Here is a 122,875-nt window from a genome sequence, read left to right as displayed (position 1 = left end):
TTTCTAAGCGGAGTCGCCCATCGGCACTGTTTGGCAAGCACTCCGATTGTATTGCTGCTATGGAAACTTCTCATTGAAAACTCATCTGCCTTGCAGATGCCGTTCGGAGTCGACATCAAACAAGTAGGTTCCGTCCCGCCAATTTCTAAAGAAAATTTCTAGGAAAAACTAAAAGGAGCACGACGCAAATTGGAAGAGAAGCTCGGCCTAAAATCTCTTGGGTGGTTATCACGCCTTTCATTTTATTTTTTTTTCATGTGGTCATATGAAATCGTTTCCGAGATGGGCGGGCGAGTACCTTTATCTTTATAACAACAACAACAAGGATTACATCGGGCTTCATGGCACACAATTGGAACACAAAAAACCCCCTCACAAAAATAAAAAACGGACATCTTGCAGTCTGTGCGGCAGGATAGTCATGGAAAGTTCTCTAGGGACAAAACATCAACATTCTCTGTGCGACCTAGCTAAGTTTCTAGGTTTTCAGGAGGTGAACAATGATGCTAGTCCAAACTATTGTTGTTGTAGCGAAGGCCTTGGGGAGTGTCATCGATGATAGTCCTTTGCAGGATGCAGATCCGGTACGTTCCTGTAACAAGAACCAGTAAGGTACTAACTCGACCATCTCGGGAACGATTTGGTATGACCACATGAAACCTGCTAGGCCACCCCACGCTCTTACCCTCTCGATCAGTGAGGAACTTGGGGTCGCCAGAGCCTCGGCTGTTAAAGAAACGGGATTCGCCATGGGTTGGTGAGGTTGAAAATTGGGTTGGAGAAGCTATATATTGCGCTGGCAATCCCTTTAAAAGGTTACGCTACATACACATTGATTCAATTTCGTATTTTAGTCGTTTTTCACGACAGGAATACCTGCCGTGGGTATATTCTAAGCCCCCTAACCCGCTGGGGGTCAGAAGGAACTCGGGCCTGTCGCTATTTATGATCCACGAAATGCACAACACCGTCATTCGACGTATACCAACATTTGGCGCTATGATCTGGTGGAAGGCGATCTGGAGGTCTGTAAGAAAGGCCTTAAGAAACAGCCTGGCTGGCTTATACATAGGCGCTATTGCACCGAAACTGTCAGGAAGAGGAAGAAGAGGAGTCGATTCATCACTTTGTGGAAGAGTGGGAAATTCTCATCCCGATTGATCGCTGCCTAATTTCAATTCCCATTTCACAATCCCTGCAAGCCCCCAAAATAAACAAACTTGAACTTGATTGTTTTCTCGAAACACAAAGCTAAACAATTCCTAGAGACGTACTATTCAAATTAAAAAAGCTCAATTGTTAGTGTAGTGCTACATACAAAGCGCCACATAAATGCTTTCCTTTTGCGACTTGTTTTTTTTTTAAATTTTTTGTTTTTGTTTGGTAAATTTTTTCCTAGACTTTATCACAATATTTTTTGTGGGTGCTGTTTTTGCATGCCGCTTCATTCAACCGTTAGAGCTGGCTGTTTGCGGCGCGGTATATGCGATAAGTCGGCCGATGGGTGTAAAAAGCTGGTTGACTGGTTGGTTTTGTAGAGGGGGATCACCTTCCACTTGCTCTGGTACGTACTGTAAAACTGGCTCTGTGGCGCGTGTATTAACGCTTGGCCTGTGAGTTCAATTTGCAACGTTGAAGTGATCGGTCGAAAAAAACGGAACGAAACGGACGGAAAGTTGGCTGCGCAAACGCAATTTCCGACTAAAATTAAGAGACGGTTGTGTGTGAGGCTTTTTTACATAAGTGAATACATACATACAAAGTTACAACGCTTAGCAAATCAGGTTGTTTAGTAAGTGCGCCCATAAACGCGTCAACTATTTCGCTTGAGACATTTTTTTTCTTATTTCTTTTATCGATTTTCGCTTCATGGTTTCTGTATTCGCGCGAAAAAATCTAAGTGAAATCTACACGACAAGTTTAAGAAAGCTCCTGTGTGAAGATTATTTATATTTTAAGCAAACAAAAATTTCGAAATTTTAGCATAGTAATAAAGAAAGATACATTGTTTATAACCGTTAAAAGCATCAACGGAAAAAATTGTGCCGCGTTGCAATATAACATCTTACGGCAACGCTATCATCAAGTCCTGGAGGTCTGCCAGGTATGTCGATAGTCTTTTCAAATCATCGCGAACGTAGTTTATTTGTATTTTTAAACGGTTTTGTTTAGCCGCCTGATTGGCGAATTTTGTAATTGAAATTTAAGTAACTTCCCGATAAGCTACAAGCTTGAAACTTGGAATATAGTTCAGAACCCGATGCAATAATAAGAAAAAAAATTCAGGTGGCGCATGGATCGAAATATTTCAAAAAATCGTACTTGTGGTCCGATTTGGTTCATATTTGGATCACATAATACATACATCAATAGAAAGCGACCTATGAAAAAAATCGCCGCTAGGTGACACAAGAATCGATATATTAAAAAAAATCGTATTTGAGGTTCGATTTGGTTTATATTTGGATCACATAATACATACACCAATAGAAAGCGCCCTATGAAAAAAATCGCCGCTAGGTGGCGCAAGGTTCGAAATATTAAAAAGAATCGTATTTGTGGTCCGATTTGGCTCATATTTGGAACACATAATACATTCATAAATAGAAAGCGGCTTATGAAAAACAATCGCCGCTAGGGGGCGCAAGAATCGAGATATTCAAAAAATCGTATTTGTGGTCCCATTTGTCTCATATTTGGAACACATAATACATACAATAATAGAAAGCGACCCAAGGCCTTCGGGGAGGGTTCTTATCGCTACAACAACAACAACAACCTACCTAATTATTTTCTAGCTTTTAGTACTATTTTTACTACATGTAATTATTGTTTTCAACAAAACCGTTTAACTTAAAACTTTTTTTAAATTATTTTTTACATACATATTTACATTCATACCAAGTTTGCTCATGGACTATCAAACGCTGTGAGTTATAAAATTTATTGAAAAATTGATTTGAATTATGTAAATGAGATTCAGAGAATATGAAAGTCGGTACTACAATGTCAAATGGGAATTTTTTACAGATACAACCAAACGTACGTACATATATAAAAACGAGATATTTTTTAGTTTTATTATAAAGACAACAAGTTGGCCAACTAAAGCAGGTGCCAAACTAGACTTAGTTATAGCACCTTAGACATAACCATACACTATAAATATAAGCCCTCCCCATGATTAACTTATTAGTATAAAACTATATGGTTTAAAGGACATGGTTTTAAACGAATTTCGTCTCCATGGACCAGAAATATTTACTTCAAAGCCTTTTGTTCCGGGAGTGGAATTCAAAATCGCCTTCCTGCAAACAGGCTCAACCAACGTCACGTCTTTTGGGTTCCTTAGCATATGGAAATGAAAAAAACGTATGAGTTAGATAAAAAAGGAACATTCCTTGAAGCTTGTACTACAGTAGACGTTCCTATCAGGTTGGCCGAGTTGAAAGAAGGCGGGCGTTGCACATGAGCAGAAAAGAGATAGAACTAAGCGTGAGGCGCAAAAAGTCAAAGTTCATGCGCAGTCTTACTACCTTAGACAAATAACGTTACTCCTATCATTGTAAATAGGGGAATGTAGGCTCATGATAGATATACTGACTGGAATCTGTTGATGCTGGAAGTGCGGGTTGCAGCAGGAAGTGTTCGAGGATGATCTGTGCTCGTGCCATGTGCTGGCCAGGTTGAGGCTCTAGCTTTTAGGAGTGATACTGCTATTAAATCTAGAAGCAAAAAGTATGTAGCATAGCTCCTAGAATGCGTCTAGAATTAGACAAGAAAATGGGGTTATCTTATGGCATAGGTCCCGGTTTTTCACAGAATTTTTCGGGTTGGTAGCTGAGCAAACTTCTGGTAACAGTCCTGTGAGGTTCTCACGGACCTGTCGATTTTGCATAACCTAACCTACGAGGGACATGCCCATTATAAAGAAAATATGTGCAATGAATTTTGTCTAGATATGTATATCGATTCTTTTCGATTTACGGCTCCCGAAACGCTGGGAAGTGCATGGTCAAAAAAGAGGCATAGCCACATCCGATAAGTAAAAGGCCTCGGATGAGATTTCTTTATTCTAAAAACAACCACGTCAAACGCTTTAAGGATAGATTCTGCCTTGGCGGAATGACAATAGGGCATTATGCCGTCAATGTTGTTGTAGGGATAAAGACTCTTGCCGAAGTTTGTCGGGGGTGTTATCGATGGTGATGGCCCTTTCATGGATATACATAGATCCGGTACGTTCCGGTAACAAGCACCTCAAACTTCTAGGCCATACCGCCCCATTGTTCCACGACGTCTATCGCAATTATCATTAGAAGGGAAGCTCAATTCAGAGCCACGATGTTGACTTTGGGGTTTTTGTTGTTGTTGTAGCGATAAGGACACTCCCCGAAGGCATTGGGGAGTGTTATCGATGTTGATGGTCCTTTGCCGGATGCAGATCCGGTACGTTGCGGTACCAATCCCGAACATCTCGTGAACGATTTGTTCTGTCTCATTGAGATACGTATCAAGGCGAGGTCATTCCATTTAATATTGGTTTGCACATAGCTCTCAAAAGCCGATGAGGAATATCACGCTGCATCTGATAAGAACAACACTGGACCCATTTGAGCAACAGAGTTGACTGCACTAATTTTTTTTTTGATTTCAGATTATAGTTAGAACTGGACCCATAGGATTCAAGGGATTGCAATACAAAAACTTATAGCTTACCCAATCGCAATGTCAACCTGACCTGCCCGAGGCGACCCCAAGCTTGTCATGTAACTAGTGGGTTGGAGGCGGGATGACCTTGAAGGTTCCTCGTGGCCATATGAAATCGTTCCCGATATGATCCGGCTAGTACTTCCACGTGCTTGTTACCAGATTTATATCCAGAAGAGGACTCCTAATTTTAATTGAACAAAATTTCACGTTACTAAACTGATAGTACCGCTGGGTATAAAGACCTAGCATAGCTGCGTGACAAAGGCAGCGAAAGAAATATGTAATAATAAGTTAAACAACAACAAACAAAACTTTTACCTGGTGTTTCTGCTTGTATTGTTTTTAGTTTTATTGGAAGAAAGTTCGATATCGTGTATTTTTGATGAACCTAATGACCGAAGGTGCTACCCGTGTGACGGTGTGTTACGTTAAGTTAGCATCTGTACTAGGGTAGCACACTTTCTTTTCGTACTTCGAAAATATGTTGACATTAGTTATATTAGATTTAGGACATTTGAAATGTAAATCTTTAGTGTTAATTTGGTATTAAGATTGTTCACAATTTTTGATAAGCTTTTGAACTTGCATCTGTCTTTTGAACAACCAAATGCTCGCATTCATGTCTACTTCACATTAATGCGTTCTTGATGGCTTCGTCGTTTTTGTGGCATCATGCCAGCACTGCCTTTAGTCCCTGAGGAGGATCAATGTTGGCTTAATCGCAATATTGAACGCGTGCTCACACATTGCAGTCTATTGAGTCTATACAGCCCGTTTCAAAACAGAGTCAAACTCTGACCTCTTTTGGCCAAGGCCGTGTTTGCGAACTTCACTTTCTCACGGAGGAGAATTTTTCAGTCTTCCCAGCTGTAGCGCGGTCATAGTGTAGCTCTTGGTAAAGAGAAGACTGACCAAGGGAACTAACTCTATCGCTCCCTGATTGTGAACATTTCGGCAAAACAAGACTTGGAGTTATTGTATGTGGGTTAACTCCTGATGCCAGATGGAGCTAAAGCCAACTTGCGGGCTTGCTGATAGATCAATTTATATGATACATGCCTGTGATGGTAACAACTTAATTGTCGTTCCTACCTTGAGTATGATAAATCTACCTTCAATTACTAGCATGGCGGTACCAGGAACAGGAAATCAGCTAAGCAGTACTTTTAATATGATATCGGTTTTGACATTAGCCCTTAGATTTACAAAGTGCATGGAATTTTTATTAATGTTTGTATGTATGTCACAGTGCTGAAACCTTGTATGGCTCCGCCAAGATTACTAGTAGAGCTCGTAAAGCTCACGAATCTCCTGAAATTCGGATTATTCGCTGCATTTACAGTATTATATAGAGCTTTCGATTTATTTCCGAACACATGTGATAAGCTCGCAAACTTTACGAGTACTCCTCGACTCGGTAATCACGTGAGAAGCCGAGTTTTCAGCCCCGATATTCTCGTTTATGTTTGAGAAAAAATCGTAAGCTCTAATTACAACTAAATCGGCAGAATCGGGGGACTCAAGTGGCCGATAAGCGGTAAAGCATCACAGCTTCCGAAAGCCAATTGTCAGCCTCACCGACGCGAAAGGGATTCTGTTACAAATATGAATGTATCATACACATACATATTTAGCAGGAGAGGATCTATGCAGATGATATTGTAGTAGTAGCGGTGGCCAAGAAACTTGATCTGCTCCAAGCATTATGTAATGACGCCGTGGGAAGAATAAAGGAATGGCTGACGAACATGGCGCTGGAAATGGCTAGCAATAATACAGAAGTGGTTCTGGTTAGCTCAAAGCGGACTGTGGATGAGTTGGTCCTAACCATAGGAGATTATCAAATAAATTCAAAGCCTTCCTTGAAATATCTAGGAGTAATCTTTGACTCAAAACTAACTTTTAAGGAGCACTTCACGGCGGTGGGGGAGAAAGTTTCTAGAGTTAGTGGAGCCCTAACGCAAATAATGCCCAACGTCGGCGACCCAGGCGAATCTACCCGCCAGCTATTATCCAACATAATCAGCTCTATAATATTATAGGCAGCACCAGTATGGCATGGATCTAAAATGATCCACCAAAAAGATATACTAGCAGCCTTCCGCAGTACTGCTATACGAATAGCATGTGCTTATCGGACGGTGTCCGCGAACGCGATCCATGTTTTATCCAGGAAAATCCCAGTAGATCTACTCTCGGGTGAAATGACCGATCTGTATGGCATTAGAATCAGCCAACCATCTGAATATGCTAAGAAAAGCGCAAGGTCACGAACAATAGTTAGGTGGCAAGAACGGTGGGAAGATTCGAGAAAAGGGCGCTGGACCTTCATGCTAGTTCCGAATATAGCGGAATGGTACGAGCGAAAACACGGCGAACTAAATTACCACCTCACACAGATATTGAGCGGGCACGGCGGCTTCAAGGAATATCTACATAAGCAGGGGATAGAGGACGATCCTTTCTGTCCACACTGTCCCCCCGAATTGGAAAGCGCAGAACATGTAATGTTTCACTGCCCTCGTTTTCACGGCGAAAGACTGTCTGTACACAGAGTTTTTGGAGAGGAGTCGTCCATTAGGAATTTAGTTCCACGAATGGGCGGACAAATAGATTGTTGGACTGCTGTGAGCAAGATGACCTTTATAGTAATGATGAAACTGACGCATGCTGAAAGGGCGGGCAGAGAAATGCGCATACGAAATAGTGGCGACTATATCGCCTTTCCCCCGTGACGGTATGCCTAACGGCGATCCCACGGGGTGCGGACACATGAACAGGATTAGCCTGGTCTTATTGGGCCACTTGAGGGTAGTGAGCTACCCCAACGTCCAATAAAAAGGAAAAAAAGAGGCTCTAGCAACCCTAAGTGCTTGTTACAGGAACGTACCAATCAAAATGGATAATACTCACCAAACCCTTCGGGAAATGTCTTTATCGCTACAACAACATCAACTAGTAAATCGAGCAGATTGAAAATGAATTCAAGTAAACGAGTACAGTACCAAGAACGGTATGTAGTCAGTGCAGTTTTTTCTTCGCTGTGTATGATGCCATGTCGGGCATCTTTCATTCATCAACGTAGTCTTGATTTAATTAATTTATTGCTCAATTTACTTAGATTTTTTTTACGAGGTGGAACAGTTATAAAGGCGAATGATAAGGACCAATGCTAATTGGCATTCAATAAAATTAGTTTCAGTATTCAGTATAAAGAATACAGTACAAGTGATATTGAGTACACCGTTAGAAATTTGAGCCTAAGTTTTAAAAATTTCATCAGTTTAAGCAATTTTTCAAACTCAGCTAAGGAGATCGTAGCAAAGATTCAAATAGGTTAATTAACATACAGTGGTTTGATAAGTAAGTTCTGGTTACTCCAAACTAGAAAAAGAAGCGAAAAAGATGGGTTGCATGGCGAATGACGATAAAACGAAGTATCTGTTGTCATAAAGCAAAGAGTCAGCGCATTTGCACTTTGCCAACCACGCCACTGTTGGCAGCCATAATTTCGAAATATTAAAAGACTTAGTTCATTTGGGAACCGGTATTAACACAAACAACAACACCAGCTGTGATATCCATCGCAGAAATACTCTTGCCAATAAACGCTACTTTGTACTAGGTTGAAAATTGAAAAGTTAAGTGCTCTCCCGGCAAACGAAAATCATGGTACCATGGACCATGATAACATCAAATGAGGCGGCGCTGTGAGTTTTCGAGAGAAAAATTCTTCGAAATATTTACGGAATTGTACGCGTTGGCGACGGCGAGTACCGAAGAAGATTTAATAATGAATTGTACGAGTTTTGTGCAGGCTTCCACATAGTCCAGCGAATTAAAACACAGTGGTTACGCTTGCCAGGCCATGCTATCCGAATGAAAGATAATGCTCCGGATAAGAAAGTATTTTTATCGGAAACCGCCTGTGGAAGCAGAGGAAGAGGGCAGCCCTCACTCCGCTTGAAGAACCAAGTGGAAAACGATTTAAATTCCATTACTGTTACCTTTGCCAACAGTTGGCCCAGCGAAGAAGTAGCTGGCGAAATTTTCTGGCCAGCGATAACCGTTCAAGCGGGTTGAACGTAAATTAGGTAAGTAAGTAAACTGATTGTGACGTCTACGGTACACGCTTCGAGGGATGCGCTCTTATGCTATCTTACACGCATAAATTTCTTCGCATATGGCCGGGGACACAATGAAGATGACATTGAATTCATAGCTGTAAAGCTCTTGTTCCCGAATTTTTTCTTATATATTTCTTGTTCCTACATACCGCCTCGGTCAGATTTGTACGTTTATGATTGCCATAAAGCAGTTATCCACAGCCTACATTCTCGTTTGCGTGATAACGATCGCCTAGTGGTTCTTGGGGACTTTAATTTACCATACGTTAGTTGGATTGGCAACGATGATTCAAACTTTTTGACTCCTGTTACTCACCATGATTTTATTGGTTCGCTTATGGAATTGCCGCTAGTTCAGATTAATAATGTGGTGAACTCTAAAAATAAGTTGTTAGATTTAGTTTTTGGTGATAGTTCAATATGTACTGGTCTCAGTCGAATCCCTGCCTTATCCCTGCCTGAAGATCCCTTGCACCCCACACTTGAGGTTACACTGGACAATTTACTGCCTACGATTAATTTCATGGTAGTGTCATGTCGTTCTCGTTCGAGATGTTTTAAAAAGGCTAACTTTGATTTGCTTAATCAACTGTTAGCTTCCTGGTCTGACCTTTATGGTTGTACTGATGTTGAGGCTTTTACGGGTTTGTTAATTCAAAGCGCAAATCTTCGGGATTTCCATCATCTTTGTCTTTGGGTGGCAAGAATGCTAGCCTTGACCATGATATTGCCGACTTATTCGCAGACTTTTTCAAATCGACCTATTCGTCAACCTGTACCCAAACCGGTAGTTATCCGTTCGAAATAGTTAGTTCATTGATAGTGCCACTGTACTTCAGAGTTTTTTAGCTCTGAAACCGATTTTTTCTCCAGGGCCCGATGGTATTCCTGGCTGTGTGCTTAAGTTCTGTGCTGTAAACTTAACAGAAACGATCGTAAAATTGTGAAATTTATCTTTGCAATCGGCGTCATTTCCATCAATTTGGAAACAGTCATTTATCATACCTCTGCACAAGAAAGGTAGTAGATCTAATATTGAGAACTATAGGGGAATTGCTAAGATTTCAGCTATTCCTAAAACCTTTGAACATATAATTACCTGTCAGCTTCAACATTCGTGTACTTCCATATTATCACCCTTTCAGCATGGGTTTGTGAGTTGTAGATCAACCACCACAAACCTACTTGAGTTGACCTCTTTAGTTCGGGATTGTTTTTTGGCTAGCAAGCAAACAGATGTGATTTATACGGATTTTAGTAAAGCTTTTGATTCAGTGAATGACGAACTTCTGATTCTGAAGCTTGATTTACTGGGCTTTCCGAAGAATCTGACTTCATGGCTCTCAAGCTATCTTTCTAATAGAACCCAAAAGGTGCTTTATAAAAATATTATTTCAAAATCAATTAATGTTACCTCTGGTGTACCTCAGGGCAGTCATTTAGGCCCATTGCTTTTTACTCTTTTTATTAATGATCTGCCACAGATTTTGAATCATTCACGAGCTCCAATGTATGCCGATGATGTAAAAATTTGCTATACATGCTTGCCTTCGGATTTAACTCGCTCAAATCTACTTCAGGTTGATTTGGACTCATTTCAACGTTGGTGTACAATAAATGCATTAGTTCTAAACTGTTCCAAATGTAAGTTCATGACATTTCAACGCGTGAAGCCAGTCCTGTCGTCTTATGTACTTTATGGCACTCTTATGGAGCGTATATCTTCGATAAACGATTTAGGGGTTCTGTTTGACTCGAAACTGAGCTCCAATTCACATATTTCAGCTATTACTAATAAAACAATGGGTACCCTTGGTTTTGTTAAACGCTGGGCTAAGGAGTTAAAGGATCCGTATCTGACCAAAGTCCTCTACACTTCGCTGGTCCGCTCAATACTTGAGTATTGCTCGTGTGTTTGGTGTCCATTATATATTACTCATATAAAGCGTATTGAGTCTTTTTTTTATTTTTTGCTCTACGGGCTTTTAACTGGGACTCAAATCTTTATCTTCCGTCTTATAGAAGTAGAATTCTTCTCATTAATTTGCCAACTCTGGAAAATCGTAAAATATTACTCGGGGTAATGTTCCTGCATAAGCTAATTCTAGGCGAGGTTGACTCCTCTGAGCTGCTAAGCCGATTGAACTTTGCAGTTCCTGTTAGGGTGTCCAGACACTACGAGCCCTTCCATTTACCCCTGTGTCGTATAAATTTTGGCAAAGATGATCCTATACGTGTTTGGTGCTCGTACTATAATGACTTGTATAATTGCATTAGTATCGAATGTTCGTTTGTTGCCTTACGCAATGCTATACTTTTCAGTCTCAACTGATATCTTAAAGTTTACTTGTTTAATTTGTAATGATAGTTTAATTTTAGTTCTTGTTCAATGTTAAACTAAATTGTAAATTTTTAATTAATTCCATTTTTAATTCTATACTTGTATATATTTTTACGCTATCTTTTTTTTTATGTTACTTTCCTTTGTATTTTGTTAGTCGACCACTCTTGTTAGTTGACTTTAAATAATTAAATAAATAAATAAATAAATAAATAAATAAATAAATAAATAAAAAAAAAATGTATGTCTCTCCCTATACCGATTCAATATGAATTTATGTTTCTCCCTACACCCCATTGCGGTAGGTTCTTTTGTGTGTGGCTATCTTGGTAGTCACGTCACTGTTAACGGATATAAATTCAAGGCTGTGAAGGGGTTCGTGTATCTGAGAACCAGCAATAACAGCGAAAACAATATCAGCTTAGAAATCAAACGAATAACTATTGCCAACAAATCCCACTTTGGACTAGGAGTCTCCATTACATAGCACAATTGTGTTCTCTCTGCATATGCGAAGGGGCAATCACTTTAGAGGTTTGGAGACCTATGCTTTGGACTGAGTAGGCAATTGAAAAGTAAGGTCCTCTCTCGACGAACAAAAATTACGCTCAACAAGTCGATCTGCAGACCTGTTCTCATGTGGGGCTCGCAATCATTGACGATGTCATGAGAAGATAAGATGGCCCTCGGATTGTTCGAGAGCATTGAAGGAAGTATATTGAGCAGCTGTATGAGATTTATGCAGATATAGAAGATAATAAAAAAATGCTGGGCGCAATAACCTCCGAAGAGATTTTTGGACGAGCTTTCGTCGTGCTCCTTTTAATTATTTTTGCAAATTAACGGGACGGGACGTACATGTTTTATGCCGACTCCGAACGGCATCTAAAAGGCGGATAAATTTTCACTGCTAAGCTTTTCATGACAGAAATACACTCGGAATGTTTGTCAAATCACTGCCGAGGCGCAAACCCGCTTGGAAACACTTTTTTCTAGTTTTCGATGTTGTTTTTACGGAACTTGAAGTCAGATTCGTATGTGTGGAACACGGAGCACGCTACAACCACTCCACGGGGCCGCCGTGCAGCGAATGAAAGCCCAAAGACTTTCCCGGCTAGGTCATATTATGCGAATGGACGAAGACGCTACGACCGAGGAATCCTTTCAATCGACACCGCAGTTTCGAAGCAGAGGAAGCGGGAGATCTCCACTGAGTTGGAAGAGGCAGTTGGTGGAAAACTTGACTTTCCTTGGTGCTCCCAATTTGCGCCAGTTAACGCGAAAGAGGGATAGCTGGCATTACTTGTTGGCTATGTACTGTATTAGGCAATCACCTCAAATTAGCTAACTTATATACCGTGTATTGATCCGTACCAATAATTAGGATTTATGAGAACGTAAGTGTTAACATTTTTTTTAAATTGTTGGTTGGTTATGAATATTGTTGGTAACTAGTTGCTTTTAATTTGAATAAAATCTAGGCTCCCTGAAGAAGATGCGGAATCATTGAAACGCGTAGGAGGGAGAAGGAAAGCTTTGGCTTAAAATTACCGGCCGTAAAGCTCCAACTCAGCATATATCGATACATAAATACGTATGTATGTACAAATTATTGACAAAAAATATGTAACAATTTAGTTAAAAGCGATAACAATGTTTAATTTTTATTATTGTTGCACTTGACTTGCTGATTTGTGAAGTTCAAGTGTTTTTTCTTACGCCATTTTGCCATAACATTTTTGTTTATCTGTATTTGAAGTTCAAGTACTCATTCGTACAGCTTTTTTATAGCTAAATTTAATTATCAGTTTTTATTTTTTTCATTAGCGCTTACTTTTTTTTGACTCAAGGCGCTCTTTTATGGAACGATTTTTTTCCGTCATTGTTTGATACGAAACGTGTACATACATGCATGCATACACAGTGGCGGATTTGAATATTTGCCGCCCCTAGGCAATACATAACCTGCCGCCCTTATGTTCACAATAATAATATTTAACAAATGATTGCGATTTTCAGTGCTTTATTACAGTGTAGTTCGTTATTAATGAAATACCATAACGAAATCAAGATAATCGACATTTGCATTAATGAAGTATTTAACCTTAACTTTTTTCCAAAAATTCCCCATTTACATTTCTTTGCATATTGATATTTCAGCTTCGAATTCGTAAATGATGTCATCACAATCAGTTTGTCTTCGCTCAATGAAAATCTTTAGTGGAATTCACTCACTTATTAAGATGCGTTTTGTAGAGATTTTATTAATTAACGATTTTGTCGCTTCCCTTATCGATTGTACTATTCACTAACTTAGTTTTAACGAATCGAAATAAATTACATTTAAATTTCGTTTTAATAGTATAAGGGTGGAAGCACAGCTTAACGAAACCTAAAAAATGCAAAAAGCACAAAAGGAGTGCCAAAAATAAATAAAATCCGCATACTAACTGCTTTTAAAAGTTTTTACATATTTTAACAAAAGGTAAGTAAATGCGGTATTCATTTTTTTTCTCTGTTGATATCGCAGTTATTCTTGTACCCCTTAATTGACCAAGTTGAGAAATAATATCATGAGCCAAGTCTAGGGTTATTAGTACGCCAAGTACTCAAATGCCATTTGATTTATAAATAAAGCAGCTTTTCGTGTTTGAAAGTATTTAATTAAAGTTCCGATTTTCTTTTTTAACTAAAATTGCCAGAAATATTAATACCGTGATTTTTAATGCAGCCAATTTACCTGCCGTTTATTTAACGACACAGCTGATCGTCGATAAACGAATATCGATACAAAATAGTTACTGAATAACGAAATCGTTATATTTATCGATTCGCAAATAAAGCGATGGCAAATGTCGTTAAAAAAGTTAGTGAATTCCACTGACTTATAACGATGCGATTTGTCGAGATTTTATTTAACGATTTTGTCGCTTGCCTTATCGATTGTGCTATTCACTAACTTAGTTTTAACGAATCGAAATAAATTACATTTAAATTTCGTTTTAATAGTATAAAGGTGGCAGCACAGCTTAACGAAACCTAAAAAATGCGAAAAGCACAAAAGGAGTGCCAAAAATAAATAAATTCCGCATACTAACTGCTTTTAAAAGTTTTTACATATTTTAACAAAAGTAAATGCGGTATTATTTTTTTTTCTCTGTTGACATCGCAGTTATTCTTGTACCCCTTAATTGACCATCAAGTTGAGAAATAATATCATGATCCAAGTCTAGGGTTAGTCGGTACAGCTTTAGAAACTCCGTTGCATTCAAGTGGAATGGGTCATCTACTTCTCTATGAACCACTGGCGATGGACTTAGTAATTCTTCATTTTGAGATAAAACGTACGCCAAGTACTCAAATGCCATTTGATTTATATATAAAGCAGCTTTTCGTGTTTGAAAGTATTTAATTAAAGTTCCGATTTTCTTTTTTAACTAAAATTGCCAGAAATTTTAATATCGTGATTTTTAACGCAGCCAATTTACTTTCCGTTTATTTAACGACACAGTTGATCGTCGATAAAAATAGTTACTGAATAAAGAAATCGTTATAGTTATCGATTCGCAAATAAAGCGATGGCAAATGTCGTTAAATAAGTTAGTGAATTCCACTACTGATGTAGTTTTTCGTGCGTTTTCAAACAGAAAACGATCTCCCTGCGCTAAAATTTGCAATAGGAATTGAAACAAACATTCGCAACGCAATGTCAACATTAGTGTAAGAGATCTGCAAATTATTCTGTCTCAACATTTTCAACAGTTCCAGCAGAGAATAATTTGAAATTTTCTTTTCTTGCAGTATGCCTTGAAAAAGACCATTTTATTTTCCTCACGATCTTGGTTGTAGTAATAGCTAAATATAGTGGATTTCTTACGTAATGCTTAGATGTTTCATATCAGTGATAAGAGAAAATTTAGAATAGATTTTTTGACATGCCTCACGTGTCAATTCTGCCAAAGTACGATCCAAGATAATGTTGAACGTGTTGACACGAAAGTTTTCACGGCCACTCAATTGAATACCAGATATCCATTTTTACCATATCGTACATTTGGATTTCTTCTACGCATCCTCAGTGGTTTGTATTCCTGAATCGTTGAAATAGAGAGAGCTTCCTCTTCATACAGATCGAATTCTTCACTAGTATCAGAAATAACTTTAATGAGTCCGTTGAACAAAATGATAACTTCGGAAATAGTCGTATTCACATTTTGTAATTTCTTGCTCACCGCATTGAATGACGTTAATAAGAAGCTCCATAAACCTTGCATGAATGCAGTCTCCAAAAGTTCCAGTTCAAGTGAATTAGAAGTTTTATGCCAATTTCTATGACTGCTATGCGGACAAATAATTTACAGCTTCATTTAAATTTCGAAATTCATAAAAAAGAATTAATTATTTATTATTATATACATACAAAAATACTATTTTAAGTGCAGAAAAATCCGAATGCAATTTTTTTTTGTTTTTTCAAAACTTAAATGACTCGAATTTTGCCGCCACTCAATTTTACCACACTAGGCTCTGGCCTATGTTGCCTATATGGTAAATCCGCCACTGTACATACATACTTACTCGTTCATCATAAAGTTAAATGCCTATCTATTCATAAATACATTCGAGTGCATTTAGTTTTATTACCTATGTATGTATGTGTTTTCGTAAATCATATTTGACAGATTTTATTCACTCTTGAATGAGTGAACAGATCACGTAATTTTGCATGTTTGTATTGATTGCCAAATCATGTGTACTCAAACTGTGCACCGCGATTGGGACACACTGCGAAAAAACTCATGCCAATGAAACGAACGGAACAACAAGCCTCGGATGAGATCTCGCTTTTCTGATCAACTAACATGCAGATAGTTTAGCAACTATGAGGGCATGTGCCAGATTCTTACTGGAAAATTAACCGATATCTAACTGGTTGTTGTAACTCTGTTTACATCTTTTCCCACAGCCAAGTTGCCATAAAATCCCTGCAATGTAGTGATACAGCATCAATAGTGGGGTTAAAGTGCAGGTAAGCTTTAAATGAGCTAGCTGATAAGTGCAACCGGGGTATAATATGGGTCACATGCCACCGTGCATCTCGAGAAACTGCGCTGCTGGTGAGCTAACAAGGGAAGGCACCAGCTGGCAAACAGTTACCTCTGTTGGCTGGGTGAATCCTCCTCTGAATACTTGCAAGCACTGGCTGCGATATTAGTTCACGGAGCAAGCTAATGCGAGATAGGCCATGTAATCAACATGTAGGCTGTCTAGGCAAATCTGGCCAAAGCTGGACGAAAAGAGATCACAATCGGTCATACTTCTGACTCGCCCCTCTATTAGCCAATTAGTGGGCATTCTAACAAGTCACTGTCTTATGGGCGCCCATGGGACTTATATGGGCCTGCAAACAATTGATTTCTGTTGCAGCGACAGGATAGAGATAGAAAGTGCAGAACATTATCTATGCCATTGTCCCCCATATCGAATACCAGGTATCGATGTCTCAACAGACACTTATTTGGGTGCATTGTAGAGCTAGAATCGGCAAAATAAACAAAATTCTGCACTACTACTTAGGCAAACGCACTGATTTATCTTTATACCCAGCCAGCAGAGGTATGAACCACATTCCACAGAAGGGAATCAAGGGCTCCTTCGTGGTATTACAACGAGCCACAATAGCCTACGTGAGTCTCCGTTTGGGGAGCGGAGGCGGCTACTTAAACCTAACCTAACCTAACTGGTTGTTGCCCTCTTGAATGCAAGGGCTGGCATCGCCCCCTAAATGTAAAGGGGTGGACTTTGCAAAATAAAAGCAAAATAGGACTTTGCGACGTGATCATAATAGAGTATGAGAAGCTAGAAAATTCATACGATCACCGCCCAGCCATGACATTAGCCTTTGGTCATAGATTTGATTAACTAATTTCGCTACGGCTCAAAATATGGTCATCTGCAGTACCAGGTTCCAACATAAAAAGGAATACGAAGCAACTTCACTGTATACTGATCCAAGAACATTAAACCAAACCGATCACAGATTGGCGACAGGCATAGCACTAGTGTCTTGGATATGCGGCCTCTTTAATATCTTAATATATACTGATAGCACTATCTCGTAGCAGTTCAAAAACACACACATGCTTTTTTGAAACGAAAAAGGTGCTCAAATTGACCCAAAGGAATTTTCTAGTCGAGCGTCTGCTCACGAAACATACGGACGATGATTTATACTCTTATGGCTCTCACTCCTGCAAACTGTAAACAATCTTCGACCTGACGATGTAACCGAGCGAAGCATATCTCTAACTCACTATTCACCGTGCGAGAGATCAACCCTTGCATAAGAAGAAATCACACTACAAGGGAGACACGAGTCACCCTGGCCCAAATTCGTTCTGGATACTGTGACAGGTTAAACTCTTACTTGTCCAGAATCAACCCAGACATACGCAATGTATATCCTGCATCCGATGTTCCCCACATGACGACACCAACCATCTTTCCGATGTAATACGGAACCTACGCCTCTAACACCAATCTCCCTATGGTCCGCCTCTGTTGCAACTGCCAGTTTTATTGGACTCCAGTTAGAGGACTTTGATGCCAATTTGTGAATGGTCATGCCCACTGAATGGGGCGAAGCACTGTACAACAACAACAAGAGATCAACCTGAAGAGAGACCGAAAATATATCGTTAAATACTGAAGCGGTATCAGATCTAGCATCAAACACTGAAGATGACCGAAGATAGGAGTGCCGACACGCACAACCCGTTGTAAATTTTAAATAAGTTTTTATTAGTACTAAAACAAACTGTCCGTTTGCAGTAGGCAACTAAAAAGAAAAGTCATCTCCAGGCAAACAAAAACACACTATATGAGTCCTTCATCATACACGTCCTGATTTATGACTCGAAATCAGACTGTGTCGAAGGAAGATGGTATTACCCATAGAGTATGGAAACGGATGAAGAAGGTAACAACTGACTTTGGACGCAGAGGAGCTAATTGGAAACATGCGTTCTTTATATCCCTTATTGCTTCCGATTGGTGAAGGCTATCGCAATGAATGAATGAATTACGCGTTTGATACAAGGCGGCCAAAATCCCGAGCTGTTGCTGCACGTGTACAATAAAAGTTTGGAAGTAAGAAACTTCTCCGCAAGAAGGAAGGTAGCACACCTCGTGCTGAGTCCGAATGACAAAAGAGACTTCGACTCCCCAACGTCTTTCTAGCCACTATGCATGTTCGGCACGGCCGTGAAAATGCTCGAAAGCCTTCTAAAACAGAGACTGGTAGCAGGCAACGATAATTGATGGGGCTTATCTCACCGACAGCATAGCTCCAACAGAAACCATTTCAAAGTAAAAATCACAGCCAAGATTGAAAATGCTGTAAGAAAAGGCAGCACAGTGTGCCATCAAGTAAAGCCATTAGTAATTGATATTAGAGAAAAATTGTATGTTTACAAACGGCGATGGTTACTAGGACATGTTTCTGAACTTCACTTCTTCATCAGTTAGCTTTTCGGGAGCTGAGCGTTGAACTCGAATCTCCAACATTCATATCAGTGCAAGCCTTTAGCTGCTAAGCCATATGAATGTCCCGTAACATGTCCTAGTAACCATCGCCGTTTGTAAACATACAATTTTTCTCTAATATCAATTACAAAAACCATTGTATAAAGCAATATGAGCAAAGCTCGCTAATTAAATAAATAAAGCCATTAGTATTATTCGTCATGCTTGACGTGAAACATGTCTTTAACCCCGTCAAAGCGGGCAATATGCTTAACGCGCAAAATCACTTTTTACAGGTACCCCCTATTTGCCATTTTTATAGACCAACTAAAAAAAATATTGGCTCACGTACGAAATAAATTCAGGCCAGAAAAATAATAGGATAATAGGCGGAGCAGCTCAGGCATCAACCTCTGGATTGCTACTTATGACAAATTTCATGCCAGACCGTACTTTTACCGTCTCTACTAAAAACGGAGATCGTGATCCTCACAAAGAGGAAAGTGCGCATCATCATAAATATAATTTCTGGGATCTAACAATTGGAAATACACAGCTTCCTGAAATACCTTAGAATAAGAAAAGATACCAAGCTCCCACTGCTACCAACAATTACCTCTCTGTGTTTATCTGTCTGCTACTCCCTTTCAACTGCTACTACTCTCACTTCCCGTTACTACCACTGCCATCCTACTCCCATTTTCACTGCCACTTCTATCACCACTCCCCACCCTTCGTTCTTCCACTATTATTACGATTCTCACTACCACTACCACTGCCACTTAAATTTTGCTTCCACTCCACTTCTCACTTACACTGCTACCATCACTTTCCACTCACTCCGGCCCACCCCTGTTGAAAGTGCAAATTTCCTTGGACTGCCGTTAGAGGATATTGATGACAATTTGTGATCGGTCGCAACTATTATATGGGACGAAGCACTGCTACAACATCAACTACGTGCATTTTTATTATAAGCTTTTATTTACTTTCACTTGGCTGTTTCCTGTAATCAAATCTTGCAAGTTAAATTTGATACACTTCCCGGTGTCCGATTGAGCTGAAATGTATAACTCCGATGACAATGCAATATTACTTTGCGAGAATTCGATAAATTAATCGATAACAGAACTATCGGTAAAGATTTGTATTCACAAGGGAATAAAAGCCTAAGTCCTCAAGAACGCAGGTAACTTCGCTTTGTTTGTGTATGCAACAAACGTAGAAGTTAGGCTGTTATCGCTAAATGTTGCATACTTTTTGTTGCATACTTTTCTGCGCACTTGATTTTGTTTTACAGATTTTTGGCGATGGAACAGAGCAGAGATCTGCAATGAGTAGTTGTAAACTGAAATCGACATAGGCAAAGTCACAATAAAATATGATTTTAAGTTAGTTAACACTCGAATAGAAGAACTTGACTGTTCAGAGTTGACTTCGAAGAAACCTTATAATTTTGATGCATTAAAAGAAATGGATAGGATGAGAAACGTTACAAATAACTAAGTAAAGATTACATAATTAATTTAAACAATAAATAAAAACCCTACTAAAAATTAAAAAAAAATCATATTTAAATTAAATTTAAGAAAAAAGCTTTTCTAAGAACAAGCTTTATTACTTGTTAATAAAACGAACTAAAAAGTAAAAAATTAAATTAAAGAAAAAAAAACGTTTTTAATGTTGTGATAGAAAGAAAAGGAGGTCCTAAATGTTCTTAATTATACAATAAAAATTTAACACGCTTTTATTAGAACAATTACGACTGTGATATAAACTGTAAGATTTAATAATTTAGGTGTAAAGTTTTAATGTTAAAAATATATAATTATGTACAAGATGGAATTTTTTTGTCGCAGACGAAGAATCCTAATTATCGTTAAAGGTTACAATGAACTTATAAAGTGTTACATTTCTTTACAGTCAATTTATTTTTTTCTTATTAACCAATAAAAAAAGCTTATTTTTAAAAAAGTTTTTTTTATACCTTTCATGAACATGGAATGGTATATTAATTTTGGTCCGATGTTTGTAACGTTGAGAAATATAGAAGATAGACTCACCATTAAGTATACCGAATTGATCAGGGCGATGAACTGAGTTGATATAGCCATGCCCGTATGTCCGTCCGTCCGTCCGTCTGTCTGTTTGAACGCAAACTAGTCCCTCAAATTTTGAGATAAAAAATTTAAAAAAATGTAAGGCGCGATAACCTCCGAAGAGATCTAAGGCCGAGCTTCTCTTCCAATTTGCGTCGTGCTCCTCTTGATTTTCCCTACAAATTGGCCGGATGGGACCTACATGATTTTATGCCGACTCCGACCGGGATCTGCAAGGCAGATGAGTTTTCACTGAGAGCTTTTCATGGCAGAAATACACCCGGAGCGCTTGCCAAACACTGCCGAGGGGCGGCCCCGCTTAGAACAATTTTCTTCTAATTGAAAAACCTTATTTCTAAAAATTTTGATGTTGCTTTATCCGGGGTTTGAACCCAGGGCATCCGGTGTGGTAGGCGGAGCACGCTACCATCACACCACGGTGAGATATCTCAATGAAATTTGGCACGAGGATGTATTTTTGTATTATATTATACATTTGTCGAATGCGGTAGGATCGGACCACATAACATATATCTCCCATACAACCGATCGCTCAGATAAGACGATTTTGGTCATTCCTGCCGCAATTTAGAAAGTATAAACGTGAAGCTCGGTGATATATATTCTAATATATCATAGAAGATATCCTGAAAAAATCACTTTGATCGGAGCTATATATAGTTATATCCCATACAACCGATCGTTCAGATAGAAAGATTTTTGGCCATTTCTCCCCTAATTTAGAAAGTATAAACGTGAAATTCGGTGATATATATTTTAATATATCATAGGAGATTTTCTGAAAAAAACACTTTGATCGGAGCTATATGTATATATTATATATGTACCTATCCCATACAACCGATCGTTCAGATAGAAAGATATATATATATAATATATATCCCATACAACCGATCGTTCAGATAAGGGGGCTTTTTTGCCATTTTTATACCTTTCATGAAAATGAAATGGTATATTAATTTCGTCACGAATCCCAAAATTGTAAGTCCTTAAAGGAAAATAGATAGACCCACCATTAAGTATACCGAAATAATCAGAATGAAGAGCTGAGTTGATTTAGCCATGTCCGTCTGTCTGTCTGTCCGTCTGTCCGTCTGTCTGTTTGTATGCAAACCAGTCCCTCAATTTTTGAGATATCTTGATAAAATTTGGTAAGCAGGTGTATTTGGGTGTCCGATTAGACATTTGTCGGAACCGGCCGGATCGGACCACTATAGCATATATCCTCCATACAACCGATTTTTCTGAAAAAGGGGATTTTTGTAATATCTTACTCAATTTAACAGATTGAAGCTTCAAACTTCACCATATACTTTCGTATATTGCACATATTGTTGCCTGAAAAAATTGATGAGATCGGTCGTATATATAGTATATATCCCCCACAACCGATTGTTCAGATAAGGAACTTTTCGTAATTACTGCCCCATTTTAAGAGCTAGAGGCTTCAAATTTCAACGAATGCTTAGGTATATAGCATATATTGTTGTCTGAAAAAATCATACAGGTCGGTGGTATATATAGTATATATATATAGTATATATATATATTTTCGCAATTTTAGCCCCATTTTAACAGCTAGAAGCTTCAAATTTCACCGAACGCTTACGTATATGGCATATATTGTTGTCTGAAAAAATCATAGAGATCGGTTGTATATATAGTATATATCGGTTGTATATATAGTATATATCTCATACAACCGATTGTTCAGATAAGAAATTTTTCGCAATTTCTACCCCATTTTAACAGCTATAAGCTTCAAATTTCACCGAGTGCTTACGTATATAGTGTATATTGTTGTGTCAAAAAATCATAGAGATCGGTGATATATATAATATATATATGATGGTATATATAGTATATATATATTTTTTTTGCGACTTAAGCCCCATTTTAACAGCTAGAAGCTTCAAATTTCACCAAATGCTTACGTGTATAGCATATATTGATGTCTGAAAAATCATTGAGATCGGTGGTATATATATTATATACTTCATACAAACTGTCATTTTTGCCCATTTTTTACGGATAGAAGCTTCAAAATTCATCAAGCTTTATCAAATAGCTACGTTTACTTCATATATTTTTGAAATACGTGATTCGTAGTCGTAGTTGTTACATGCAGACCACAAAAAACGTGAAGCTTTGCATCCTCACACAAAGTACCTACCTATTTTTTATTTTATATTTATCTTAAAAATCGTTTAGGTATGTAGATCTGTTCACTAGATATTTCTTATTTTATACATCCGATTATTCGGAGATTACGAACGGGATAACATTATTGTTGAGCCCCATTCATGAAAGGTATGAAGTCTTCGGCGCAGCCGAAGACAGTCCCGTCCTTACTTGTTTTCTTTAATTTTATTTACAGTTGTTGTTTTCCTTTACAAAAACTATCTGACAATCTATTATAATTTATTTCAAAACTTGTGTATATCCGCCTATGAAGCTAACCTCAAGAAACGTACAACTGGGTATATAATAATTGGTTTTACCTGTGCCTAGGTTGCTTTTTTTTTGTTTATTGTGGCTGTATTACCCATAACTTTGGTATAGTGACTGTGTTTTTGCGTTGTTGTAGCACTTTCGTCGCTTTTTTTAACAATGCGATAATAATTTTATGTATGTATGAGTGAACATTCATACATATGTATATGTTTGGGAGCTATAATAGGTACTGCTGCTATAAGTATTTATTGTTGTTATTGTTTTTACTATAAATATTTGTGTTGTTTGTTTTTTTTTGTTTTTTTGAAGCGCCTTACCGTTGTTATCGCGACGTATCAAATATTTGCTAAATACATAAAGACACATATATTTATTTTAGCCATTGGCAATTCTAATACCAATACACAGTCGCACATACACATATACATATATATGTATATACTCATAAGCTTTTTTCCTTTGATAAATATAATTTACTGCCAACTGTGTTAAGTTAGCGCAAATTTTTATCATAGATTGCTTTCAATTTCATTTATTTATACATATGTATGTGCATATGTGTATGTGTGTGTACTACAACAATGTGCATGTAGACGTAACTTTAATTTACGTTTGTCAACAGTCTACGCGCTCACAATGCTAACAAATATTTGTTGCTTGGCTTTTTGAGTCTTAACATTTTTCGTCTAACAAAAATCCAGTTAACTCTCAGCTGTGTGACGCGACGCTCGTTAAAATTCTCTTTGCGGTGCCTTTTTTGTATGGGAAAAAAGTGATAAATTTAATAACAAATTAACAGAAAAAATATAAAAAATGTAAAAGAAAAAAGTACTTTGAAAAAAATTAAGGAAAGTTTAAAAAAAAAAAAACACGCAAACGAATTTATTTATTTACATACAAAACGAAAAAGTGCAAGTGAAAATCGAGTTTCGCTTTGTGAAAATATATTCGTCTGTCTGACGTTGCATTCAAAGAATTGTCTGCTTAGCTAACACCAACCCGCAACTATAAGCGAGAGTTCGAACAAACAAAATGTTAGTGAAAATCAATTTATGTCTATTTAATATAATAATAAAAATAGTTATTTGCATGACTGTCTGTTCAAAACGGCCACCGTGGTGTGATGGTAGCGTGCTCCGCCTACCACACTGTATGACCTGGGTTCACACCCTGGGCAAAGCAACATCAAAATTTTAGAAATAAGGTTTTTCAATTAGAAGAAAATTTTTCTAAGCGGGGTCGCCCCTCGACAGTGTTTGGCAAGCGGTCCGTGTGTATTTCTGCCATGAAAAGCTCTCAGTGAAAACTTATCTGCCTAGCAGATGCCGTTCGGAATCGGCATAAAACATGTAGGTCCCGTCCGGCCAATTTGTAGGTAAAATCAAGAGGAGCACGACGCAAATTGGAAGAGAAGTTCGGCCTTAGATCACTTCGGAGGTTATCGCGCCTTACATTTTTTTGTTTTTATAGTCTGTTTAAAACGTGCACATATAAATATGTCTGACAAAGTATATATGTAACTTTAGTAAATAATGAAATAATACTTGTATGTGTTAGTAAATATTAAAATATGCATTTTAATATAATATTTATAAGTTTTTCTCATATCTCATTTAATTTTCAAACTTTTACGACGAGCTAGTAGGCCATCTCGTCTCGCCTATGAAATCAAACATCCGTACATTTCAATACAGACAAGACAGTCTTTATCGTTGTAATCGCTTATTTCCACCTCCTACGCTTTATGATAGTTCATAAATAGCATTCACACACAGCTAAATATGTATCTAACAGCTTTTTTTGCCTCTTCATTTACTTCTATGTAGTATTTAATAGAATGTTACTCATACGTCCTGTGGTACTCCTGCATTTAAGTTCGAATTTTCTGCTTTATGGCTGGTAGTTTTGTATTTTGCACATTCAACGTAGACTCTTGTGCAAAAAAACTACTGTTTTACAATACATACATACTATGTGTATGTGTATACTCCTCAAACATTATTGTAGCACCCATAATTAAGAGTCTGATAGCTCTTATTAGAATTTATCTCAGGGTTATTTTCTCATGGGGGTTAAACTCATGAATTTTTTGAGAAATTTTTAAATGAACTCTGAGTTAAAAAGGATCATGGTTTAATTATTAAAGGCTACCCATGTAGCCTTAGACCACCCTGTGCGTTTCACATTCCAAACTCCCAAGTCGCTCCTAGAAATGAAAAGTGTTATTTCTTTGCAAACTCCTTTCTGAATAATGAACAACACTTTAAAACAGTATTGAACGTTTTACTTTTTTAGTTTTGATAGTTTCTTTTGATAACATTCGTGAAAATTTAATAATTTTGCTGTAAATTTTTGGGTAAATTAATAATAACAAGTAAGGAAGGTTAAGTTCGGGTGTAACCGAACATTACATACTCAGTTGAGAGCTATGGTGAAAACATAAGGGAAAATAACCATGTAGGAAAATGAACCGAGGGCAACCCTGGAATGTGTTTGTATGACATGTGTATCAAATGAAAGATGTTAATGAGTATTTTAAAAGGGAGTGGGCCATAGTTCTATAGGTGGACGCCATTTAGGGATATTGCCATAAAGGTGGACCAGGGCTGACTCTAGAATTTGTTTGTACGATATGGGTATCAAATGAAAGGGGTTAATGAGTATTTTAAAAGGACGTGGGGCTTAGTTCTATAGGTGGACGCCTTTTCGAGATATCGCCATAAAGGTGGACCAGGGGTGACTCTATAATGTGTTTGTACGATATGGGTATCAAATTAAAGGTATTAATGAGGCTTTTAAAAGGGAGTGGTGGTAGTTGTATATGTGAAGGCGTTTTCCAGATATCGACCAAAATGTGGACCAGGGTGACCCAGAACATCATATGTCGGGTATCGCTAATTTATTTATATATGTAATCCCACGAACAGTATTCCTGCCAAGATTTCAAGGGTTTTTTATTTTGCCCTGCAGGACTTTTTCATTTTCTTCGACTTAATATGGTAGGTGTCACATCTATTTTACAAAGTTTTTTTCTAAAATTATATTTTGCATCAATAAACCAATCCAATTACCATGTTTAATCCCTTGTTTCGTATTTGGTATAGAATTATGGCATTTTTTTCATTTTTCGTAATTTTCGATATCGAAAAAGTGGGCGTGGTCATAGTCGGATTTCGGCCATTTTTTACACCAATTCAAAGTGAGTTCAGATAAGTACGTGAACTGAGTTTAGTAAAGAGATATCGATTTTTGCTCAAGTTATCGTGTTAACGGCCGAGCGGAAGGACAGACGATCGACTGTGTATAAAAACTGGACGTGGCTTCAACCGATTTCGCCCTTTTTCACAGAAATAAGTTATCGTCCTAGAATCTAAGCCCCTACCAAATTTCACAAGGATTGGTAAATTTTTGTTCGACTTATGGCATTAAAAGTATGCTAGACAAATTAAATGAAAAAGGGCGGAGCAACGCCCATTTTGAAATTTTCTTTTATTTTTGTATTTTGTTGCACCATATCATTACTGGAGTTGAATGTTGACATAATTTACTTATATACTGTAAAGATATTAACTTTTTTGTTAAAATTTTACTTAAAAAAAATTTTTTTTTTAAAGTGGGCGTGCTCGTCATCCGATTTTGCTAATTTTTATTTAGCACACATATAGTAATAGGAGAAACGTGCCTGCCCAATTTCATCATGATATCTTCAACGATTGCGAAATTACAGCTTGCAAAATTTTAAATTACCTTCTTTTAAAATTGGCGGTGCCACGCCCGTTGTCCAAAATTTTACTAATTTTCTATTCTGCGTCATAAGGTCAACTCACCTACCAAGTTTCATCGCTTTATCCGTCTTTGGTAATGAATTATCGCACTTTTTCGGTTTTTCGAAAAAGTGGGCGTGGTTATGGTCCGATATCGTTCATTTTAAATAGCGATCTGAGATGAGTGCTCAGGAACCTACATACCAAATTTCATCAAGATACCTCAAAATTTACTCAAGTTATCGTGTTAACGGTCGGACGGACGGACATGGCTCAATCCAATTATTTTTCGATCCTGATGATTTTGATATATGGAAGTCTATATCTATCTCGATTCCTTTATACCTGTACAACCAACCGTTATCCAATCAAAGTTAATATACTCTGTGAGCTCTGCTCAACTGAGTATAAAAACGCACTTTTGTAACAATGTTGAGTACTTGCACTTTGTAATTATTTTGCAGACGCCACAAATAAGTTTAAATCGTGGTTGCTGTGCTGCCCGTATGCTAAAAACCCGAAAGTACAGAACGTGGCGCTGTTTTGATGCACTTTCTTGCTGCTGGTCAAAAGGATGTTAGGCGCTATTTATAAAACGTTTGAACTTCCAGATCTCGTTTACGGAGTACTAAGCAACTTTTGTAAGTTCCGGCTGTGTTTAAGGGATTTAATTTTTCCCCTTTCTTCACTTCTTCTTAAAAACAACCATGAGTGCGGAGTGTCACATTTAAAAAAAGGCTACATGCGAAACCTCGTGTAATTGAATCATGAAAAGGATAAACTGCCGTCCTGCAACTGGCCTATGTATGTATAAGAGCTTTTTAATCGATTGTTCGGTTAATCGACTTGTCGATAAGGTAGTTCAGTAGCAACTTGTGCATTGGTTGCAAAGCGACTAGCTGGTATTCAAATTCAACATAGCATGCCATCGATTAACTTATTGGAAGAATACGGTTTTGTAAATGAAATTTTTGTCATTAGAATATAAATTTGTAAATTTTAATGAGTTTATGACGCCTTTCACATAAACCCTCTACAATAGCCAAGAGCAATGCGGCGGCCGCCGTGGTGCAATAGTAGCGTGCTCCTTCTACCACACCGAAGATCCTGTGTTCACGAACCGGGCAAAGCAACATCAAAATTTCAGAAACAAAGTTTTTCAATTAGTAGAACATTTCTCTAAGGAGGGTCGCCCCGGTAGGGTTTGGCCAGCACTCCGTGTGTATTTCTGCCATGAAAAGCTCTCAGTGAAAACTCATCCGCCTTGCAGATGCCGTTCTGAGTCGGCATAAAACAAGTAGGTCCCGTCTCGCCAATTTGCAGGAAAAGATAAAAAAAAGGAGCACGATGCAAATTGGAAGAGAAGATCGGCCTAAAATCTCTTCGAAGGTTATGGCGCCCTACATTTATATTTATTTTTTAATGCGCTCGGCGCTTTTTTACTATGTAAGAGGCTTCTATTTAAGACTAATCGGCACATTAACTTGTTTGTCTCCTTTCAATCACTTCCGCCATTGCGCTTAAGTCTTCTCTTTGCTCGGGGTATGATATATACCGGAGTTGCATCCTTTGCTTCCTTAAGGATCCTTAAGTATACCAGAGTCTCTTTGTTTCCTTGCATTACCTTGTCGATTGGTTCGTGGAAAGCTAAGGCCACCGCTACGTTAACTGCTCAAAGGTGCCTCGCCTAGCAAAAAGTGAAAAAGAAACTATGAGGTCTGTTTGCGGTGCGGTCAAATCCAGAATAACCGTTTTATGGAACGAGCAACATTCATTTCGGCAGTGTATGGTCTTAGGTTCGATACCAACCTGGAACAGCTTGTTAAACGCAAAAACTCGTCCCAAAAATAAATTCTTGTAAAAAAGCCTCCAGTCTTATGTAATAACTTTTCCTGTGCTTCATACAATTAATACATATATGGCCCAAATTGCAATTAAAACAGGGGTGGACCAGAGTGAGAGGGGTGTTAGAGGCGTTGGCTCCACATTGCAATTAAAGAGATGTTTCGTGTCATGAGGGGGGCACATTACAAACATTGTGTATGTCGGCGTTGATTCTGGATATGTAAAAGTTTAACCTGTTACAGTATCCAGATCGAAGCTGAGCTAGAGTGACGCGCGTCTCCCTAGGGAGAGTGCTTTCTCTTCTGTGAGTTCATGTATTTATTTTATTTATTTATGTTATCTTTATGAATGGGGAAATTCCTGGCATAGAGGTCCGACACCTTTCTGTGGATACCACTGTGTTTTTTTTTTTATACGGCTGTTTTCTCAGATGACGCATTTCCTCATAATGCTTAAGGAGATGACTTCTTAAGCCCCTGAGTGGTGGGGCCTCTTCAATCAGATGTCTGTTGGGATGCATATCATTTCTCTCCCTAATGGAGAGAACTCTCTCCCCAATGTGTAGGTGGTGTTCTGGGAAGAGACAGCCCGTAGTGATTCTGGAAACAGTGTTTTTGCAGGCCTGTATTTTCTTCTGGACTTAGATGCTACGCTCTTGAATTACACTTCTCTCTTTCCGGCACTAGCACACGTGTAGGTCAGGGAAACGTAATCTTATTCCCTACCACCTTGTGCACCCTATGCTTGCGAGTTCTGCCCAATGCAGTTCCTGCCTTGGAATGTGCCACTTTCCTCGATGTTCTGGTCTCAGCGATGGCAACCCCCCGACGGGTGTCATTGCGCCATGTTGCCAGGCCGTAAACTCAACTGCACCGGGTACTCCGATGCCTACCCAAAGACGCCCAGTCCCGGGCCCACAACAGCATTTGCGACCTAGCCTCCCTCAACCCAGGGGCAGTCACCCGTCACTTACCGCCAGAGTGATGACGTCTTCCCCCTTGCACTTCAGGTTTTGTAGTTGCCTCACATCAGTGAAAACCTCTACTTTATTAGCAATTTAATGGCAGTGAAGTCAAGCTTTAGGGTGTAAGTAATTGAGTAAATATCAAACACAACGAAACAATTTTTTTTAATTTCACAGAAGCATATAAGTTTGGACTGTTACGTTACACGTTACATGGACGACTTGGAAGTGAAATCGAACTTAGGAATAAGTTAATAGTTTTATTTTGCACAAATAACACTTAGTAGTAAATAGTATTGATAGTCACCGTGGTTTGGTGATAACGTGCTCCGCCTACCACACCGGGCTCAAGTCCCGGGCAAAGCAATATCAAAAACTTAGAAACAATTTTTAAAATTAGAAACAACGTTTTTTAAACGGGTAGTCCCCCTGCAGTGCTTTGGCAAATGCTTCAAGTGTATTTCTGCCATGAAAAATTTATCAGTGAAAATTGATCTGCCTAGAAGCTGCCGTTTAGAGTCGGCATAAAAGATGTAGATCCAGTCCGTCCTGTCAATTTGAAGGAAAACTAAAAAGGAGCACGACGCAAATTGGAAGAGAAGTTCGGCTTAAATCTCCTTGCAGATAAATTGCGCCAAGTATATATGTACAGTATACATTGAAAATGTTAGGGCAATTCTCTAAGCCTGGAATCCATAGATAGCGTAGAATATTTGCCACCTTTCTACACCTTTTCAAGTTTAAAAATATAAAATTACAATACAAGTTCAGAAAATTGCGATGCAAAAATACTTAAGATCCCACTCCCGGTTTCGGAATGGTATGGGGTAATTTTTCGAGATTTCGTGAAAATCCTTTGAATGTCGCACACTTTTTTTTCCAGCTATGGATTATTAATGCTGAGCTTAAAACGGATCTTTGTCAGCTCTCTCGATTTGGACGGGTATTTGCAGCCTACCTCTCTTCTAGTTAAGCGGTCGTTTTTTTTTTATTTCTTTATTATTTTGGTTTATGAAATTCCACATTGGAAATTATAAGATTTACTTAAAAAAATCCACTTCAACAAAAAATAGTTTAATATTTATGTATAAAATTTCAGTTACAGTGGGCAGTTTCGTGCGTGGAACATTTAAACGGCAAAGGAAGGTAGTAGCGAAAGAGAGGCAGATTACGATTTTTTTACGAGGAGTGCATAAATATAGTTGGACGATATAGATCAAATAGGTAAGTTTAACAAGTTCATTAAACATGAAAAAAAAAAGAAAAATGCATGAGTTCCGAAATCGGGAATGACCAACTCCTAATAGCCACAAATATAATGAAGTTCGATGAGAACCCTTGGCAGGGGAGAAATAGCTATGACAGCAGCCAATATACTTATCTCTGTTAAATTGTGATAATTTAATGAAATTGTTATAAAACCTTCTTAAAACTCATTATATTAACAATACTAAAGTTGGCTCAGTGCTTGAAATTCAACGACTACAGACGTCACTATGCCTTTGATTTCTTTCCCTTCTTTTCCATTCCTACTCTTTTTTTCTTCCATTTCTAATCTTTGGTATTCCTTGCTTTTCCTTACTTTTTATCTTTTCCTTCCTTTTTATCTTTTATCTTTTCCTTTCCTTTCCTTTCCTTTCCTGTCCTTCATTTTCCCTTCCTTTCCTTTCCTTTCCTTCATTTTCTTTTCCTTTCCCTTTATTTAATTTAATTTCATTTATTTTTTATGTAATGTATTTAATTTTATATTACTTTGCATGGCATTACGACGGGTCTGGGGAAAAAAGGGGGAAAAACTTCAGGTGCACATCCAGTTTCTGAATCTATGGGTTATAAAATTTTCTAACAAAATTAGAGAGGCTCGAAATTCATTTCAGACCTATGGTCCCATTGACAATATTACTCAGTATGACCCATAGATTCAGAAACTGGATGTGCCTTTTCAACAATAAATTTGACCCACCCTAATCGACATGTTCCTGATTTTCTCGGCAGCTGAGCTAGTTCATGAAGAAGTGAAAGAAACATGACCCAATAACCATCGCTGTTTGTAAACTTTGTAATTTTTCTCTAATATCAATAACAACAAGTAAGGAAGGCTAAGTTCGGGTGTAACCGAACATTACATACTCAGTTGAGAGCTATGGAGACAAAATAAGGGAAAATCACCATGTAGTAAAAAGAACCTAGGGTAACCCTGGAATGTGTTTGTATGACATGTGTATCAAATGGAAGCTATTAAAGACTATTTTAAGAGGGAGTGGGCCATATTTCTATGGATGGACGCCATTTTGGGATATCGCCATAAGGGTGGACCAAGCCTGACTCTAGAATTTGTTTGTACGATATGGGTATTAAATGAAATGTGTTAATGATAATTTTAAAAGGGAGTGGGCCTAAGTTCTATAGGTGGACGCCTTTTCGAGATATCGCCATAAAAGTGAACCAGGGGTGACTCTAGAATGCGTTTGTACGATATGGGTATCAAATGAAATGTGTTAATGATAATTTTAAAAGGGCATGGGCCTTAGTTCTATATGTGGACGCCTTTTCGAGATATCGCCATAAAGGTGACCCAGGGGTGACTCTAGAATTTGTTTGTACTATATGGGTATCAAATGAAAGGTGTTAATGAGTATTTTAAAAGGGAGTGGGCCTTAGTTCTATAGGTGGACGCCATTTCGGAATATCGTTATAAAAGTGGACCACGGTTGACTCTAGAATTTGTTTGTACGATATGGGTATCAAATTAAAGGTATTAATGAGGCTTTTAAAAGGGAGTGGTGGTAGTTGTATATGTGAAGGCGTTTTCCAGATATCGACCAAAATGTGGACCAGGGTGACCCAGAACATCATATGTCGGGTATCGCTAATTTATTTATATATGTAATACCACGAACAGTATTCCTTCCAAGATTCCAAGGGCTTTTGATTTCCCCCTGCAAAACTTTTTCATTTTCTTCTACTTAATATGGTAGGTGTCACACCCATTTTACCAAGTTTTTTTCTAAAGTTGTATTTTGCGTCAATAGATCAATACAACTACCATGTTTCATCACTTTTTTCGTATTTGGTATATAATTATGGCATTTTTTTCATTTTTCGTAATTTTCGATATCGAAAAAGTGGGCGTGGTCATAGTCGGATTTCGGCCATTTTTTACACCAATTCAAAGTGAGTTCAGATAAGTACGTGAACTGAGTTTAGTAAAGATATATCGATTTTTGCTCAAGTTATCGTGTTAACGGCCGAGCGGAAGGACAGACGGTCGACTGTGTATAAAAACTGGGCGTGGCTTCAACCGATTTCGCCCTTTTTCACAGAAAACAGTTATCGTCCTGGAATCTAAGCCTCTACCAAATTTCACAAGGATTGGTAAATTTTTGTTCGACTTATGGCATTAAAAGTATGCTAGACAAATTAAATGAAAAAGGGTGGAGCCACGCCCATTTTGAAATTTTCTTTTATTTTTGTATTTTGTTGCACCATATCATTACTGAAGTTGAATGTTGACATAATTTACTTATATACTGTAAAGATATTAACTTTTTTTTTAAAATTTGACTTTAAAAAAATTTTTTTTTGCTAATTTTTATTAAGCATACATATAGTAATAAGAGTAACGTTCCTGCCAAATTTTATCATGATAACTTCAAGTACTGCCAAATTACAGCTTGCAAAACTTCTAAGTTACCTTGTTTTAAAAGTGGGCGGTGCCACGCCCATTGTCCAAAATTTTACTAGTTTTCTATTCTGCGTCATAAGTTCAACTCACCTACCAAGTTTCATCGCTTAATCCGTATTTGGTAATGAATTATCGCACTTTTTCGATTTTTCGAAATTTTCGATATCGAAGAAGTAGGCGTGGTTATAGTCCGATATCGTTCATTTTAAATAGCGATCTGAGATGAGTGCCCAGGAATCTACATACCAAATTTCATCAAGATACCTCAAAATTTACTCAAGTTATCGTGTTAACGGACAGACGGACGGACGGACGGACATGGCTCAATAAAATTTTTTTTCGATACTGATGATTTTGATATATGGAAGTCTATATCTATCTCAATTCCTTTATACCTGTACAACCAACCGTTATCCAATCAACGTTAATATACTCTGTGAGCTCTGCTCAACTGAGTATAAAAATGTTGCATCATGATATAATTACTATGCCTCCAAATAAGGCTGGAGTTATTCTTCAACCAAACTGGCTCGGTCTCTAAATACATTTTCTGTGATCAGAAAATATCGTAGTACAATGTGATTTTTTTTTATTTTTTAGTTCTACTTTACCAAATATTCATTTCGTAACTTCAACTCATTAGCTGCATAAAATTGTGTTGTTAAATAAACTTCAACAAGTAGCGCAAATACGAAAGGAAAAAAATATGATCAAATTAAATAAGGAAAAACACTTAAAACGATCGACGAGGAACAACAACAACCAACACATTCAAAGTCTCATTAATATTGTTAAGTAAATGAGCTAACAATTGAAAATCAAATATAAATAAGCGACTAATATTCAACAATAAGTGTTGCGGCGACACTTAAAATTTGCGTAGCTGATAATGAAGCCTAAAAGGGCTAGAAATATATTTTTATATACTCGGCTGCTCGGTCTGAAAGGGTTGTGTCGGTCTGGGTATGAATTGTGTAAGTGAACTATACTTCTTAAAGGGCCAGTTAATGGTGATTTAACGATAACCAGATAAAACATCTGATCGAACCAACCTTATGGAAATTAATTTAATCGATTAATGGTGTCATACCATAACGCTAAAGCCATAACCATACCATGACCCATAGCCAACCAATTGGTTTTTGTTTTTTCGCCGTATCCATAATATAAAAATATTTGTGTTGGAGGATTTATTAACTTTTTTTAGATTTTATTTATTGTTTTGGGTAGGTTTTGGACTAAGAGTCAAATTTTTTGTGGTATGTATATGTTTGTAATTATTTGCGTTTTCTTAATTTGTATGAAGTTTTCACGATTTTTAGGTTAAGGCACCAATAACTGATGCCAATTTGATATGGATAAGTAAAAATATGATTATGACTATGGCGTTATGACTGTGTCAAATTTAACTCTTGCTTAAGTTAGTAGACTATGTGAAAATTTCATATCCAAAATGGTGTTACTCATTCATTCCATATGAAAAATTATTGATAAATCCTTTGCTTATTTTCCTGCGCATTTTATTTATTCATTGAACAGTGTCCGTCAAAACACTAATTAAGATAAATGAGTCTGCGCTGAACATCTGCCATCCACCTCTTGCCAGGGGTATCCCGCTAAGCTTCCTCGAAGTCCAGCTGTTCAAAAGCAGTCTTTAGGTGGCCATTGGAACTTCGTAGTTCCCATGGTGCTAGAAGTCCGCTTCACAAGTAGCGATAGTTGCACGAGTTTTTGCTTTGTTACAGCATCTACATGATTACTTTTCTTTGGAATTTTAAGACCAGCCTTTATCGCGCAAATGTTGGCCTCAGAGGTTCAAGAGGGTTGATAAGCGCGAATCTTTGTAGCTTTCCAACTTCCGCAACCCAGTTGTCAATCTTCTTTATGCTAGGGAAATCCTGTTACAAATTTAAATATATTTAGCAGGCGCGGCTCTGGCGATTCTGAGTTCCTCATCGAAATGAGGGATGGGAAGTGGGATGGTCTCGAGAGCTTAATGTGGTCTTATTAAATCGTTCCCGCGATGATCGGGCTAGTATCTTAATGGTGCAAAGGACCATAAAAGTCGATAACACCCCTTAAAACTTTCGGGGAGTGTCTTTATCGGTACAAAACCACAACTACAGTGTTGCATTAGATATCGCATTCCATTCCCCACATCTTTAAGCGCTGTGACTTCCGATTGAAATACACTACAGTGGTACCTCCTTTGCCACCCCTTCAACCTTAACTTTCAACTTCAAATCATCATTCATAAAAAATCTCATCACCTAATTGCTTCTGATATTCTATCGAGAGAACACAGTAATCTGTCCTCCCCAGATAGAGCTTAAGTTAGTTAGATTGCGGGATACTAATTGCCTGCAACCCTATAACCCACATCACGGAGGCTAATTAGTTTCAATGCGACAGCCACTTTGATCGCAATGGCCACCGAGGGTATATTCAGTATTCATTTCATTCATGCCCAGCACCCCCACAAGGTGATCAGGCCACAAATTAAGCACACCCGGTACGTCAGTAACCAGATAGTCATTTTTATTCTTTTTTTTGTAGAATTTTCGGGCACTATTCCGATCCCTAGGATCTAAAGCTATTCGCCTTACACGCCGTTCTGCCTCGTTTTCTTTCCTCCAATATACTGCGCGTTTCCGCGCCCGTATGCAGCTCGACTCGATAGGCAGCGTCCTGTTTTTCGAGGCCGCGCTACATTTCTCAGAGAGAGAAATGTGCTCCCACTGCTCGGTTACATCGCCAGTTGGAAGATTACTCTCAATGAGTAGGGATGAGAGCAGAGTGCAGCAATCATCAGCTGTCTGTTGCGTGAGCAGCTTTTTGGATGCAATCTTTTCTTGTGTCACTGTGTGCACTTTCCTCCCTGCAGAGAGACATGCAGCACGTATATTGGTTGTCACAAGGTAATGGTCCTAGTCGATATTGCCCAGGCAGAGAGAGATGGATATGGGGATAGAGTGAGGGATATGGGGAAAGAGAGAAGAAAGGAAGAGAAGATGGAGTATGCAAGAAAGGGGAAAAGGCGATAAAAAGTAGGAGATAGAATTCTTTTAATAAATAGTTCATACAGTACAATGACTCCAGAATATTTTTAATGCACATTAGCGTGTACCTCTAATATATGCCTACCAAAGATGGGATCAAATGAAAATGAATTTTCATATATTTTTTTTCATTGCATGACTTTATTGAACGTGAATTAACCCCATGTGCTTTTATTTTAGCGAAGTGAAAGTTCTTTACCACTTGAAGCCACGTAAGAATTTTTTTGTTGAGGGTGTTTCAAATTTGCTCCCATACAAAAATACAGGACGGTTCAAAAATTTTTATTTTGAAGTGCAAATCAAAATACATATCGTTAGCTTAATGTGAAAATGTGCTAAGTCACTTTTTTTGAAAAATTGGTTTTTAATGCAGTTTTAAAACTGAATTCAAAATACATCGATCACAAGAAAAAATAGTGCTAAGTTAACCAGTCAATAATATCAATCTGAATAACTAGCCATTTCTTTGTGCGCGCATTTTATTTACTTATTTAATTCATTCAGTCTAAAAGTATATGCTTTGTTGTTGTATTAACGATAAAGACACTCCCCGAAGGCTTTGGGTCGATGTTGATGGTCCTTTGCCGCATATAGATCCGATACGTTCTCGTAACAAAGTAATATTAAGGTACTAGTCTGACCATCTCGGGAACGCTTTATGTGACCACATTAAACCTTCTAGGTCATCTAGGTCTGTCAATGAAACAGAATTCGCCGCGGGTAGGTGAGGTTGGCAATTGGGTTGGAGAATCTATATATTGCGCTGGGAACCCCTTGAGAGGGTTGTCTACACAACTCCTTGAAATTGGATTCACCCAATTGAGACATACCTTTGGTGTTTGATAAATGCTTTGCGCTGACCATAATCTACTTCAATTCTTACATCTCGATAACTACATGCTTTCTTACAGACTAGTTCAAAATAGAAAATAATTCAAGCTTAAACTAATATAAGCTGTTATTAAAATAACGGATACTACTGAATCGATTTGCTAGATGTATAGTCCTAGTTATAACTAGGTTCATTCATAGCATAATTCGTTTTATGAGTTATTTCGATAAATAATCTATTATGCCGAAGATAGCGCATTGGAATATATGGAATGAACAAATTAGATAAATCAGAGCAATTCGTGCTAAAGTTTATTACATTATAGGCAAGCATGAGTGAGATAAAAGTTCTTCTGTCATGCAAAGCCTGAAGACCAAGCAATTTGTGCCTGCTGGTATATGATGGGAGGCCGTCTGGCCAGTGAAGCATACGTAAAGCAATTATTGTAAAAATTTTTTGAAATTTTTCAATTTTATAGGAGTTATATTCATAGAAAGGATTCCATATTATTGAGCAATATTCAAGACGACTTCTGACCAAGGATATATAAAGTGCATTGCGTCATAGGGTCCTTAAAATCACTGGTGTTACGTCTACTGAACCCAACCATAGCAACAAGTTTTGAAACAACGAAGTCAATGTGACTAGAAAAAGAGAGTTTGGAGTCAAACATTACACCCAAGTCTTTACTCTCTTTACAACGATTAAGAGATTTAGCATTTAGTTTGTAGATAAAGTATGTGTCAGTTGTCTTTATGGAATAAGACACAACACAGCATTTATTTGAATTTAAAAATAAGTTATTGTCTGCGCACCATCCGGCAAAAGAGTCCAGATCAGAGACGTTAGGAATTGTTTGACAAATGAATAGTATTTTTTGTGAAATATATAGTTTTAGTGTTATATTTCGATCATTAAAGGGGAGGAGTGATGGGGAAACATATTGAGTAAAAAGTGCTAAGTCAGGAGGAAAAATTAGTTTTGAGTGCGGAAATTGTGCTATATAATAATAAATAAAATCGCTGCTGGGTTGGCATACATGATTTTTATTTATCTTTTTCAAAGCTTCTACACTCAAAAGCATTGCAATTAAGGTATCTTCATTCACATTTTTGAAAAAAGATGGTTATTTAAAAAGTTATTCATTTTGTTTCGTCTCCTGTAAAATTCGTAAAAAGTGACTTAACACATTTTCACATTAAGCTAACGATATACAAAATTATATGTACACTGCAACTTTTTTAAATTGAAAAAAAAAAAAAAATAATTATATTAAATGTTTATGGAATTTTGATGGTCCCCTGAATGAATAATAACTAAAATTTTTAGTGCTACAATATTTTTGAAAAACTTTTTGTTGTCAATTTGTTTGTGTAAATTTGAATATCATACCGAAGTGCATTGGCTTCATATGGAAGTGCTTTTTCTTTGCACATTCATGTAAAATACAGGCACTTTCAAATGAATCCAAATTATATGTGAGGCCATATGAGAGTGCTGTGAAATTGTTTTTTTATATTCAAAGTGTGATTTTCTATCTGTGCCTATTTTTTAGGGCAAAACAAAAACAAAAGCGCTAAAAGTGTATAAGGTTTGAGCAGCTATCTAAAAATAGATTTTTTTCAGTCGTTGTATTCATACTGTGACGAATATTAGTATCACTAATTGATCTCACATCTCTAAGGTTATTAAATAAAGGCACAACAACATTAAAGCAAGCTACATAAACACATTAATCATCATTTACCCACAAGGTAACAGAGAGATACTCACCATCAGCCGAAGTAGTACTCACATATACACACGCATATGCCTATGCGAGAGGCTATAAACTACAAATACATGTACATATATGGCTGGTAACCAAGCATGAAATTTGCGAAGTTACTAAACCTTAGGAGAAATGGGTGGACAAGGCAACTGAGAGTATACAAGCAGCACAAACTGAGTAGTCAGTATACAGTTTGATTTAAACACGCTATCAGTTGCTAAGTGAAATATAATTGTACTACTCCCAACGAAGTCTAATAAAGACCATTTTGCAATATAGAATATTGTAGTGATTTATTCAACAGCTTAGCGAATCGAACGCTAGCAGAAAGTTGCGAATAAGCAGAATTTCCCTAAATTCGTTACAATTGGTGTCAGAGGAGAAATTGTTGAATAAATTCCGAAGATTGCGAATACAACTCGGACATGGCAAAGTTGGGTGAATTGAAGATCCAGCAACTGAAGGAGGAGTTGGAAGCCCGTGGATTGGCTACTACTGGCAATAAATCCCAGCTACAAAGACGACTAAGGGTAGCTATGGTATTTGAAGGAATCAATGCTGACGAGTATGTCTTTCATTCGATAGCGACAATACAACAACAAATATGGAAGAAAAAAACGAAACACCGCAGACAGTGACGAGCACAGATTTTAACATGATATCGGCTGCAATATCTGCACAAACATCGACAATGGCATCTCAGCTGGAGGCGCAGGAGGCACGCATTTCAGAAATGTCGTCGCAAATATCATCTCAATTGGAAGAACAGAAGACATATACATATGTCATCTCAACTGGAAGCGCAAGAGGCACGTATATCTGAAATGTCGACACAAATTTCGGAACAGGTATCATAGCAGCCCTTTGCGAAACTGGAAGAGCAGGATGCAACAATTTTACAACTCGAGGACAAAGTTGATGCCGAGATAGAAGCGTTGAAAGGTCTTATGCAGCAGTTACAACTAAATCGCCCAGCTGTTCCAGCGAGCAATCCGAAGGTAAAAACTCCACCTTTAGACGGCTCTGTTCCTTTCCAGGTATTCAAGCTTCAATTTGAGAAGACGTCAGCAGTGAACAACTGGAATGCGGAAGATAAAGTTGCTCCACTGTTCGTGGCATTGAAAGGGCCTGCAGCTGAAATTTTACAGACTACTCCAGAGTACGAGCGGAACAGTTACGAAGCATTGATGGCCGCTGTCGAAAGACGTTACGGATAGGAAACAGATATACCAAAATGAGTTGCAAAACCGTTACCAAAAGGCGAATGAGACTTTGCAGGAATTTGCGTCGGATGTTGAAAGATTGGCTCATCTCGCAAATGCAGACGCACCCGTGGAATACACCGAGAGGGTAAAAATCCAGAGCTTTATTAATGGAATACGGGACGTTGAAACGAAGCGAGCGACATACGCAAATCCAAAGCCAACAATTGCTGAAACAGTATCACATGCGCTCATTCAGGAAACAACATCTCCTCTGTGTAAGTCAGTTTTCAAAGCACGCCGTGTGGAAGTAGAAAGGCCAGACTGGGTGGACACAATATTGGAGGCGCTGAAAGGATCGCAAAAACGGAGTAATAGAGTAATCAAATGCTTCAAATGCGGGAAGCCTGGTCACATTGCACCTCCTGGGAGTTCCAACTTGGCTGGTCGTAAACGTAAAGCTGGAGGAAATAAGCAAGGGCGAGTCAGATGTAAAGATTGAGAACTTGCCCCAGCTATTGAATGTCCTGTGATATCTATCTCGCAAATTGGAAGAAAATTGAGCAGTCTTACTGTCATAGGAAATGTGAATGGCAAGGAGCGTGTACTGACTGTAGATATGGGCGCATCTCATTCCATAATCCGATCTGATTGGTTAAAGAGAGAGTAAAGTCATTACCTGGAGCAAGGTTGCGTACGGTCACTGGCGAGTATAACCAAGTCCAGGGAGAAGTGATATGTGAAATCTTAATTGGAAAGGTCACGGTTCTACACAAATTCGTTGTGGCGGAGATCGTTGAGGAAGTTATATTGGGAGTGGACTTCTTAGTTGACGATATGCAGAGAAGTATTATGCCCTATAAGAACCAGGATGTACCACTCAACTTCAGTTTGGAGAAAGGGTTCAGCAGAAAGCGAGTGCTGGTGGAGGCGATTAGACAAAGACCACCAAAGTCAAAGGCAGTAGATCGGGCAAAGATTGATGGAACGAATTTGCCAAATAAAGCAAAATCAAAGATACCTGCGAGAGAAACACTGGCATTGACAAAACCAAATGGACGCACTTAAACGAAGGAAAGAATTTCCCAGAAAGAATGTAAGGGTAGTTTCAAGCCAGAGCGCACTAAAGGTCTCCAAAGTAGTTCATTGGCCAAACAACTGAGTGTGAGGGAACGGTCCAGGATAATGAGTACTAGGATGAAACACAGGTACGACAAGAACAATAATTCGGAAGGTTTCCTAGAGGGAGATTTGGTGCTGTTATACAACCCTCATCGAAGGAAAGATGTTCCATCCAAAGTTTGGTGCAGTTGGGAAGGCCCGTACAAAGTTGTGAAGAGGATCAGTGATGCCATCTACCGCATACAAACCATTGGAAAACCAAGAAATAGAAGGGTGGTTCATTTGGAGAGGCTCACAGCGGTTAGATCGAGAGATTTGTCTAATCGTAACGAGTAACAGAGAGATACTCACCATCAGCCGAAGTAGTACTCACATATACACACGCATATGCCTATGCGAGAGGCTATAAACTAAAAATACATGTACATATATGGCTGGCAACCACGCATGAAATACGCGAAGTTACTAGACCTTAGGAGAAATGGGTGGACAAGGCAACTGAGAGTATAAAAGCAGCACAAGCTGTGTAGGCAGTAATCAGTTTGATTTAAACACGCTATCAGTTGCTAAGTGAAGTATAATTGTACTACTCCCAACGTAGTCTAATAAAGACCGTTTTGCAATATAGAATATTGGAGTGATTTATTCAACAGTTTAGCGAATCGAACGTTAGCAGAAGGTTACAGATAAGCAGAATTTCCATAAATTCGTTACGATATTAAAAGCTCCATTTTGGGTGAGTTTACAAGAGAGAATTGGTTTGTTTTTGGCCCACCCTAATATACTAAATACATCTATATGATATTCATTTTTAGTCAAATTCCTCGTCGAAAAAGTAAAAGTTGTATAATGAAATGCAAAATAATAACAATAAATTGTCATCAATTTGTTAACATGACTTTTTATTAATTTGCTCATTGACAATTCGCATTATTCATCTCCTCCTCTTAAATCAAAGGGAAAAGCAAATAAATACTTTCGATATTTAAATTTCATATTTTTCTTCCATTCAACCGGCAACCGGTTGCGGTTTTTAATTATTGCACACACCAAATAAAATATGTTTTTTTTGTATACTTTTATTTGCAATCTATCTTTGCAACAAATGAAATATACTCACATGCTTTCAGGCACTTGAGATGACAGTTAGCGGTAAAACGTCGTTGAACTTTAAGCCTACCCCTTCTGCGCGTAGGTGTCTTTGAGGAAGGCGCAATCGAACTTGAAATCTTCGTGAACGGTGCTTGTAAGTGCGTTAATGATGCGTTAAATGGTGCTATATGGGATTCGAAAATATTATGTTGAAAAAAAGTGGCCTATTGTTTGAAGCGATAGTGTGGTGTCCAGCTCTGAGAAAGCAAGACGGCATTAAAAAAGTAAACAAAGTACAACTGGCAGCCTGTGCGGTGGTAATAGGAGCACTTAGGTCGTGTGCAACGGACGCATTAAATGATAATCTTAATTAACTACTACTGCCCCTCCACAAACGCTTTACAGCTACTACCGCTGCCATCAAACTTACAGAGTCTAGATACTGGAACGAGAAGCAGATGGCCACAGCGTTCTCCTAGTAGATTCGATAACAGATTACCTTTCGCCTACATTGAATTTTGACAAGAACTTTAACTTGATCAGCCCACATGGTATGTAAGGATGATGTCACCTCACTATTCACTGACGGGTCCAAAATGGACTGCAGTGCAGAGGTCTTCTCTGAACAGCTAGAAGTCACACTCTCAATTCGTTTTCTAAACTGAGTTTGTATTTTTCAATCCGAGCTACTCGGAATAGAGAAGGTATTTTGCTTCCTGTTGGAGAACACTGTCATCGGTCGAGAAATATACATGTTTTCAGACAACATCGTTAGACATCACTAAAGGTAGTTGCGGTATATCGAACGCTTACACCAATAAAAAGTAACATTCCTACATATCTCTAGAAAACTGCTACTCAAAATTGGTACTATACTGACTTATGTAGGATCACCAAACATTTTTGACTGGACTACAATAAAGAAAAATAAAAAATAAGATTTACGAAAAGAAAGAAATTATTAAGATGACAGCCACAAATAGAAGACACTGGCCGTTTGCTAACACGCAGAAAGAATGGGAATCTTGAACGACATGTGACGGAGTTGCAACCAAGAAGGTTGTAAGAAAACGGTCACATATTTCTTTTGCGAATGTCCAGTCCTGTCAAATCAGGTACCGAAGTTCTAGGCGGTTTCGTGTTGTCTGATGTAAGAGGGATATCAAAATGCTCCGAAAAATATTTTTTTTACCTTCAACAAATTTTATTTTTAGTAAAAGAGTTATATGAGAAAAATATTGAAATCGGAATCAAAAATAATGTGTGGTTGTTGTTGTTGTTGTAGCGATAAGGTTACTACCCGAAGGCTTTGGGGAGTGTTATCGATGTGATGGTCCTTTGCCGGATACAGATCCGGTACGCTCCGGTAACACAGCACCGTTAAGGTACTAGCCCGACCATCTCGGGAACGATTTATATGGCTACATTAAACCTTCAGGTCATCGCTCCCTCCCCATGAGGAGCTTGGGGTCACCAAAGCCTCGTCTGTTAGTGAAACGGGATTCGCCGCTCGAAGGTGAGGTTGACAATTGGGTTGGAGAAGCTATATACTGCGCTACATAACCCCTTGATTCCCAATAATGTGTGGTCTAAAAGAGTTATGTGCGGTTAACGAATTTATTGTAGGTCGGGCTAGTTGTACACAACAAACGACATACTCCGTACATATCAAATTTCCTATTTATCGATACGAGTTTATGTTGTTACATCACATGCTCTGAATGCATCATCAACAATTGTTTGCTGATTGTTGGTATTACTATTTTGTTAGAGCTTTTTTGTTTTTTTCTTCAGTTGTGATTTTTTCACGCTTACTCACATGTTGTATCTCGAGATTGAGTATCTTTATCTGAGCATACTCTGAACTACATTTCCACTTCAACATACATTTTAACGCACTATGGGGTGTTCTGTAGAACTTGTGTAATGATTAAAACTACTGTGCCATAGTTGGGCACAGCGCACAAAATTTTCAATTCCACCTAGCAATTAAAATTTAGTGACGGACGCCCATCTTTTATTTTAACTCGACAAAGGCACCTGCAAGCATATTTGGGCACCACTAAAAAAAATTGTGGTGGTGAAATTGAAAATTTTGTGCACTGTGCCCAACTATGGCAGTTAAGTTAAGCCCATTGTACTTGTTAGCTCGCAGAATAGCAGCAATATTTTGGCCGTGATATCTTTCTTTAGACCTCCAAGTGGCGATAGATATCTACCGCTCAGCTTCATGGTAGTGCGCTGTGGAGCTCGGCTAAGCAGCCACACCAATGACAAGCTGACAGCCCTAGCAGGAGACTAAGATCGAATAGTGTGAAAAAAATATGATATAGTTATGTTTTCGGTGGGGTCAATTTCGAAGTAACCGTTATGTTCAGCTGAATGCAAACGGTCAATATAAATATTTCTGGCAGATGCAGTAGGTGTATGTTCCTGGACTAGTGTTAGGGTCGATACCTGCCCCAAAACAGCTTGTTAACTCTTATTTGCAACCTTCTACTAACGTTCGTATCGCTAAACTGTTAAATAAATAACTCCAATATTTAATAATGCAAAATGGCCTTTATTAAAGTACTTCACAATAACAGTGATACTACACAACCAATACCTTGCTTAAATGAAACTGATTCTCGTGCCTCTACTGTTGCTGCCTTTTATACTCTATGATTTCTCGTTCGCATCTTCTAGGCGCTTCCATTCTAGAATTTACTAGTTGGTTATCAGCTATAAAATTACTACGTTTATAGCTTCTCATATGCGCGTGTATGTGAGCACAATTATAATTGCATACTTTTGGGAGCATCTCAGATAAGATATATGCATGTGTTTGTGCTTCTCTCTCCGCTGTGTGTACGTACATATGTGTAGACATAATGATTGATTCGTTTATGTAGATACATAATGATTGATTTATGGATGTGCATACAAGTCACTGCATAGCATCGGCTTAGCGATGATAGTATCCCTTAGTGTTGCTAATATTCGTCACAATATGGTAGCACCGTTTTATAAGAGAATGTCAAAAACGCAGTTTAAGTAAAATGGGGGCACTAACGGCCAAGAAGAAGAAGTGAAACTACCTCTCTATGCTTGTCGTATCATGGCATTTTCTAAACTTTTTTGAAATAAAATTTCAAAATGTCTATTTGGGTTGTTTGGAATAATATCTTTTAATATATCCCAAGTAAGCTGCTCAAAAGTCTCCTTCGAAAAATAAAGAAATGCTATACGGCTAATCGACACCAGACATGTCTGGTTAAAGACAAATTTCCCCCAAATATCCCATAGTGCATCTCGAGTAAGCTGTGGCACTGTTAACACAACAACAACAGTAAGCTTTGGCAATGTTTTCCGATCTGATCATTATGCCACATGTGTAAAGAAAGAAGTAATAGTAATAATAGGTGAACAAAAACCGTGATTAAACACACTAAAATTGTTAGCGCATTAATTTCCGTTCACTTTGTGAATTTTTTAGGTTTTTAGTTAAAGTTTGTTGATTTTCCATAATTTCATAACTTTTTGCTTTGTAGATCTACATAATTTTAATCAAGTTGAAAACTTAACAAAACTGTGCAGAAAATTACTTTACAACAACAATAGGCTTGTATAGATAACAGATACTTTTGATTGTATATTAAAGCGGGTTACGGTATTTGCATTGGTTCCAGTTCTGAAACACTACAAAATTGGCAGTGTTTATTTTTATTTTCGTTTTTCTTCTCTCTAGTTTTTATTACCATCTTTGGTAATACAAAATAGATAAGATCCGATTCTCAAACCTAGTCAATATACTCAAAAAATGCTGAGCCTTTTTGAAGGTATTTAACCACGAACACAGTGACACGAGAATTTTATATACAAGATATGTAAATAATAATGACCCACACTTTATATTCCTTAAACGGGTTGAGATATCGTAAAAATTTACGTTTATATTCAAGCTCTCATCAGCAGCTCTTATTTGATATCCATATTGTTCATCCACATTTGAATAATACCCGGTTCCATGTTTTGGGTTTCAAGACCCTAGTGTTTCTGATTTTAAATATTAAAAAATCAAAACCATATAGGTTTATGAACATAACACGTGTGTAAGTTTTGTTCAAAATCCCCCCACCCGTTTGAGCTACAGCCCTTTACAGGGAAAAATAGCCACTATTTTTAACACGCTTATATGTATTATATGTATTAGTTTCACTTGTATGTATGCTTGTTTGTAACTCTCTAGGCTAGGTGCGCAAAGGAGAGTTAGACCCATCAAGTTGCAATTATTGACGACTCGCGGCAGTGGTTAAATAACTCGCTACAAAACGAGTTGTGCTTAATAGCGGAGACACGAGCATCTGTGCTACGGTGCTATCAACAACAAATATTTTTTAAATACCTAGATTGTAGATACTAAAACGGCACCATATTTGCGTGTTTTTATACCCAGCTGTACTTGTGCACAGGGTATTATAACTTTGATTGGATAACGGTTGGTTGTACAGGTATAAAGGAATCGAGATATATATAAACTTCCATATATCAAAATCATCAGTATCGAAAATAAATTTGATTGCGCCATGTCCGTCCGTCCGTCTGTCCGTTAACACGATAACTTGAGTAAATATTGAGATGTCTTCACCAAATTTAGTACACGAGCTTATCTGGGCCCAGAATAGATTGGTATTGAAAATGAGCGAAATCGGATGATAACCATGCCCACTTTTTATATATATAACATTTTGGAAAACACAAAAAACCTGATTATTTAGTAAATAATACACCCAGAATGTTGAAATTTGACGTGTGGACTGATATTGAGACTCTCGATAAAAATTTGAAAAAAACTTCTTAAAATAGGCGTGGCACCGCCCACTTGTGATAAAATCAATTTTACAAATATTATTTATCATAAATGAAAAATCGTTAAACCTATCATAACTATTCCCTTTACTATAAGGAATGCTTTGAAGAAAAATTAACGTTAGGACCACGCCCACTTTTATATAAAAGATTTTTAAAAGGGTGGGGGACGAATCAAATAAGCTATATCTTTGCAAAAAAGAGCTTTATATCAATGGAATTTCATTACCCAAGTGGATTTATAACAATAAATAGGAAAAACTTCAAATTAAAAAAAAATGGGCATGGCACCGCCCCTTTTATGACTAAACAATTTTCTATGTTTCGGGAGCCATAACTCGAAGAAAAATTAGTTCAGAAAAGAACCATATGTATGTATATATATTATTGCGCAGCCTTGTAACACTATTAAGCACACAAAACAAACAACAACAACATTTCAAGTGTACAGCTGGGTATGTAATGTTCGGTTTCACCCGAACTTAAACTTCTTTACTTGTTTAGGTTTTTTAAACGGTTTTATTTAGCTTGACTTGACAGGCCGGCCGGCCGCACTGCCGTTGTGAAAGAATTGTGTAATTAAAATTTTACGTAACTTCCCGATAAGCTACAAGCTTGAAACTTGGAATATACACCCCTATTCTGCATTTCGATTACGTTCCCGTTCTACGCTCCGCTTTAATCGAAGTTGGGTATTCTGCATTACGACGGAATCGTAACTAGAAGAGGAAGAGCAAATGATTTTTCGAAATCAGCTGTTTCTACGGAATGTGTGAACATTGGAACAAAATAAATTAAAGAAAATTTGTAAAAAAAACACTGAAAAATGTTTATATTTTATTATCCACGCCATTTTGTACAAAAAAAAGCAATAGAATATATTGCCGCAATGTTATATTTTTTTGAGTGAAGTGCTTTCATTATTGTAGGTGTGTTTTTGTCGTTCTTTTGGCCAATTCCCTGCCTTGGCCACCAAGTTTTGTTAAAACGGATTCCTGCACGAATATAGTTGACATTTTCTGAATTGTATGGATGCTAATTTCATTGCACTGGCCTAAAATACTTTATGAAGATTTATTTATTCTTTCCGCAAGGATTGTTTACGTTTCCGCTTCACCTTCCTCTACTCCGGCAGCTTGCTTTGGCATATAACTGGACCCAACGAACAGACACAAATTATAGCTGTCTGTTATAATGGAGTCAATAGCCGCGGCATTATTTGTGGAGTTGGAAAGCAACGCATACGAAAATGGCCAGGCGAGAATGGAAAGGCAAATATTGCGAGATTTGTGTAATCCATTTGAGATGAGTTACGAATTGTAAGAAATTGAACTTAAAAGTGGTAAAGTTTAATGACTTATTTTCTTATTTAGGTTCAAAAAAAACTTTCGACTTAATAAGGATGCTTTCAAGTATGTGTTAGATACTTTTGCGGGGAAAATACGTCCAAGGACTTCGACATCGACATTTTGTTTTTGACCTGGAAACATATAAAAAAACAGTCATCACTAAGCCTTTTACGTTTCTTAACAAGTTTTACTTACATTTTTGTTAAAATTCTGTTATAAATTAATAAAAAGAAAATATTTTTCCGCCAACAAATTTGCAACTTAGAAAAACGGAACTACGATCGAAATGCAGAATACACAAAATCGAACAATTCGAAGTTGGATCGAAAGAGATTGGAACACAGAAAAAATTCCAATCCAAGTCGAAATGTAGAATAGGGCTGATAGTTCAGAACCCGATGAAAATGCAATAATAAGAAAAAAACTCCGATAGGTGGCGCATGGATCGAAATATTTCAAAAAATCGTATTTGCGGTCCGATTTGGTTCATATTTGGAACAAATATTACATACAGTCCGGTAGAAGTGACATAAAAAAAATTTGGAGTTCGAGTCAAGTAAAATCTTATGTATTGAGGACTTAGATTGTAACAAATTGTCAGGAAAGAATCCTTGTAATAATGAGTTACTAAATGAACTAAATAGAATGAGAAATAATAGGCAATTAAATAACACTAAAAACTTGAAAATAAAATAATTAAAAAAAAAAATTTAGGTTAAACGGTTTTATTGAAAACAATACTTCCATGAAGTAATAATAATACGAAAAGCTAGAAAATAATTAGGTAGGTCCTAGGTACTAGTCATCACACTCCTCATCAAGCTAGGGCGTTGATCAGACAATTAAATAAAAGCGTTGGTCGCGTCAAATTTCTATTGATAGTCATATATTTGAACCTTAATAAGGTTATGCTGCGCCTCACATTTTTAGAAATTTCATGCGCCCAACGCTTTTATTTAATTGTCTGATCAACGCCCTAGCTTGATGAGGAGTGTGGTGACTAGTACCTAGGACCTACCTAATTATTTTCTAGCTTTTAGTATTATTATTATTTCATGGAAGTATTGTTTTCAATAAAACCGTTTAACTTAAACATTTTTTTAAAATTATTTTATTTAAATTTTAAGGAACTAATTCCTCGGGTACACTTTTGTATTTGTATTTATTAGGCAATTCATCCCAGCACAACAATTTGGCAAAAATTATTTTACAGTGCTAGTCGGTAAAAGGCATAAAATAGGAACAATCGTCCTCACTAAATCGTAGTTATATTTTTAACAAATAAAAATTACAGAGTTTGAGCAATTTTTTACCAACCACATTGCTATCAGTCATATGATTGCACCCTGATAAGTAAACAGGTTTTATGGTTTGATGTTATCATTAATGTGAAGCGAATCATGTATGTATATATATGTATGTATATACATGCATACATAAATTCATATATATATATATATATGGACATTTATATATTTTTAGCCAATTCGATTTTTCACCTTGAGCTAGAAGCGGATAGGAATCATATTTGGGAGGATTCCCTTGAGCTACAGACAAAATACCTCGTACGTAGTTGAAAACACCCCAACAATATATTGAATAAGAGGTAAATTCCAATAGGTGGCGCCCGGAGTGATATGCTTAGAAATTTTGTACGCAATGGGCTAATATTGTGATCAATTTCAAAGCAACTTTTCATTGAGCTACAAACTTGAAACATCTCACATAGTTCATAGGACACCAACAATGCAGCAAAAAAAAAAAAAAAATACGCTAGTTGGCATTCTGATCGAGATAATTAGAAAATTCAGACAGGTTATAAACATTCAGCTATGTGAATGTTGCTGTTTGTAGTAGTTATGTATATATGTTCATGGTCCTTTCCCGGATATACATTCGGTATGCGGAATTTGGGGTCACCAGAACCTCGTCTGCTAAAAAAAAACATGAGACACTGGTAGGTGAGGTTGAAAAATGAGTTGGAGAACCTATAAATTGCGCTGGCAACCCTTTGAAAGGGTTGCGCTACACAACTTCTTGAAGAATTTTAGACGCCTCTTACAGGCATACCTGCCGCGGGTATATTCTAAGCCCCCTAACCCGCTGGGGGTACCATTCAGCTATCAAAGAGGTTGCTTGTTTGTCTTCATAATTTTTACTTTTGTTGCGATCTAAGGCCTTGAGCTCGATTCGAATGTACAATCTTAAAAATAAATAGGCCGACAAAACAACAATAAAATTGTTGAAACAAATCATTTCTTCGACAGATGTAGCAGCAATTTGAAAATCGATTGGCAATAAACAGAATAGAAATAGAAACTATGAAGACAAACAAATAACTGCTACAACTACAAAACAAACAAGCAACCCCTATAGAGCGTAGCCTAAACGTTGCCTATGAAGAAATGTACCAGCTTCCGATCTATAGAATGTGCTATGGCAGTTGTTTAAAATCTCCACCCCTACACAAATATACCACTTTTGTTTTTGTTTTGCTCTGAAGATTAGACACACTTTCAATAAAAAAAATCATAGCACTCCCATATGCCCTCACATACAATTTGGATTCATATGAAAGTGTCTGAATGTCATATGAAAGTGCAAAGAAAAAGCACTTCCATATGATATTCAAATTTACACTAACAAATTGGCAACAAACAATTTTTCAAAAATATTGTAGCACTGAGAAAAATTTTAATTCAAAATTTATTCATTTAGAATACTATCAAAATTCTTTAAACATTTAAAATAATTTTTTTTTTTCGATTTAAAAAAGTTTCAGTGTTCAGTCAATATGAAAATTTTGGAACAGCCCTGCTTAAAATGTTATTTCTTCCATTCTAATTAAAATTTATTTTAAAAGAAAAAATATATCATATCAACTATAATGACAAATTTTAATGGTTAAGGGCATGGACTCGATTCGACCACGTGAGCTTACAAATTGATAGGTCGATTAAACAACAATAAAAACTAAAAAATCTATAAAAATAAAAATTAATTTTGACATGTTTGTAAGCGAATCACTTTCGAACGGCTCTACGCATAAACTTCGTTCTACTGCGGTTTTCTTATGCTCTACTTGAACTCGGTTTTAGAAAAAAAAATTTGTGTTGCCAGATGTTTTTTGTTTTTAATGATTGGCACTGCTAAATTTCTTAAAAAAACATAAATAAATTCTAAATGAATAGCCGAAACAATGGGGTTGCTATCTATCTTAGCGTACATTTTGTAGTATTAGCCGTGGTTGCTACAAGTACTTTGCCTTATATTTAATAAAATCAAATTCTTCGAGGACAAAACTCAAATGTACAGTCCAATATCATCGTGTGTTTTTCTATCTGTATGGTTATTTTCAGCTTCTCTTTGAAAAGGTCTAGGTTACGGGTTTTTGCAATTCAAGTCCCATTGTACACGTGAAAGAACGAATTTTCGCAGTAATAGGCAGATGAATTATTGGTGAGAAGCTTTTTAATGGCAGATCATATACATAACTACTTCAAAATCGGAATTAGAAAATGGCCATTTATAAAAATAATAACTAATAGCCAGATAATTGCAAACACTGAATACATGGAAAGTATATGTTTGTCTGTTTGTATGTCGATCTGCTGCCACCTTACATATACTTTCGGCATGTTCTACATTTATGCGCCTTCAAAAAATAGCTATCTTGCAGCATACATTAAAAGCAGTACATTATTTTATCAAAATTGTAATTTATCAATTTAATTGTATAAAAAATTTCACATTTGCGTCATATATTGAGTGAAACCATGTGCCACAATTAATTATTCCTGAAGAGAAGCAGTGTTTTGGCTAAACTTTCACAAAAATATGAATGTGCAAGTGATGAAATAGTTAAGTTGTGAATACTGCATTAAAATAAAAGAGTTTTACGCCATGATTCTAGTGTGGTAACAACATTCTTCACCGCGGTAACCAAATCATGTGGCAACTTTTACACCCTTTTGGTATTCTACCCGCGAAAGTAGCCGGATAGTTTTTTACCCACAAAAGTAGGTGGTTACATCGAAATAACCACCCAACAGCTGTTGTTTAGAAAAAGGCAAAACTGAAAAATAAAGAACTGTAAGCGCAAATAAGTAAAGATAATAGTAAAAGTGTTGCCTCTTGTATAGTATTTGTTTACATTATGTACTTTCACAGGATAAATTACAATATGCCTATGTAGAAACTTATCATGCATAATATGCATATACACATCGTCCCGTTTATTCGTTAACATCGGATCTACAAGTGAAACATTTTCGTTAAAGCGAACACGGTTGCCACACCATGTTTTCATTTGGGACCAAAATTCATCGAAAAAAAGGACCAAATTTTTGTTTTATTTTATTAGTATAAAATACAAAATTTTAGGATGTTTCCATATAAAATTTTACTAAACATAGTGAAGACTTTCCTTTTATTCAAGCTGAACAAACAAGTATGTGAATGCAACCAAAAATGGTACTATATTTTGACATAGGATAAGTCTATGTCTTCCACCAACCAAACGTTGTGAACCTAGTTTTGGTCACAAAACTCTTGGTTCTAGCATTATGTTGTTGATTGCAATGAAATAAAATGTATAGTGTATAAAATTATTATTTTGGTTCTATTGAAAGTTTTATTGTAATAAATTATTCCAACGACTTCAATGTACAATATATATTTTTCTAATAAATTTTTCACACCTCAAAATTGATAAAAGAAAAACAAAATGATATACGATATCCTGAAAATTACAAAGTTTTTCTTGTACAAGTATATAATGCTGTTTACAAGTGCAGTTAGGTTTTAGTAACAAACGGTTAAAAATTTGCGTTCTGGTGCTGCCGAACTATGTATGTGGAAAACTCAGTAAATCATAAATAAAACTAGGCAATTTTGTTAGTGCTATTTTTATAGATGCTTACTTTTTCCCTTAACGTTTAAACTTCATATCAGAGCCTAGATTCAGTAAGTGTGAGTTTTGATCCCAGGCCTCAGGGGTTCTGCTAGCAGCTACGGAAACAATTTTATACAAAACAATTCTTCCGAAATCAAATTTCTTTTGCATTTAATTCCTTCTGTCTTCCAGTTAAAATATTTCAGGCATGCTTAACGAACGAAACGATATCATTTCGTTACGATAATCAACGTTAATAAACGAAACGAAGTCATTTCGTTTCGTTTATTAACGTTAAGAACGCCAAATTAACGTTAATTTGACGATCTTACATGCCTGAAATATTTCTTGTGCCAAGATACTTAGTTTTCAATTACCTTACGTTGCTTAACACCACAATAGTCCTGGAATTCCTTGAACTCATTCAGCTGGGCGAGAAAGATTTAAATATCAACGTGCCAAACGAGAAGTAATGCATAGAATTTCTTTGTATAAGTTTTGAAAGTGTTAGGCTCGCGGCAGAGTGCTCGCTATAAGCTATGTTAGGCAGAAGCAATTTTTATTTTCATATATTTTACATAGTGTTGTATAACCGATCGAAATATCTAGCCGTTATTAATATTATAATAAAACAAGAGTTTTTTTTTTGATTAGTCGGTTATTTCATCAACAATTAACGACAATGTGTTCGCCAACACTTTTCTTTTTAATGCCTGGCATAAATTATATCCTAGGTGAAATGTTATTGCTCTGGTACATTTTATTGACTGAGCAATTTTTTATGGTGAGAGTTCCATTGAAGTAAACTCAAAATTATATGGGGGCTAACGAAAGTGTGGCGAATTTTTGGGCAATATTGTGAATTTTTACCTGAGTAAAAAAAATAAGAAAAGTACCAATTGTGGCTATTGTCTAAAAAGGACCAAAGGGTACTATTTTACCGGTAATGCTCAGAATCGGGGCGTTAGTTTTAAATTTAGCGAATTTCAAGTTACATTTTCCCTGTGGTGAATTACCTACCGGTGATTTGATGTATTAGTGTTTGGTCAAATCAAAAACGTCGTTGGTTTTCTGTAAGACTGGTTAATAAAATATTTTTGATACTATTTAGCTTTTTACTGTTCTGTGAGTTCGCACTTCCTTATAATTTTTTATACTCCAATCATATTTTCTAATGAGTTAAAATTTCTCCAAAAGTTACGTTGTAAATGTATGACAACTTAGATGCAAAAGATTACTTTTGCTCACCTTGAATCGTTATTCGTCCCACTGTGCTGTATGATTTTTCATTCGTTTCACGAGAATTTGAATTTACCAAAAACCCAAAAGAACAAAGCATCCATGTTTGATACCGTTATTCATTCTTGAAATGAAATTTTTAGCATACCAAAAATTTAAATGAACTTAGCAAGCCGTTGCGATAAGTACGCGTTTTTATTTTCGCATTTTAAGTCATTTGGTTGTTTCGAAAGTGTCTACTTTAATAAATTGGTGCAATTTCAAAGGAAAAAGTATTATAAGGATTATAAGTGAATATTAGTTATTGATGTTTGTCTGTAGTGTTAAAGTGTTTGTTAAAGTGTACACCCATACTTAATTAAATAATGCCTAGAGTACGACGTGTTCGAATCAGGCGGCGCAGTCGTAATGCCACTAATCAGGCTTATGGTAACTTCACAGGCAGAGTTAACGCATGAATTTACTGTATACATCTCTTTTGTTGTTTTTTTGAAAATTGTTTTCTATGAAACGATGCAGTACTATTTGCACTTGGCTGTGAATTCCCTTATAGGAAAAAATTTTGTTACTGGGGAACAGGGAGCGGATCATGAATTGGGATAGGTGAAATATACACAAATGAGGGAAAGTAAAATTCCAGGCAGGACAACGTCTGCCGGCTCTGCTAGTTCTAAATAAAAAAATTCTTTATTTTCGAAACATTTTCTCGAATTTTCGAGATTTTTCGAAAACTTTTTTGAGATTGGTTTGCATAGTTTAAGTTACAAAATCCAACAAAGTTTTTTATTAGCGAAAATAAAGAAAGAGCTTAATTGACGAAATTTAATATTTTAATTTTTTTAAATTGCCACTGCTATTTTTTTGTTCGCTGATGTACATATGAACATAAGCATGTATATTTGGAGGTGTTTATTTTTTCCTCTCTTTAGTTTTTGTTCGAAATTTTCAACAATTATTATAATTGTTAAACTCCATTTGTTCCCATCGTAATTTTTTTAAGCTAAAATGAACATTTGCTTAACTTAATTACTTTCATCTGCACTGCATTGATATAAATATGATACACTTACATATGTACTTATGTATATACAAGCATATTGTTTTTAAAACAATATTTTCACTAATGTGTTATTGTTGACAGTTATTATTTGTTTTAAAAGTTGTTTACAGCTAAATTTAGTCACTTAAAATACAAACAGTTGTGCTTTAAAATTAAGAAAAAACATTTATTCAGATAAGTGTCGACTTTATGTAAATAAGTAGGGCGATTCTCTGAGTCTAGGAAACCTAGTAAACGTAGAAAATATTTCACTTTTCACAAAAGTATGTTGTTAGTACGGTTAGAAAACTTTTCACAATAAAATGGAAAACTTTCTTAGTTTTCCATCGTTTCTGGTGAGAGAGAATACCGTTAGTGAGCTTCAAAACAATCAAAAATGTTCTAACAGCCAAACGGCTATCAAGAGTTTGAGTTCAACTATAGTGCAATGGAGGGTGGTGTGGGAGTCCCTGACCTCGCTTGCGTTTGCAACGAACTATTTTATGATTAAGATAATCTGGGTACCGGGCCATAGTTATATCCCGGGCAACTGTCAAGCGGATCGCTTAGCCCGCATCGATACAACTGAATCGGATGAAGATGGCTGTAGGGATTTCGGGATTCCGTTCGCCTACTGTGGTTTGCTTCTGCATAGTTGACTTCGAGTCAGCTCAGCAAGCGTTGGGCGGCCACCACCTCTTGCAGAGATATTTCTGAACGAATGTGGATGGCAGGAGATCTTGGAGAAATAATTGGCTTTTACTAATGCTCATCTATCAATGGTCATTGTGGTTTTGACAGGGCACTGTTCATTGGAAATTCATGCGATACGTCTCAATATATTGAAAATCCCATAGCGCTGTAGCTGTGTGGAGAATGATGAGGTGAAATCATTGCATCACTTTATGCTTGATTGTTAAGCTTTTGCCAAAATTTCGCGAAAGTACTTCGTTCGCGACTCACTTGGATCTCCGTAGGATTTATCCAAGGTTGAGATCGGTTGCATTCGAAATTATATTGTTGCTACGCAACGATTCTCTAATACTATGTTCAAACAGAAAAATAAATTGAGGAAATTTCGATTTGAATTGAGTGCTGTTCATACAACTCTATTTAGCTTACACAATGGTAATTTGATAGCTGGTTGGCTCATCTCTACAGCAAGAGCATACCTTTGTTTAGACTATCAAAATGTGCGTGTTGGTATTAGGCGAATGAAATGGAATGAAAACATAAAACTTTGAAATTTTTGTGTGTTGTAAGAAAATGTGTTCAATGTTTTGGTTTCATTTTGAGTTTGCCATCTTCTTTTGACAATCCCTACTCCAGTGAAATGAAAGACATAAAATCAGCTGATGAGATGAGCCAACCATATAGTTCAGCCATGCGTAAGTGACGTTTAAATATACTCAATAAACACACTTTACAATGTTGCATTTGTAGTTTGAAACAATTTATTACGCAATTTTTTTTAAATTGGCAATTTGTTATTACAATTTATTATAGACAAATTGCGTAATAAATTGCCCAAATAGTATAAATTGCCAATTTGGTGTGTGTTTGAACCTAGTATAAGTAACTCTAGCTACGTCAACGTTATTTCATTTTATGTAGCATCACAACGGATCTTCATGCTGTCCTAGTGCAGCTACCACTTAACCTAACCTACAGCGGTTGCCAGGGCAACGCTGCATGACTTTCCAATTAATTAATCGCTGATTGTTTGTAGTTAACTAGAAGTGCGTTATTTTTAGTAGTCCTGTAAAAAAATCAGCTATTACTAAGCATTTTCGCCAATTAATAATTTTTTTCTACATGGAAATGAAAACAACACATAATTGAGAAAAAGTTTCAAAAATGATTACTATAAAATTTAGAAAACACTGAAACCAGAAAATTTAAATATTAATAACATCATAAATATTTTCTCAGCAATTACTTCAAAAAGTACGCCTCAATGACACTTCATTTAAAATCGTTAAGATAATCTTATTAAGCTTACTTAAACTTCACTGGGAAAAATTTTCCTTTTAATTGCCTAGTTGTAGCTTAAACAAGTAAGGACGGGACTGTCTTCGGCTGTGCCGAAGGCTTCATACCTTTCATGAATGGGCTGAACAATAATGTTATCCCATTCGTAATATCCAAAAAATCGGCTGTATAAGATATGAAATATATAGTGAACAGATGTACATACCTAAGCGATTTTTAAGATAAATAAAGAAATTGTTGCTACTTTGTGTGAGGATGCATAGTTTCATCTCTTTTGTGGTCTGCATGAAATAGCTATGACCATGAATCACTTATCTCAACAATATATGACGTAAACGGAAGTATTTGATCAAATTTGAAGCTTCTAGCCATTAAAAAGGGGGCAGAAGTGACAGTTTATATGGGGTATATACTATATATACCACAGATCTCTATGATTACAACAATACATGCTATATTCGTAAGCGTTTGGTGAAATTTGTAGCTTCTAGCTAAAATGGTGTAGAAATTGCGAAAAGTTTCGTATCTGAACAATCGGTTGTAGGGGACATATGCTATATATACGACCGATCTCTTCGAAATTTTCAGATAACAATATTTGCTATATACAAAAGCACATGGCGAAATTTGAAGGTTCTAACTGTTAAAATGAGGTAGAAATTACGAAAACTTTCTTATCTGAACAATCGGTTGTATTGGATATATGCTATATATAGCACCGATCTATACAATTTTTTCAGATAACAATTACTGCCCTATACGTAAGCATTCGGTGAAATTTGAAGCCTCTAGCTGTTAAAATGGAGCAGTAATTACGACAATCTTCTTATCTGAACAATCGGTTGTATGCTATATATATCACCGATCAATACAATTTTTTCAGTAAACAATGACTGGCCTATACGTAAGCATTCGGGAAATTTGAAGCCTCTAGCTGTTAAAATGGAGCAGTAATTACGAAAAGCTTCTTATCTGAACAATCGATTGTATGGGATATATGCTATATATACCACCGATGTATACAATTTTTTCAGATAACAATTACTGCCCTATACGCAAGCATTCGGTGAAATTTGAAGCCTCTAGCTGTTAAAATGGAGCAGTAATTACGGAAAGCTTTTTATCTGAACAATCGGTTGTATGGGATATTTGCTATATATACCACCGATCTATAAAATTTTTTCAGTAACCAATGACTGCCCTATACGTAAGCATTCGGTGAAATTTGAAGCCTCTAGCTGTTAAAATGGAGCTGTTATTACGAAAAGCTTCTTATCTGAACAATCGGTTGTATGGGATATATGCTATATATAACACCTATCTATACAATTTTTTTCAGACAACAATGACTGCCATATATGTAAGCATTCGGTGAAATTTGAAGCCTCTAGCTGTTAAAATAGAGCAGTAATTACGAAAAGCTTCTTATCTGAACAATCGGTTGTATGTGGGATATATGCTATAGTGATCCGATCCGGCCGGTTGCGAAAAATGTCTAATCGGACCACCTAAATATACCCGCTCACCAAATTTCGTGATAAACTTAGTATACCATTTCGCTTTCATGAAAGGTATAAAAAGAATTGAAATTAACTTAATTTAAAGATTGTGCATGCCATTATCTGATATCAAATGAAAAAAGTTTTTGAAACAAAAGAAGATTGCACAAAAAATAATTTAGAGTAATTATGATTAACAAAATATTTTAAGATAAAAAACGGCAATTAAAATTGCACCTACCTTCAATGAATTATTTTCATTAATTTCTCATCTACTTTCGCACGCACAAAATTAAATTTAAAAGCAAAGAAATTAGGAGTGGGCTTAAACTACCTGAAAAACGAACAAATTGTTTTGTTTCAAAAGCCATTCCTTTTTATATTTTTCAATATTGGACACGACAATGCGTTGTCCCTGCGTGAAATGGCACGCCGATATTCCCTGTACTTTTTCCTTTTGCATGCAGCAAGACTTGTATGAGTCCAAGGTAAGACGAAGTAATTTCTGTTAGAAATACGTCAACTGGAAACACCAAGGCAGATCAAATCTTCCTCCACCTGTCTCTCAACTCAGAGGACGTCTAAACTCCTTTGCTTTCAAATGCTTGGACGGAGCGTCTTTGTCCATTTGCATACCGTGGGTTTTGCAGTAAATGAGCACAAGTCGAAGTACTTTCTGTCATTTCAGAAAGACGCCAATTGGACACACAGAAGGGTATCAAATCTTGCTGCATCTGTATCTCAAAACTCAGAGGAGGTCTCAATCGCTCTCTGCTTTCAAATGCTTGGCCGCAGCGGCTTCGTTCATTCGCATACCATGAGCTTTGTGCTACACTATCTTCATATCTGCATAATCCTCATACAGCTCATCAATATACCTCCTTCGAATCGATACTCCATGTCGGTATCACAGACATGAACACTCCAAGGGTCGTATCCTCATCTCTCGACATCGTTCATGGTTCCGAGCCGTATAAGAGAAGGGGTATGATCAGAGACATATAGAGTGTGATGTTTGTTCGTCGAGGGAGGTTTTAACTTTTCGTTTACATACTCCGTCCAAGGTAGAACTTGTTGGCATGAGTTATTCTAATCACTCTACCTAAAGAAAATGAGATAGATGGTGCAAATCTTGGAAACAATAAGACTATGTGATGGTTACTAAAAAAGCCATATAGATGAGGAAGAAGATGATCAAGACACGAAGTGGAGGACAATGTTTTTCCCCAACGTTAGTTCATGTTTTTGAAGTTTTATAATGGCATGTTGTATAAGCTTTAAATTAAATAAAATTTTGATTTGAAATACAAAAAAAAAAAAAAAAAAAATCCAAGAAAAAATATGAAATTTTACTCCGAAGCTGCTTTCCCAGCAAACATTCGGAGTCATAAAGGAATTAAAAATAAGTCTAAAATTGGAACGTTTACGCTCTTTATGAGCTCATTTAGGAGTCCGATATGAATGCTATTTGTGATGGTCGTCCGAAATAAGTCTATTTCCATATACGCTATTACCCTGAATATGACTCATATTTGACACATGTTGCCTTCATAAACAACTCATTTCCGGTATATATTGGACTTAGAACGGACTCCATTTTGAGCCCTTTTGGAGCCAAGTAGCCAGTGTGTCTAAATCTGATTGTAGTATCCTCGATCGATTTGTAAGAAATACAAATTTTTGCATCATCAGCATATGTACATCATAATTTTTGAAAACTTTAGTGAAGAAGAGATATCGTTTATGAATATTAAAAACAGAATTGGACGGAGATGGCTGCCTGGAGGAACTCCAGAAGAGATCTCATGATAACGGAGTCATAAAAGACTCTTATATGATCATATTTCTAAGGCTCATATTTTTTACAGATTTCGGACTCATATCGGATTTCTTAATTATGAGCGCTCCGAGAATGTTAAAGGGGTTTCAAATTTTATACTCTTGGCACACGGCTCATCATATAGGAGTCATATATGTATATGCCTGTGATTGAGTTTTTTTATTATTTCCGAGTAAAATGTTCTCGTATATATTGGACTCCTATCTGGCGCATGATTATGAGTGCTACAAAAATGTTTGAGGAGTAGTCAATTTTTTTATATGGGGCTTCGTGGTTTCGTTCCTGAAAACTTTTAATTTTATCGCCTACAACGTTTTTCGCACCAACCATTCCATTGTCTAGAACTTAAATTATTATTGTCGAAGAATCTGTAAAATTTCTTCACATGCTTAGCGCATGTTTGCATGAAATTTATTTTCTTTTTAATATTCGCTGTTAACTATAATATTGTAACCAATTTACTGCAAATCCTCTTATTTGCAACCTTCTGCTAAGTTCGAATCACTACACTGTTGAATAAATAACTCCAATATTTAATAATGCAAAATGGCCTTTATTAAAGTAATTCACAATAACACTGATACTTCACAACCAATAGCTTGCTTAAACGAAACTGATTGTCGCGCCTCTACTGTTGCTGCTTTTATACTGTGTGATTTCCTCGTTGCATCTTCTAGGCGCTTCCAGAATTTACTTAGTTACTGGTATATAATTATAACTACAGATGCAGGTGTGTAGCTCTCATATGCGCGTGTATTTGTGAGCGATATTTCCACACTTATAATTGCATACTTTTGGGAGCATCTCAGATAAGATATCTGCATGTGCTTGTGCGTTGCTTCTCCGCTGCGTGTACGTACATATGTGTAGACATAATGATTGAATTATTGATGTGCGTACAAGTCACTGCCTAGCATCGGCTTAGAGATGACAGTACCCCTTAGTGTTGCTAATATTCGTAACAATATTTATTAGGTATTTTATGATATTTATTTCTTGTATATTCCGATCAGTTCTCTTTTTAAAATAAAGTTTATCAATAACAGGCTTTTCTGATCTAAGTCCAGCGTGCAAATATCTATTTTTATTTATTTCTGTTTGCAGGTACTTTGTCTTTTATAAAACCTACGTTTGTTCAGTTTTTCTTATCGCTGCTTCACTTTCTGCAAATTCGCTTATCAATAGCGATGTGTAATATGGCGCTGTTTAGAGTATGTTTGTGTATAAAATCTGGCGCAAAATCAACAATGTAATATATAGAAGTGAAAAATAACCACCACAAAAATCTAGGAGAAGTTGCAAAAAATCTCCATATAAATATTAAAATTGTATATACATAAGATGTTTGAAACAAGTAATTTTTTAAACGTTTTAAAATTTTTTTGTCATTTTTCCCTGTTTTCTTTTTTTTATTTCTGCACATTTATTCACGCAAAACGTCAACATATATACTGTATTTATATATTTTTATACATGTTTAACTGTGCATACTTCGCATAGTTTCTATGAGGAAACATTTATGTAGGGGACGACGGGGTATTCTCGTGCAACGGTAACGGCAAAAACAAAACAAGTAAGGACGGGACTTCATATCTTTCATGAATGGGGCTGAAGAATAATCTTATCCTATTCGTAATATCCAAGTAATCGGCTGTATAAGATAAAAAATATATAGTACCCGATGTACTTACCTAAGCGATTTTTAAGATAAATATAAAATATAACAAGTAAGGAAGGCTAAGTTCGAATGTAACCGAACATTACATACTCAGCTGCCAAATTACAGCTTGCAAAGCTTTTAAATTACCTTCTTTTAAAAGTGGGCGATGCCACGCCCACTGCCCAAAATTTTACTAATTTTCTATTCTGCGTAATAAGGTCAACCCACCTACCAAGTTTCATCGCTTTATCCGTCTTTGGTAATGAATTATCGCACTTTTTCTGTTTTTCGAAATTTTCGATATCGAAAAAGTGGGCGTGGTTATAGTCCGCTTTCTTTCATTTTAAATAGCAATCTGAGATGAGTGTCCAGGAACTTACATACCACATTTCATTAAGCTACCTCAAAATTTAGTCAATTTATCGTGTTCACGGACAGACGGACGGATGGACATGGCTAAATGAATTTCTTTTTTCGCCCAGATCATTTTGATATATAGAAGTCTATATCTATATCGATTAGTTTATGCCGTTACGGGGCAACAATATATGTTATATACGTAAACATTTAGTGAAATTTTAAGCTTCTAGCTGTTAAACTGGGGCAGAAATTACGAAAAGTTTCTTATCTGAACAATAGGTTGTGGGGGATATATGCTATATATACCACCGATCTCATCCATTTTTTCAGACAATATACGAAAGCATATGGTGAAGTTTGAAGCTTCAATCTGCTAAATTGAGGAAGATATGACAAAAATCCTCTTTTCTGAAAAATCGGTTATATGTGAGATATATGCTATAGTGGTCCGATCCGGCAGGTTGCAAAAAATGTCTAAACGGACACCTTAATATACCCGCTCATCAAATTTCATCAATATATCTCAAAAATTGAGGGACTAGTTTGCATACAAACAGACAGGCGGCCAGACGAACATGGCTAAATCAACTCAGCTCTTCGTTCTGATAATTTCGGTATACTTAATGGTGGGTCTATATATTTTCCTATAAAGACTTACAAATTTGAGATTCGTGACGAAGCTAATATACGATTTCATTTTCATGAAAGGTATTAAAATTTATAAAATGAGGCTTGGAAATTCGAAAAATAGTTGACCACAAAAGACATACTGAAGCTCATAAAGAATTGATATATTTTTCGAAGTTTCGATATATACTACCCGTCAAAAAAAAGTAGTTGACCATTCTACGGGATTACGGAAAGCAACTTACTTCGAGTTAGCGACAAAAAGTCAGCTATTAACTGGTTGTAAAGTAATGAAGGATTGCCATAGCAACCACTATAACTGAGAAATTCAAACAAATGAAACGGAAATAATTCCAAGTCAGAGAGTAATTTGTCAAGAGAAGTTGCAAAATGTTGGTGTTGCGTGGTTTTTGGTACTGAATATTGCGAAAAATATGACAAAATAAAAATGAATGAGTATCAAGTATCTACTCGTTTAGTTCGGTTATTATCGATAACGAAATGTAATCATCGATGAATTGGTTTGTTATGTGTTATCGGTTTTATATTGCAGTTTTATCGGTATATGTTTCATAACAAAACGATGTGTCGTCGATATGAAAACTTCGACGAGTAATCGATAACATCCTGATAAAATGACGATATATTTTTGATAAAAATCGATAAATTCTGGCTAGCATATTGATACAATTTTCGATAAGTAATCGACAATCGATAATACAAAGATGACATATCGATATAAGATATTTTTTTTGACAACGCGTCTATAAATTTTCGATAACTAATCGAAAACCCTTTGTTTAATTACTCGATAGATTTTCTATAACAAATTAGACAACATTTTGATAACAATAACTTTAGAGCGAATACTAACAATATTAATAATCCTCAAGGAAGATTGCAAAACCAAAATAGATCCTATAGTCAAACGCGCAATCAGACACGCAATGTACGTAGCTGTAATCAGCAGGAAAACCAGGAAACTCCACTTCAAAATCAGTAGATACGAAAATATGTGTAGTAAATCTACACTTAAATAGTTATATAAAGCCTTTGTCAATTACTCGATAGATTTTCTATAACAAATCAGACATTTTGATAACAAATCGCTAACACACCGGTAACTAATTGGTAACACTCAGTTAACTAATCTGTAACCCTTGGATAAGATATTGATATCATTTTCGATATACGAGTTTAAATGGAATTTTTGATAAAAATCTATAATTAAATAATCGATAACTTGCCGATAACGATGATATACAGCACGTCGATAAATTTTTCTATAGATAATCGATAACTATTTCATAATGAACCTGTAGCTTTTCAATAACAAATCGCTAGCACGCCGATATCTAGTCCTTTAACAAATCTTTAACTTTTCGTATACATATTGATAACATTTTCGATAAATAAAAGACGAATTGAATAATAGTGAATCAATAAGAAACCAATAGCTCCTCGACAAAAAAACGATAAATTTCGAGTTGTTATCGTTAGTTTATCACACCTCCATAATAAATTTATATGCAGCCGGTAACACTCCGATAACTCATCAATTAGAAATGGAAATTTGTAACACGCCGTTGGGTTTCGGTTGCGACTCCTGTTTTCTCCTTGGTTTTGTGTTCTCAGCTTACTTTTGCTCGCTCTTCTGTTTCTTTCCCTTTCTCTCCTTGCCTTTCCCTTCTGTGTCTTGGCTTCCGCTCTCGTGAGCATAACCATGAGCATTATTATTGCTATCCGCATTATAAATGCAATTTTTATTATCTGTTCTTTTTCTTCCTCCTCTCCTTCTGTTTTATCTCTTTCTGTTTTATCTCCTTCATTTTAATTATTCTCTTTTGTTGTTTCACTTTCTCCTTTGTATACTACCGATTGGTTTTTCTGACCTCGTTTATTGATTTGCTGTCTGATTTCGCTCATAGCAACTCTAACCACGCTACAGTGTTCCCACATTATGCTAGAGTGTGACTAAACTTACGCTTACATTCTATATTCCCCGTAGAACATACCACTTCTTAAGACTACGCTAACGCTTACACTACGCTCACGCTTACATTTTGAATTCCCCTATACCATAAGAAAATATGTTTACATATCAAAAACAGTATCTCGACTTCTCCTACATAATTTCAGTTGGCTTGGACCTGAGCGTAAATCAATCTCATTGCCGTTCCCAGGCAGCTATGCAGGTATCTCATACACACATAAATACGTACATTTATGTGTTGTTGTACTATGTATTCACGTAAAAAATGAGCAAACAGATAATTGCCGACGTGCGGCAACATACCAATCAACTAAATGACTCTTGACTCTTTCACAATTGGAGCGTAATGGTCAGAGTGTTGGGGGCGGGGAGGAGAAGCGGTTCCAAAGCGTCGCTGTTCGCTGTGGTTTGGCTTGACCTTGATAAACATTTGCATTCTTGCTAAAAATTTAAATTTATTTTTGTACTTGTTTGTTTTCGAAATTTTTTTAGTTGTTAATATTTTTCCAAAACATTTAACTTACTTAAATTGATTGATGAATTTTTTACATATTTTGTTGTTGTTGTTTTTCATAAAACTTTATAAGGCAGCATTTATTCTTGTTTGATTTGTATATATTATAATTATGGCTTATTTTTTACTTTTGATGAATGAAATGTTTGTTTGCGGACAAGTAACTGTTAGCCTCGAATGCGTTCGTAGCTGGGAACAGTTGTGGTTGTATTTGAAATACCTTGTTTAAAGTTTTTAAAATATTGTTATGGAAAAAAATCATATTATCGTAACTTAACACCAAAGTTTTGGTGAGTGTTGATGATCCGTTGCCGGATATAAATACGGCAGATTCCAGTAACAAGCACTATTAAGGTACCTACTAGCCCGACCATCTCGGGAACGATTTAATATGACCGCATTCTATCTTATAGGCCACATAGCCCCCCACTTTCTAGTTCCATGAAAAGCTTGGAGTCGTCAGAGCATCGGCGGCTAAATATGTGTATAACACATGTATAACCCCTTAAGTCCCAATAGCTGTAAATTGGAATGGTATATGATGGGAGACGAAGTGGAAGTTGAAGCTTGTTCTGATAAAAAACAAAAGCAGATTATGATGAGTAGAAACAGCTTATAGCTAAAAAAGTCTGTCGGAGATCCCACTATTATATGCTAAGAACAGTTTACAACTGAGAAAAGTATGCCAGAGAATAGTTTATTATAGCTATTGCAAAGAACTCTTTACAAATGTTATCAGTCTGTGCTGAAAACAGTATATGGATGCAGTGTACGCTTTTTTAGAATAAGAACAATTTTTAAGATTTGATTTACTGGGAACATTAAGTTTAGCAAATACAGTTTATAGCGATTGATTGGAATAGTTCGTAGCATAGCAACGACTGACTGATAACAGTTTATTATGTGCCAAGAGCAGGTTTTGTGCCGAGAACAGTTTATAATAATGATTGAAAGTAGTTTGTTATGAACAAGAACAGTTTGTAAATTATCAAAGTGTTATTGGGAATAGCTTATAGTTAAAAATAACTGAAAACAATGCACAGGAACCGTTTATAACTGATAGACCCGTTAATTAATATCAAAATTTTGAAAACAGCAAAAAAAGGGGGAACTATTTAGCAACTACGTTTTTAAGGATGATCAAAGTTAGTTTTTTTAGGGGGCGGGAAGAAAAAACTGCACGGAGAGAAACAGAAGGAGGGGGAGAAAAAGAGAGGAAGTGTGAACCAAATGATAGTTAGTTTTAGAAAAGAGGGGAGAGGAGCGAGAATGTATAGACCAACATTTTAGGAAAGTGTTTCCGGTTTTCTACTGTGTACTGTTTGAAGCTTTCTACAGGGAGCGACTGCACTGCTTTGAACTTTAAACTATTTCCAACAAGTAAAAATTTTAGGTAGGAAGTAGGAACAGTTTTAAACTGGAAAACATTTTTACAACACAGTTTTGAGCTGGAAAATGTGTTCGCTTTGAGGAGGGTACAACTTGACTTCATAGTTTTTAGCTTGGAACAGGTTTCTATCGGTGACAGTTCACAGGAGTTATTGCATTTCACCTAGGAACAGTTGCCAACTAGTTTTCAACAATAAAATTTTCAAGTGGAAACATTCTTTAGTTAGAAATGATTTTAAAGTCAGACAAGTTTTAAACTGAAAAGAGTTTTTTTCCCGAAATTTGTTTTCATATAACTAGAATCAGTTATTAGCTTAACTGTTTTCAATTAGGAACAGAGTTTTTAACCGTAACCAGCTTTACCTCACTCTTTTAAACAAGTTTTCAATTGGCAACATTTTTTAGTTCTGTACAGGGACCACTTGTCATCTAAGAACAGTTTTCAACTGTTGTAGTTCGGGAGCTATTTCAAATTGAAGGCATTTTTTAACTGGGAGCAAGCTAGAAGCAATTGTTAACTCCAGATAGCTAAAAGCAATTTAAAAGCCAGGACAGTTTTTAACTGGAAATAGTTTTCGACTGGGAAGAGTTTTCAGTTAGAATAAGTAACCAGCATCATCACCACACTGCTCAGTTTCAACTAGGTAAAGTTCTAAATTGGGAAGAACTTTCAACGACGAACAGCTTTTAGAGCGAAAAATTTTAAGTTAAAAGCAATTTTCAACTTTAATTAAATATTTTAACAAGGAACAGTTGTCAACTAAGAAAAGCTTTCTAATATTTTTTATTGGTAACTATTTCAATTGGGAACCGTTTTCAGCCCTATAAAGGAACCACACGTCATCTAAAAACAGTTTTCAACTGAGAACAGTTTTAGTTCGGGAGCTGTTTTCATTTGGGAGCAGCTTTCGATTAGGAGCAAGCTAGAAGCAATTGCCCTAGTCCAGATAGTTAGAAGCAATTTTAAAGCCAGACCAGTTTTTAAATAGAAATAGTTTTAAACAATAAATTTTTTCAACTGGAAACAATTTTTATCAAGAAACGGTTTTGTGTTAGAATGGGAAAAGTTTGAAGCTTTCTACCGATAGCATTTTTCACAAAGGTTGTGCACTGGGCACTGTTTTCAATTAGAAACAGTTGCCAACTGGGCACTGTATTAAACTAGGAACAGTTGACCACCAGGACCAGTTTTCAACTGGGAACAGTTTTCGCAAATACATAAAATTTGCCTCGTGCTCTTTGTGTAGATTAATTAAATTTCTTTTATGTTCATTTTAAAACTTTTTATACCTTTCATGAAAATGAAATGGTATATTAATTTCGTCACGAATCCCAAAATTGTAAGACCTTAAAGGAAAACAGATAGATCCACCATTAAGTATACCGAAATAATCAGGATGAAGAGCTGAGTTGATTTAGCCATGTCCGTCTGTGCGTCTGTCTGTTTGTATGCAAACTAGTCGCTCAATTTTTGAGATATCTTGATAAAATTTGGTGAGCGGGTGTATTTAGGTGTCCGATTAGACATTTGTCGGAACCGGCCGGATCGGACCACTATAGCATATATCCTCCATGCAACCGATTTTTCAGAAAAAGAGGATTTTTGTCATATCTTCCTCAATTTATCAGATTGAAGCTTCAAACTTCACCATATACTTTCGTATATTGCACATATTGTTGTCTGAATAAATTGATGAGATTGGTCGTATATATAGTATATATCCCCATAACCGATTGTTCAGATAAGAAACTTTTCGTAATTACTGCCCTATTTTAAGAGCTAGAGAATTCAAATTTCAACGAGTGCTTATGTATATAGCATATATTGTTGTCTGAAAAAATTATAAGGATCGGTGGTATATATAGCATATATATGGTGGTATATATAGTATATATGTATAGTATATATATATATATTTTCGCAATTTCAGCCCCATTTTAACAGCTAGAAGCTTCACATTTCACCAAATGCTTACGTATATAGTATATATTGTTGTCTGAAAAAATCATAGAGATCGGTGGTATATATATTATATACCCCATATAAACTGTCATTTTTGCCCCTTTTTTACGGCTAGAAGCTTCAAAATGCATCAAATTTCATCAAATAGTTACGTTTACGTCATATACTTTTGAAATACGTGATTCGTAGTCATAGTTTTTACATGCATACCACAAAAAACGTGAAGTTTTGCATCCTCATACAAAGTACCTACCTATTTTTATACTCAGTTGAGCAGAGCTCACAGAGTATATTAACTTTGATTGGATAACGGTGGGTTGTACAGGTATAAAGGAATCGAGATAGATATAGACTTCCATATATCAAAATCATCAGTATCGAAAAAAAATTCGATTGAACCATGTCCGTCCGTCCGTCCGTCCGTCCGTCTGCCCGTTAACACGATAACTTGAGTAAATTTTGAGGTATCTTGATGAAATTTGGTATGTAGGCTCCTGGGCACTCATCTCAGATCGCTATTTAAAATGAACGATATCGGACTATAACCACGCCCACTTTTTCGATATCGAAAATTTCGAAAAATCGAAAAAGTGCGGTAATTCATTACCAAATACGGGTTAAGCGATGAAACTTTGTAGGTGAGTTCCACCTATGACGCAGAATAGAAAACTAGTAAAATGTTGGACAATGGGCGTGGCACCGCCCACTTTTAAAAGAAGGTAATTTAGAAGTTTTGCAAGCTGTAATTTGGCAGTCGTTGAAGATATCATGATGAAATTTGGCAGGAACGTTACTCTTATTACTATATGTCTGCTTAAGAAAAATTAGCAAAATCGGAGAACGACCACGCCCACTTTTTAAAAAAAATTTTTTTTTAATTAAAATTTTAAAAGAAAAGTTAATATCTTTACAGTATATAAGTAAATTATGTCAACATTCAACTCCAGTAATGATATGGTGCAACAAAATACAAAAATAAAAGAAAATTTCAAAACGGGCGTGGTTCCGCCCTTTTTCATTTAATTTATCTAAGATACTTTTAATGCCATAAGTCGAACACAAATTTACCAATCCTTGTGAAATTTAGTAGAGGCTTAGATCCTAGGACGATAACTGTTTTCTGTGAAAAAGGGTGAAATCGGTTGAAGCCACGCCCAGTTTTTATACACAGTCGACCGTCTGTCCTTCCGCTCGGCCGTTAACACGATAACTTGAGCAAAAATCGATATATCTTTACTAAACTCAGTTCACGTACTTATCTGAACTCACTTTGTATTGGTGTAAAAAATGGCCGAAATCCGACTATGACCACGCCCACTTTTTCGATATCGAAAATTACGAAAAACGAAAAAAATGCCATAATTATAAACCAAATACGAAAAAAAGGGATGAAACATGGTAATTGTATTGGTCTATGGACGCAAAATATAACTTTAGAAAAAAACTTGGTAAAATGGGTGTGACACCTGCCATATTAAGTAGAAGAAAATGAAAAAGTTTTGCAGGGCGAAATCAAAAGCCCTTGGAATCTTGGCACGAATACTGTTCGTGGTATTACATATATATATAAATAAATTAGCAGTACCCGACAGATGATGTTCTGGATCACCCTGGTCCACATTTTGGTCGATATCCCGAAAACGCCTTCACATATACAACTAAGGGCCACTCCCTTTTAAAACCCTCATTAATACCTTTAATTTGATACCCATATCGTACAAACACATTCTAGAGTCACCCCTGGTCCACGTTTATGGCGATATATCGAAAAGGCGTCTACATATAGAACTAAGGCCCACTCCTTTTTAAAATTCTCATTAACACCTTTCGTTTGATACCCATATTGTACAAACGCATTCTAGAGTCAACCCTGGTCCACTTTTATAACAATATTCCGAAAAGGCGTCCACCTATAGAACTAAGGCCCACTCCCTTTTAAAATACCCATTAACACCTTTCATTTGATACCCATATAGTACAAACAAATTCTAGAGTCACCCCTGGTCCACCTTTATGGCGATATCTCGAAAAGGCGTCCACATATAGAACTAAGGCCCACGCCCTCTTAAAATACTCATTAACACCTTTCATTTGATACTCATATTGTACAAACAAATTCTAGAGTCACCCCTGGTCCATCTTTATGGCGATATCTCGAAAAGGCGTCCATCTATAGAACTTAGGCCCACGCCCTTTTAAAATACTCATTAATACCTTTCATTTGATACTCATATTGTACAAAATAAATTCTAGAGTCACCCCTGGTCCACCTTTATGGCGATATCTCGAAAAGGCGTCCACATATAGAACTAAGGCCCACGCCCTCTTAAAATACTCATTAACACCTTTCATTTGATACTCATATTGTACAAAATAAATTCTAGAGTCACCCCTGGTCCACCTTTATGGCGATATCTCGAAAAGGCGTCCACCTATAGAACTTAGGCCCACTCCCTTTTAAAATTATCATTAACACATTTCATTTGATACCCATATCGTACAAACAAATTCTAGAGTCAGGCCTGGTCCACCTTTATGGCGATATCCCTAAATGGCGTCCATCTATAGAACTATGGCCCACTTCCTCTTAAAATACTCTTTAATACCTTCCATTTGATACACATGTCATACAAACACATTCCAGGGTTACCCTAGGTTCTTTTTACAACGTGGTCATTTTCCCTTACTTTGTCTCCACAGCTCTCAACTGAGTATGTAATGTTCGGTTACACCCGAACTTAGCCTTCCTTACTTGTTTATTTTATATTTATCTTAAAATTCGTTTAGGTATGTACATCTGTTCACTATATATTTCTTATCTTATACATCCGATTACTTGGAGATTACGAACGGGATAAGATTATTGCTCAGCCCCATTCATGAAAGGTATGAAGTCTTCGGCATAGCCGAAGACAGTCCCGTCCTTACTTGTTTTTTTTTCAATTTCCCACTTTTTTGTCCTCTAAATGTCAATGGTTTATCTAAAAAATAAAACTAACTGTAATTGCCAAAAAAAATGCGTACAAGGTTAAGCGTCGGACTTACACGCTTTATTCGCATGACAAACCCAAAAAGAATTAAATCACACAATAGGCAATTAAAGAACAAACATTCAAACGCAATATAAATTTGCCAGAGTGACTACAGGGCGTATGATAAACATTTAATGCATTGAAACACATGTATGTGTGCAGTTGTGTGTGTCAATGCATGTGAAAGAGCTGCCAAATGAGTTTGTAAGTGAACATTTTGTATAAATAAGTAAATATTTAAAGGCTATACGTGAGTATATAACAAATGACATTTAAGTAATTGTTTACCAAACTTTAAGTGATATCATAGCTTGTTTGGCATTTCAAAAGGCGGACAAAAAAAATGTTAGCCGACTTACAAATCGGAGGCGGAAAAACGCTTAAGTTACACAAATAAAAGTAATTTATCTGGTTTAAAATTATTGTAATATTAATTAATATTAAATAAATATAAAAAAAAATACAACAACAACTTACGAAAACGTAAAAGTAAAGCAATTTAAAGTCAATATATTTTTTTATTTACATTACTACCTTTTTTTTGGTGCTGTATACATATATATATATATAAGTTAATAACAAATGCATCATTTTCAACAAAACTTGACTCAGCAATAATACTTGCTAACAAACAATTGCAATTCTTTATACTCTTAAAAATGTTGTGTTTTTTTGTTTGTTATCACAGCCAAACCCACTAAAACAGCCTGTTTGATCTCTACCCCGTTGCATCGTTGCCGGAAAGCCTTGCCGCCTTACTGGATCTTGACCTAGCTACATACATAGTAGTTACCTGGCAGCATGCCTGTTCGCCTATGCCATGTCATGGCATGTTACATACTTTACTCGCCTTGCCTGTCATGTGTTATATTTACGTTTCGAGCTAACCAAGCAACCAGCTCTACATATTAATGTATGAATATTAGTATACATTAGACGGTTTTAGAATTTTTTTATACGTTTTTTATAATATGCTGATGAAAGTTTAAAATCATTAATTTTAGGGTAGTCTTTCGCATTTTTGTTATTGTATGTAATTTTTTTTTGTTATCACTGATTAGTGAAAGTGAAAAAATATACAGTTCGGTATGTAATGAATTGGGATGCGTTGTGTTACTCATAACTCGAAATTTCAGTTTTTGAGTTAGCACCTTATTGATCCATGTGTGCGTTATGGAATAAAATGATTAGAGGAGTATTTCTACTAATCAAAATTGATTAATTGCATACATTTTTGATTAAACACATTTTCGTTGACTCAATTATTCGCTTAACTTTTTTTTAATAGTCCAAAAGAAGGTTTACTCGACTAATCAATTTTCCGATGAATCGAAAAGCGAATTACTGATTATTTGGATTTTGATTAATTACATTTTTAAAAAATGTTATAGCAAATCTTTCTTACTTTATTAAAAATTTTTAATTTCAAATATTTTCAAACATTTGTGTTATTTCGCAGAAAGCCTTACATAAGTGGTGCGCGGTTATTTAGTTACTCAAAACTGTGATAAATCACTACTTCAATTATTAAATTAATCGATTTATTCTAATCAACTAAAAAAACTTCTTGAATGTTTCTTTCAAACGATTAGTTCTCATTCTGAATCAATACAAGTTAAGTGTTTATCAGCCAGAAATAATAATCATCGATTAATAGCCTTCCTGATTAACCAAATCTTTTGATTGAGTAATTGATTGAAGAAATTAATGACCCATGGATAGCGAGACATTTTTTACAGCCCCCTTTTTATGTTGATTGAATAATGTTCAATTGGTTAATCGAATATTATTCAACTCCCGATTGATCGAAGGAAAAAACAGCCTTAACCAGAAAATGAAGATTATTCGATTTGCTATTAACAAACAATTGGTAAATAAGAATAAAATTAATAATAATAAATAATCAGTTGATCAAAAATTATCAAAAATAAATAAAATTTTAATTTGGTTTCAATATTCATAACGATTATTTGTCATAAAAAAGTATTAAAAAATAAGTAAGAACAGTAGAGTAATAATTCAAAACAATCAGTATTATTTACCATTAAAAACATAAATAAAAATAATTAATCAATTATTATAATAATTAAATAATACAAAACGATCGCATGACTATAATTCTAAAAAAAATTGTTTTTCTAAAGTCATCACATTTATTTGCTATTTAGGAAATCTTTAAATAAGTTGCAATTAAAAATATTAAAAATATCAAAAATAACCACCATTACTTCCCATTTGAAAACTAAACAAATATAATCAATTACGAAATTTAGAAGTTAGATAACTAAGCTCAAATGCTCAAATTAATTGAAAATAAAAACGGCTATTTGCCTTTGAAGAAGTAATAATTAGTAACCCAGAAATTCGTTTTTATTAAAAGTAGTAATAGTCAAAAGTAATCAAATAATAAAAAGTCAATAAAAAAGTCAGTTAATTATAAGCACTCAAAAGATTTAAGTTAATAAAAATATTCACGATATGTTCAAATAAAAAATAAACAAAAAATAATCAGAAAAATATTGAAATTAAAGATAATTACAAATAACAAAATACTTAAATTAATCAAAATTTATAACGATTATTTGCTTTAAGGAGAATAAGAGAAATTAATCAATAAATAATCAGTTACCTAAAATCAGTTTATTCATATTGGATAATCGTAATCGATAAAATACATAACAATGAAATATAAAAAATAGTCGATATTTAAAAACAATCTAATAACTAAAAATACCAAAAATAATCCTGATTATTTTCCATTACAAAAATAAGCAAAAGTCTTATTATAATAAAAAATAAAATAATAAACCCGCGATCTTTTAACGATGAAATTGAAAAATAAGATACTGAAAACAATTAAATGCTCAAATTTACCAAAAATTAGCGCGATTATTTGTCATTAAACAAAAAAGTAAGCTAAAATGATCAATAAATAATCAGTTAACTAAAATAAATTTACTCAAAATTAATCACTGTAATCGTTATTATAGTAAATAGTCACGGTTGAACTGGCCGGTTCATAAAGACCTCATATGAACTGAATGAGTCCGTAATATTCAAAAATAGTCAAAGTAATCGATTTTTGAAAACAATCAAATTATTTAAATTACCTAAAAAGAACCTGGTTATTTTCTATAAAAAATGGCAAAAATAATCAGTTAATAAGAATGTTGGAAAAAATTAAATAAACTTAATTATAACAAAATGTAGTCGAATTAGTCAAAAATGATTTCGATTGTTTGGATTAAAAAAATACGTAAAACTAATCAAAATATAATAAGTGAACTAAATTTAACTTAATTAAAAAGTGATCACTAAGCGTTAACACGTTTATTTGACATTAAAGTATTACTAAAACATAATTATGCAAATAAAGTAATTAAAAATACGAAAGAATAATAATAAAATAAAATGAAAAAAAAAGAAGGTTAAATAATTTAAGATTCTGTTTGTTATTGTCTATATTCGGATCATATATTTATTGCCTCCCAATGCAGCTTTCTTTTATTTAAGCGCTCTCGGTAAATACAGTTTATAAATTCCCATACTTGAAGGCAAAATTTCCCAGACACAAATGTTGGGATGGAAAAGTAAAAAATAAAATTGATTCTGGTGCAGTCTTATAAACATACTAACAAACATGTGTTATATATTTACACTGTAAATGCCAACACAAGGCTTAAGTACAGTTGCTTAGAGTTTAAATGCGCGGCAAAAATTCGAGTAAAGTTAGTTCGTTTTATGTCAGTAAGTCAGCGAGTTAGTGTGTCGCTGACGCTATACGAGAGTGAGTCATATTATTCTATTTCAAAGGTGCAAAAATAAATAAAAAAATAAAGTGTAAATATATATATAAAGTTATATAAGTTCGTCAAGTGATATGAAATAAAAAAATTATAATTGCATTAAAAATTAAAAAAACTATTTGACTGCTAATAGTCTAGAACTTGCGTTCTCATACACAGAAACAAAAATTAACTGATAACATGGCACTACTTTGTTTCATAATTTTAGAATAAATAGAACGTGAGTAACATGAAGTTATATTAAAAATTAGTTATGTAAACAGTCTTTTGACTATAAGTCAACTAAGGGGTAAGCCCCTTGGTAACTACGATAACATAGCAAAGAAGGAAATGCAAAAAATTAGAACGAGGCAAATAAATTAAAATAAGCACTACCTCGAATAGACCAAACAAGTTTGATAAAATAGTAATCAGCCGTACTGGCCTTGTGAGGAGTATTTTGACTCACATGCAGAAAGTTGTGGGCGCAATAAGCGAAAAATTGCTTCAAAAAACGTATGCCTTTGGCAGTGACGAAGCATAAGACCTTCAGTAAAAGCTTCTTTCAGATCAAATATTTCCACAAAAGGCTGTGCATCTACTGATATTTTTCGGACTTTGCAGTAGCATAATGCGAGCAACAATCCAGCCGACTTGCTATAATTCCAAGAAGAGCTGGATTATGAGGGCAAGACCATGGTTGCCACTTTGGGTCCAGTTGACCAAATTTTATCCGCTCCAACACAGAAGCTCGATTATGTCCCTGGATCTGGAGCATGCAGCATTTTCAGAGCGGCACTCGCTGTTGCAAAGGCCAAAATCTCAATTCAATAGTGATTAGTTTTATCCAAGGCTAGCTAAACCGGAGCAGACTTGCTGATGAGCTACTACAACAGTTGGTCTTAGACCATAAAGCTAATTGCGTTATCATCAGCGAACCTTATAGAGCCCGAAATGATTGGCACATAGACAACACCGGCACCGCCGCAATCTGAACGGCAGATGCAAACGCCAATATTGTGAATCGTGTTGCCGGACAAGGCTACGTCCGCCTAACTACGAATAATACCACAATAATAAGCTGCTACTTGTCCCCGAATGATCCCATTCAAACGTTCAGGGACAAGCTTGAACTTATTGAAGACGACCTGAGGGACTTAACTAGTAACTTGGTTGTGGCGGGAGACTTTAACGCAAGAGCCGTCGAATGGGAAATGCCGCAGACTAACACTCGTGGAAGGTTAGTCCTTGAGATGACAGCCAAACTCGGTTTGAACGTGCTTAACACTGGTACGGGCCCTACATACAGACGGCCAGGCTTTGGATACTCGATCCCCGATGTAACACTAGTGCCAGAAAGCCTGCTGCTGACCGCTGCTGGATGGAGAGTCATAGAGGATCTGACTGGCAGCGATCACAACTACATCACTTTCCACCTAAACGACCCGGGTTAGAGGCAGATTCCGAACGGGCCATATAGAACAATAGTATGGGACGCATCCAAGGTCGATTCTGCCACGTTCTTCGCATCAGTACTGGGGGATGCCCGACGGATAATCAACAACTCCAGTGCGACGGAAGAGACGGTTGAAAAGACAATGAGCTGTCTTCGCCACGCTTGCAATCTCTCTATGCCACGGAGGAGTGTGGAGGGGTAAAAAGCAGGTATACTGGTGGAACAGCGAAATTGCGGAGCTGCGGAAAATATGCCACAGGATGCGAAGGCTAGCAACTCGCGCGCGCGGCAGGCCTGAGGCTCTAGAAAAGTCGGAAGCGTACAAAGGAGCGAATAAAGCTCTTAGTGCTGCCATTAAGCAAAGCAAGCTTACGTGCTGGAAAGCGCTTTGCGAGGAAGTGGATCGAGACCCCTGGGGGTAGGGATATAAGATAGTAATGAAGAAGTTCCGTTCGCCCAACCAGCTGATGGACGAGAACCAAATAAGGAACATTGTGGATGGTCTGTTTCCCACCCAACTAGGGAGGACGGGGACGTTACCCATGAAGACCGCAACGTGGAACCATTCCAAGAAGAAGAGCTTAAAACTGCCGTGCGAACTATGAAACCTAGGAAAGCACCTGGGCCCGACGGAATACCCGCGGAGCCAATTAGGCTAGCTGCAAATAACTGCCCAGAATTTATGTTACACATGTACAACAAATGTATCGAAGAAAAACTTTCCCCACCATATGGAAGACGGCACGACTGGTTCTCATTCCAAAAGGGAAAGGAGATCCCAACTCTCCATCATCCTACCGTCCCCTATGTATGTTGGACACAGCAGGGAAATTGATGGAGAGTCTCCTGAAGCAACGCCTCACCAGAGCGTAACAGGACGGCGGAGGACTGTCTCCCAGACAGCATGGCTTTCGGAGGGGGCACTCCACAATCGATGCCATAGCAGAAGTTATAGACGCAGTCAAGAAAGCCGAGACAGCGTGCCGCAGAGCACGACCTAGAGTGTTGCTGGTCACGCTGGGCGTCAAAAACGCTTTTAACTCAGCTAGGTGGGAGGCCATATTTGAGGCACTAGAAAGCACTTTCAAAGTACCGCAATATTTGTTAGAAATTTTAAGGGACTACTTAAGGGAGAGGTATCTAATATATGAAACCACTTACGGTCAAAAAAAGGTAAAAATAATAGGTGGAGCAGCCCAGGGTCTCCGATCTCTGGAATATAACTTACGACAGTCTTCTTCGATTAGTCATGCCAGAAAGCACCTTCCTCGTTGCCTTTGCAGACGACGTAGCAGCTGTGATAATAGCACCAAGCTACAAGCTGGCACAGCTAAAATTAAACCAGGTAATGCGCAATGTAAATAGGTGGATGGCTGAGCACGGTCTCCAGTTAGCAACAGCGGACATCGTCATCCTCACAAAGAGACGTATTCCCACTACCAGGAACATGATGGTTGGGGACCAGCCAATAGAAACACTCGCTTCAACGAAATATCTGGGAGTGAGGTGCGCGAGAAGAATCGATCCGACACTGGCAAGATCAGTGGAGCAACAGCATCGTAGGAAAGTGGACTAGGGAACTAATCCCTGAACTGAATCCTTGGTTGAAGCGACCACACGGAAAGGTAGACTTTTACCTGACCCAGTTTCTAACGGGACACGGTTACTTCCGCAAATACCTACACAGAATGGGTAAGGTTGATAACCCGAGCTGCCTGTACTGTGGCAAAATAGACGATGTACGCCACACCTTCTACGAATGCAGGCACTTCTCCGATCAGCGAAGGAGGGTAGAAGAGGTACTTGGCGACCTATCCCCGGGCAGTGTCATCAATACCTGTCGAAGAGACAGATGGGATACGGTCAGCACATATGTGAGGCATATACTTATCAGTAAACGAGAAGACGGATGCCTAGCCCATTAGCGTGAGAGTAGCCATAGAGCTCACGTTGCGCGCACCCGTACCCGTAGTAATGCTAAACGCGGTCCCAGGTACGGGTATTTGCGCGGGCCGTGGGAGGTTACGTTTTAGTGGGTAGGCCTACCAAGTTTCATCGCTTTATCCATGTTTGGTAATGAATTATCACACTTTTTCGGGTTTTCGAAATTTTCGATATCGAAAAAGTGGGCGTGGTTATAGTCCGATTTCGTTCATTTTAAATAGCGTTCTAAGGTAAGTGCCCAGGAACTTACATACCAAATTTTATTAATATACCTCAAAATTTACTCAAGTTATCGTGTTCACGGGCAGACGGACGGACGGACATGGATAAATGAATTTCTTTTTTCACCCATATCATTTTGATATATAGAAGTTTATATCTATCTCGATTAGTTTATGCCGTTACGGGGTACCGTTATGCGAACAAAATTAATATACTCTGTGAGCTCTGCTCAGCTGAGTATACAAACGTAACGATTTGGGTAAAAAGTCGGAAACAATTATTTAGTGTGTTGAAAAAAAGACACTACGGCAAAACGGGGTTTATATTGAGCTTAGAAAAATTTAAACAACTCAAACCAAATAAAATTTATAAAAGGCTACATTCATGAAGTATTTAAGAGATAAAGTACTTTGTAGAAGCAAAAAAAAAGGTTCTATCACACGTACAAAGTAGCACAAGTAAGCAAATATGAAATATAATTAAATGTGTGAAGTATACACAAATGTTTATCTGCAATCAGCAAAAAAACAAATAAAAAAAATTTATAAAAATAAAAAACCTCACTAACATTAAACGTGCAAAGATAGCAAATTTATTATTTTTAATAAGTTAGCAACACAGACCAGCGCTAAGAACACTTAACAGCGCCAACCCAGCCAAGTATGGGGAATAACTTGGTTTGCTGAGTTTTTTTATTTGATTGTAGTGCATGAATCAGCAGACACTTGAAACATTTTTGATTAATGATTAAATGAAATATGATTAAAATATTATAATAACAAAAAAAGCGAAGAAAAATTTAAGCTTTGAGCGTAATGATGTTAATTAACTGTGAGAATGTTGATGAATGTGAAAATAAATTATTAATCAGCGGGTAAAAAGCTTACATAACGTGTGAATAATGCAAATCAAAAAATAACAATAAATTTTGACAAATAAAATTCTAACTAATTTGATTAAAAATGGAATTACGCAAAGTTCGGTTTGATTTTGATACTATAAATTAAATAGTTTATCGAATGCAGATATTGTATAAATTTGAATAACTGAGTTAGGTAAAGACAAGTAAATGAAAAGAAAATGAACAAGAAAAGTTAGTATGAAATTAAACGCAAATCGTATGTAAATAGAAATAAAATCTAAATATTAAACTTCTGAAAATCAGAATAGGACAAGGAAACGTCAATTCAAACTCAAACTACACCTTTTTCAGTTTATATTCAGAAAGTTGCAATTCATATTCAGAAAATAACAGTGCATATTCAGAGTTTCATTTCATATTCAAAAAAGCACACTTAATATTCAGAAAATTACAATTCACATTCAGAAAATTATAGTTGATATTCAGAAAATTCCAGTTAACATTCAGAACTTCCATTTTATAATCAGTAAGCTACAATTCATTTTAATAAAGTTCCAATTGATATTCAGAAATATGCAATTGATATTGAGAAAGCTACAATTCGTAAACAGAAGTTTCATTTCAAATTCAGAAACTTACAATTAATATTCAGAAAATTACATTTCATATTCAGAAAATTCCAATTAATTTAACATTCCATTGAATGTAAGATATAAAAACACGCTTCAAAATTTTTCTGAATTCCGATTGTAACTTTCTGAATATCAATTCAAAGTTTCTGAATATGAATTGCGACTTTCTGAATATTAAATGGAAATTCTGAAAATGAGTTGTAACTTTGAGAATATCACTTGTAAGTTTCTGAATATAAAATGGAATTCTGAATATGAATTGCAATTTTTTGAATATGAAATGTTAACTTTCTGGATATGAAAGGAAAATTTTGAATATTAATTATAACTTTCTGAATATCAATTGGAACTTTCTGAATATCAAATAAAAATTCTGAATATAAATTGTAATTTTCTGAATATCAATTGCAGTTTTCTGAACATGAAATGGAAATTCTGATAATGAGTTGTAACTTGTTGAATATAAAATGAAAATTCTGAATATTAATTATAACTTTCTAAATATCAATTGGAACTTTCTGAATATAAATTGTAATTTTCCGAAAAATAAATAAAAACAAATGTGAGGCGCGATAACCTCCGAAGAGGTCTAAGGCCGAGCTTCTTTTCCAATTTGCGTCGTGCTCCTCTTGCTTTTCCCTACAAATTGGTCGGACGGGATCTACATGTTTTATGCCGACTCCGAACGGCATCTGCAAGGCAGATGAGTTTTCACTGAGAGCTTTTCATGGCAGAAATACACTCGGAGCGCTTGCCAAACACTGCCGAGGGGCGACCCCGCTTAGAAAAATTTTCTTCTAATTGAAAAACCTTATTTCTAATATTTTGATGTTGTTTTGCCCGGGGTGTGAACCCAGGTCATACGGTGTGGTAGGCGGAGCACGTTACCATGACACCACGGTGGCCGCCACTTTTCCGAATATCAGTTGTAATTTTCTGAATATGAAATGGAAATTCTGAATGTGAATTGTAACTTTCCGAATATAAACTGAAAAAGGTGTAGCAGATATATAATAAAATTTGTGTTAGCACTCAAAGCTTGCAAATTAAATACTGCAAAATGAAAAACAACGATTTGTGAAAAATTAATCTTATTAATCAATTAATTTTGAATTTTTTAAAATTTGACCATTATTCAACATGTAGATAATTTAAAACTAAATTAAAAAATGCCAAAAATAATCTCTGTTATTTAGCAAAAATTAATAAAAATATGAAAAAAAAGAACGTTGAATTAGAAAAAATCGCTCAATTATTTTTAAAATGTATATTACCATCAACTAAGCGATTAGTTTGTAATTAATTTTTTTTTTATCATTCACTTCATTAATTTTAATTTTTTAGTTGTTTTAATTAACCCACAATTGATTCATGATTATTTGATTACTTTAAATTATCCCTTAATTTTATTTTATTTAAACTGTTTTTTTAATCACCTGAGTACGTTTAATTATTAAGTTTAAATTTTTTTACATTTCGATGATTTGATTTCTCAGGTATTAGATTATTTTCAATTATCCAATCATTCTTAATATCAAATTTTATATTTTCTCATATTCAGTATTATTAATCGATTATTTTTAAAGTTGTTTGATGGGCCAATGTTTATTATTTTTAGGTTATTTTATATAAGAGATATTTGGCCGGTGGTGTTTAAGCGAAAAACGAAGTTGTTCTTTAATCCTCCTACGCGTTTCGGTACATTATGTTCCTTTCTCAGGAAGATCTGTTTTTATTCATAACATAAAACAATAAACATTTAAACACGACATTGAAGATTTCACTTACATTACATTTAATTAAATTTACAAAATTTCGTCAAAACTATTATATTATTAAATTTAATTAAATTTAATGTAAGTTAAATCCTCAATGTCGTGTTAAAATGTTTATTGTTTTATGTTATGAATAAAACAGATCTCCCTGAGAAAGTTACAAAATGTACCGAAATGCATAGGAGGATTAAGGAAAACTTCGTTTTTCGCTTAAACACCACCGGCCAAATAGCTCTTATATAAAATAACCTAAAGATTATTTTTAAATTTTGACGATTATTCAACATTATGTAGATAATTTAAAATTAAATTAAAAAGTGTCTCACGGTTATTTAGCGAAAAATAATAAAAATATGAAAAAACGTGTAGTTAGAAACAATTGGTGATTCAAAACGTTTAGTTATTTAAGTATTTTGTAGTCGCTCTATTTTATTTTATTTAGATGTAATTGTTTGTTAGTATCATTTACTTGAGCACTTTTAATTTTTCAGTTGTTATAATTATTCCACTATTGATTTATGATAATTTGATTAATTAAATTTATACTTTTATTTTATTTGAATTGTTAGTTTCTTTCAGGTCGGAATTAGAACTTTTTAAAATTACGCGCGTAATTGTAAATATTTTGTTATTTCAATTATTCTACCATTGAATATATTTAATTTTCTGGTTATTTTAAAGTTATTCGGGTATATAAAGTTTTTAAAGTATTTTTAATAATACGACAATTTTTAATTATTTGATTATATTAAAATATACGATTTTTTATTTAAGGATTTATTAAATCTCTTAATCATTTGATTACATGTAATCATTCCATTTTTAGTTATTTGACTATTTTTAACACGAGATTATTTCTTAATTGTTTGAATATTCTTAACTGTATTATAATTTTACCATATTTTATTCTCATTTATCCGAATGTTTGATAATAATTTACTTATTGATTTTTTTAAGTTATGCCGACAATTTTTAATTATTTTTTTTATTTTTACGCACTAGACTTTTTGATTACTTTTAGTTTTCGTTAATTTGATTTAAATTAATTATTAAATTATTTTTATTACGGCTTTATTTTTACTTTTCGATTATTTTAGGTATTCGATTATTTTCAATTATTTATCCATTTTTAATATCAAATCGTTTAGTTTTTTATAATTTTTATTTATCGACTAAATAATATTTAAGTAACAGATTATTTTCAATCATTTAATTGGCTTTAATTCACCGCTTTTTCCAATTTCGTAATCATTTTTAATAATTCAACTGTTTTTAATTATGTGATTGTTATTTTAATTGTTGCTGTTTGATTATATTTAGCTATTTGATCGTTGTAAACTATTCCAGTGTGATCAATAATTATAATTGCATACAAATTTTAAATTGTTTTTTTACTTTGCAACATTAAATTTGTTTACTACTTTAAGTTTCCGAAAGCTTTTTTTTTTATTATTGAAATAATTTTAATTACAAAAATTTTAATTATAAAAAATTATAAAACTATTTTATTATTTTTAATATTTTTGGGTATTTGAAAACTTTTAATTGTTTAATATTTGTTAATTATAAGACTTCTTAATCTTTGAAAATTTTGTTTTTCGGTTCCTCGATTATGTTTAATTATTTCATCATATTTATTCACTTGATTAGCTTTGATGTTACGATTTTTTATATACGATATTATTTTATTCTATTGGTTTTAATAATTGGATTATTTCTAATATAATTTGATCATATTTAATAGATTTGTTTTTATTTATTTCAGTATAACTAATTATTTTTAAGTACATAATTATTTTGTTATTTTTAAATACTTCATACTATAGATTATTACTAGCTTTAGATAATTTAATTATTCTATTGTTTTTTATCATCTGATTATATGTCATTGATGATTTTTTTTTAATATTTATTCCAGTATATTTATTTATTTTCAATTACAAAATACAAATACATAAATTTTTATTAGGTTTCGATCATTTGATTTTATTTGATTATACGGTTAGTTTTAATTATTTGATTATTTGTATATGTTTGACACTTGACTTTATTTAATGAATTGATTTTTTTTTTTCAAGGTATTCCAGATAATTTTATTGTTTTATATTACATGATTATTTTTTAACTATTTTACTATTTTTAAGTACAAATATTGAGATTATTATTAGTTTTACAAAATTTGATCAAATTTAATTATGCGATTAATTTTTAAGGCTTTTGTGTTTTTTTAATGATTTATAATATTTTGACAATTTTTAACTATGCGATTATTTTTAATTATTTGATTATGGTTTATCATTCGACTATTTATTTATTTTCAATGAAGTGATTACGTTAAATTGCTTTAATTTATTTAATTTTCTGGTATACATATATTTTTTTTATTATTTTAAAATCTTAAGTAATTAGACTTCTTACTTCTTAGATTTTTTGTAGTTTTTCTTGATTTTCTTTTGTTCAATCATTTGGCTTTTTGGCTCTGTATTTAATTTTTGTTAATTGATTATTTGGTTCTCCATAAATTTTTTATGAATAGACGATTCAATCAAAGATCATACGTTTTTTATTATTTTAACTATTCAAAGTAGAATTATGCATTTATTTCTCACAATTTGATTTTTTTTAATTCGACGATCTTTTTATTTTATTTTTAATTACTTTTAACTTTTCGATTATTTTCGACTATTTGATTAGTTTCGAACATTCGACTAATTGATTATAAAAACTTATCTAGCCTTTTTAAATTATTCGAGTATATTTAATTATATTTATTTCCATGATTATTTTTATACGTTTGAAAATTTTAGTTGTAGGATTATTTTGTTTAATTGATTTTTTTTTAATTTTTTTTATAAATTTTTATTACGATAGCCTCCAAAGAGATTTAAGGTTGAGCTTCTCTTCCAGTTTCGTCATGCTTCTTTTTAATTTTTCCTACAATTTGTCGGGACGGGACCTACATGTTTTATGCCGACTCCGCGTGAACCCAGGATCCTCAGTGTGGTAGGCGGAGCACGCTGCCACCTCACCACAGCTAGAAACACCAAGATCCTTATCGAAATGACTATCAACAAATAGAGAAGCTTCTTATTACCTCTGAAAATATATGTGCGCTTCTGGGTGGGATAACCTTCATTCTATCGCAAAATAGAGCCTAGCCAGCACAGCCGCTTAGTCCATGTCTGCCGGCCCCTATAATATTGAGATGGCGTGCTGGCTTACCATGCCGAAAGTGCCATCATTCTAATCAAACTTCTGTTACACTTTCTGTATTCAAGATTTTGTGCAACAAAAATGCAACGATCAACGCTTAAAAATATAAAAGCACAGAGCAAAAGCGCTTGCCAAACCAGTTATGAAGCTCATATGTAGATGCGCAAGTAGAACGAGTGCAACCGTAAGCAGTGGAGACGGGTTTGGCGGTGGCATGTTGCATGTCAACGTCAGTGTAATTAGAGTAACGGGTTGTAGCAGAAAGAAAACAAGACCACAATTAAGAACAACAAAAAAAGGCAGAAAGATAAGAGCAAAACAAAACAAAAATTGAGCAGCAAAAAGTGTTATGACAAAATTATAAAAATTAAAAGAGCAAACCTATAATCGTTTGGTTACCATGTAAATAAATAAAAAGTATAAATAAAAATAGCAATATATACATACCTACTTAAAATATAATTACATTGTAGAAAAACGCAATTCAACTGCGCTGATTACATATTTATTATGTACATAAACTGTTTTTTGTATTGGTTTTGTAAACGACCAAAGTCTTATTGGATTTCATTGTCATAAATAATGTTTGACATTTACATACATACATAAAACCCGTATATATCGTATTCAGATAGTATATAAGCATACATAATATTTGCAAATCGATTGTCTGGCCATCCACCTCAACGCCGTTACACGAGCATACAAATAAATTCAAATTCAAATATAATTTTATGTTATGACCAATTGCGCATGCGTCAACATCGGCATTGTGCATGCATACAGTTTACCAGTAATCTCAGCTCAGCTGATAGCCACAACAATATAATCACTCGACATGTTGTTTAGAAACAACAAAAAAAACAAACAAACAAGACGCTTAGGCAACTGAAGCAACATACCGTCAAATTGTTTGCACACTTTTCCAAGACGATTAAGCGACGGTGGAGTGAATGACTATTTAAATGGCCAGTGGCTATTACGTCCATATTTCCACAATTTTTTTATATACATACATACATTCATACTTTGTTGCTGTATGTACGGTAATCACAATTGGATACGGATTCACTTACGCGTTCAACTTAAATTTCACATCACATGATTAAAGTATGATGTCTTAATATGCAAAAGAAACACGTGAATATTTGAAAATATACCCATTAGACTGTTTTCAAAGAAGAAAAAGAAATAAATTTGAAAGAGACTGAAAAGGACAGGGGAAAACCTTTCAAATTAGAACGTCAAGGGGGGAACAGAGAGTGTGGACGAGAAGTATGGAAAAAGGGAGATAGAAGGTAAGGAAAGAAAACGCGCACAGAGAGGAGAACGGGTAGGGCAAGGGATGGTGAGAAGGTATAGAGAGAGAGAGGGAGAGAGAGAGAGAGGGAGTGAAGGGGAGGTTAGGTGTTAGTCCGAAGCCCTTCATTATACGAAGTCCTAAACTCGGACAGTCTCGCAATGACAATTCTTAACAAATCTTGGCCAGTTCATAAATATACATCTGCTTTCAAAATAGGCCAAATGGAACTTCTTGGTGGCGAGGCGCTTGTGCACAGGAGTGAACTTTGAGCGACTGGGGAATTTTTTCCCCGACGAAGGGCTATCATTTTAGTGTAACTTTGATACTTGGCGAAAAAGAGTGTAACGCGCTTATTGGTTCATTTCCGTGTCCCTTCGTTGTTGTTGCTTCAGCCGTAAAAACGCTTTCTGAAAGGCTTATTTTGTGACACTACTATAGGCAGTACTATACTAATCGACGTAGATTGTAGTCGCCTCTTACGATAGATAAACCTACCGCGAGAATATTCTTAGCTCTTTAGCTATACCTTTGCATTTCTTCGATGGCGGTAGTGACAACGTTTTCTTCCACGAGAATGCCAACCTGCCAGGCAGAGGTACCAATTACACAAATGACTGTACAATCCAAGTACCCGCTTTCAAATCTTATGCCCTTAATCGCTTGCATTATTCGTCGTCGAAAATAAGTTGTCCTATTATTCTAGGCTTTGTTGAAGTTCTCATCTTTCTCTATAAGGCGGGTCTACAGCCCAACGCACAATTTGCTCTGCAATGAAATATATTACAATACACGTTTGTGTTAATTTAAGATATATAGATACCCTGCACCTCACCCAGTTAGCCCTTTAACCGATTTTATCGGAGTGGTGTTACCAGGTTGTTGTAATTTTCACATTAACTTAATACATGTATATTTGGACGTGAGCAATCAGAAGGTCTCCCCTTTGTCATGGAGTTCTACGTGCCGCCTCATCCTCTTTGGAATCAGCTCTTTAATACCGCAGATAAGGTTTCGTTAGTGTACTATACTGAAAATTTAAGCCCACGTTCAATGAGCCATTTGGCCCTTGCCGTGAATCCCTGTTAACACAACGACAACATTGGCTTTTGCAACTATGTATTCAGAGCATAAAACCAGTTCGACGCTAAATCAAGTCTTAAGTGAGGCCCTTAAAAGGAGTAACGGCGGTAAACCGAAAAAAAGCATAAGTATCAAGTACTCGTCCAGTTCGATGTGTAAACATATGTAGCTCTAGAAAACTCACAAAAGCTCACTAGAGATCACCCAGGGGTTAAAGTTAAACCACAACGGAGGCAACTCTACCTACCACAAATGAATAATTTCGGGTTTTTTAAAAAGACCTTCATCGGCTTCTTATCTGTAACAACCGATACCGGCAGCTTATTATTTGACTATCGACCTGTTACTTTGAGCAAATTATAGCCGTTGAGTTATCGGTTTGTTACAGAGTTCTTATCGGTAGATCATCGACTTCTTATTGGACTTTTACCGGCTTGTTCAAGGACGGGCTGCAAATGTGTCGTCGATTTTATAGCGTTATCTGTTTCATAGCAAACCGATGAGTCGTCGATAACAAATCGATAAACGCCCATAACAAATTGGTAACACTAAGATAAGATTTTGATCCAAAATCAATAATTTTTCAATAAGAAATCGCAAAATTTGTGTTAATTTATCGATATATTTTCGATAATTTTTTGATAAATAATCAATAATTAATCGGTAAGCGGTAAAATATCGATAATTTTTTGATAACAAATCAATAACTTTTTGACATTAAATCGATAAAAAAAGTAAATGTAAGGCACGATAACCTCCGAAGACATTTTCGGCCGAGCTTCTCTTCCAATTTGTGTCGTACTCTTATTACTTTTTCCTGCAAATCGATAACTTTTCGATAGAATATCTATAACTTTCCGATAACAAATCGATGACTTTTTGGTGCCATATCGATAGCTTTGAGATAAATATTCGACAATAAATCGATGATTTTTCGATAAAAAAGCGATAAATCTTCTATATCTTACCGAAAAGTAGTCTTTAAAAAATGACCAACTCATTGCTTTGATTTGTTATCGATAGAAGGTTTATGAAACTTCGACAAGAAATCGATAAATCGTCTGTACTTCTGTGATAACCAACCTAGTTTAGCAAACCGAAAATTCTTCCTTAACACTCCGATAACAAAATTTCTAACACACCTAATGTTATCTTGCCTTTAGTTGCTGTCTGATTTCGCTCATATCAACTCTACTACGTACATTATTCAGACATAAAGCTACAGTGTAGTGACTACACTTACGCTTACATTCTGTATCACAGCATTCAGTGATGACAAGCATAGTGAGATTATGTGTGAGAAAGTTCAAAAATCGCACGCATGTATAAACTCATACATATGTGTATATGTACATATATAAGAGTTGTTAAGGATTGCATTCTATTTGGAATAGTTTTCTTTTGATTACAGCTCCAGATGATTGCAATACATTTTTTTAGTACGGAATAATTTTAATAATTATTCCTTTCTGCATTCCGGACTAATTATTTCTTTTTTAGTTCCATGGATTGCATTCATTGAACTGGAATAATCCAGGGAATGCATTCCACAATCTTTTGCATTTCTTTTGCTTTTAAATATTACTATACACTCGCGGAATGCTTTTAAACTTTATAATTCCACTTGAAGAATGCAAAGAAGACTAATTAGTCCGGACTAACAAAAATGAATAATAACTAAAAAAATTATTCATTATTCCAAAATAATGAATAAAGCCTGCAGTTCAAAAGTGTTAGTCCAGGAATGGGAATGCATGGATTGCATTCCGGGGTGATTGCATTCCTTAACAACTCTGATGTGTATGTACATATCCAACTCAAATGCCCAATCCATTCACCCTTTTACTCACACTTTTAGTGTGTGAAAAGGTCGACTTCAGCGCTTTTTTGCTTGTGATTATTTTATTTTTGATTGCTATTCGAGCAAAACAATCACTTCAATTGAATGCTGCCTGCCACTTAACTTGCCACATTTGCTCATTTACAAACAAACGCGCACGCATGTAAATACCTTCATAAATACCTACATAACTGTGAAATTATGCCCTTCTCCTCTAATGCGTTACAGATATGAAATGTGGTTGTTGTTTTTGTTATTGCTATTGTTATTGTTATTTTTAACGCGAAAGCGTTAATGAATTGAATTTTGAACTGTTGCCAAGTTAGTTTGGTGGCCATGTCGCCCAGCTGACTTATGCGGCAGTTACCCACGAACGTACGTAGAAAAAACGTGTCAGCTGACACGACCTATCTTATGAGTGTGCGATGTAAACGAAAACTCACCGACGTGCAACGCCCGTACGTACGTAGCCCGGAACGTAGAAATCAAAACAATTTTGATTTTTTCCGTAAGAACGTGTCAGCTGATCGCTCTCTCACTAGACAGAGTTGCCTAGTAAACTTTTGTGCGCTAATTTTTGACCGTTTGCAATTTTATGCAAAAACGCCTAATTAAAGTTTGAAAAATTGTGAAAATAATTCGAAATAAATATGGAAAAGTGCTGATTATAAATATTTAATCTATTTATACTTATTTAATAGTATTCCGGCCATTTACAATATCAAAAATTAAATTGGAAAAAGTTGATGTTTCCATAAGCATACATGCAAAATGGTCAATGGCAACAGTGCTTATCTGTAAACAATACACACACAAATATCTTATGTACATGTACACAGACGCACACATTGATTCCTACGGGCTTGAGAGTTCGGTCAAACGTGCTTCGTACGACAAACGTCCTTACGTACGGTACACGTCGGTGGGTAACTGCCGCATTACTGAATACGCACAAACACATTTAAACATGTTAACAATGTACCTACATATATATATTTTCCTATTTTCTATTCCCACTTACCCAGCCACTCCCCAATTGGATTACAATCAAGAGAGGCGGGCGATGGGAAGTAGTTGGCTTTTAATGAATTGTACTGTTTTCACTTTTTCAAGCGTCTTAATTGCAGACATTTCTGTGGTAATAATTTTGTTTTTACATTGTTGTAATTTATATGCATATCAGCTATTGTGCGAGTATTCATTACATATTTATGCCTACTCAAAAGTTGTTAAAAAGTTCAAATTAATATCAAGCGTTGAGTGATCGCAAGGTGATCTGGCCGTTTGTGCATACAGACGAGCATTTACTTGGATGAAGTAAGATTTGATATTTATGATATTAAACAGTAGCGATTTTTTAAGCCACATTTTGTAGTGTTTTGTGGGTTATGGTTTAAGGATTATGTAAGCGATAATTGCGAGCTTTGAGAGTTATAAGTTTTTGTTTTTGGAATTTTTGGTGACAAAATAGTTCTATTATTAAGCACATTTGCGGCCGCGCTTATTGATTTGCGGTAATCCACTAGAAGCTCACCAAAGTTTCAAAATATATCATCTAATCTTTTTCTAATAGGGCAGCATGTTAAACTTTACGCTTGCTTAAATGCACTAACTGAACTAGTCCAAATATGGTACACCAAAGAACTGAAATCTTTAAAAAACAAAAAATCGCGTTCCTTCAAACTGTACAAGAAGACAGGTTCACAGTCCGACTACTTGAAGTACTCTATATTGCGTCATAAATATTTTGAATTAAATAAAAAGTGTTAAAATACCTATTTCTGTACGATGAAAAAGAAAAAAACTTGCAATCCGAAAGCTTTCTATGATTTCGTGAACTCTAAACGTAGGTATGAAATATGAAATATCGTGATGATTTCTCTAGCAACGATCAAGATATTGTTAACTTTTTTGCACAATTTTTCAAATCTAACTATTCCGCGGAATTAATTTCTTTTTCTAATGAATACCCATATCAACTTAACTCACTTAACGCAATTAATATTCCAGCAATATCTCCAGAAGAGGTTTTTATATATTCAACGTCTTTGAAGGAATCTTATAAATACGGTTCTGACCAAATTCCCTCATGTTTTCTTAAATAAAATAATAAAAAAAATTTTTTTTTTTACAGAATTGCTCCAGAAGAAGCCAAGGAAATTTGGCGAAACGTCGAGCTGTAAGGTGAAATAAATTGTTTTATTTGCACTAGTTCAGAATAGATCGGAAAAGCTTAACAAAAATATATGAAAATCAATCAAACCGATCGGAAACCAATATATAAAAAAATTTTTTTAGTTAAACAGTTTTATTGAAAACAATATTTACATGAAGTAATAATAATACTTAAAGCTAGAAAATAATTAGGTAGGTCCTAAGTACTAGTAATTATACTCAATCTAGGGCGTTGATCAGGTAATTAAATAAACGCGTTGGGTGCGTGAAATTTCTAAAAATGTTAGGTGTAGCATAACCTGATTAAGGTTCAGTTGGTCTTACTTATCAATAGAAATTTGACACGTCCAACGCTTTTATTTAATTGTCTGATCAACGCCCTAGATTGATGAGGAGTGTGATGACTAGTACCTAGGACCTACCTAAATATTTTCTAGCTTTTAGTGTTATTATTACTTCATGTAAATATTGTTTTCAATAAAACCGTTTAACTTCAAGTTTTTAGCCTTTATTTAATTGCCTATTATTTCTTATTCTATTTAGTTCATTTATTTAGTGACTCATTATTACAAGGACTTTCTCCTGACAATTTGTTACAATCTAAGTCCTCAATACATAATCCAAAGACTTTACTCGACTCTGCGCCACGTATGCTTGTCCCTCCTCCAACTCCAAAATATTTTGTTGTCACTTCTACCGGACTGTATGTAATATTTGTTCCAAATATGAGCCAAATCGGACGTCATAGGTCGCTTTCTATTCATGTATGTATTATGTGTTTCAAATATGAGCCAAATCGGACCACAAATACGATTTTTGTGAATATCTCGATCCTTGCGCCACCTAGCGGCGATTTTTTCATAGTTCGCTTTCTATTCTTGTATGTATTATGTGTTCCAAATATGAGCAAAATCGGACCACAAATACGATTTTTTTGAATATCTCGATCCTTGCGCCACCTAGCGGCGATTTTTTCTTATTATTGCATTGTCATCGGATTCTCAACTATATTCCGAGTTTCAATCTTGTAGCTTATCGGGAAGTTACTTAAATTTCAATTACAAAATTCGTGCCAGCCAGCCTGTCAAGTCAAGCTAAATAAAACCGTTTAAAAATGCGCTGAACACATTTATCAGCCCCTAACTGATTTATTCAACATGTCCCTAAAACATAGTGTTTTTCCTGCTGCTTAGAAGGAATCTTTTCTAATACCTCTCCACAAAAACGGAAGTAGGTCATATGTAGAAAATTATCGAGGAATTGCCAAATTGTCTGCCATCCCAAAGGTATTTGAAGCCATTTTTACCAATCAGCTAACATTTTCCATTTCTACATTGATTGCAGACTACCAACATGGATTCTATAAAGGCAAATCTACCGTTATCATCTCATGTTGATCATGTTGATATCCACAAGCTGGATCGACTTGGCTATCAACCTGTGGATATCTTCGAATCTCTGCGGTAGAACACAAGTAATTTTTAAAAATACTCTTTCAAATGTCATTAATGTTCCCTCTGGCGTCACACAGCGCAGTCATCTCGGTCCAATTCTGTTCTTGCTATTTATTAATGATATCTGTACCACAATAAAATATTCCAAAACTTTAATGCATGCTGATGATGTTAAACTTTTTAGGTCCTATGCGTCTATTGAAGAACGTCTCCTGCTTCAAGCGGATTTAAACTGCTTAGTTGCTTGGTGCAACGCGAATCAAAATCCGCGATATCAAGTTCATGCAGATAGGCTTGAGTCAATACAGTAGCAATTTTTACTTTTCTCGTTAAGGAATGCGTATAATCTTCCACCTTATACTAGTCGGTTAAAGCTTATCAATCTTCCAACTCTCGCAAGTCGTAGAGAAATGCTAGGCGTATTATTTATGGCTAAACTACTGTACGGACTAATTTCTAGCCCCATTATTTTGAACGAAGTAAACTTCAATGTTCCATCACGAGCGTCAAGACATTACAAACCTCTTCTTTTGAGGCAGTGCAGAACTAATTTCGAATTAAATGAAACTTTTCGGTGTTTGTGTTATGAACTCTCATTCGAATTCATTTGATATATAGCAGATTCACTTTTTAGTATAAATAAAACTGTCCTATCCTATCTTAACTCGAAACAAAATAAAAAAAATATCTATATAAAATGTTCCCTTATTTAAAAATGTAGTATATGTATTTGTTAAGAAATGTTTAAAGACCGACAATTGTTTAATATGTAATATGGAATTTGATTTAATGCAAGAATTTAGAAAAAGTACAGTACAAAGTTTAATTATTTATTATAACAAAATTAAGTACGTTTGTCGTGATGGCCGTTCATCTACCAACTGCCTAGCTGCTCTTCGTCTCACATCTTCGCTGTCGTCGTGACTTCGCTCTCTCTCATCTCTTTATTCTCCAGGCTTGCCATCTGACTTTGACAGCTCGGCCTTTCCTGATCGATCGTATCTCCGGACGATTCTTCGCTGTCGTACCCATCGATATTATTGCAATTGTTGTGGTGATCGGATTTTTCAATCTCCAAGTCGTCGTCTACTAAACTTTGAGTACACCATGGTTTCATGTTTTCATTTGTGAATACGCCTACGTAGGGCTTTCGTCGAGTTAAATCATCTGGAAGATCTTCTACTACGTAGCGGTTGTTAGGTAAAACTTTGGTTACCAAATACGGTCCTTTGTACGACGGATCAAGCTTGTGCGAGGTACCAGTGGGTTGAGGTACATAGTTAACCATGATCAAATCTCCTTCGTTGTATATTTTAGGCGTTTTATGGTTCGCATCAAACCGTCGCTTCCATTTGGCCCTTTCAGAATTAATTCGTTCAGCCACTGATTCCATTCGGAAGTCGTCGTGGCGACTAGTATCATCACGTTCATCTTGCACGGCCTGAATCAATCGATTTGTGGTGACGTCACGAAGTTTATATGTAAAAATGAGGCTATTTGGACTCTGCTTGGTCGTTGCATTACTTTGAGAGTTGATGCACCACTGAAGTTGTGGCAGTGCTTCGTCCCAATCCTTGTCGGATTTAGTGCTGCATTTAAGCGATGCCAAAATAGTTTTATTAACACGTTCTGCCTGACCGTTGGCACGAGGTGTGCGTACTGCTACTTTTGTATGACGGATGTCGTATCGTTCGATAAAGTTTTGAAACTCTTTGGAAGTAAATGCCGTTCCTCTGTCCGAAACAATTTGCCTGGGACATCCGTAAACCGTCATAAAATCACGTAATGCCTTTAAAACTGGAGTTGTTTTCGTATTCCGTAATGGTCGTATAACTACATATTTCGTGAAAGAACAAACAATTACAAGAATGTACAAATTACCGTGTTTACTGCGTACGAATGGTCCTAAATGATCTATATGTACGCAACGGAATGGTATTGGGACAACATCGCTAATATGTAGCTGGGCTTCTTTTTTACCCCCTGTGACTTTATTGATACAACATTCTGGACATGATGCTATGTAAGATTTCACATATTGACGCATACGAGCAAACCAAAAGTCTTTGGATAACCGTTCACAAGTCTTTTCCAACCCGAAGTGACCTGCTTCGTCATGGCACGCTCTTGTTAATCGCCATTTCACGCCCTTCGGAACTACCAGTAGTTTATTTCCATTGACTTTACGATATAGACGTTGACCTTGTAGTACGTAGTCATCCTTCAATTGACGTGCGTTAAATGTTTCCTTACCGTTAAGAACATCGACGATCTCTTTTAGGGTTTCATCCTGTCTCTGCATTGCCGACACCCAATCGTTGTCGATATTGACCAATTGGTATACTGATTTCGCTATCGTTATTGGTTCCGTTGGTGGAAGAGTTGGACTTCGGCTTAAGCCGTCAGCCAGTGTATTCTTTGCACCTGCCCGATGGATACATTGAAAATCAAACTCCTGTAGTTTGAGCCACCATCTAGCCACTCTGGGTAACAATGGGGTAGTTGCTTTTGTCACGGCTATAGCATTACAGTCCGTGATTACGTTAAATTTCTGTCCAATTAAATACATTCTGTATCGTTGCAAAGTTTCAACTATTGCCAGAACCTCTAGCTCATGGCTGGCATAGTTTCGTTCAGCTTCGTTACATTGTCTACTAAAATAAAATACAGGTTTCCATTCAGTGCTGTTGTCGTTTTGTAGTAATACTCCGGATAGTCCTATGGAACTCGCATCCGTATGCACCTCATGTGGCTTAGTTGCATCGTATATTGTTAGTACAGGCTTCGTGATTATCATCGTTTTTAGTTTTTCAAAAGCGTCGTTTTGTTCCTGATTCCAAACAAACTCTGCATTCTTTTTAAGCAACATCGTTAATGGACGAGCCAATATACAATAATTTTTAACAAATTTTCTGAAATAACCTGTCACTCCTAAAAACTGTCGCACCTCTTTGGTTGAAGATGGTTTTGAATATTCTTCGATGACCTTTGTCTTATTTTCGCCGGGGCGTATTCCCTCACTGTTGATATCGTGACCAAGAAACTGAACCTGTTTGGCCATAAACCTACACTTAGATGGCCTAAGCGTTAGACCTGCTACTTCGATAGCTTCCAAAAACTCTTTAAGTACCGTGACACCTTCGTCGACTGTCTTCGTGGCTATAATGACCTCATCAACATAGCTTACCACCTGTTCACGATGCTTAAGTGACTTGATTAAGTTTACAACTATTTCCTGAAAAACCATCGGCGCGTTGACTAAACCAAAAGGCATAACGTTATGCTCAAACAAACCCTCGTGAGTTAAAAATGCTGTATACTTTTTTGATTCTTCGTTCATCGGTACCTGGTAATAACCGGACGTCATGTCTAATGTCGTATAATATTTATTACCCGAAAGACGTGAGAGTTGTTCCTCCACTATTGGCATTACGTAGTTTTTCCTTACCGTAACTTCATTAAGTGCACGATAGTCGATGCACATTCGATTTTCGCCATTGGATTTTTTTACTAGAAGTACTGAAGCTGCATGTGGTGAACTACTTGGACGTATAATATCGTTGTCCGACAGCTCTGACAAAATTCTCGATAGCTCTGGGCGTTGTAAAAAGGGAACTTGATATCGTTTACCAAGTATAGGACCTGATTTAGTTACCTCTATCGTCATTTGTGCGTTTTTGCATCTACCAATGCGGCTTATATCTTCCGCAAAACAATTTTGCTTAGCAATTAAAAGATTACGTACCTTGTTTTTCTCTTCTTCAGATAAGTCGCTGAATATATTAAAACTATTTGACTTAGCTTCGTCTAGATGTAATACATCTCTGTCTATAACCATGTTATACCCATTATTTTGTAAGACATCCCGACCCAATAAAATTTCGTAGGGCAGCAGTCTATCCGCGACAACATAAAGAGTTATTTCTTGTTTAACGTCATTAATATTTGCGACGACGTTGACTTGCTTTGTCACTTGGACCTTGGACCCGCCAAATCCCGTAAAGCATCTGTTAGCCTCCAGTATTTCCATACCATCTGTAGCTGATTCGCGTATCAAGGAACAAACGCTTCCGGTGTCAATAAATGCTTCGAACTGTTTTCCATTTAACTCAACCGATTTCATGACCGGAGGAGCTTCGTTGCTTTCATTGTGGTTACCAATCTTTGTGACTGTTGGTTTCTTGTTGCAGTTCTTAGCTTCGTGCCCTATTTTCGTACATACAGTACAACGTATCTTTCGTTGAGGTTGTGGACACTTGATTGCGATATGACCGTTCTCATTACAATTGAAGCACTTTATTTGCGTTGGCTTCGAATTAGATTTCGTTTCGGACTTCAATGCTTGCTGCGTTGGAACTGTGGATGTTGTTGAAATACTACTTGTCATCGTTAAGTTCTTGAGTGCAAGTAATAATTGACTACATGTACCAAAGCTCATTGCTGCTAGTGCTTTTGTTAATGCACCGTCGTTGAGACCACTAATTATATGTGTATTGATGGAAACATCATCCACCAAACCCTGTCTACCTATAGTTAGCATAGAATAATAATATTCTACATAGTCTTCACCATTTTTCCGCTTGCGTCTCATAAGCATTTTATGTGCCTCAGCTGCATTGTGTGTTGAAGGAAAATCGATTTTAAATGCGTTAACGAATTGCGACCATGACTGAAAAACAGGTTGTGCATCCAGCCAACGTTTGGCCACACCCTTCATTTTGTGCTGAACTGCAATCAACACCATTTCTTCTTTCCAACCGTGGCATTTTTGCAACTGCTCAATTCGAATTAAAAACTGCGTTGGTGATGCTGACGTTTTGAGTGGGTCGAATTCGGGCATCACCCCGATCATATCTTGAATAGTTACTCTTGGATACGATACTCTACGTAAATCATCAGCCGACGCCCAAACTGGTTCATTTACAACTGACTCAGCATCGTCGTTATCGTTAAATACTGGTTCAGGTGCGCTGTTGTTTGGTACCTGTGATGGATTTAAATTGAATGTCCCAAGTGCTGACGTTAACCCCGCCATTGCTTCCCTCAAGCTGTTGAGTTGTGTTCTTAAATCATTTGTTGACTCGACACTCTCGTCTTCAAGTTCTGCCGGATCTATTTCATCCACGCCTAAAATTTCTTGAAGCTTCGATACTTTGGCTGCCTTAATACCAGTCGTTGGCAAACCATTGGCCCGCAGCAGTGTATTCAACTGAATTACCCTTAGCGTATTCAGTTTAATCATTGTGCATGTAAAATAAAATATTTTATTACTATAAAATACAATTCGTTTATATTTTATTTCACCCTCCTTGTAAATTTTAGCATTTGCCGTTCGCTAAAATTACACTACCCGTTCTTATTTCTTTCCCTTCCGCTGTATTTTACTTTGATTTTTCGTCGTTGTATATTCCTATTCGTATTAATTTGCTTTGCTACAAATTATGTTACCGATTTTCAATGCTGTATACACACTAATACCTATGGCTGTGTGTGTTTCGCTCTTCAAATGGGTACGTTGGTTCTTTTCAGCAGTGACGATGAGTTGAACTCGATTCGCTTCGTAGCTGCGCAGTCGAAAATGTATGCGCAGTGAAGTTAGCGCCTCTGTTGGTTTGCGACGTCAACTGCTCTGTCGTTTATCTGCTGATCGTTGTTTGTGAACTTAAGCGTAAAAGTTCTACAAAATTTAACGTTTTTCGTATTTGCAATTCGTTGCAAAATTCGTGTATTAAATAATTTTCGTTATACAACGTTGACGATACGTTGTTGCGTTTTATTGCAGTACTAATACCTGACTGCGTCGTTGAGACTTCTCTGTCCAAAAGCTGCTGCCGTTTAGCAACCACTTGCAATTTGCGCTGCTTTTCACGTTGAAAGTTCTCGAAGAATTTTTTTTTTTGTACGTATGTATATTTGTACAACGTTTCGTTTTGTTGTAGGCGTTTGGATATACAATCCCGCTGTCTGAGTTGTTAAGAAATGTTTAAAGACCGACAATTGTTTAATATGTAATATGGAATTTGATTTAATGCAAGAATTTTGAAAAAGTACAGCACAAAGTTTAATTATTTATTATAACAAAATTAAGTACGTTTGTCGTGATGGCCGTTCATCTACCAACTGCCTAGCTGCTCTTCGTCTCACATCTTCGCTGTCGTCGTGACTTCGCTCTCTCTCATCTCTTTATTCTCCAGGCTTGCCATCTGACTTTGACATAATATTTCCAACTGTTATGTATAATACTCAGCTGATGATTTTTATTCTGTAGCTGAGAAGTTTTAGATCTCGACGCTTAACAAACCTCCGCCTATCAACAACTCGGCAAAAAGAAAATCAGAGCGTCATGCGAATGCGCCTCTCGTGTCGGTTGGGCGGGTTTTGGAGCGTATTAATCCGTTGCGTTTATTATTAATCTGTTGGGTTTATTAAGAGGCATGACAATCTAGTCACATAGAGAATTGTGTGGAGCGTAACCTATAGTGACTATGCTACAGTGCCGGGTCAGTCTCGACAACTAATTTTCACAAGGATCCTAATGCACAATGGTGGATACAACATTGATACTCTGGGTTTTGAAGGTACGGCAGTTTTCTTCAATTGCTCCTATCCAATTGGAATTGGCATATCTGATTTTGAAGATCTCTTAATGACCTTAAGCGAATATAATAAGGACACAAGGAGACTATCTTATGGCCTTTCTCTAACAATGGAATACATTTTCCCGCGGCGTAAATTAAGTAGCGTGATATACCCAGGGAGACATTGATCCAATCTAGGCGAATTCGTTAATGTAAACCGGACTTTAATAGACTCAGATCTGTTATTTCAGTAAAAACCATCGTTATTGCCGCTTAACCGCTTAGGCAATTTTAGCATTTGCTTGGAAATTTATACCTATCATCACTGTTTCGGCATAACTGACTCCGATCGGAAGAAACTAGGGATATTAAGGTACTTTTTCACCTGCGACCTTACTTCAGTGGAGGCCTTCCCCCATCCAGTACCTACGTGTGTTATTAGGAATACTTTCAGAGCTCGAGCTTTGCACCATTAGACTTCCATCAAAATTTGACTTTGGAATCATAAATCTCCTGGAGAAATATTCTCTCAAATACGTCAAGGGAAATTCCATCTTGAGGGTGTGAGAGAGAAAGTAATTTTTATTCATCGTAATAGAACTTTACCTTACAATTGCCTGCGAAATCCAAAGTAGTACGTGTTGGCAAGAGTGATTCCACGTTGCATGAGTAAGAAGAAGAATAACTGAAATGAAAAGTGCAGAGGAGCAGAAGGAAAAAGAGGTGGAGAGGGGGGGTAGAATACGGTAGAAAATATAAGCGTCAGAGGAGAGAAAATTAAAGAAGTAAGATAAATGGAATGAGAAATGGAAAAGAGAAAAGATTGAATAGAAGCACATAGAGAAAAGATAGAGAAAACACCCTCTAGCGGGGGTTTAGAATATACCCGCGGTAGGAATGCCTGTCATAAGAGGCGACTAAAATACCAAATTGGTTTGATTCGAGGCTCTGGCAACCCCGAACTCCTAATGGATATAGGGGGTGGGAGGGCGGTATGGCCTAGAAGGTTTCGTGTGTTCATACCAAATTGTTCCCGAGATGGTCGGGCCAGTACCTTCATGGTGCTTGTTACTGGAACGTACCGGATCTGCAAAGAACCATCAACATCGATAACACTCCCAAGACCTTCCGGGAGTGTGCTTATAGCTACAACAACAACAACAACAATATAGAGGAAAACAGAGAGTAGGAGCTAAGAGGAGAGCAATAGCAAAAATATGGTAAATAGATTGAAAAATCGAGAAAAGAAGAGTTGCAATAGAAGAAATAAAAAAGGTAGACAAAGGCAAAGCGATGGGAAGAAGAAACGAACGGAATCCGGCGAAGCAAAAACATGGATTGAAATAGTGGAGGAGGAGAAAATGGATGGAGCTGGTGAGAAGGCGCAAATTAAAGGAATGAGGTAAATTGATAGAGCAGCGGGGAAGAGAGGGAGTGTAACAGAAGAAATAGAAGAAAAGGTAAAGGATAACCGAAAGCGATAGGGTAGAGAACCAGGTGGATGACAGGATGAGGGGGAGAGAGAGTGTAAACAGTAAGAACGAGAGCAAGAGTAAAACCACAAAGAGAACAACAGACTGATGGGGAGAGCTCGGCCGAGGTAATTACAAAACCAAACATTACTTTTCAATTATTTTTTTGTTTGATTGGGTCGAAGCGTAGTTAGCCCGTTGTGTAATCCTGACCTTCAAACTTTTCTTAACACTATGGATAAATTCAGTCTACGCCCACCCCAACCTAACTTAATCTGTATATAGTCGAGGGTCAAATTCGATATAAACTTTGTTGGTGTTTTCGAAGTTCTGCTCGCTATAATGCTGGGATTTGGTGCTTCTCGGTGTTATTTTCACAATTTGGTTTTGCTGCAAATTAGACCTTTGCTTATTTCGAATGGTCAACAACGACCAAGTCTTGATAAAAAGATTCAGTTATACCTACTTGATTCGTTCAAAAGGCTGAACTGTGTCTTATCTTTAGTCTAATATTTTAAGCTGATAGTATTGATTTTTTTATTGTGAATAACAGTAAACAAACTAATACCATGAGTTTTTTTCTTTTCCATATTTCCAGATCAAAACGAGCACAAAATGTCTGACACACTAACCCGAGTCAAGTTGCAGCTACGTCCAGTCAACGGCAGTGTTCTCAATGGCAATGGCACCGCTAATGGTGACGACAAGACACCCACTTCACCAGCCACAAAACTTCTAATCAATCATGGCAAACCTAATTACACAATCCAGCGTTCACCTAAGGCGCAACACAATGGCGCCACAAATCCTTTGAACAACGATCTACAAAATAACAATCGCAACAATTATTATCCATACAAAAGTGCCGGTGTTGTGGGCACCTCTGGTATTGTAACAAATGGCTACAGCAGCAAAACAAAGATCACAACAAACAACAACAACGGTGGTGGTAGTAGCAATAGCAGTCAAAACGGTGACGATCTGATTGTACAGAGCACCAAATTTAATGGCGTTTTCAAGGCGGTCAATGTACCAAAAGTCGAGAGCAGAGACGAGTTAGATACCAAAGTTACGCTGAGACGTGTACAAAGGCCAACAGAACATACCACACCACAAAATGGTAATGATGAAAATGTACCCGAATTCATATTGAGACAGCGTCGCATACAAGAACGTTTGGCCAATGAGAATTTGGATTTTGAAAACCGACGCAGCGGCTATTTCACGCAGGTTGTCATATCGCCTACATCACCGAATCGCTTTTCGATGGTAGAAACAATGTCAAGTCCACCTATTGTGCCATCATTAGAAATGCCACCACCAGCTAAGGAAGAGTCCATTGTTGAGGAGAGTAGTATCGAGGTGAGTGCAGCGCATGCTAATGGTGTAGGGCAACATGTGAATGAGGAGAAAAATGTTGCAGCGGAGAAAGAAATGTGCGGACACATTGAAGAAGAAGAAGTAGCAAAAGCGATAGAAGAGGTTAACAAAGCTGTGGCAGATGAAAAGATTGATGAGAAAGCCGATGTCGTAGAGGTAGAGGGACAAGTTGAACGTGAGAAGGAAGCGGTCGGAGCTAAAGCAGAATTGGAAGAAGAAAAGAACACGGTTGTTGAGCACAAAGTTGAAGAGCAGAAAGAGGAAGAGCATAAAGTTGAAGAGCATAAAGTCGAAGAGCAAAAAGAGCAAGTGCATAAAGAGGACGAAAAACAGCACTTAATTGAAGCAACCAAAGTTGAGGAACTACATGTAGTACAACCAGAAACATCAAGTGTTTTAGTGGTGGTCACAAGGGCATCCGTAGAAGAGGTTGTCGCGCCACAAGTTAGCCCTTCTGTTGCAGACGAACCAACAAAAATTGTTACAGCCGAAACAACAGTTGAGTCGGCTCATAAAGAAACTGCAGCCGATGTAGTTGTAGTACACAATGAGGAAGCTGTCGAAGTACCTCAGTCTCATGAACCAGCTATAGTTGAGCAACCCAAAGAAAATGGGCATGCTGCTGTGACAGAGGAAGTATCTGCTACAACAGATGCGCATGTCAGCGAGGAAGTAACTATTTCACATACAAATGGTTTAGCTAAGTGTGTATCCATCGAACTACTTACACCCAGTTTGCCCATACCCGATCCCAGCGGTGCATTGGGTGTAAACTATGAACCAAAGACAGTGGTTTCATTCTCAAAAGATTTGGGTGCACCAAACAATTATCCCGATACTGTGAAGGTGGTGAAAACGAAAGAAGGCGGCGTAGAGGCAGAAGCATCGAGTGCAGCAAATGAGGAACTGAAAGAGATGGCTAAATTGAAATTCGATATTAAAGCTGATGATAACGATGTTCAAGTAACGTCAACATTGAGAACAGATTAGGGAAATGCGAGGCGAGGTAAACAAGTAGAGGTGTTTTTTGTTGATAAATGGCGCAAGAGGGCGTAGGGTTGAGTGGTTACAAATTGATTGACTAAGGAGACGTTTATAAATAAATAAATTGAATTGGGACGCGATAAGAAGAAATCGAGCCAGAAATTAAATTGGAGAGGGGGTGACAGAGAAAGGGAATTTCAAGAGGGAATGACGCTTCGAGCAAGAAAACCAAAAATGTACCACAGTACTAGTTTTGCCGCATCAGCTTACGAGTCTAAATTAATATATTCAGAGTTATCTATGGTTTTTAATAAATTGTTTTTTTTTCAAGCGCGGGTTTAGTGCATTATAGCCATAAGTGATAGTTTATTGGAACGCACTGTTTGTATTATAAATATTATTCTAATTAATATTATTTTTATTATTATTGCAATTATTATTATATATAAACACAAAAAAAATAAGAAATGTAAATTTATTAAATTATATGTTTAATTTTGTTCCATATATTTCTTAAGTCAAAAGAGTTGCCAAATTCATTTAATTATTGTACAAAAAAACAAAAAAAAAAAAAAAAAACAATAAAGTGACGAGTCATTGAAGCAAAAAGCGAAGGAATGACTTTAAAGTGAAACAAATTCCTTGAATTTTTTTATATTGATTGTGGATAAGTCAGACTCCTGAGATTTCTTGCTATATAAAAATTTAGCCCCTTCATTAAATATTTTGAATAACGCATTATAAGAATGAACAAGGTTGCAGACGTTTCGATTATGCCTTGTAAATCTCTTCAAAGTCTTTTCTCCCCGAAGTGGCGTTCAAACCCGCACCCCTGCGATGATCAATCTGTTGAAAAACATACGCGAACAAAGCCACGTTTGTATTGTAACGAATTTATGGAGACTCCGCTTATTTTACATCTTCTACTGACGTTCGTATCGCTAAATTGTTGAATAAATAACTCAAATATTCAATAGTGCAAAATGGTCTTTATAAGACTGAAAATACTCCACAATAACACTTATACTTCGCAACTGATGGCGTGCTAAATCCAACTGATTCTGCTTATTCAGCTTTTGCTCCTTTTATACTCTCGGCTGTGTCGTTCGCATACTTCTAGGCGTTTCTTCTTCTAGAATTTACTAGTTCGCTGAAGATTGCATACTTTTGTGAGTATTTCAGATATATGCATGTGTATGTGTGAAAACTACTTTGCTGATGATTGCATACTTTTTAATCTCTCCGCTGCTGTATGTACATATGAGTAGACATAATGATTGATTTGTTTATGTAGATATGCTTAGTATCGGCTTAGAGACGATAGTATCCCTGTTTATGTAGATATAAGTGACTGCTTAGTATCGGCTTAGAGATGATAGTATCCCTTAGTGTTGCTAATATTCGTCACAGTATAATAACTATAGAGGGACTAATAGTGAAGAAATAAAGTGTGAGTATAAAATGTTCAGCTTTGTACAGAGAGCAATCTTTTCTAGGACCCCAAATTCGTAGCTCTTACACACTTTTTTACAACAAGATTATATTTGTTTGTTTGTTTGTTTGTAGTTTTAAGTTGCTTCCATTCATTTATTTGAATGAAAGACTACCTAGGCCCGGCTTACTTAGAAGCTATAACGCCATAACTAATTCTTATTTTGTGAAATCTTTCAGAAGTTTGATGTCTTTAGATTTATATACAGTTGCTCCACCAACACACAGGTAATACACTAAGGCCAGAACCATGTGCGTAGGTTTCTGCGTAATTGAGGCTACTATATATTTAGATGCATTCCGATTTAATGGTTTACTCCAAGTACGATACATTTTTCAGTTTTTCAAATGTTGCTTTCATGGTTTTGAATACTTTATGCGTAATTTAATTTTTTGTCATTTCGATTCCTGCACTATCCGCCAATTTATTCTCAACCACATGAATAGCGTCCTTTTATAGCACGCGGTTGAGTTGTGCGGAAGAACGAACTTGACGCGACGACGTTACAAAACGAAGTGAACAAGATTATGGGTTCGAATCGAGCTAAATGCCTTAACGACAATTTTTTTATTATTATTATTGTAATGATAGGACAAATTCCATATCTCGCTGCTAAGCCCCTTCATCAGCAACATTTAGGCCACGCTGTTCTAACCATTAGGTTATCACACAGCTGATTTATTTGTCATCATAATTTCTAATCTGTCATTCCGTTCTAGTCAGTTCGTCGGAGTGGTCGTGCAGTGTCATCCTCGGCTCAACCGTAATTTGTCGGGATTTTTGGTTGAGCTGAAAATTTAAATAGGCTTGGACTTGTGCTTCCTTGTGGCGTTTTGGCGGAGTTGGGAGATGCAATGCTTCCCTGACCTGGAGTCAGGCTGGTGGTTTTGCACTCCTAACATGAATCAGTGAATCCATATTGAAGTTTAAAAACTGGCGTGGTGCCATATAAAAACCAAATTACAATTGATTTTGTGCTTGGCGTGGTGCCATTTAATAGCCTAAAAAATTCACATTTCGTGAAATAACGGAACTTAATATTATTGAATAATGGAGCTACTGTGAATAACGGTAATAACATAACTAGTTGTGAAGTTTAATTGTGAACTACCTTAAAGTAGTCTAATAAAGACCATTTTGCTATACAGAATATTGGAGTGATTTATTCAACAGTTTAGCATACGAACGTTAAAAGAAGATTTCAAATAAGCGGAATTTCTCTAATTTCGTTACAATAGTATTAACTAAAGGTCATACCTAATTTTGCCTTCAAAAACTCACGTGTGTAATAAATCCATTGAAATTTGGCTAATATATTCCCATGTGACTAATTTTAGTCGACAAATATTTTTGTTTTAAGCAGATAAGTTCCAAAAGAAAAATGCAAGGTATATTGCACTTCTTTTTTTATGTCTTCATATAAAATTGTTGAATACTCGTACACCAATAAAAACTGAACAAATCTTTAAAATTCATATTATGTTGGAATCAGAACTAATTTTAGATTTTCGTCAAGTAATCCTTTGTATAGTATACTTACCAAGGCGAATTCAGTACCAGATATTGTTATCTCAACAGCTGATTGCTTCTTCTTGATTATTTTACATACAGCGCCTTGTACTTTAATATGCCAGTTAATCGAAATCAATTAAAATTTTCTTTTAACTTGACATTCTTCTGCTCACCTGGTGATGGCAAAGCGAATTAAACCAATTCGCCATACAGAAGAATGTCAAGTCAAAAGAAAATTTTCATTGATTTCGATCAACTGACATGTTGCAGTGATGTATGGAAAATTATCAAGAAGAAGCAATCAGCTGTTGGGATAACAACACCTGGTACTGAGTTCGCCTTGATACGTATACTATTATAAAAATAAATAAATTATCTATATTTAATTAAAAAGACATGCTCAAATTGCTTTATGCAATAGTTTTTGTTATTGATATTAGAGAAAAATTACAAAGTTTACAAACGGCGATGGTTACTAGGATATGTTTCTGAATTCCACTTCTTCATCAGCTAGCTTCTCGGGAGCTCAGTATTGAACTCGAAAACTCCAACATTCATACTTTATACTAGTCTAAAGGAAAGCCTTTATCCGCTCAGCCATATGAATGCCCCGCTGCTCGCTTTGCAATTGTATAAAGCAATTTGAGTATGTCTCGCTAATTAAATACAGATAATAATATTGATATAATAGTGAAAAGCGGAAGTACTGCATATAAAAGCAATGCTATAAACCCAATGTTACTAAGCTCTTAGAGCGCACTTATAATTATTCCACACAATTAGGATTAAAAAGCATATAGAGTAAGTATGTACCTAAATGGTGAATAAAGGAATAGCAATAAAAGGCAACACTTAGAGAGTTATATAATAAGTATTTAAGGAAGATGTGAAATATTAAAACAAAAATTAAAAATTACAAAAATGTTACGAATATAAGCAACACTAAGGGGTACTGTCGATCCAGCAACTGAAGGAGGAGTTGGAAGTCCGTGGATTGGCTACTTTTGGCGATAAATCCCAGCTACAAAGACGACTAAGTGTAGCTATGGTATTTAAAGGAATCAATGCTGAGGAGTATGTCTTTCATTATGATAGCGACAAAACAACAACAAAAATGGAAGAAAAAACCGAAACACCGCAGACAGTGACGAGCACAATATCTGCACAAACATCGACAATGGCATCTCAGCTGGAGCCACAGGAGGCACGCATTTCAGAAATGGCGTCGCAAATGTCATCTCAATTGGAAGAACAGAAGACATATATGTCAGCTAAACTGGAAGTGCAAGAGTACGTATATCTGGAATGTTGCAAAAATTTCGGAACAGGTATCATCGCAGCTCTTTGCGAAACTGGAAGAGCAGGATGCAAAAATTTTACAACTCGAGAACAAAATTGATGCCGAGATAGAAGCGTTGAAAGGTCTTATGCTACAATTACACCTAAATCGCCCGGCTGTTTCAGCAAGCAATCCAAAGGTAAAGACACCAACCTTTGACGGGCCTGTTCCTTTTCAGGTCTTTAAGCTACATTTTGAGAAGACCGCAGCAGTGATCAACTGGAATGCTGAAGATAAAGTTGCAGCTCTGTTCGTGGCATTGAAAGGGCCAGCAGCTGAAATCCTACAGACGATTCCTGAAGGAGAGCGGAACAACTATGAAGCATTGATGGGCGCTCTAGAGAGACGATACGCAACTGAGCATAGGAGACAGATATACCAAATGGAGTTACTGAACCGCTTCCAGAGGCCTGGTGAAACATTGCAAGAGTTTGCGTCGGATGTTGAAAGGCTGGCACATTTTTCGAATGCGGACGCACCCGTGGAATACACTGAAAGGGTAAAGATTCACAGCTTTATAAATGGCATACGGGACGTCGAAACAAAGCGAGCTGCATACGCAAACCCAAAGCCAACATTCGCAGAAACGATTTCACAAGCTCTGATTCAGGAAACAGCTTCGCTTCTGTGTAAACCAGCTTTCAAAGCACGCCGTGTAGAAGTAGAAAGGCCAGAGTAGGTAGGCGAAATATTGGAGGCGCTGAAAGGATCGCAAAAGCGGAGTGAGAGAGTTATCAAATGCTTCAAATGCGGGAAGCCCGGTCACATTGCACGTCATTGCGATCTTGATCCTAGTGGTTGCAACAGCATGATTGATGAATTGGAAGGAAATCAAGCAGTCTTACCGTTAGAGGGAATGTTGATGGCAAGGAGCGTGTACTGACTGTAGATACGGGCGCATCTCATTCCTTAATCCGATCTGACTTGGTCAACAGATGAATAAAACCGTCACCTGGAGCAAGGTTGCGTACGGTCACAGGCGAGTATAACCAAGTCCAGGGAGAAGTGATATGTGAAATCTTAATTGGGAAGGCCATGGTTCTATACAAATTCATTGTGGCAGAGATTGTTGATGAAGTCATATTGGGAGTGGATTTCATAGTTGACTATGACATCAGATCGATATGCAGAGAAGGATTATGCAGTATAAGAACACTTAACTTCAGTTTTGAGCAAGGGTTCAGCAGTAAGCGAGTGCTGGTGAAAAAGATTCCACAAAAACCACAAAAGTCAAAGGTAAAAGTTGATGGAATAGGCCAAACAAAACAAAATCAAAGATACCTGCGAGAGAAACACTGGCATTAACAAACCCGAACGGACGCACCAAAACGAAGGAAAGAATTTTCCAGAAAGAATGTGAGGGTAGTTTCAAGCCAGGGCGCACTACTGTTGTGAAACGTGGGAACGATACTGATTATGCGAAGCCAATCCATCAAACGCAAGCTCGACGAAGTAGTTCATTGGCCAAACAACAACGTGTGAAAGAACGGCCCAGGGGTTACGAATATTGGCAACACTAAGGGGTACTGTAATCTCTAAGCCGATGCTAAGAAATGACGTGTATGCACATCAATAATTCAATCATTATGTCTACACATATGTACGTACACGCAGCGCTTTTATTTAATTGTCTGATCAACGCCCTAGATTGATAAGGAGTGTGATGACTAGTACCTAGGACCTACCTAATTATTTTCTAGTTTTAAGTATTATTATTACTTAATGTAAGTATTGTTTTCAATAAAACCGTTTAATTTAAAAATTTTTTTTAATTATTTTATTTTCAAGTTTTTAGTCTTTATTTAATTGCCTATTACTCCTCATTCTATTTAGTTCATTTAGTGACTCATTATTATGAGGACTCTTTCCTGACAATTTGTTACAATCTAAGTCCTCAATACATAATCCTTCCAAAGACTTTACTCGACTCGGCGCCCAGGTATGTTTGTCCCTCCTCGAACTCCAAAATATTTTGTTGTCACTCCTACCGCACTGTATGTAATATTTGTTCCAAATATGAGTCAAATCGGACATCATAGGTCGCTTTCTATTCATGTATGTATTATGTGTTCCAAATATGGACCAAATCGGACCACAAATACGATTTTTTTGAATATCTTGATCCTTGCGGCTAGGATTTCATAAGTCGCTTTCTATTCTTGTATGTATTATGTGTTCCAAATATGAGCCAAATCGGCGATTTTTTTTATAGGTCGCTTTCTATTCTTGTATGTATTATGTGTTCCAAATATGAGCCAAATCGGACCACAAATACGATTTTTTTGAATATCTCGATCCTTGTGCCACCTAGCGGCGATTTTTTTCTTATTATTGCCTTGTCATCGGGTTCTGACCTATATTCCAAGTTTGTATCTTATCGGTAAGTTACTTAAATTTCAATTATAAAATTCTTTCACAACGACCGTGCAGCCGTGCGGCCGGCCTGTCAAGTCAAACTAAATAAAACCGTTTAAAAAGCGGCTGCCGTGGTGTGATGGTAGCGTGCTCCGCCATCCACACCGAATATCCTGAGTTCACGCCCGGGTAAAGCAACATCAGAATTTTAGAAACAAGTTTTTTAAATTAGAAGAAAATTTTTCTAAGCCGGGTCGCCCCTTGGCAGTGTCTGGCAAGCACTCCGAGCGTATTTCTGCCATAAACGCCGCTCAGTGAAAACTCATCTGCCTGGCAGATGCCGTTCGGAGTCGGCACAAAACAAGTAGGTCCCGTCCCGCCAATTTGTAGGAAAAATCAAGAGGAGCACGACACAAATTGGAAGAGAAGATCGGCCTAAGATCTCTTTGGAGGATATCGCGCTTTACATTTCTTTTTTTTTTTTAAGTTAAAAAAATATACATTGCGAAAAGCAATATACATATAAAATTTACTTTTATTTCCTAAATATGAATAATTAAATGTAGCAAAGACGAAATAAAAAATGTTATTAATTCAAAACAAAAAGACAAAAAAATCAGCAGGCATTGTCACAAACCAATGGAATGCACAGATTATAAATAAAATTTCTATTAATAAATTGAGATTTATTTAGTAAATATTTTTAATCAGTGCCAAGACGTTAAATGAATTCGAGTAGTTGAACAGCGATAAATAAACGATGATTAAACAAAAGTTGCAGATAGTCGAGTGCATAACAAAGTTTAAAACAGATATGCAACTAGAAAAAGGAAGGGACGAAATTAAAAGAAACAAGCAAGGGCCGGACTGTCTTTGGCTGTGCCGAAACCTTCATACCTTTCATGAATGGGGCTGAACAATAATCTTATCCCGTTCTCCGAATAATCGGATGTATAAGATAAGAAATATATAGTGAACAGATTTACACACCTAAACGATTTTTAAGATAAATATAAAATAAAAAACAGGTAGGTACTTTGTGTGAGGATGCAAAGTTTCACGTTTTTTGTGGTCTGCGTGTAAAAACTATGACTACGAATCACGTATTTCAACAATATATGACGTAAACGTAACTATTTGATGAAATTTGATAAATTTTGAAGCTTCTAGCCGTAAAAAGGGTCAAAAATTACAGTTTATATGAAGTATATAATATATATACCACCGATCTCTATGATTTTTTCAGACAACAATATATGCTATATACGTAAGCATTTGGTGAAATTTGAAGCTTCTAGCTGTTAAACAGGGGCAGAAATTGGGCAAAGTTCCTGATCTGCACAATCGGGTGTATGAGATATATGCTATACTAGCAGACCCGTCAGAAGTTGTTCTGCCCTAAATTTGGTCTATCTCCATACATTTTAATAAACTTTTTCCGTCTAACCCCCTCCCCCTCCTCACTTTTTCTTATCATTTTATTCACTCCTCCCTCCGTCTTTTCGCTTCATCTATCTCTATTTTCGTCTCACTCTATCTCTTTCTCAGTCTCCTTTTCCTTCCGTCTTTTCTCTTCTCTAAAGTTTTTCCCATTCTTCTTCATCCCTTATTACCAGGCAAAGCGAATAGGACGTATGTAAATAGTTATATGGGTATTATTAATTCATGTCTTTATTTCGGCTTCGCATGCACATTTATCAGTTTTGCCAGGTTAATGCAACTAAATTGAATATCACAATGAAAATTACTTTAAAGCTGTCAGCAACAACTTTAATTTGATATCCATATTACACACACATTCTATGGGTATCCGGGTCCAGGTTTTGCCCATATGTTGAGACCCTACTGACCCAGCGGTATAAAAATTACTCTGTACTAAAGCACTCATCAACACCTTCAATTTGATACCCATAATGTAAAAACACATCCTAGTTTTACCCTGATGCACGTTTTGGCCTATATCTCGAGACCCTTCAAAAATAGGTATGAAAACTACCCTGTACTAAAGAACTCATCAACAGCTTTCATTCGTTATCCATATTCTATAAACACATTCTAGGGGTACCCGCGTCCACGTTTCGCTTATATCTCGAGACCATAGTTACACGCGGGTACGAAAAATACCCCGTATCAAAGTACTGATAAACAGCTTACATTCGATACCCATATTGTACAAACATATCCCAGGATTACCCCGGTCCACGTTTTGATCTCAAGACCCTATCCAGAACGGGATAAAAGTAGCCTATGTCTGTCTTCTGGTTCTAAGCTACCCCTCCACCAATTTTCAGCCAAATATGTTCATCCGTTACTTCATTCACACGCGCATTCAAAAAGACATAGGGACAGAAAAAGCGGCTTTGTTTTTTACTATGTAGTGATGTACTTCAATACATACCTATAAACCTACGCCCGAAGTTAAATAACGCAGCGAATGCTATATATGCACGTATGCATGTGTCGCATCAAGCCTCACTCAAAAGCAATTAGCGCTGACAGTTCACAGCGAACAAACACACATACGCATTTTTTGAAAAAAAAAATGTTACTTTTGTTTAAACAATTTGGCTGATATAAGAAAGGAATCAAGTATTTTTTTTGATGCAGATCGAAGGTAAATATTTCAAAGTTTTACTGAAAAGTAGAATTTTTTAAATCCATCCATCCGTTTATGAGTTATAGCTGTGTAAACAAAAATTTTATGATTTTTTACTACATTTTGGCAATTTGCCACGCCCTTCAAATTATATTAACTGTACCATCTCACGTAGATAAGCTTTCAAATGCAAAAAACCGTTTTAAAATCGAAGGTAGGTACTTTGTGTGAGGGTGCAAAGCTTCACGTTTTTTGTGGTCTGCATGTAAAAACTATGACTACGAATCACGTATTTCAAAAATATATGACGTAAACGTAACTATTTGATGAAATTTGATGAATTTTGAAGCTTCTAGCCGTAAAAAAGGGGCAAAAATTACAGTTTATATGAAGTATATAATATATATACCACCAATCTCTATGATTTTTTCAGACAACAATATACAGGAATACAATATCACATTGTAGGAATACATACTTATGGAATTACGTTATGGCGTAAGGTACACTAAGTTATACATATGTGAACACAGCCTAAGTACTGGTTACACCTTATGTTTATGTTTATGAAATAGCGAGTAAGTCGTTTGTAAAGAACTAGAGAATAAGAAAATACGATGTACACGCCATTTTGAAGAAATAAAAAGAGATTGATTCGATTTTGGACACCGACGTGACTGCAAGTGTTTTCTTTATTCCCCGCGGATTCATATAATATTGCATCAGAAGTGGTGCGCGAAACCACCCTCACATTGAAAAAGCAAAGGCTAAGTAAAAATAAATTTTAACGATGAACAAAACCAGTGAAATAATAAATGCTGAGAAATATACGCTGTTGCAACTAAAAGCGTGGTGCACAGCAGTGGGCGTAAATGCGAGCGGCGCTAAAGCTTCTTTAGCGGCACGGCTGAGTGAGCTCTCTGCAGAAGCGCGTGGACTTTGTCCTGGGAATGGCGTTCCCGAAGGCAGATTTCCAAGGAGACTGCATGTAACTGCCTATAGCGACGATGAAACTTTATCTTCAGATAACGGTTCAGTCAACGGTGCACATAATGGAGCGAGCAATGGTGCGAATAAAAGTACAGTAAATCACGGTGCGGAAAATGTAGCGGTAAACGAGTCCAACAACGATAATGGTGCGGCTGGTGATCCCAATAACGACAATGGTGCGGCTAACAATAATAATGACGACAATGGTGCAGCCAGTGATATCAACGACGACAATGTTATCCTAAATTTGAGGAATGGTCGATTTGGTACACATTCAATACAAAATGACGAAGCCAAATACCAGCAAGGCAACGACGGTGACATGGCTTGCGTTTCAGCCGCTAACAAAAGTGACGAAAAAACCATAATTCGACTGCTTGAAAAGGAGATAGAATTACTAAAACTACAATTAGCACTAGAGAAGGAAAAAAAGCAGTGAATAATGTGACGAATAATGGCGATTTGCCATTGGAAGCACTAAAACAATTATTGTCGACGTATGATGGAAGTGATGGTTTTGAGCTGTGGCAGTCACAGTTACTACACCTCAAAAATACATTAAAAATTGATAGCGAGAAACTCAGTTTAGTCGTTCGCTTGAATTTAAGGGTGTTGCTTTGTCATGGTATAACACAAGTAACATGCATCTATACAGTCTTGACGATATGCTGAAGGAAATGGCAATGGTTTTTACGCAGAAAGACAACACGTTAACCATGCGTCGTCGTTTCGAAAAGCGCGTCTGGAGCGCAGATGAATCGTTTGGCGACTACTACTATGATAAATGTCTACTGAGCAGCGGCCTTAAAACTAGTGATATGGAACTAGTGGAATACCTCATTGACGGTATTCCCAACAAACAGCTGCAAATCCAAGCAAAACTACAAAATTTTAACAATGCAAATGATTTAATGAGAGCATTTCGCACCATTGAGCTGCCGCAAAGCTCAAATGCTCGAGTTAGTACAAACAGGTTGAGATGCTACAACTGTAACGCTTCAGGCCATATATCCAAGAACTGCAATAAACCAAAGCGCGAAGTGGGGGCATGTTTCGCATGTGGCAAAAAATGGCATTTCGCGACCAGCTGTAAACAGTACAAGAAGTCAGCAAACAAAGAAAACAAGAACTTTGTAAGTTATTTTAGCATATGTATTTTAGCTAACCCTAATATTAATATGGTTGTAGAAAGCCTAATCGATTCAGGGAGTCCCATAAGCTTGCTTAAGCAATGTCTAATTCCAGGAAGAGTGCGGTTACAAGAAATCAAAGAAAATTACTATGGAATAAATAATTCAAAATGAATAACTTTCGGAAAATTACTCTATTATGTGAATATATTGAATAAAGACGACGGTTTAATTGAAATCGTAGTGGTTCCCGATAAATCGATTAGACACAATATTATACTAGGTAGAAATTTTATTGAGGCAAGTGAAGCCAAACTCAAAATAGGCGAAGTAGAGGTGATAGGTGAGGTAGAGTTTGTCGGGTTAAATCAAAATGTAAACTTTAAAAATTCGGAAGTTGGTCAGGAACAAAGTGTTACAAAATATATATATGAAAAAGAAGGTGACGTTATAAGAGAATTACTGGCAATTAATATAGATAGTTCTAACGATGTTGAATATACAGTAGGAAATGAAGTTAGTGATATCGATAAGAAAAGTTTTCACAAACTATTTTCGAGTGAATACTTGCACGCGGAGCGGCCACTGGAACCTAGAGTTAAACAAGAATTAAAGTTAACGTTAGAGAACAAAAAGCCTTTCAGCTGCGCCCCTAGAAGGTTGTCATACAGCGAAAAGATAGAACTACAAAAGATCATAGACGATTATTTAGCAAAGGCGTATATACGGCCTAGTGAATCCGAATTCGTTTCACCAATAGTGTTGGTAAAAAAGAAAACCGGTGAATTGCGTAAGTGCATAGATTATAGAAAATTAAATAAGGTTACGTCGAAGGATAGCTATCCAATACCTCTGATAGATGACTTGTTAGACAAGTTGGTGAACAAAAGATGGTTCACAAAGCTATACCTAAAAAATGGGTTCTTTCATGTCTTTGTGGAAAAAGAATCGGTTAAGTACACTTCCTTTACGACACTCCTTGGACAGTTCGAGTTTTTAAGAATGCCGTTCGGTTTAGGAAATGCCCCGACCATGTTTCAAAAGTTCATTAATAAAGTTTTCGCTGAAATGATACGTAGCAATGAAGTCATTGTATATCTGGACGATATCATGGTGGCAACAGAAAAGTTGGACGAACACATGCGCATCCTTAAGAAAGTCTTTAGATGTTAAGTACAAAATAAGTTAGAGCTGAGGTTGGACAAGTGTGAATTTTTACAGGCAGAGATTTCGTATTTGGGTTACTCTATTACGGGCGAAGGAATAACAGCAGATAGAAAAGGCCTAAAAGCTGTTGAAAACTTTTCAGTGCCAACAAAGCTACAAGAAGTACAGAGCTTCTTGGGACTTTGTTCATACTTTCGAAGGTTCATAAAGGACTTTTCAACTTTAGCGAAACCACTTTCTGACTTATTGATAAAAAGGAAGAAATTTCAGTTTGGTCAACTAGAAATGAAAACTTTCGATACTTTAAAAAGTAAGCTGTTGGCATCACCCGTGTTGGCGATATATAATCCGAGTGATGCCACTGAGCTGCATTGTGATGCAAGCGCTTTGGGTTTTGGAGCCATACTTTTACAAAAGAAAAAAGATAGTAAGCTACATTCGGTTTTTTATTTTTCTAAACGAACCACCGATGTCGGATCAAGATATCATAGTTTCGAGTTGGAAACATTAGCCATAATATATGCCTTGAAGCGGTTTCGGGTATATCTGCAAGAAGTGAAATTTAAAATTGTTACAGATTGTAACTCCCTGACCTTGACACTTAATAAAAAGGATATGAACCCCAGAATTGCTAGATGGACACTTGAATTGCAAAATTATGACTATGAGCTTGAACACAGAGCAGGCAAAAGGATGCAACATGTTGACGCACTAAGCAGAGTTAACAATGTTCTAACGATCCATACAAATACCCTTGAGGAAAATCTAATCATATGTCAGAGTAGGGACGAAAATATAAAAAACATAAAACAAAGTCTAGAAACTTCGGAGAGTAGTGAATATGAAATGCGAAACGGTGTTACGTACCGGAGTCAATGGAAGAACACGTTCTCTACAAATACCATGATGAACTAGGGCACATAGGTATTGATAAAATGGTAGAGACGATAAGCAAAAGTTATTGGTTCCCCAAGGTAAGACAAAACACGGTAAAAAAGAAGGTCTTCTTAACATGATTCCTAAAGGCAACAAACCTTTTGAGATGATACATATCGACCACTATGGACCAATTCAAAATAGCAACACAAAGTATAAACATGTTTTGGTAATCATAGATGCGTTCACCAAATTTGTCAGGTTATACCCTGCTAGAACGACAGCGTCGAAAGAAGCAATTATTTCGTTGGAAGACTACTTCCGAACGTATAGTAGACCGAAATGTATAACGTCAGACAGGGGAACTTGTTTTACGTCCAGCGAATTTGAAGACTTCTTAGTGGATAATAACGTACATCATATCAAAATAGCAACAAACGGACAAGCCGAAATCGTGAACAAGATTTTAGGTCCCATGTTAGCAAAATGTCGAAGTGTGCTGTTATTCGGAGTCAGATAAAAAGGAAAAGTGTTAGATACTCTTAAAGAAAATGTTTTAGAATAGGTACAGGTACCCGATACGAGATCGATAGAAGATATTAGACAACAAGCAGAATTAGTACAAAAAAGGTCACAGGAGTATAATAAAAAACACGCAGATGCAAAAAGAGTCCAACCAAGGAGATTCGAGGTAGGCGACTATGTGATGATAAGTAATTCAAGTTCCCACATAGGGGTGTCTAGCAAACTAATTCCTAAATTTAGAGGGCCGTATAAGGTATCAACAGTTTTAGAAAATGACCGATACATCGTAGAAGACGTAGAAGGTTTTCAGCAATCCCAAATACCTTATAAGGGTACTTGGTCAGTAACAAACTTGAAACCTTGGTTCGACCACACTAGCAGTAACAAATAATAGACTTAGAATCGGGGGATTCTACTTGTCAGGACGGCAGAGTTGTAGAAATACAATATAACATTGTAGGAATACATACTTTTGGCATTACATTATGGCGTAAGGTACACTAAGTTATACATATGTGAACACAGCCTAAGTACTGGTTACACCTTATGTTTATGTTTATGAAATAGCGAGTAAGTCGTTTGTAAAGAACTAGATAATAAGAAAATACGATGTACACGCCATTTTGAAGAAATAAAAAGAGATTGATTCGATTTTGGACACCGACGTGACTGTAAGTGTTTTCTTTATTCCCCGCGGATTCATATAATATTGAACTATATACGTAAGCATTTGGTGAAATTTGAGGCTTCTAGCTGTTAAAACGGGGCAGAAATTGCGCAAAGTTTCTTATCTGAACAATCGGTTGTATGATATATATACTATGTATACCACCGATCTCAATGATTTTTTCAGACATCAATATATGCTATACACGTAAGCATTTGGTGAAATTTGAAGCTTCTAGCTGTTAAAATTGGGCCGAAATCGCAAAAAAAAAATATATATATACTATATATATACTATATATACCATCATATATATATTATATATATCACCTATCTCTATGATTTTTTGACACAACAATATATACTATATACGTAAGCAATCGGTGAAATTTGAAGCTTCTAGTTGTTAAAATTGGGCTAAAATTGCGAAAATATATATATATATACTATATATACCACCATATATATACTATAAATACAACGGATTTTTATGATTTTTTCAGACAACAATATATGCTATATGCGTAAGCATTAGTTGAAATTTGAAGCCTCTAGCTCTTAAAATAGGGCAGTAATTACGAAAAGTTTCTTATCTGAACAATCGGTTGTGGGGGATATATACTATATATATGATCGATCTCATCAATTTTTTAAGGCAACAATATGTACAATATACGAAATTATATGGTGAAGTTTGAAGCTTCAATCTATTAAATTGAGTCAGATATGACAAAAATCCTCTTTTCCTGAAAAATCGGTTGTATGGAGGATATATGCTATAGTGGTCCGATCCGGCCGGTTCCGACAAATGTCTAATCGGGCACCCAAGTACACCCGCTCACCTCCAAAATTGAGGGACTAGTTTGCATACAAACAGACAGACGGACAGACGGACATGGCTAAATCAACTCAGCTCTTCATCCTGATTATTTCGGTATACTTAATGGTGGGTCTATCTATTTTCCTTTAAGGACTTACAATTTTGGGTTTCGTGACGAAATTAATATACCATTTCATTTTCATGAAGGGTATAAAAATAGGTAGGTACTTTGTGTGAGGATGCAAAGCTTCACGTTTTTTGTGGTCTGCATGAAATAGCTATGACAATGAATCACTTATCTTAACAACTTTCCTGTCCCCATACAAAGCGCTTTGAGAATGCCCACGCCCATTATTTTTTTGTATTGCTTAATTGAATAATATGAATATATATTATAAAATATTATTTTTATAAATAATTTGACATATATTTACCTTATTTTGGCTATTATTTTGTGAGTCAAATGTGACTCCTGAACGTAGCAAAAACAATTTTGTTTACCACGTTCAATGAGTCACATGTGAACATATAGGACCATAAGAAATAATTTAAGTTTTCGAATCACAATAACGGTAAATTGATACATAAATGTCAAAAGCGTGTATTAGTGTGCTTTTTTGTTTAATTGAAGTTAGAAGTATATACAAAAATTGAAGAAAATGAGAAAAAGGTATCAGAAAAAAATTTCGAAATTTTTTCATTTTCCTAAAGTTTAGGTATTTTGATATACGCTCACATAGAATTCGCAAGTATATAACGACACGTTCATACCAAGAAAGCGTCTTTAAGTTGTATAAAGAAATGAGTCACATGTGACTCATGAACTTATTTCAATACGCTCATGTGAGTCACATATGACTCACTGGACAGGGAAGCTGTTAATAATATATAACGTAAACGTAAGTATTTGATGAAATTTGGAGCTTCTAGATGTTCAAATGGTGTAGAAATTGAGAAAAGTTTCTTATCTGAACAATCGCTTGTGGGGGACATATGCTATATATACTACCGATCTCTTCGAATTTTTCAGACAACAATATCTGCTAAATACGAAAACATATGGTGAAATTTGAAGGTTCTAGCTGTTAAAATAGGGCAGAAATTACGAAAAGTTTCGTATCTGAAGAATCGGTTGAATGAGATATATACTATATATAAATCCAATCTATACAATTTTTTCAGACAACAATGAATGCTCTATACGTAAGCGTTTGGTGAAATGTGAAGCTTCAATCTGATAAATTGAAAAAGATATATGTGTTGTTAAGCGTCAGTTAATAGCGATCTTAAACTGCACATACAGTGATCTTCAAACTGCTCAAACAGTGATTTTCTTACTGTGATATCCAAACTATTTTCACTGCCTCCGTCTGTTTAATCAATTTTACTTTAACTTATAATGTCTTGCAATTTTGTTAACTGCCAATTGAAAGGTGATACCGAGCGTTTCGTGTCGTGCTGGCTTTGTGATGAGCTTGCTCATATGAAGTGCGCTAGTTTGACAGCAAGGGTGTGTGATGCGATCAACGATAACAAGGGTGTGCGTTGGTCGTGCTTGAAATGCAGATCCACCGAAGTGGATCTTTTTAAGCTTTTCAAACATACCCGAAACGCATTCTCCGAAATCGGTAAGGAACTTTCTACATTAGGGGATAAATTCAAGTATTATGAAAACTTGTTTAAAACTTTCAAATGTATTACCGATTCAGCTGCTAATGCTAACAGCGACAGTCGTGACAGCAAACGAAAACGAACTGATGTCTCGGCTGGCGTATTGACCCTAGACCCCGTTCAAAACATCCAGAACCCAATCGTTCCTACACCTAGCACGATAGAATTAATAAACTTAGCATCTCCAAGTCCTCTTACAGTAGAGCCTTCAACATCAAAGGCACCTCCAACAAAACTAGCAGCTAGAAAAAATATTGAACCTGCAAACCGTTCTCAGGCGACTGAGCCTGGAACTAGGAAGTTGGTTGTAGTCCCTCCTAAAAAATCGATATTCGTGTCAAGATTCGACAGGGATACTACTGAGGAGGATCTGAAATCGTATATCTTCTCAAAAAGGAAAACCCATGACGTAACAATTCGGAAATTTAATTTTAGTTATGAAAGAAACGTATCTTCCTTTAGATTAGATGTACCTATTGACCATTTTGACACTATCTTGAGTAACGATTTTTGGCCCTCTGGGGCACTTGTGCGGGAATTTGAATATAGGCGGAATAAGAGTGTTCCAAACTTGGCAAAGATCCCTGTTAATAACACTGAGTCAAAAAACTGAACGAAAAATCTGCTTTAGATATACTTTACCAAAATGTTAGAGGCTTAAACACCAAGTTAACAGAACTGTTTTTAAAATCATTTAACTCAAGCTACGATATAATTGCTTTAAC

The 122,875-nt window shown here is 36.1% G+C and overlaps 1 protein-coding gene across 7 annotated transcripts; it reads left to right on the top strand.

The window, feature by feature from the left end:
- Positions 1-1,502: 1,502 nt before the first annotated feature.
- Positions 1,503-105,649, top strand: hebe. 7 transcript variants are annotated; one of them, XM_067771784.1, is made up of 3 exons: positions 1,504-2,104; positions 30,952-31,076; positions 103,246-105,649. In XM_067771784.1, the coding sequence occupies exon 3, from the start codon at positions 103,263-103,265 to the stop codon at positions 105,015-105,017; it is 1,755 nt and encodes a 584-aa protein (XP_067627885.1). In that variant the 5' UTR covers positions 1,504-2,104; positions 30,952-31,076; positions 103,246-103,262; the 3' UTR covers positions 105,018-105,649. The 7 variants fall into 7 exon arrangements, with proteins under 7 accessions (XP_067627886.1, XP_067627885.1, XP_067627884.1 ...); XM_067771783.1 differs by lacking the exon at positions 1,504-2,104 and adding an exon at positions 23,976-24,313; XM_067771785.1 differs by lacking the exon at positions 30,952-31,076 and having other exon boundaries at positions 1,503-2,104.
- The last annotated feature ends 17,226 nt before the right edge of the window (positions 105,650-122,875 follow it).

This window comes from Eurosta solidaginis, chromosome 3 (genome assembly GCF_040869045.1).
Source record: "Eurosta solidaginis isolate ZX-2024a chromosome 3, ASM4086904v1, whole genome shotgun sequence".
Classification (NCBI taxonomy): Eukaryota; Metazoa; Arthropoda; class Insecta; order Diptera; family Tephritidae; genus Eurosta; species Eurosta solidaginis.
This window is presented reverse-complemented; position numbering and strand designations above follow the sequence as displayed.

Coding starts and splice junctions, on each gene's coding strand:
- hebe (XM_067771781.1), top strand. CDS start 76,598: ATGTCAGTAAGTCAGCGAGTTAGTGTGTCGCTGACGCTATACGAGA. Junction 76,644..103,245: donor GTCGCTGACGCTATACGAGA/GTGAGTCATATT, acceptor CCATATTTCCAG/ATCAAAACGAGCACAAAATG.